Raw genomic sequence first — 121,896 nt, 5'->3', positions numbered from 1 at the left:
GGCTGCGTGTAACTCGTGTAACTGAAAAGCCCACAACCGCAGCAACTTTTCCTCATGGCGAAGGGCTGGCGCCGTTTCGACCCTGGAAGACATTTATGCACGCAGCGTCAGTCACTGTGGCGCGAAAAGGCCAACGGACAACCTGAAGTACCGTTAGCGCTGACGTCATTTATTTGCCCCGCCTCTTTCCCCTCCCCCAGCCACAACCCGGGATTCTTAACCGCGCCCCACCTCCGTTCCTTTCTCCGCCGCGCTCCTCTTCCGCCAGGATCTCGCGAGATTTGAAGCGGAGAGACCGCGCCTTCCCAACCCCGCGCTCCCTCAGTGGACGCGCGATAAAAGATTTTGAAGTCTTAAGCTTGCGGTTGGCTCTCGCGGCGGCGTCCTTCACGCCGGGATCTCGCGAGAATAGGGTGGGGAAAGAGAGCGCGCGAAAGCGCTCGGCCCCGCCCCTCGCCTCTGTGGGCGTGTCCAAATTTTGAAGGCGGCGGCGGGAAGAGGGAGGCGCGCGGCAGTTGGAGCGTCGTAGCGGCCGGGTCGGCTTCTGGCAGCCTGCGCTGAGTAGTTCAGGTGACACGGGTATTTTGAGGGCATGTGAGGAGAGGGCTGGCTTGGGAGGGCGCCGCCGCCCCCCGCCGTCACGTTCCCTCTGGGTGGGGTTTTTATTGGGGTTATTATTATTATTATTATTATTATGTCTTCTGCTTTATCTTTGGCAAACCGCTCTGAGGTTTTTCCACAACCGAGCGGTGTATGAAGCTTTATGGGATGAAAGGCAATAAAGACACACGTTCATCAGTTTCCTGCGATAGGGAAAGGCGTGCCAAGTCTATTGTTACCTGCAGGAGAGGAATGAGATTGTAAGCCGCCTTGGGCGAGACAAGGCGGCCTGCAAATTCAATACACAAGAATACAGGCACCCATAAGTGAATTTATGACCCATAAATGAATATATCGCGACATGGGTTTGGGATGAAGCTGCTTTTTAAGCGGTTTCTTCTCCCACAAGTTCTTACAGGAATCAGGCAGAGGAGAGGGGGGTGGGAAAGCGAATGGCAAATGCGGCCAAGGACCGATTGAAATGCTATAGCTTCAAAATACAGTCATACCTCATAGTACGTTTGCTTCATGATACGTTTTTTTTAGGTGGCAACCCGGAAGTAGCGGAAAGGGTTACTTCTGGGTTTTGCCGCTCGCGCATGCACAAACGTGCAAAATGACATCATGCGCAGAAGTGGCGAATTTCAACCCGCGCATGTGCAGATGCACTGCTGCAGGTTGCGTTCTATTCATGTTGCGAACGGGCCTCCAGAATGGATCCTGTTTGCAACCAGAGGTACCACTGTCCATTCAATTTTAATAAACATGATGAGGTTACCAGACGTTAGGCTATCTTTATCCAGATAGGAATGCAGCTGGGCCGTCAAGCAGTTTACAAAAATAAAACAGAGAAAAATTCACAACCATACTAAAGCAGATTAAAATTACAGTCATACCTCAGGTTGAAGTAGCTTCGGGATGAATATTTTCGGGTTGCGCTCCGCGGCGACCCGGAAGTAACGGAGCGCGTTACTTCTGGGTTTCACTGCTCACGCATATGCTCAAAATGACGTCACGCATGTGCCAAATCGTGATGCGCGGACACGGGTTGCGTTCACTTCTGGATGCGAACGGGGCTCCGGAATGGATCCCGTTCGCATCCAGAGGTACCACTGTACCTCAAAAAAATAGTCAAAAATCAACATGGATATTTATTGCAATAGATATGCTGACTCCTCTATTCAACCACAAATTCACGGACACACCGTGAACCACTTGAATGATGTTTGTGGAGCATTGTTGGTCCATGAACCACAGTTTTGGAACCTCTGTTCTAGGTTCAGTCCCTGGCATCTCTGACTCCCATGTATGGATTAGAAAGCCTATCTAAAACCTGGACAGGTGTGGCACATCAGAGAATACATTGGTTTAGAATAGGGGTCTGCAACCTTTAAGACAAAAAGAGCCACTTGGATCCGTTTCCGAAGGAAAAAAAACTGGGAGCCGCAAAACTCGTCATTATAAAAATAACTTTTTTGTCACTTTTTTATTATTTCTTTGTTTGACCCCTCAGAATTACTCCTCCTCATAGAAATAAACGTTAAATTAACAAGTTACCTTTTTTGTGTGTGTGTTCTTCACTCCCCTTCAAAACAGTGACCAGTGTACATGCCCCTTACAATGGGCGGGCGGAAAGGTGACGTCAGGACGTCACAGCCAGTACAGCGCCCGCCACAGTGGGGAGTGTCAGGGCGCACAGTGCGCCTCCACCCCGGAGCCGCATGTGGCTCTTTTACACCTTTGCTGCGGCTCCGGAGCCGCGGGTTGCAGACCCTGGTTTAGAATGACAAGTAGTCTGAAATGATAGAAACTGACAGTTTGCTCTTTATGTTCTTTAGATTTGGCATCAGTATGTGTAGTATTAATGGCTCTTGTTAGACTACTATCTTCTGAGGCAAAAGCACATAACCTTTCTGCTCCCCTTTGAGGGCATTTTTCCAAGGGCTGTATGCTGACCGTGGGTGGCACAGAAGCCACTGTTTGGCATAGTACCTCCTTTTCTCTATTACCCCATACTGCCAGGTATGGGAAGTCCAGTAATTTTTACCTGAGGCCTGAACTGATCAGGGCTTCTGAAAAATGGGCTGCATATTGCCCACCTGTGTGCCCTAAAGAAATGAGAGGGCATGTGCTAAAATAAAAAAGTGACATTGTTTTTGAATATATTCCACCTGTGGAAACTGCAGGTGGTTTTTCTGAAGTTTTGTCATTCTAATTTTGCTTGTTTACTACTATGGAGACCTTTGGTATGTAAGTGAAATATGAAATAATTTGGAACTAGCTTTCATATAAGACTAAGAATAAAAGGGTTTGCAAAGTAATGCAGGTAGAAGCTTGTGTTTAGGCAAGTTGAAAAAACTTGAAAAACTCTGGTAACTAGGCATAATGGTTGATCCATGGTGATTCCAACACCTAGTGAAGTGGGTTCCATGAATGTACAAGATTGAGTTTTTAAAATGACCCATTTTTTTTGCAGCTATGAAAGGGAAGAATTTCAATATTAAGGAGACCTTTGAAAAAGCTCAAAAAGCTCACCAAAATCATGCAAAACTTGTGGCATCTTTGAAGCACATGTACAATGAGGTAAATATTATTAATTTCATGCTTTTTGACTTGAACCCCCAGGGTTGGCTAACACATTCATAAAATACATTGGTCTCACTGAAAACCTTACCCTTTACACATCAAAACCATGCAATGGTTGTTTCAAGAAAGATATTGGGTGGGAAGTAAAGAGAATATGTAACAGGAAAGCTTGGGCAACTGAGCATATCTAACAACACGCATGTGAAAGTACCTTCACCTGCCTGCCTCCCCTAAATAAATACAACTGCAGAATATCCGTATGGATTTGCAAGTAGTGAACCATGTTCAGTTTAGAACAGTATATTTTGTAGCAATAAACAGTGCTTCACTTCCATATAACAGTTCTCAAAGTGCTTCATGTAATGTCGGTACAGAACCCTTGTAGTACTATTGTATTGCCTAAGTGGAGGAGCAAAGGAAGGTTTGAAAGGGGCCTACTTATGGTCACTTATTGAGTTCAGGTGAGGTGACGTTTGTCAATGAATCCGTGAAACTATTAACTATAGGAAACATTAAGTCATTCTTTTGCACGGAATGATATTTCTATGCTCTTAATATGTTATATTTCCCCAGATTATTATAAGCTCCAGCCTTATTTCAGACATTGTGATATATTTCGATATCGCAATGTTTAGCTGGCGATATATATCGTGATACTGAAAGCCAGCTATCGCCCATACTTTCATAATATATGTTTTGTTGATACTGTTACGAGAGAAAACTCCTTTTCCCTTATGGGGTACCCAAGAGTCCTTTTGTAGGTTCTCTATTGGTAGGAGAAAATAACAGAGACCAACCAGAGAATATTGAGAAGCGAAGCCTGATCTTTATTAAAGCTGTTGCAACAGGGTGCTCCCACACACACAAAAGGGGGGAAGGGACCCAGAACAAATGTGTGCCTGCCCTTATATAGACTTTGAAATTGCCCACTCTCAAACTCCAGACCACCCCCAGAAACATCATACATACATCACAGAAGGGGTGTAGCCCAGGACCACCTCCCCCAATACATCATACATACATCACAGGGGGAGGTCTAAAACAGAATCCTGAGTGTGTTGTTTATCTCCTGTCTGCCATTTACCTGACTGCATTATCTGGGTTTTGGCCACTCTTTGTTATCATAACTACTTAATTCCTGAATCCAGGTCACAGGCTCACACCTTAAATGTGCCCTTAAGACATGATTTGTGAGCACAAAGGCAATGGGGAGATTTCTCATTTCCTTCAACCTTGCAGAGAAATATTTGAGGTCATTTTGGGAGAGAAAGTGGTTTCAGGACTTTTCTGTGGGTTTCACACATGTGGTTTACATGTGTTTGCTTGGTACATTTATGAACATTTTGTATATATAAGACCTTAAAATTCTTATAACAATACTAAGTCTTCTCATGTCACAGTACAGTACAATGGAACTTTGGTTCTTGAACAGCTTAGTTGATGAACCAATCGGGTCCCAAACGTCAAAAACCTAGAAGAAAGTTTTCCGTTTTTCAGAAGCTGAACGTCCGACGTGGCTTCCGCTTGAGCGCAGAAAGCTCCTTCAGCCAATCAGAAGCTACACCTTGGTTTTCAAATGGTTTCAGGAGTCCAACGGATTAAGTTTGAAAACCAAGGTTCCACTGTACTGTGACATGAGAAGACTGTATCAACAAAACATATTATGACTGGTATTTCAGATTACAAGTCTTAATCTGGAATTTTCAAGCTCTGTCCAAAGAACCAGTTCTCAGTGGAAAGGATTTTAACATGTCATTGGGTCTGCCCGTTTTTTAAATAAAGGTCTGTTCCACCATTGATCAGTTTTGATACTGAAATTGCATTACTTACTGTGTAACTTTGTTCTAGTTGCAGGACAAAATCTCTTTTCATGAGGAATTCGTTCATTACCTTAAATTTGCCCTGATTGTCTACAAAAGAGAACCTGCAGTAGAACAAGTGATAAATTTTGCGGCCAAGTTTGTTGTTTCATTTTATGAGCCAGAAAAAGATGACACTGAAGAAGAGGAGCAAGTGGAAAATTCTCTTCTGAATTATTTGTTCAAGTTTCTGCTTGAGGTACCTTAGCAATAATGTAATGCTGAAAAAATAGCAATGGATGCATAATACTCATCTTTATAGTATGATCTAATGGACACCGTATGAATCTTCATATAAATGGGGTGTATATTCCTACACTATTTTCTTAATAGTGATGTGCAAGGGCTGTGTTATCTTTCCTACTCTGAAAGACATAAAGCAGGCATAGGCAAACTCGGCCCTCCAGATGTTTTGGGACTACAACTTCCATCATCCCTAGTTAACAGGATCAGTGGTCAGGGATGATGGGAGTTGTAGTCTCAAAACATCTGGAGGGCTGTGTTTGCGTATGCCTGACATAAAGCAATGATAAGTGGGCTTAGCTTTTGTCTGAACAATCTGTGCTGCTGACCAACATTCACCTAAGGTCAGAATTTCTGAAGTGCAATTACAGGGGTCTTGGATATGCAGTTGCTGAGGCTCCAGTTTGCTCAATTGATTTCTATGGGATATGGCTGTGTTTTGGTTATAATTACAGTCTGCGTTTATGTTCTATAGTCTTGCATTCAGCCACAGTTGAAGACCAGCTTCATAATTGCTGTCTTAAGCACCAAGTTTATTTTGCACAGCCATTCAGGTTTAAACCTGGTGTCATTCATTCATGGGTTAAAGATCCTTTAAATGGAAAAATAAATAATTTAAGATTAAGACTGACTGCCAGGATTGTAAGAATAAATGAAGGGGGTGTTATACCAAAGAATACATTTGATACTTAAATGCATTCATATTGTGTGAATTTACGAGATTTTTATATGTAAATACTTGAAACTATTCATATTTTTTATACATAAGAACAATAATGCTGGAACACTAAAAATTAACTCCTTGCTTCTTTTTAAGTCTCACCATGCAAACAGCAGTGCAGTACGATTTCGAGTGTGCCAAATTATTAATAAGCTTCTGGTAAGCCTGCCGGAGAACGCTCAGATTGAAGATGAGCTATTTGATCAAATTAGCAATGCCATGTTGCTCAGAGTGAAAGATAAAGTTCCAAATGTGAGAATTCAAGCTGTGCTGGCATTGTCTAGACTTCAAGATCCAAAGGACAGTGATTGTCCTGTGGTTAATGGTACGTTGTTACTCTATCAATGATATTTATTTTAATTTAAAGATGTATTTTTATCTTTTCAGTTCTTAAAAACTAGCTATAATAGTTAAGACATTAACATTAGTATTGAATTCTGCCTGGGAGACTTGAATGTAATTATTCAAACAACTGTAAAGTAGTTGATGCTTTATAATATTGGAAAATAGATAAGTATGAATATAGAACATAGGGTACAAGAACAGTTTATGGTACTGGCCTAGTTGGGGAAAAGAAAAAGTTAGGAAACTGGCCTGGTTTGGATGTACTTTTTTCCTGGCTTATTATGGTATAGTTTTGCTTGTCTTCCCCCTTCATGAAACTGAAATCTACTGAATAAACATTTGTTTCAAAATCTAATTTTTAAAATCTGCTTTTCTTTATTTTTTTAAAAAAGTTTTGAACAATACATTTTTTGGGGGAAATAACCTGGTTTAAAATGATATCTGAATATAATGCAGATAATCTCTTAAAACTGAATTTATGACCCTCTTATAAAAGGTTGCTTTATTTAATAATAATAATAATAATAATAATAATAATAATAATAATAATAATAATTTTTTTATTTATACCCCGCCCTCCCCAGCCAAGGCCGGGCTCAGAGCGGCTTACAAGCAATAATAAAAACAAGATGAATGATTACAACTTAAAAACAAAAGTAAAATACAACATTAAAATAATGGAACATTAAAATATTAAAATGTAGCCTCATTGCAGGAGGAGAAGGAAAATAAAAAAGAAAGAGAGGGAGGGAGGGAATCAAATTGGCTCCAAGCCAAAGGCCAGGCGGAAGAACTCTGTCTTACAGGCCCTGCGGAAAGAAATCAGATCCTGCAGGGCCCTGGTCTCATGAGGCAGAGCGTTCCACCAGGCCGGAGCCAGAGTTGAAAAGGCCCTGGCTCTGGTTGAAGTCAATCTAACTTCCTTAGGGCCTGGGACCACTAGGGTGTTGTTATTTATGGACCTTGAGGCTCTCCGTGGGGCATACCAGGAGAGGCGGTCCCATAGGTATGAGGGTCCTAGGCCGTGAAGGGCTTTAAAGGTCAAAATAACAGCGATAACAATATTTTTTGGGGCTGGGCGTTTCATCAGTCATCAAATAGTTCAGTTGTTTGTGTCAGTTTATTATGACTTATTACTGGATTCCAGGGACTGGAAAGTTAACACAGCTGTCATTCACAAAACGGCGACCTTGTACTCCTGTGTTATGCCTAAATCATTTGATGTCTGCTGTCAGTTCTTGAGTCAATACTCTAATCAATGGTTTATATCCAATGGGGTTCTCCTGGTATAGCAGGATTTCTGTTTACTTCCTGTCCCTCTACATGTCCACAAATCCTCCAGAATGGATTTCGAAGAAGCATGGGGAACTGGAGAGGAAGAGGAAGAGGGCATTAAGCCAACACAGCTCTTCCTACTGTGGTTAGGTCACAGGCTACTAGTTTCTGCCAGCTGTATCATGTTTGCCTTGGTTTGTGTCAAGTTTGCTACACTAGTGTAACTTAATGTTTGCTGTAGCAAATATGTGAAGTGTGACTGACATGTGCTTTGCCTTTTAAGAATCAGGGGCATGTGCTAGGAAGCCCTTGGCTTGTTGTCAATTCCAGCCTATTTCCCTGAGTATTTACATCTGGTGTGGAAAACCATTGTCATATATTGGCCCATCAACTAAACGTGTGCCAAAAATGTAGAAGTTGTGCATGTAACATCAGCATCATAATTTTTTTTTCAATTTCTTTTTATTGAGTTTTTCCAGACAATTCACACATAACAAAAATCTTAATGCAAAGGGTGTTGGCCACTTGTTATTCATGTACATTTTCTTTATTATTTATGTACATTTATTATTTATGTACATTTCCCAGTCATCAACATATGCTATGTAATACTGTTTTTTTGTTCAGTTTACAGTAATTTAATTGAGAACGACTCCAATCCGGAAGTCAGGCGCACTGTGTTGTCATGTATTGGTCCATCAGCTGAAACCCTGCCAAAAATTATAGGTCGTACTATGGATGTAAAAGAGACGGTTAGGAAATTGGCATACCAGGTAAGTCGGTATCTTACTACAATTACTTACAGTGCTTGTTAGTAATATATGATGTAAACATGTGGAGAACTCAACTTTATTTTCTCTGGGGAGCAAAAATATGTTTGGGGTACAGGTATAAACTTATGTATAGGTGCATTTGCAGTGTTGTTTAAACTTCTGTTATAAATATTGCTGGTTCGGATCATGATGCCAAGGAAGTCAGTTCAAACTGCATCATAGCAGTTTTTCCAATTAATCTACTGTATTCTGGCTGCCATGTGTTTTTCATCAAGATGGTCCAGAAGCAATGAATGTACATGGCAATTAATAATAAAAGTAGTAGTATTATTGGAATGCTCTAAATTTGTCCTAGCCTGTTCATAACATGAACAGAATTGAACTGCAGAGGACCATTGGGATATGTCAGGCACTGTTTTTGGTCCATTTTAATGCAGCTTTTTATTGAGAATTACAGTATATGGTTGAATTTTGTTTCAAGCTCTGGTTCAGTGTTTCAGTCATTATGTTAGTAAAGTGCATTATATTAACTGTTAAATATTGTGGCTAAGCTCTTATAGCATTCAGCTTGCCATAAGAAGTAATGAGCTGCACAGATAATGGATGCAGCCAGTTCAGAGGTCTGGAGGAGCATGATGCAGATGTGCATTTGTATCCATATTAACCACTGAAGTATGCTTTTTATACATGGGTATTCATTCATACCCATACATGGGTATTCACCTGCTCTTTTGGCCATAACAGGTTCTATGTCAGTGCAGCGAATGTCTCTTTGAAAGTCTTAAGAGTTCTGCAACAAAAGCATAGTGACTATTTGGAAGTTTTCATGGGTTTCCTTTCAGAAGGAAAACTATATAAACAAAATAAAGGCTCTTAATTTTCAGCCTGCTTACTTGCAAATCAATCCATTACATTTTATGATGGAATTAAAATACCAAATTATATCTCTCGTTCCACCTGCCCTAGTTCATTTCTTCTCAGCTTTTAAAGTGTGCTTTAGACACAGAATTTGAGAATTAACTCATAAAACTCAAGTTTCCCTTCTTACTGTTTTATTACTTACTATGGCAAGATTCCCAGTACGTAGCTGTTGTGATAGGCACATAAAGTTGCTTGCACCAATTTGTCAAAAATCATTATTAGTAAAGCCCTAAAGTCTGTGTGCTCTTTAAAAGGTTTTGGCAGAAAAGGTTCATATGAAAGCTTTGACAATAGCCCAGCGAGTAAAGCTTGTGCAGCAAGGGCTCAATGATAGATCAGGTAAGACATTTTTATTTTATTTTATAGTTGCCTATATTGTGTGCTTGTTCAGTGTGCCAGTTCCTTATTTTTTCATTGCTAGCGAAATGCCCGAGAGCCTTCTTGCTAACAATGGTAAATGAAGGCTGCAGTCCTAGGCATTCTTGGGAGTAAGTCCCATTGCAAACTAGTGGGGACATACTTTTGAATAAACAAGTAAAGGCTTATATTGTAACAGTGGGCAATCTGGTTCTTCTGCTCCTCATGTGTGACAACATATGTAGTTCTCATGTTGGTGACAGGCTCCATCTCTTCTGCCAGGCTTTAACAGACATACCTTTGCTTCCCACATTAGCTGAAAAGCCCTCTAAAAAGGTAAAGGAGGAGTTAGGCAGTAACAATGGATAGCCTTATGCAAGTATATGCATGTTGCTCTGTTGGAGAAATTTGTCTGACAGCTAGGATCTACAAATAAACTTCACAGTGATGTGAAGAGACAGTATAAATATAATAGAAGAGTATACTAAAATACATTGCATCTAAAGTATTCTTTCTGGGAAGCCCTCATTGTTGTTTATAGTAGCACAGCTTTCATAAGGAAATTCTGATTTAGTGTGTCAACATAGACACACTAATGCAAAGTGCCTTCATTCCTCTCTTCCTGCAAGTAGGAAAAGTTGGCGTCTGAATCCTGGCTTGTTTGGAAGCCATTTACCATAACTCAGTTTGCATGTAACAGGAAGCTGTTGTTAACTGTAGCTTCCCAGCTTGAATCTTGACTCAAGTGAAGGGAGAAGCGAAGCAGAAATGAAGGTGTGTACAAAATCTTGGCTTATCAAGTCAGGAGTTGATAATGTGAACACTGTCATATATAAGTAACTTATATACTGTTGAATGTGATATGGCAGAGACAGTCAGCTTAATCACTAAGTGTGCGTGTGTATCTCATAGTAGCTATTCTGTAAAGGGTTCCCCCCCTCAAAATATTTATTCAGAGAAATTATAGCTCGATTTAAATTTCCCTGCTTAATAGAATCTGTAAAAGAAGTGGTGCAGAAGAAACTTCTTCAGGCCTGGCTACGGCTGGTTGAGGGAAATGTGCTAGAACTCCTTCATCGGCTGGATGTGGAAAGTTGTCCTGAAGTGGGTATTCCAGCGCTTAATGCCATGTTTTCGCTGTCACCAGTCAATGACTTGATTAAAAACTTCTCAGACCTTGATGAAAGGTATGTATGTATGTGTTTGTTTGTTTTTAAAAAAACTTTATACTTGAGAGTTGAACTTGGTAAAGTAAGTTAAAGGTTTCTGCCTCATTACTTGCCTAAACTTTATTCCAAGGACTAGTGAAATAACCATGTTTGTTTCTGATCATTTCTATGACATATTACTTTCTGAAAAGTATTTGCTAAAATACCTATAAATAGCTGAATCTATGTAAGTAGCAGCCAGAATTTCCCGTTTTTAGGCAAATCAAAAAAGCAGCTACTAAAAGGCATCCTATTAACTAGTGAGGAATACTTTTTGGAAAAGCCATCAATGTATTAGTGGGCAAAGTAGCACCACTAAAGAGGATGGTTGTAGTGTGCATGCTGAGTGTTTGCAGACAGAGTTTTTCTGCAGTGATCATGGAGCCCAAGAAAGTAAAATCTCTCACTGCCTCCATTTCTTCCCCTTCTGTTTGCCAGGAGGTGATGGGCCCAGTGGCCATGATCTTTGTTTTTTTGATGTTGAGCTTCAGACCATATTATGCACTCTTCTCTTTCACCCTCATTAAGAGGTCCTTTAATTCCTCCTCACTTTCTGCCATCAAGGTTGTGTCATCTGCATATCTGAGGTCATCTGCATTTCTGGGGTTAGTCTCTTAATAATGCTAAAGAGTGATGCTAGGAACCAACTTTCATATACAGAATTGCATTAATTTAGGATAAAGATAGTGCTCTGCTTACTAGTATTCATCTAGCAGCTAACTATGGAATAACATTTTGCATGGAACATAATTATATTTTGCTTCAGTGAGGCATTCCTGCTGCTTACCATGAGATAATGATCCTTAAGTCATTTTTTAAATCAATGAAATTGTTTACAACATAATTCTTGTAACAGCTGCTCTGTCTTTTCAGCTTTTAATGTGTGTGGCTTAAAATGTGAATGTCGGCTTGTATATTTGTCAAATACTGTGATTGCCTTCTTAATTGACAAAGCAAGACCCCCCCCCCCCCGGTTGAAAATGTAACATTTATATATTTGTTTTCAAGGAAAGTAATTCCAATAGAAAAACTAACTGCTGAGAATGCTTTGTATTGGAAGACCCTTTGTGAGTACTTGAAATCTGAAGGGGAAGAATTCTTAGAGAACATTCTGCCAGAACCTGCCATATATGCAGATTATTTGCAAAGGTAAAGTAAACAAGAAAGTTAAAGCATTAGTCAGTGCTTTTTCCCAGAAAAAGAGGTGCCTGTACTCACCATGAAGTTGTTACAGTAAGTGGTACACATTTTAACAACAAAAAGAGGTGCCGGTAGTTGCGTACCCTTGAGTGCCCCCTGAAAAAAAATCACTGGCATTAGTTTAATTTATACTGCTTTTGGTCCTCACAGTTATTTTTCTTTCATCTCCAGTTACTGGATTTGGACTTACTTCTATGTTGTTCACAAAACAGCAATTAAACTGGTTTGCTGGAACATAAAGATTACTGTTACTAATTTATGTGCCCGACTCTTTGTTGAGTGTGCAGAAGTAGCTATGTAGACTAAAAAAGGTCTGTGAAGAAGAATCATTTAGTACTGGAAAGTAGGACATGCTCTTGGGAGGCTCAACTAGACACCTTCTAACCGCCAGTGTTTCTTCATGTAAGGCCCAGCAAAGGAATAAAATAAAAGCAGCAATAAATGCATAGTATTGTGAAGCTTGACGAGGCAGCATTGTTGTCTGTGGGTAGACTCAGTCAAATTATATTTGTAAGTTCTTTAACTGGTACAGTAACATAAAATTCAAATAAATATCAAGATGTTGCTTGCATCATACCGAATAACCATTTGTTTTTAATTAAGTTACCTTCAGAATATGCCAGTTCTCAGTCAAGAAGAGAAAGAAGATATGGCTTGTGTTGAGCAACTGATGACAAAAGAGTTTATAGGTCAGCAGCTGATCCTTATGATAGGCTGCATGGATACCGCCGAAGAAGGAGGAAGGTAAGGCTTAGTTTAGCAACAAAGAGATTTTTGATGTATATGTTATTCTGTTGACTTCGATTTGACTAGGAAATGCTTCAGTAGCTCAGTCCATTTTATTCAGCATTCTAGTCACTTGGTTTCATGTCAAAGTTCCAACATTAATATTCATCAGTACAGCACCAAATGACTTGGTTTAATGGTCAAATTCACTTAAATAGCTTGTTTCGAACATTTCTCTGTTTCTTTCCATCCTTCAGCACACTGAAACCAGAATATGTTTCTTGTCCTGGGACTGCAATGAAACAGTGTAGTGCTTTATACAGGCCTGGATAAGATTGAACTTACGACTTTGTCCAGCCAGGTTTCCCCCATAGATCCTGTCAGGTTCCTCTGTAGTTCCAGGATGAAGAATTTGCTTTGTTCCAAGACAATAATGCCCACTCACAACACAAAGAGCTCATAACCCACCTACTCTCAGCAGCCAGAAACATCATAGCCAGACACTGGAGAGACCTGCCAGGAGTGAACATAGACCAATGGTATCAAATAGTATGGGAAACAGCCTTATTATAAAAACTAACCAACAAACTGAAACTAACACGGGGACAGATAGAAGAAGACGCCTTCACCCCAGTTCGGTTCCCCTTTATCACGTACACAGCCCAACAAGACAACAAGAAGAACCCACCAACAGCATTCAGATCAATATGGCTAACCTGATCCAAACACACACACCACACTCACACATGAAAACAAAGTTCACCACATCCAATCACAAACAACCAACCAAACCCTAGGCCAGGGGTTGACAATTTTTTTTCCAGCAGGGGGCCGGTCCAATGTCCCATAGATCTTGTGGGGGGCTGGACTATATTTTTTGGGGGGAAATGAACAAGGGACGATGAGCGGTGCGCGAAAGGGCTCCGGAGAGGGGCTGCTTTAGATGGTGGCTGCTTTAGATGGGCGCTCAGCCAATTGTGGGTCCTGTGTCCTGCAAGCGGCAGGGGCTGGTGGTGGCGGGGGGCGGGGGACGACGACGATGAGTGGTGTGCGAAAGAGCTCCGGAGAGGGGATGGCAGCAACAAAGCCCAGCCCCCTTACTCCTCTAGGGAGAGGGAGGAGGCACTGCTGCAGTGTGTGTGGGGGAGAGGGGGAGATGGTGCAGCCTGAACAATCGGAATCGAATCCACGCAGCAATTCCTGGACCTTCCGTGGGCCGGATCCAGAAGGCAAGCGGGCCGGATCCGGCCCCCAGGCCTTAGTTTGCTGATCCATGCCCTAGGCCAACCCCAACCTCTCTCACCACCAAAGGAATACAAGCAAATAGTAAAGAGAACCCACACAAGTGATGCTGACACAAAACCCCACATATACAATAAGTAGAATTGAAGCATTGCCACCCGACCCCACCCCACCCCACTCACCATTACCCCCTCCCTCTCTTTCCCCCTTCCTAATGTAACACTAACGTCTCAACAAATGAAACTGACCTGTAGAAAGCGTAACTTGAAAAAAGAGACATTGCACATACTTTTGTAAACCAATAAATCTTCAATAAAAATATATTTTTAAAAAATTATTTTTGCTATGTTGGTTGGTGTTCTAGATTTCCATCTCTGCCATACTTGACTCTGGTCATGTTTGAATGTTTTGTTCCCCATCAGAAATTTTAGTAAAAGTTGTGCTTTGCTTTTCACTGTGGAAGAGATTTTGAAGAGATCCCAGTTGTAATAATCAGGAGCTGCAAGTGTGATGGCTGGGAAGCGAGGCAGTTAAACACTTACATGTATTGGAAACACCAACATAGCTTATTCAAAGAAACTGCCTCACTTCTGAAGTAGCAGTTAATTGTCAGTTCTTGGATTTTAAACGAGAATAGATATTACTCATTGTTTAGGGCTCATTTTATTATTATATCATCAATGTTATTATTTTTCTTAAGGAAGAGACTGCTGACAGTGTTACAAAAAATCCTTAAGATGCCCACTACTTCAGCATCCCTTGTATCATCACTTACAGAGAATCTACTCCGCATTCTCAAAGATGACGACAGAAGAATCCAGACTGTAAGTTCTAATTGCTCTTTGTCAGTTTATATTCCAGGAAAAAAGCCATAAAAAGGGTGTGTGTGTGTGTGAGAATCACTCCCCGCTACATCCCAAAAACTTTGAAAAAATCGGAGATTTCAGGGAACACTGAAAAAGCCTCATGAAAATTTTCTCGTCTAGAATGAGTGTAATGCCTTCAAATATATTTTTATCTCAGACATTCTGCAATATTAGAAAATCATTCTGATGCAAGCAACACTCAGATTCATTTTTTCATTCAGTCACTTCCTATGAGATATCTCAAAGCGATTTAACAAAAGCATATATAAAACAATTTTGCAATGAACACTTTCAAATCCAATACAGATATAGACTGGAAAAATACATTATAAAGGCTTTTTATGACTTTTGTTTTAGTTTGGAGATACTAGAAGTATCGTGTTTGTGCTTTCTTTCCACTTTCCTCTTGGTCAGCCTTTTCACTATTCCCCCGCAAAAAACAACAGGAACACCCTGCTACAGACTGGGAAGCAAATAGCATTTTGCCCTGCCTTGCTGCAGGATAAAAAGGTTAAAATGAGTTGGGACAGAAACTTCAAAAAACCTTTTGTGGCTGCCAAAACTTCAGAGGGAAAATCTGAAAGGTTTTGTGAGAACTGAGTTTTAAGCAAGATGCACAGATGGAAGTCGGCTGCAACTTGTATTCACAATTTTGTTTGTACAAATTGTACAGATTTAATAAACATGCTAAGTAGGCTATAAAATTGTGCTAAGTTGGAGGTTACTGAACTTTTTGGACCAATTGCCACATTTGTAAATAGAAACTTGTAGACACACCTTCCCCTGCCACTGCAATCAAGTATATACCACAATATTACGGTGCTTTTTTCAAACCTATTGCCATTGGGATTTGGGGCAGAGTAGAGGAGCCTGTAGGTGTCAATCATAGAATCATAGAGTTGGAAGAGACCACAAGGGTCATCGAGTCCAACCCCCTGCCAAGCAGGAAACACCATCAGAGCACTCCTGACATATGGTTGTCAAGCCTCTGCTTAAAGACCTCCAAAGAAGGAGACTCCACCACACTCCTTGGCAGCAAATTCCACTGTCGAACAGCTCTTACTGTCAGGAAGTTCTTCCTAATGTTTAGGTGGAATCTTCTTTCTTGTAGTTTGTATCCATTGCTCCGTGTCCGCTTCTCTGGAGCAGCAGAAAACAACCTTTCTCCCTCCTCTATGTGACATCCTTTTATATATTTGAACATGGCTATCATATCACCCCTTAACCTCCTCTTCTCCAGGCTAAACATGCCCAGCTCCCTTAGCCGATCCTCATAAGGCATCGTTTCCAGGCCTTTGACCATTTTGGTTGCCCTCCTCTGTACACGTTCTAGTTTGTCAGTGTCCTTCTTGAACTGTGGTGCCCAGAACTGGACACAGTACTCCAGGTGAGGTCTGACCAGAGCAGAATACAGTGGCACTATAACTTCCCTTGATCTAGATGCTATACTCCTATTGATGCAGCCCAGAATTGCATTGGCTTTTTTAGCTGCCGCGTCACACTGTTGGCTCATGTTAAGTTTGTGGTCAACCAAGACTCCTAGATCCTTTTCACATGTACTGCTCTCAAGCCAGGTGTCACCCATCTTGTATTTGTGCCTCTCATTTTTTTTGCCCAAGTGCAATACTTTACATTTCTCCCTGTTAAAATTCATCTTGTTTGTTTTGGCCCAGTTCTCTAATCTGTCAAGGTCGTTTTGAAGTGTGATCCTGTCTTCTGGGGTGTTAGCCACCCCTCCCAGTTTGGTGTCATCTGCAAATTTGATCAGGATGCCCTTGAGTCCATCATCCAAGTCGTTGATAAAGATGTTGAATAAGACCGGGCCCAAGACAGAACCCTGTGGCACCCCACTAGTCACTCTTCTCCAGGATGAAGAGGAACCATTGATGAGCACCCTTTGGGTCCGGTCAGTCAGCCAGTTACAAATCCACTGAGTGGTAGCATAGTCAAGACCGCATTTTACCAGCTTCTTTACAAGAATATCATGGGGCACCTTGTCAAATGCCTTGCTGAAATCAAGGTAGACTACATCCACTGCGTTCCCTTCATCTACCAGGCTTGTAATTCTGTCAAAAAATGAGATCAGGTTAGTCTGACATGATTTATTTTTCAGAAATCCATGCTGACTATTGGTGATCACAGCATTCCTTTCTAGGTGCTCACAGATTGTTTGCTTAATGATCTGCTCCAGAATCTTCCCTGGTATTGATGTTAGACTGACTGGGCGGTAATTATTTGGGTCCTCTCTTTTCCCCTTTTTGAAAATAGGGACAACATTTGCCCTCCTCCAGTCTGCCGGGACTTCGCCTGTTCTCCAGGAATTCTCAAAGATGACTGCCAGTGGTTCTGAGATCACATCTGCCAGTTCTTTTAATACTCTTGGATGCAGTTCATCTGGCCCTGGAGACTTGAATACATCTAAACTAGCCAAGTATTCTTGTACTATCTCCTTAGTTATTCTGGGCTGTGTTTCCTCTGCTGAATCATTTCCTCCAAATTCTTCAGGTCGGGCATTGTTTTCTTTATCGGAGAAGACTGAGGCAAAGAAGGCATTGAGGAGTTCAGCCCTTTCTGTGTCCCCTGTTTGCATTTCACCATCTTCTCCTCTGAGTGACCCCACTGTTTCTTTGTTCTTCCTTTTGCTACGAACATACCCATAGAAGCCTTTTTTGTTGCTTTTAACCTCTCTAGCAAGCCTGAGTTCATTCTGTGCTTTAGCTTTTCTGACTTTGTGTCTACACGTGCTGGCTATTTGTTTGAATTCCTCTTTGGTGGTTTCCCCCCTTTTCCATTTTTTGTACACATCCTTTTTTAATCTTAACTCAGTTAAAAGTTCTTTAGATAGCCACCCTGGCTTCTTTAGGCACCTAAAGGTCAAGTATGGCCTTTCGGTGACCTATGAACTAAGATAAATAAATTTTGCACTTTATGTTGTTAAAGCAGAAAGATAAATTCTGGCTTGATAAAATTTTTCTTTGGTAAGTATTGCACACATATACAGTGGTGCCTCGCAAGACGAAAAGAATCCGTTCCGCAAGTCTCTTCGTCTAGCGGTTTTTTCGTCTTGCGAAGCAACCCTATTAGCCATTTAGCGGATTAGCGCTATTAGCGGTTTAGCGGCTATTAAAGGCTTAAGGGATTAGCGGATTAGCTGCTAAAAGGCTATTAGCAGCTTAGTGCCTTAGAAAAAGGGGGTGGGGAGCGAAAAAAAAATCACAAGAATCGCAAGACATTTTCGTCTTGCGAAGCAAGCCCATAGAGAAATTCGTCCTGCGAAGCGCATTGAAAAACGGAAAACCCTTTTGTCTAGCGGGTTTTCCGTCTTGCGAGGCATTCGTCTTGCGGGGCACCACTGTATATTGCTTTATTTTTTAAAATCCCCAAAGCGTCATAAATTTGGACATTTCCAACACGCCAGATGAAGTGCTTTTGCACTCAGCACCTCCTTGCCTCCCACATTCCATGCCGGAGTGAGAGCCAGGTACCAAGACGAACTGCAAGTGAAGCCCATTTCCCACCCCCACCCCCCATCCCTAGGGGTAATTTGCCAACAATCCCCTGCTGTCATGGGGGCTGCCTCTATTAAGGCAGGCGGGACCAGAAGCCCTCATTAAGTATTTTTTTCCACACATTACAAAGAAACCTAATATAATTGCACTTGATAGCTCAGTATAGGAGCAGAGAATTTTTTGTTTGTTTGTTTCAAATGCAGTACTGTATTCTTGCTTGCAGGAAGATGGCGTTTTTATTTATTAAAGCAATTTGATCAGGCACTTGGCCTTTATGCAGACAGTAATACATCCTAATCATGATATGAAAAAGGCAGCATATTATCTTCTATATCCTTAGTGTTTATCTAGTGGCATGTGAACTTTTTGGGGGATGGTGATGTTAAGGATATATTTAAGATGAAAAACGGGCTTTAAGGGAAAATAAATGGTCCCTAAAATCTCACATGTGCTTGTTTACTTGGTTATGCGGTGGGATTACCATTGCTAGAAAGAAGACAAGTTTGGGAGTGAAGTTACGCTAAGCAGCAGCATTTAGGAATGTTAAGAATCCTCCATTTGAAGCTTTACTTCAGTGTTAGGTTTGGAGGGTTAGGGGCTTAATGAATGGATGTTCTAGCACTGTAAACTATTTTGCATCCTTCCAAAAATAACTGAAAAGGCAGGATGGATCTTTTTTTTGGGGGGGGGGGGATAGAAAATATTTGCAAAATTTGAGCTGAGTACTAATTTTCTTTGCATCACCAGGTTGCTGAAATCATAACCGAGGTTCGTGATGAAATTATTACAGTAGACAAGCCCCCAGATGCAACTGAAATAAGAAAGCAACAGCTTAAAGTAAGTGGTGATTGCACTACATTTTTGTTTTAAAGATTTGTCGTTTAGTGTAACTGTAGCACCGCTTGAATATTTTACCAGCCCTCCCCAGCTTTACTGTACAAACAGAATTACTCGGAAGGGAGAGGGGTCAAACCTTCAACGGCTTTGAGCTATTGCAAGACAGTTGCAAGTTGTTGCAAGACAGTCCAAATTGCAGTAGAGTTACTAATGCAGTATTGTCGGTGTTGTGTGACATAGAATCATAGAATTGCAGAGTTGGAAGAGACCACGAGGGGTATCTAATCCCGTCCCTGCAATGCAGGAATCTTTTGTCCAATGTGGCGCTCAAACTAACAACCCTGAGGTTAAGTGTCATGTTCCTGTAGTGAGGAGAACATCATTCATAGACAGAAAGTAAGGTTTGTGCATGTATCAGCCTGGAAAGTCACAAGTGATGCACTGTTAACATCCAGGCAACAACTCTCCAACAGTTATAGTGTAACTGTTGGCTATTTGCTGTTTAGTAGCGCTGCAGAGAGCTTGCTGGGGAGACCATGCATAACAAGGAACTCAAAATAATTTTAACAAGGTTTTAATAACAAAAACAAAAGCTCCTTTTACACTAAAGGTAACAACAAACATGACCCAACCATCAACCCATCCCCCAGGGTAATGGGAGAGCTAGGTGCTGCTCCTTATATACTATACGCAATTGCTGACACAGCTTGATTAAAACAACTCAGCAGCACCTGCTATGTTTCACAGCTGTAAGACTGGGTCTCGTTATTTGCCCTGGCCCTGGCCCTTAAAGACATACACAACTTGTGAAATAATAATGAACCTTCACATTTTAAAGTGACCATTCAACAGTAACTCATTAAGTTTTAATATCTTTAATCATAAATGACTCATGACTGAAATGTAGGAATCAATTGTAGGATGAGACTCATGACTGGAATGTAGGAATTGAGGGGTATAACCTGTTCCACTGGAAGGGAGCAGCATTATATGTAAAGGATGTGTACACTTGTGAAGAAATCCATGACCTGGAGCATGAAAAGCAAGTTGAGAGTCTATGGGTAAAAATTGTAGGAGAAACAACAGTGACCTCACTGTGGGTGTCTGCTATAGACCACCAAGCCAGGCTGAAGATTTGGATGGTGCTTTACTAGAGCAGATTACCAAACATTCAAAGAGAAGAAATATAGTAATCATGGGGGATTCCCTGATATCTGTTGGGACTAAAACTCTGCTAAGAATGTAAGGTCTGACAAATTCCTCCAATATCATGCCGACAATTTCATTTCCCAGAAAGTGGAAAAACCAACAAGGGATCATCTATCTTGGACCTTCACCAGAGGTTTTTAAGCAGAGATTGGATGGCCATCTGTCTTGGATGCTTTAGTTGACACTCCTGGATGCAGAGGGTTTGCATTACAGGACTAGATGACCCTCAGAGTCTGGTTCTGGGTGGTAGGACTCAAGGCTATGGCTTCAAGTTACAAGAAAGGAGATTACGACTAAACATTCAGAAAAACTTTCTGACAGTAAGAGCTGTTTGGCAGTGGAACAGACTCCCACGAGAGGTGGTGGACTCTCCTTCCTTGAAAGTTTTTAAACAGGTTGGATGGCCATCTGTCATGGATGGTTTAGCTGAGATTCCTGCGTTTCAGGGAGTTGGACTAGATGGCCCTTGAGGGTCCGTTCCAACTCTTAAGATTCTATGATTCTGTAAGGATAGGTGTACCTGTCGATTATTAAGTAAACTTCAGTTCCAAAGCGGTCACAAGTTAGGCAGTAGTCCCTCACGTTAGATGTGGCAAGTTGAAGGCGAGGCTGTAAAATCAATTTTAGAAATAATAAAAACTGCTTTCGTATTATAATTTCTGGTTTTCCTTCCAGCTGGCTGAAATTAAAGTGAAACTTATGGAAGCAAAAGATGCATTGGAGAAAAGTGTGGCTTTGCAGGATTTCAGCCAGGCATCCCTGCTGAAAGAGAGAATAATGGAACTGGAAAGCATTAAAAGTGACCTGTTAAAAGAGGCAGAGGAGCCTCCAACCAAAGAAATATGCATGGAAAAGGTGCTGACCTTTACACCAGCTACTCGGGTTCAGTTACATCGTTTTTAAATAAGCATGAATGTATTTGTGTGGTTTTTAAAATTGGTATGAAGTAAACTATAAAGAAGTATACTTCTCATGTTGATGTTTTGTAATGCTGACATCAAATAACAGTTTCTGTGTGATTATTTAGGCTTTGTACACAGTGTCTATTTCTCAATTATGAAGGACTAGAAAAACCTTCTTGGACCTCCCTAGCATCTTAAAGGGATGGAATTGGAGATACAGTTTGTGGGATGTGAAGGTGGCATTCTACAGTGTGTTCAAATAATTATTTTCTCTCCCCCCCCTTTTTTAAAAAAGAGTGATCCTGAAACATTACTGAAATGTCTGATGATGTGCAACGAACTTCTCAAGCAGCTGTCCCTTTCGAAAGGATTAGGCCCAACAATGGATGCAATAATTGAATCTTTGGTAGGTGACAACAAAAGAAAAGTTAGATATACCTGGGAGTTGAGAATATGTATTCTGAGCTGATTGAATATTAATATTCCATTTCTGAACTTTGTAAATGCATATTTGGACAACCAAGTTCAGAAATCAGAGGGTTAGGCTGGGCCTCAGAGACTCTCGCCTCATCTCTTTGCAGAACAATAGAATCTGGAGGATTAAACCATCTACTCCAGACCTGACATAGATCGCTAAGCATCATTTTTGTGCCAGTTTTAAAAATTAGTTTCCCAATAGTTGCCCAATAATAGTGCAATCATAACAATATCAGTTAATACAATTGTTCAAAAACCAATTAATTCCCAGTTAATACGTTTTGGTTAAAGTGGTTCCCCGCGCAGTGGATTTAATGCATTCCTGATAATATATTTTTGCATTCCATAATCTTATTAATTTCACTTACATTACAGTTAAAATACTACTGTAATACTTTATACGACAACTGCATTCTTAATGATTTCTAATTGTGTTATTATATTACTTAACTTTATAAAACTCCAAGTGAGGAGCTGTAACTGTTATCATTGTTCTGTCCTATGTGTGAAAACTGTTATGTCCATGGAGATTCCTTCTGATCATATATGGCAGGGGTTGGCAACCTTTTTCAGCCATTGGCCGGTCCACCATCCCTCAGGCCATGTGGGGGGCCGGACTGTATTTTTTTGGGGGAAATAATGAACAAATTCCTATGCCCCACAAATAACCCAGAGATGCATTTTAAATAAAAGGACACATTGTACTCATGTAAAAACACGCTGATACCTGGACCGTCCGCAGGCCGGATTAATAAGGCGATTGGGCCGCATCTGGCCCCTGGGCCTTAGGTTGCCTACCCCTGATATATGGTGTATCTTTTACTTTTTCAGCTGTTGTCTCCCATCATGGCTTGGGGCAGAACTGTATCTCTCAACCCCTTGATTCAATGTTTCAAAAGAGAACTAAAATCCACTCTGTCCCACTGATTAAACTGTCTCAGATCTTCACCCCCACCCCCACCCCCCAGCCTGGGAAGAGTGGGCTATTTTCAAACATCCAGATGATTCAGTTCTCCTTTTGAACTCCTAAGACCTCTGCATTCCTTTTTCTCCCATAGCCCGCAGTTTCTTTTCATCCTTACATCTGAGATTTATGGCCAATTATCCTTCAACTTAGATTACATTCGGAATCGTCTCAGAGTAGTGATATGGGAGGTTGGATTTGCTTTGGTGCACACAGCCAATCTCCATCCTTAAGGCACTTGTTGGTCACTTCTGCTTAGCCTGGAATGCCTGACAGCCTATCTTCCTTGCTGCTACCAACCAGTGAAAAGATAGAGCACTGAAAATTTCACGGAGGAAGAAAAGTGATTCCATTTCTAATGTAAAACTTATGAAGAATTAGTTCTGTTCTTTATGCTGCGCTTTCAAATAAATGCAAAAATTACTATTCCGGAGTGGAAGTGAGGTGACAGATTGCCTGTTTGAATATTCCTATGATAAGTTCTGAAAGGGTGGAAGTCAGGTGTAGATGAGAATCACCTTTCATTTCCCTGTTTAGTTGTCTGAAGGAGATTCTTACTCGCCCCAGATAAGCAATTTAATGACTGTTTGGAAGATTATGTCAAGCTTTACATGAAATGTGCATTACTGTTTGTTTAGATCATCCCAGGAGTTACTAATATCCATCCAGCTGTAAGAAATTTGGCAGTTTTATGTTTGGGTGGCTGTGGTTTGCAGAGCGAAGAATTTGCCAGCCAGCACCTTGCATTGCTGTTGCAGGTAAATATTCTACATTGTGACCTTTCTAAATTATCTCATTTAAATTAAGAAACTTTATCGCTTTGAAAAGTGGTGGGGTGTAAAGGCTTGTTTAACTTGCATATCTTTCCATAGAAAGGTGCAATGGGAAGCGATTTGCTAATTGATGAACCTGGCATGTCAAGAATTGACCCCCATATTAGTAAACTTGGACTTGCTTTTTTGGCTCAGTACAAGAATGCATGGCCTCTTACTGTGTCATGATGAGGCAAGTTCTCTTGCATATTGAAATCTTTCCTTCCAATTGGATGATTAAGAGGTGATTGGTTGTTACTTTTATACCCTAGTGAGAAAGAGAGCTGTAGTTTCCCACATATAAGTGGAGTTAAGAATTGAATCTCCAACCTTTGCACCACTTCATGTAGAAGGACCGCAAAAACAAATTAGCAATGAGCTTGCAGTATCTCCAAATTTGGGAGTTGTGTACAGCTATTAACCAAATGAAAAACAACAAAGCCCCAACCGTCCATTATTACCTGAGAATGTGCAGCTTTGCTTACTGTTTTTTAATCTTTTTTATAACTTGGGGTTATTAGCATTTTCAGGGAGGGGGGATTAAGAGACAATAGTGTGCAAAACTGACACTGAAGGCAAGGGATTAAATTTGTCACATTTATGAATTCAGATATCCTGTTCATCTTTCTAATGCCAGGTTTTGCAAATTGATGAAATAAAGGTAAAACTAAGCGCTTTAAAGGCAGTCTTTGACCAACTGATGATGTTCGGGATGGAACCTTTCAAAGCAAAAAAAGGAAAATGTGCCCAAAGTGAAAATGAAGAGAATGAAAATGAAAAGAATGAACATGAAGAGAATGAAAATGAGGTGACTAAGGAAACTGAAGAAGAAACTGCAACTACCCACAATCTCCTTCAGCTTCTTTCTGGGTTCTTAGACAGTGAGGTAAGGTTATGAAATCAGCTAATATTAATACATGGGGTTTTATTGTATTTTTTTAAAAAACAAAAGGGTAGAAGTATGTTGGTTATTAAATATGAAAGCAACAACTGGTATGTTTATAGTCTTGCAGCTTATTATTTCAACAGAGATAAGTATGTAAAACTGACTTACAAAAGACATTTTTGCTGCTGCTACATGTTGCTTGTTTACATAGATTCACTACTTTTTCTTATTTCTTGGGCTCAGGACAGGCAGCAGGAGGAGCTCACAGTCCTAGATAACATTAGTATGTTAAAGAGTTTTGCTTCCAAGATAAAAGGTGGAAAGACCTCATAGTTTGGAATGATCATCATCAATCTTTATTACGGTCCAGAGACCCAACAGTTTGGAATTATTCTCAGAGGGAAAAAATGATTTTCTGTATTTTCTCTGTGAACTAATTCAGGTCAGTGGAGATGAAGAAAGTTAGGATAAATGATAATGGACCTTCTCTGGGGAAGATAATGTGGTTTGCAGTGGGGCAGCCCTTTCGGAGGTAGTGAGAAAGAACAGTTGGTTCTTGCCTGACTGGGTGTTTCTTGGAGGTGTTGAACACATGTTATGGTGCGTTGTGCTGCCATCTTGCGGCTGAAGACAGGAAATGCAGACTGGTCCATTGGCCATGCCTCCATCACCTCAGTCATTTGAATGGATCAGACTAAAGTCATGTAAGGAAATTAGTGCTTGAAAAGCAGTAAAATAACTAACCAAACTACAGAAACTTAGTAAAAAGGCCATTGCAGCAAACACATAGGTCCACCCGGTTGTCTGCCTTTCTATCTAGGCTGTATCTTCAACACCTCCGAGGAACACCTGTCCAATGGACAAAGACCAGTCTGCTTTCCCCATCTTTAGCCACAGGAGGGCAGCATAACCCACCCTGTTGGGTTTTCACCATCTCTGAAAAACATTTCACCCAGTGCAATTGCTTCCATCCCCTTTAAACTCTGTTTTAGAGGCTGTGTAATACGTGTGAGAGGTTTTACTTTTGCAGATGTGCTAGGGTGTCACAATTTATGATTTCTTCTTTACGTTGTTGTTTTTTATAGATCTGATATATCTACTGTATGAGTGATCCCAGACCTCAGATGACAGAGGGCTGTGAAGTGCTGTTGTATTAATCTTACTGAACGAAACCCAAATAGCTCGCTCTTTTTCCTTTCTAGGCTAAATGAACAAATGCAACCCTAAGTAAAACCTTTTTCTAGATTTCAGAACTCAGGACCGTATCTGCTGAGGGCCTAGCCAAACTCATGTTCTCTGGGCGATTGATCAGTGCTAAGCTGCTTTCTCGACTTGTTTTGTTGTGGTATAATCCGGTGACTGAAGAAGATACCTGTCTCCGACATTCCCTAGGCGTTTTCTTCCCTTTATTTGCTTACTCAAATAGGTACGACTCTTGCCACTCCACTTTCTCCCTCCTTTCTCTACATTTTAGCCAGTTTGAATTTAACATAATTGGACAACAGGAGGAAAAAAGTTTGTTTTCATGCTTTTATGAGAAAAATAAGGTCCACTGAGTTCAGTGGGATTTATTCCCAGGTAAATGTACATAGGATTGCAGTCTCATCTCATTCTTTATAACCTTGTCCTCCAGATCCCTAGCTGCCATGAGTAGCTTATCTTGGTTTAGTGTGCTGGGCAAGGCCACTCTACATTTTTAACTGTACCTCCCTATGGTTATCTATCCAATTTGCTTGGGCAGAACCCAATATTTTATTTGTTCCTCACTTGAATTTGGAAGAATTTCCTATAGTTGTGGTTTATTTCAAGTTTCTAGAAGTAGAATTTTGATAACAAAGAGCCTGGTTTTACAAGACTAAAAAGGTATACCGTATTTTTTGCTCTATAAGACTCACTTTTTCCCTCCTAAAAAGTAAGGGGAGATGTGTGTGCGTCTTATGGAGCGAATGCAGGCTGCGCAGCTATCCCAGAACCCAGAACAGCAAGAGGGATTGCTGCTTTCACTGCACAGCGATCCCTCTTGCTGTTCTGGCTTCTGAGATTCAGAATATTTTTTTCCTTGTTTCCTCCTCCGAAATCTAGGTGCGTCTTGTGGTCTGGTGTGTCTTATAGAGCGAAAAATACGGTATTCCCCCCTGTATTGGGAATGTGCATGGGAGGCATAGATGACTTGGTCCTCCATTAATGCATAGAAATTACAAGACAATCAAACAAGTTCACTTGAATATGTATTACAAGATCTGGACATACTTTCTGGAATGTTTCTTGTAATGCGTTATATTAACATCTCCATTTTAAAAATCCAGGACAAATCAGGAATGCTTTGGAGAAGCTTTTCTTCCAACTTTAAAAATATTGTTTAATGCTCCTGCATCTTCACCATTGTCTGAAGTTGATGCAGCAAATGTTTCTGAGTTGTTGGTGGACCTGACAAGACCAAGTGGGCTGGATCACAGAGCTAAAAATTCACGTAACTACCAGGTATGCAGAGTCCTATCCTGTTCTCTTAAGCTGAGATTGAGCAGTGCCTCCTGATACCTGGTAAATGCTACAAGATGACTGTGGGACAGGAATTTTCAATATTTGATTCTTTCCCCGTCAGCCTTCCCCCTTTTCGGCAGCTTGAGAGCCGTGGTCGGGAGGGGCGCCGTTGTCCCACACCCCCGATGGCCCTTGTGTTGGCATCTTGCGAGGGCGGGGGGTGCTCTCCATTCCGGCCTTGGAAGGCAAGGCCAATTTTTGTAAGGTGCTGCTGCTTTGGGGAGAGGGAGCCACGACGCTTTGCTGGCTACCTCCCCCCTTCTTTTTGGTGGCTTGGGAGCTGCGGACGGGACGGGTGTCTGTGATGGGCTGGGACTCGGGATCGGACTCGGAGCCAGAGGGGTCTCAGTCTGCACCGGATCCGTTGCCTCAGGCATCATCTGAACCAAGTCTGGGGCCTGATTCTGAAGAGCCCCAGTCTGCACAGGTTCCCCTGCAACAAGCACCAGCTGGGCTGAGTCAGGAGCCTGAGCCTGTCCTGGCTCTAGATGCGGGGATGACCTTGTTGCCTTCAGCTGGGCCATCACTTACAGCTGCTCCACTACCAATTGGGTCAGGAGAGGCTGAGGCGGCCTCTGGGTCTAGTAACCCACCGATGTCTCCTGGGCTGCAGAGACTGAGGTCTGAGAAAAGGAGAGGCCTGAGTACTCGCAGGAGGAATGCTCGCCTTCGGGCGAGGCAGGGAGGTGAGTCACCGGGGGATCAGGACCGACCGTTACTCCATCAGAGATAAAAGGCTGCCGGACCCCGTCCCAGGTTGCGGGAGTAACATTGCTGCTTGTTACCCTGTGCCTGACCTTGCCTGGTTTCCTGCCTTGGCCCTGTTGGACAGACTCCTCGTGGAATCCTTGGATTTGGGACCAGACCTGGACCGCGTTACCCAGGTTACCCCCGGGGCCAGGACAGTGTCGTTGCCCCGTGCTGCTTCCTCCCAAGCTGCCAAAAATAAAGGGGAAAGCATGGCGCAATGGTCCCCCCCCCCCAGGAAGCAGCATGGCGCAATGGTGCCCATCCCATCCACGGCTCCCAAGCCTCCCCTAAGCCACCAAAAAGAAGGGGGGAAGGCCACCGGCCTTTTTTTTCTTTCCCCCTCCTTGAATTTTAAAGGTGTGGCTTATATTCAGGTGCGGCTTATATTCGGGCCAATACGGTAACTGCAGAAAATTCTTAAACCATAAAGACACTTGTAATGTGGATTTTTTTTTTTTTTGTCATTATGGTTATATAATAAATAGATAAGGGTAAAAGAGGCAGTAAATTTAATCTTAAAGATGGAACGCATAGAGGAAGGGGAGGAGGTCTGAGGGTTCGAAATAACTCTGTTTTTAATGTTGGAAATCGTTTTGTTTTATACGTATATAAGTTTTTCAAAAACACAATTAAAAATTATTTTAAAAAGAAAATTCTTAAACAATATGCAGCCAGATATTACGACGTTCTATTACCTTTTCTAGGGTTTGACAGTTCATGATAATTTGGCAGTGAAAATATGCAATGAAATCTTGATGGATCCAAGTGCGCCTGATGTCCGTATCTATGTAAAAGCTTTGAGTTCCTTAGAACTTAATAAAGACTTCACCAAAGACCTGCTGGTTTTATTAGATGAGATCCTTGGGGTAGGTAATCACTTTTTAAATTAAATTTGGAGTGTGTGTGTGGAATAGTGCTTAAATTGTAGCCCCTTAGCTTCATTTGCCATAGGTAGAACTTAACTGAATAGGAGAGATCCTTTAAAACAAGAACTTCCTGACCATGTGAGATAACTTTGGTTTTTATGCAAGTTGCCTCTGAGTCAAGTAATTAATAAATGACCCTGGAGAACTTCATTTTGGAAAACACATATTGTTGATGATAAGCCTTTATTTGCTTTTAGTTTGCCGATTCTAAAAAAACCCATAGAATTAAAGTGAGTGACTTTAAAACTTGGCATAAGTGTTTTCCAGCAACATTCCTATATCTCTCATGTTGCTGTTTGATTATTGGCAGTCATTAACTTGGGCTTCTTTGTTAATGTGTGTGTTAAAGCTGAAGTTAATTTCATCTGCTTCACATCCAAGATGGATAAAAAGATGCATGTTTTGTTATGTTGATATATGCTCATTGCACAATTACTTTATAATTAATTCCCACCATTTAAGGTTGTATTAATATTCCCCATTATCCTTCACTGCAGAAATTGAACGATAAAATGTGTGTACGAATGATAGAAAAAGTGAAGAGCAACATAAGCGGGGAAAACAGAATTAATGGAGGCATCTCTGAAGGGGTACAGGAAATGGAGCTTTCTCAAGTAATTCAAGACACTGCTAGTCCCGACAAACACCACTCTAATGACAGAACATCTAATTCCGCTGACCAGAATAGAGAAGGTAATGTAAAAACAATAAACGAAAAAAGACCTCTGGTTGTTTTTTAAAAAATTCTTTTCTTCTCTCTAGAATAGCTGTCTAATGTAAAGAGTGTCTGCTGTCTAATGCTGCAACCCTGTACCCACTTATGTGAAAATAAATAATTGAGGCATATTTCTAAGTAGACATATCATAGAGTTGGAAGAGACCACAGGGGCCATCGAGTCCAACCCCCTGCCAAGCAGGAAACACAATCAGAGTACTCCTGACATATGGTTGTCAAGCCTCTGCTTAAAGACCTCCAAAGAAGGAGACTCCACCACACTCCTTGGCAGCAAATTCCACTGTCGAACAGCTCTTACTGTCAGGAAGTTCTTCCTAATGTTTAGGTGGAATCTTCTTTCTTGTAGTTTGGATCCATTGCTCCGTGTCCGCTTCTCTGGAGCAGCAGAAAACAACCTTTCTCCCTCCTCTATGTGACATCCTTTTATATGCAAGATTGCAATATAAATCAAGTTAACCTGAGAGAAAACTGTTCAACTTTATGCCTGATTCTGTATTGCCTCGGCATCAAGGAGAGCACCCAATAAGGTTTTTCTGCCCAAGAGCCACTGAAGTGAGTGGGGAGGCATTTATTATATGCATATCCTTTAAATATTTTTGTATTTTGCTATATTTATATCTTGCCTTTCCGTCAGTGAACGCAAGGTGGAATACAGTGGAACCTTGTGTTACGGACTGGATCCGTTCCGGAGGCCCGTCCATAACACGGTGCGATTTAGCACTTCTGCGCATGCGCGAGTGGCGAAACCCGGAAGTAACCTGTTCCGGTACTTCCAGGTTGCCTCAGGGCGCAACACGAAAACACGTAAACTGAAGCGGACACAACATGAGGTATGACTACATGGTTTTTCTCTCCCCTTGTTGGATAGCTTGGCTTCAGAGATGATCACTGTTCCAAGGTTACCTCATTGAGCATCACAAATGAGTGAGGATTTGAACCTCAACAGTGCCAACATTCCCCCCCCCCCCCCCCGTTTTTACATGGCGATGTGCAGCAAAATTCTGGTTGAGGCTGCAGGTGCCTGCTATCTTCTGGAAGTCACCAGCCTTGACTTAGCTTGGCAAGGCAGCTGCTCTCGAAAGCGTACGGATCAATATGGCTAACTTGACCCAACAGTCTCTCTCTCCGACCACATACGCAAAGAACTCTCGATGCAGTCAAATGTTGTTGTTTAGTCATGTCCGACTCTTCGTGACCCATGGACCAGAGCACGCCAGGCACTCCTGTCTTCCACTGCCTTACGCACTTTGGTCAAACTCATGCTAGTAGCTTTGAGAACACTGTCCAACCATCTCGTCCTCAGTCGTCCCCTTCTCCTTGTGCCCTCCATCTTTCCCAACACCAGGGTCTTTTCCAGGGAGTCTTCTCTTCTCATGAGGTGGCCAAAGTATTGGAGCCTCAGCTTCAGGATCTGTCCTTCCAGTGAGCGCTCAGGGCTGATTTCCTTAAGAATGGAGAGGTTGGATCTTCTTGCAGTCCATGGGACTCTCAAGAGTCTCCTCCAGCACCATACAGTGGTGCCTCGCAAGATGAAAAGAGTCTTTTTGTCTTGCGGTTTTTTCGTCTTGCGAAGCAAGCCCATTGGCGGAGTAGCGCTATTAGCGCTATTGACAGTTTAAGGGCTAAAAACGGCTTTTTAAGGCTTAAGGGATTAGTGGTTTTGCTGCTAAAATGCTTTTAGCAGCTTAGCGCTTCAGAAAAAGGGGTTTTGGAGCGAAAAAACCCCCCGAAAATTTTCGTCAATTTTTGTCTTGCGAAGCAAGCCCATAGGGAAATTCGTCTTGCGAAGCGCCTCTGCAAACGGAAAACCCTTTCGTCTTGCGGGTTTTCCGTCTTGCGGGGCACCACTGTAATTCAAAAGCATCAATTCTTTGGCGATCAGCCTTCTTTATGGTCCAGCTCTCACTTCCATACATCACTACTAGGAAAAAGACAACCAACTGTGCCCTGCCTCTGAGCCTCTCTCACTGCCAAGGAAAAATAAAAAATGAATTGAAAGAAAACCTGTCCAGGTGACACTGGCACCAAAACCCCACACATACACTCACTAAAAGAATGTTAAGTTTTACCATCACACCCACCCCTTTCCCCCTCTCTTCTCCCCCAACCTTATGCAGTCATACCTCGGGTTGAATATGCTTCATGTTGAGCACCTTTGAGCATGCGCTGAAAATGACGTCATGCGCGGAAGCGGCGAAAAGCAACGCGTGCGTGTGCAGATGTGCCATGGCTAGTTACGTTTGCTTCTGGATGCGAACGGGGCTCCGGAACTGATCCCGTTCGCATCCCGAGGTACCACTGTATTGTATACAACACTAATGTTTCACATCAAATGTAACTGATCTGTAGAAAAGATGTTACAACCTGAAAGAGAGACAAAGTGCATACTTTTGTAGCCAGAGAAAATCTTTAATAAAAATTACGGAAGAAATGAAGGAAGGCAGAGGTACCTACTGGCTACTGTCTTGTAAGCTCGCTTGGGAGCACTAGGGTGGCATGGAGTGATGGGGCTGATTCAGGGCTCCCCCAGAGGGTGCCGTGCCATTTTAGTGGGGACATGAAAGTAAAACTTTCAATTGGATTTTTGCCCCCTAAATTTAGTGCCTGTCATCCTAAACATTTTTTGTGTGAAGAGGACTTCAAATCTCAGAAATGCGTTTAGGGATGCTTGGATACTAATTTCTGCTTTTGATATTCTTTGTGTTAAGTAGAAAATAAAGAAACCACTCAAATAACTGAAGAGAGAGAAAGCACAACTGCAGTGTCAAGATCTTCAAGAAAGAAAACCACAAAAGGTATTTAATGTTCTCCTGTAAATATATTAATAGTATTTGTTTTGTGAGGGCTTAGAAACATTTTTTAAAATATTTTTTTAAATTAAGATTTCCCCATAATACAGTAAAAGTAGAACTACAGAAGATACAAACCGAATAAGTAAAATATAAAGTTCTCTCTTAAAAGTAATTATTGGCTCATATAACCCACAGAGGACAGTGGCTCCTCCCAGCTCTCACCTGGGATCTTTCCTTTCTCCTACCTGCCTCTTACGCTGGAGACCAGCATTTCCTTGTCTCTCACAGGGTCCTCCATCAACCCTCTACCACACCCTCATGAGTATACAATCATTCCTATTGTCTCTTTTAATTATACAGGCAGCAAGCAATTTACACAGGTCTTACAAGTGTAAGCCTATCTCACCCTGTTCCGCCGTGCCCCTTTTTGTGACGTTTTGAGGTCATTTCCGGGTTCAGCACATTTGTGTGGTCACACGCATATCGGACTCGCCTAAAACAGTTGCTGCCTGTACATTTATCATCATCATCATTTTATTTTTCTGCTGTGGGCAGAAATATTTTATTTGTTTGTTTATGGGCTTTTCCCAGTTTTATATTTACAGATCATGTTTTCATCCTTGTACAATAATTCACATAGACTTCACCACCCAGCTTTCCATGGCAGTTCAGATACATCTTATCTATCTGCATATCCATTAATTTACCCATCCTCTTTCGCCCCCCTTCCATATCATTGTTATCAACTGTTGATCGTAAGATTACCCCTACTTGAACGTTAAATTTAACGCCATATCTTTGTAGATATTCCCCGAAGTTTTCCCACTCATTGTCTGTTTTTTATTTTGATTTCATATTTTATGCTCGCTAATTCTGCATAGTCACTTCATCTCCAGTTATGTCCAGAAGGAATGCTTCTGGTTTCTTAGGGAAAGTAAATTTAAAGATCTTTTTTAACTCAAAATTTCCAGGTGTATTTGCACTGCCACCACAGGTGGAGAAATGATCCCTCTGCTTCTAAGCATTTCCAGCAGAGCGTGGAACCTCTTTTACACATTTTGACCAATTTGACAGGCGTCAAATACCACCTGTAATGAATCTTTTGCATGTTTTCTCTTATAACGGGCAGAAAAGTTCATTGTTTTATTCCATATTTTCCCCCAAGCTAAGATTGCAATGATATGCCCAGTGTCTATTGCTCATTTTGTCATTGCCTATTTGATGAGTTCATCTTTAGTCTCCCATTCTAATATTTTTATATATTTAGATTATTTTGTGTGTGTGTTCCCTGATACCAGTTTTTCAAATTCTGATCCTCCTTGTTGCTGCCTGTACATCTAAGCTGCTGTTAGTGTGTTGCTGTATGATCAAAATGTCTTCTTCTTTGGTGATCACTTGTATCCGAGTAGGATTGTCTTCCATAAACACAGTTTTAACAATGAGTCTGTAAGTGACTCAAAATGTACAGAGACATTCACATAATTTTGCTGTTACTGTAACACATATTGGATAAGATACATTTGTGGCTTTATAGTCCTTAAGGCCTTTACAAGCCCTCTAATATTGGCTTACAGAACTGTCCCTTAGATTAAGAGATTTCATTTTGACCCTGTTCAGCCTTTGAATGTTGACGGAGCTGTAGTCTTACAACCTGCTAGAAGCCAGGCATGCTAAAGAGACTTGGTGTCAGGAACTGCCAGTACAGTGAATGTGCTTGCAGGGACTCTGCGGGTGGAGCAGTGAAAATGGGTAGAGAAACTAGTTCTACAATTTTAAAGGCAGTCTTTGAGGGAGAAAAAAGTAATATGTGGTCTTTTAGGTCTGAGAAAAACAGAAGAGAAGTCTGTGCCGAGAAGAGGAAATAACAGAATTGTGGAGTCCGAAAGTGAAAGGTAATTTGTGTGCAAACATGGAATGTTTATGCAGCAACTCCTGTTTCAATTGGACAAACATTTATAATTTTCACTCATCTCCCCACCAGCAGACATTCAGCTAAATTGATCTGTTTAGTCATTTGCTGATTTACATATATACAACAGGACTGCAGCTTTGGGTGACTTGACCCTGTGGCAGTTGAGCTATGGGGCCCTGCAGGGCTACAAAGTTCCCTCAGTGCTTTGAAACATGTATACAGTGGTACCTCGCAAGACGAATGCCTTGCAAGATGAAAAACTCGCAAGACGAAAGAGTTTTTCGTTTTCTGAGTTGCTTCGCAAGACGAATTTCCGTATGGGCTTGCTTCGCAAGACGAAAACGTCTTACGCCTTTTTTTTAAAACCGTCAATGCATTCCTATGGGAAACCATCAATGCACAGTGGTGCTTTGCAAGATGAAAAAATTCACAAGATGAAAAAACTCGCAGAACGAATTAATTTCGTCTTGCGAGGCACCACTGTACGAAGCTGTTTGGTGCTGCCATCATTTGGGACTTTGGGTCACCATTATGTAGGCGATACCTCGCTGTAAAGCCAGCAAAGCAAGAGCCGCTGATACGCTCTCCACGGCTCTTGCTCTAAAGCAAGAAAAGCGAGAGCTGCACAGTGTGTCAGCGGCTCTTGCTCTACTTTACAGCGAGTGACGGACGGGAGCCATGGCTCCGGCTGCGGAGGCATCCCTCAGCTCGCGACTGCAGTGGCAGCCGAGGAATCCCTCTGCCACCCAGTGCATTCGCTCCATAAGACACACAGACATTTCCCCTTACTTTTTAGGAGGGGAAAAGTTCGTCTCATGGAGTGAAAAATACGTTAGGTGTTACGTAACCGTGTACTGATCTTGCAGGATCCACACTTGCGGCTTATATTATATATTGTTAATTTGTTTTGCAACCTGCCCTTCCTCCCAAAAGAGCTCATGCATGTTATCAGACCCACTTAGAAAGTCCTGAACAATTTAGGGTCTAGGGTCTGTATGGCCTCTACCAGTACCAGCCTGCCTAGGCTTTATTGGGTACTTTCATGCTGGTCCCAGGCGAGTGCTGCTTGTTGTGTGGTGATGCAAGATATGGCCATCTCTGTAGTTTCACCCCAACTGGGGGTGGGAATGGGCAGATAAAGCAGAGGTGCATATGACCCAGAACAGAGAGGTAAAGAAGGCTGAATTTCACACAGTAATTTGCAATAACTCAAATAAATGAGTGCTGCTTTTGGTTAAAGTGGTGGATTAATGATTCCTAAACCTTGTTACTTTGCAGTGAAGAAGATCAACAATCTGTTTCACTGGCAAGACCATCACGCCGAGCGAAAGCAACAGCTCTTGAAAAAACCAGAATGAATCTCTCCAAGCTTCTGGACAAATAATTCAACTGACCGAAAAGTAGACCAGTGCAGCTGGATGTAAACCCACTTTTAAATAATTGTATGTAAAAAACAAAGCAAAGCATACCTGCTCGGTAACTCATTTTCTGCTTAATCCTTTTTGTGTGTGCACCTGCAGTAAATGGTTAGACTTGGGTATGCAAAGACATATACTTTCTTCTTTAATTTCGGAAGAGTTTTTTCTGACTTGCATATTATTATTTTTTAAGATTTGACAGTAGTGCACAATGTGGATGATTTGCGAATAGTACCACCTAATGAGGTTACATTGCATATCTGGCTTAATTGCAAGCTGTATTCTGTTTCCTGCATATGGTGCAGGTGCTAACCTATTTATGGATTATAGGTCAGTTTTTTTTAACCATGCAAAATGTATAAATGTACTGTTGAAGTTACTCTTTTAAAAGATGAAATAAAGGACATTTCCTGGATGTTGCTCATCTTTACCAGTTTGATGGCTGTGAGATTATTTTGGCTTCAAAGGTGGTGGTAAAAGCGGGATTATAAACATATTATGCAGAATTTTGGTAGATCGGACTGGCATAAAATTCTAGAAGTCTGAAACCTTAAAATTTCAGACTTGTTGCCTTTATATTTGAGATGTATCTGAAACATAGGTCAGTTCAAGTTGCCCACTGTACCTTGCTATTATTATTATTATTATTATTATTATTTATTATTATTATTATATTTATCCTGCCCATCTGACTAGGTTGCCCCAGCCACTCCGGGTGGCTTCCAGCATATATAAAAACATAGTAGGACATCAACCCTTTAAAAGCTTCTTTATACAGGGCCGCCTTCTGGTGTCTCATACTGTTATTAAAAAGAAACCATTGATGGTGGGAGTAGTGCTAGAGATGGCTGATCCATTGGTCCTGGGTAAACCTTGTGTGCTAGAATTCTCATCCACTAACTGTCACGTTTCGGTGGGAAAAAAGTTAGTGCTCACAATACTTAAAGCTGTGTAAAGGCATAAAATGCTGCTGTATTTTATTAGCAGTATTTTGGAAATGAGGTGGGTTTCTTTGAAATCTTGGTTGTAGAGTGAATATTGAATGGTTGATTTATTATATTGATTGTTTAAACTGGCTGTAGGATATAATATGCTCCATATTTGAAAACATGGTGCCAGGTCTGCCCTCTGTGTGTGTGCTAGAAGTATCAAGTAATCTATTTTTAAAACAAACTATAGACAAAGTAACAATTTTAAGACAGAAAATCCAGAATGTAGTTTATAACCATTTTAATCTTAGTTTGATGTAATTTCTACAAGTTTTCACCCCCATCACCAAACACTTAGCAAAATGTTGATAAAATGAAGGCTTAGGAAATGACTGAGTCTGTTTTCTCTACAATCAATGGCCCTTCAGATTATTATTTTTTTAAAAAATGACATACATTTCATAGAATAGGTGAAAATTATGATTTAGAAAGCATACCATACATTTTAATAATTATAATCTGTAAGATTTTTAAAACCCTTTGCATTTTTATACAGCTTTGCACCAAGGTAAACTATCTACTGAATGTATGAATAACTTTTACACATCACGTTACATAAATATATTAACATCTGTGCACGAAATAAAACCAGAGAATATATCATTAGCGGCAAAAGAATAGAAAGAAATACAGCATACTGTAAAAAAGACAGTATCTCATTCTTATGACCTATACTGAAGTTGTTTCGTATTTACATGCAAAGAGTCACAGCCAACTAACAATATTCATGGTTTACTATGAAGCCACAACCCCAGCATGTCATCTCATGATCAAAAATGCTTATTCAGCAGAAAAAAACAATTGCACACAATGTACAAAACAATAGTGCAAGAAGAGCTGCAAACTCCTTGTTCTCTTCATCTTTGAGCTTTTGGTTAAAAACTATACAGCTGACCAGAGATGCTGTTGTGAAACTTAGCTTCTACTCCATGGGTAGATTTAAGGCACATCATTATTTTCACAGGTTGGGTGCTTATCTTGTGTCAAATATGTTCCAGTTTTCTGGTTTTTTTTTTTCATATGTAGAAACTGGTTAGAGGGAGGACAGGAATTAAATTTAGATTAAAAATTGAAACTATCATCTAAAGTAGATGCAGCAACCTGAATTTTATTGCACTGTCCAGAATATCAGGTTTCATTGGCTTCCTAAGTGCTGCCCTGTCCTATTGGATTGAGCTATTTGAGCATACACAGATCCCATCTCACAACTACTATGAAATTGGATTTCCCAATCAGGAACAGGAGTCTCCAAAGTGATTAGCAGTGTCCTACTTCTCTATCTGGAAAACATCACGAGGGTGTAGTGGTTTCGAGCAAAGTTTTAATTAACGCTTCTAAAAATGGAAAACGTTGAAACCTCTTGGGCTTTGCAGAGGCAGAAACTGTCTGCTTCCAGCGCTGGAATACTCTACAAGCTACGGACTTAATCTACTACTCAGAACACCTAGAGATATGTATATAAAATAACTTAACAATGGTAAAGTTGTTTGGGCTTCTCAGTGCATGTATTGGAACTACAATACATGTCTATTTTGCCGTCTAGTGCAGTCATGGGTGTGAATCTCTGTTTAGGAAAAGCTACAACTTTCTCAAGTCTGCTGCAAATTGCACAACACATGGCTCTCTGGCTTGTAGTAAGGCACAGATGTATGTATGCTCTTGCATAACCCTCTCCCAGTAATCGGGGAGATGAGGACAATTCTGGAATACATTTGGTTGGATCCTGAGAGCCACAAGCAGAATGACTTTTGCAGAACTTCTCTTCTCCCCCCACAAAAAATTAAAAGCTTCTGAGGGTTGGGGAACCCTTTCATAGAGGATTTGAGGGATTACTTACACTTACAGTTAATGGGTGCCAACCCCATTTTTGTTTTGCAATTATACATTAGGGCATTTGCTTGCTTTTAATGTAGAGCCTGTCCTGTACACTTCAAATTATTATACTTTCTATACCTTGTTTATTCTCTGGTGGCAGTGGTAGATGGAACAGGCAACTATTAGACGTCTTTGCAGCTAATCTAAGTAGCATGGGTTGATGATCTGAGAGTGCAGTGCTTGAAAGTGATTTCTGCAAATATTTCAATGGGTATGTGGGAAGGACTTTTGTACCTCTGCACACTTACTATATTTCCAATAGACTTGGGTAACTGAAACTCAACTGGAACTAAGCTGGGTTTGTACAGGCTCTATAGGCTATACTCAACAGTATTTTTAAACGCACCTGTACATCTGCCAGCAAACATTTTCAATGTTTCACTAAAAACCCGCACAAAATACAGAAATATTTTGTTAGGTAACTGGATGAAGTGCCCAGGTTTAGCACCTTTCAGATGAACTTACTACCAGTTGCATAATTTTAGCTCAAAAAGAAGAATGAAGGAATGCCCTTAGACGTTGAACACCATGATTCCAGGCCATAACATTCCCTCATAAAGAGCCTGGCTTTTCTGTGCAATTAAGCAGCAAGATATATTTTACTTAGTATGTTAAGTTGCACATATGTTGAAAGGTATAGTTACACTACATATTATTTTCTCCTATAAATGAGCGGCTATTTCTTTTTTATGGAGAACTGTCAAGAGTTGCATTTGGGGACAACTATAGTATAGGCTAGGGACGCGGGTGGCGCTGTGGGTAAAAGCCTCAGTGCCTAGGGCTTGCCAATCAAAAGGTCGGCGGTTCGAACCCCCGCGGCGGGGTGCGCTCCCGTTGTTCGGTCCCAGCGCCTGCCAACCTAGCAGTTAAGGTTCTGTTGGGTTGGAAATGACTTGGCCACTGTACTCCATGCTCTGGTAATTTCCAGATTGGATTATTGCAATATGTGGGGCTGTCCCTGAAGACAACTTGGAAACTTCAATTGGTCTAAATGCAGTGCTACCAGTTCAGTTCAGATCTCATATTACCCCTGTTTTAAAACAGTTGCACTGGTTGCCAGCTCATTTCTAGGCCCAATCCAAGGTACAAGGTGTTTAAAAGCCCTAAACTACTCAGGTCCCAAATACCTGAAATGCCATTTCCTTCTCTACAGACCCTCTCAGGTGTTAAGGTCAGCAGAGGGGGCCTTTTTTGTTATTCCACTACCCTCAGAAGCTTGGGGGTGGCGACAGCCCGGGAGAGGGCATCTTCTATTGCAGCTCCTAAGTTGTGGAACTCCATCCCCATACATCTAAATCATACCGCTCTAGCAAATGCTGTACACACCTCTTTTGATACCCAATATATATATTTTTAGGATCCATCTTATTTCTGAGATTGCAGAGAGTTTTAAACTATTTTAAGAATTGTGTTTTAATGGTTGTGACCCACCCTGAAACCTTAGGGTGAAGGATAGGTAGTACCTACTACTACTACTACTACTAATAATAATATTCAGAGCGTAGTTGCCAACACCAAGACCCAGAAAGCCATGGTTTGTAACTGCATAATCTCCTGCTCTAATTAACATTCATGACAATCCAAACCTAAAGATCCCATGGAAAGCAAGCATCCTTTATGGCCAAATCAGCTTATTTACAAAAATACGTAAGTGCAAGCTGTATTACTAATCTCCAAACATATGTATTACTCTATATTTGAGCTTTGTGCTTTTAATGCATCCTTGTAGGCCACTTCAAGCTCTCGCATGGCCAAATGCATAGGGTGTTATTCAACTTCATTTTACTCTTGAGACGATCCAGTGAAATTAAGAGACCTAACTTAGTCACTTCCTTTCATTTCCATAGGACTACACTGCGTAAAGTAACTGCATTCCACCCAATGATTTACTCTGCATACTTCTAGAGCCTATATATAAGCATGCACATCCTGGTCTGTAAATATGAACTAGATTTAACCTCTATCTTAGGCAGTACCTGACTTCTAAAAAAGATGGCATAGTCCTGAAGAGGATAATTTGTGGACAGGTTTCTATGTGCACTGTGCAGACCATTCTACTGTATCAAATGGCTGCTTTGGGGGAATGAAGTCCCCTATATCTATCAGCCATGCACATTCAGGAATCTGTGCTTACTCTGCTCATGGAATCCCTCCATCAACCTCTGCTGGGGAAAAAGAATTTCCTTCTCCCCATTGGGCTGGTGAGGGAAATAATGTAATTGGTGAACATTACTGTATTTGAAGATTTATAACTTCGGCCGTCTGAGCAGAAATACCAGGGCAAAGACACAATGGGACCGACAACTTTCAAAAGGTATATAAGTGCCCTTTTCACTATAGATGGCATAGCTATACCTTCTAGTGCAAAGGTTTACATAACTCTGCGGAAACAGATACTGTAAAAAGCAGCCTGTGATGGATTAACCCTATAGTTACTCTTGCCAAATCTAACAATCCTAATTCTACTTAGGTTGAATCATTACAAAATGTTAAAATGTTCTGGCATTTTTATACATTTATTTAAAATATAATCTGCAAGATGAGTAGCTGAACACATGATTATTATTATTATTTTAAAAAAAGAAATGCCTACTGCGATTATACAATGTTGGATTGAACTTTCCCTCTCCCCCACCCAAAATCTGAACTTATAATCAGTTTATCAAGCAAAGCTAAACCATAAACTGCGATGCTCAAGTACTAAAGAAACACCACCCAAGTAATATACATGTGCACAAACTCCTTGCTACACTGTTTCTTGGTGCTTCCATGCAGATACCTCAGACTGGGAAGAAAGAGCAGAGCTGCAGACTACAATATGAACCAAGCTATACATGATTGTCTGTTCTGCTTGATGAAAGCCTGGCAGGTCTAGCTCTGGGGAGGGGCGAGAGAGGGAAATAGTTTAGCCTCAATGGAAGTATATCTTCCCCCCCCACTGAATCTACAGAACTCCCCCGTCCCCAAGCTATGAACCTGGAGACTTTTGAAATCCATCAAAAGTACATGAAAATAATCGACAGCTCGGTGCAGAGGTAGATTTATTACTGGAATAATATCTAGGGACCCTACACATTTCAAGCTACACAAACTTCATCACCGTGGGGTAGCATCAGTCCTGATTGAGAACAAAACCGTTTCAAGTCACTCCCAGTTCCCTCTGCACTCAGTATGTAGTCCTGGACTGGGGGAATCTGTGCAGAGGAGCAAGCGTCTACTAGCAAGGCCAATGCAGGTGTGCACCTATTTTGATGCTCACCTGAGTCCAGCTTAATGAGCTGGATTGGGTCAGAGATTGGGGGAAACCCTTTCGACCCTAAGGTAAATAAGGACACAACAATGCTAACCCCAGTCCTCCACATGACATCTAGTTAAAGTCCATAGCTTCCACAGTTACATTCCCGCTAGTCTGTCTCAGGTGAGGTAACAGTGCAGAAGTCCAAGTATCCAGTAAAGGTCCCTTACCAACCAAACAACTTGTCAAAAAAGTTGTCTGCCAAAGGGACAATTTTAAGGAAGCTCTGCAGACAAAAAAAAAGCTAATTTTAACACCAAGAAAAAATATACATAAAAATTGGGCTCATTACAGCAATCTCAACTTCGTCAGAGAGAGGTTTCTGAAGCTGCTATTTTCAGCAGGGTTGCTTCCAAAGGTCTTTTGGGGGAAAAACACCACGCATACATCTTAAGATACACACAAAATGTCACATAAAAACACAGCAATGCAATTTTACTCTGCATTGGGGGGGGGGGTGGATTTTAGGAAGCCAGTTTGCCCAGCATGCAACTTCTGGGCACCACAACCGAATGGCTAACCATTTTAAAGAGATTTTGGCATGCATATTCAGAAGTCAGTCATAAGAAGCTTACGAATAGGCACAGTCCCCCAGGCCACTTTCTGTGAAGACTATGCCTGACCATCAGAAGAAGCTCTTACCCCAGGCAGCAACCCAAACAGCCCCCAGAAAGGTAGTGTCTAGCTCTTTAAAGCAGTTTTGCTTAGTTATTACAGCAATGGCTTGCTCAGTTTTTACAATCATTCACAGTATTGCATGCTTATCAGGGACTACAAGACAGATGGACTCATCTTGACGATTCATGGGTTTTGCTGTTAGACTTGGGAGCTTCCATGAAGAGGCAACTGAAATGGGATCATGGAGTATTCAACAGCTCTGCTTGCAAATCCTCCCAGCAAAGGCAGTCCAACAGGTTTAAGAGGTCCTATAAAAAAGAGAAAATTAAGACCCGGACTTCACACATTTTCGTATGAATGGTGTGTGCGTTCACAATATTCACAGATTTGGCAGAAGGTTCTGATGGTACAAAAACCCATTTAATCAGTACAAATATATTCTTTGCAATTTTTGTCAAATACTGTTTTTCTTTATAGTTCAGCTAAATTAAATAATCCGGCCTTACTAATTTCAATGGAAAAGTTAAGCATGCATGCTCTTCAATCTTTTCCATTGAAGTCAATGGGATGTAAGGCCCGACCTTTGTCCAAAGCTTACAAATTCAGGATTTGTCTGTCAGTGATTTGCAAGGGAGCCACCTACATAGTGTTGTAAGACTTTATATTATTGCCTCAATCATATTATTACCTAAATTATCAATTTAAGGTATTTACATAATCTAAGGAAGCGTATTCCTTTTATCTCTGTTTTGAGATAGCCACTTACACAGGGGTTATGTTCTGAACCCCTGTGTGCATCAGCGAAATGGGGAGCACCCTGGAGATTGCTCCCTCCTCGCAAGCCAGATACTTGTTGAAAGCTTCCCTGCACCTCAGCTGAGCTGGTCAAGGCTCCCCGTTGTGCCTCCGGCTTGTAGGAGCTGGAGGCACATGGGGGTTTGCACAGCTCACACACAACAAAGTGAGATCTGGAGAGCAGCTGATCCGAGCAGCCTCAACAAACCTCTGGCTCACGAGACGACCCTTCCTAGGGCCCAAAGAGGACTCCTTCCGAGTTGGAGGCGCAGTGGGGCTTTCCAGCTAACAGTAGCCACTTTCCCATGTGTCAGCTGTTAGCCAGAAGGCTGAAGAGCCTCAAGCAAAGCCCTGCTGCACCTCCTCCCAAGGAGACCTTCCCCGCAGACCAAAGAGGTTGGTTGTCCCCTTTAGGCTCCAGGGAGGGTCTCCTTGCAAGCCAGAGGCTTTTTGCAGCTGCTTAGCAGATGTGCGGGAAAGTTTCCCCATATATCAAGTCAGCGGCTCAACAAAGCCCTGCTGCCCTTCCAGCTTCCACAGCTGACGAACAGAGAAGCGTCTTCCCTGAGCATCAGTTGTGGTAGCCCCTAAATTCACCTTAATAACATCTTTGTTCACTAATCCATTTTTGAACATTTTATCAGGCTTCATTGCCCGTAAGGCAAGCCACAAAAATTACAGCGCTGACTACCAAACTTCAGAAAGTGAACTTTTCAAGTCATAGTTCTTCCTCCACTTCCGATAAACCTGCCTTCCCATTTGTACAGTGGTACCTCGGGTTACATACGCTTCAGGTTACAGACTCCGCTAACCCAGAAATAGTGCCTTGGGTTAAGAACTTTGCTTCAGGATGAGAACAGAAATCGTGCTCTGGTGGTGTGGTGGCAGCAGGAGGCCCCATTAGCTAAAGTGGTGCTTCAGGTTAAGAACAGTTTCAGGTTAAGAACAGACCTCCAGAACGAATTAAGTTCTTAACCCGAGGTACCACTGTACATGCCCATGCACATCTGGAGCTGAATTCTGGAGGTCTTTAGCTACGCAGATCAATGTATGGTGACCACTTAAAGAGACATCAAATCTGCTCCTAGTTTAGACAGGCAAAATTCAGGGCACTGTATCGCTAAAAGTAAGCATTTCCAAATCCTATGGATTTACTAACATGGCTTAGTTGGTAGAGCACGAGACTCTTAATCTCAAGGTCATGGGCTCAAGCCCTATGTTGAGCAAGATTCCTGTGTTGCAGGAGGTTGGACTAGATGACCCTCACGGTCCCTACAATTCTCTGATTATACTGCCCCACTGAGTAACTTTGGCTTGATTGTTCCCTTTCCACATTTTGTATGTAGCCTATTTAGTCCCCCTAAAAAGAGTATCATTGTTAACAGAAATTATGTAGTTTTAGTATTTCATCTTAATATACAACCAGTGTTTGTTTTAGGATCTCATCTTAAGTACCGCATTTTTTGCTCTATAAGACTCACTTTTTCCCTGCTAAAAAGTAAGGGGAAATGTGTGTGCGTCCTATGGAGCGAATGCAGGCTGCGCAGCTATCCCAGAAGCCAGAACAGCAAGAGGGATTGCTGCTTTCACTGCGCAGCTCTGGCTTCTGAGATTCAGAATCCCCCCCCCCTTATTTTCCTCCTCCAAAACTAGGTGCGTCTTATGGTCTGGTGCGTCTTATAGAGCGAAAAATACGGTAAGTTCCAATATTTCACTCTCAAAGCTAATGTATTTGAAATAAGGCCAATTGCTTTTATCCAGAAAAATAACTGGCATTGAAACTTTTGAAAAGGATTTTTGTCCCCAGTTCAGCAAGAGCATCCGGGGCAGATTCAAGCCCCCAGCTAACAAAAAACAGAATGAGAAAAAAAATAAAAAGAGAATGAGATGAAAAGAGAAACATTAGACAAGGCAAATAATCCAGTTAGGGATGCCTGTAGCTTTCTTTTGCAAGTCTTATCTAAAACTTTGCATATGAGCTGGGATTCTAATGCATGTTACATTAACAATGTGACAAGCAGCCATGCTGTAGGTTTAAAAATAAAATAAAATTAGGAGGAACAGGATAAACAAATAATAAATAATATTAGGAGGAGCCCTCTCCCCCTCGTGGAAAATAGCTATAACTGGAACAAATTGGGCTCTCCAGCTCCTCCCCCTCCAGAGAGACACCATGTTAAGGGGTGCAGTGAGAAGGAAAACCTAGCTCCAGGCGTGTCAGCAGCAGTGCTTTCAGGTGGCACACATTTGGGTGCGGATCGTGTCCATTTTAGTTGACTATACTTGCTACAGCCATTTTGTACATAAACCCTGATTTTGGTGGCATTCAAGGTCAAACTGTAAAGCAGCAGTGCATTTCGAAGTACCTATTGCTATTTTATTTTTAATGTCTTATAAACAGGTTTGCAGAAGACTAGATTTGCTGATATCGTACTCATCAGCAATTTATCAGTATTTGCGGGTATTTTTTAAAGACTAAGCTCTAGTGTTTTGCATTGCCACTCTGCTGTTTTGTTTTTATGTGTTACTTCTTTCTTAAAGAAATAAAAATGAATGAACAACTATAGCAATGCTTCTGGTACAGGACAGTAACACCCCTCCCCAACCCTAATGAATTGATTAATCAACTAATCTGCACAATTTATTAACATTTTGGTCTCAGATTAAGCATTGACCTATCAGTCCTTCTGCTTCTCTAATTCACATCAGAGGACGGTGGCAGAAAGCAGTTAAACATAATAGGAAAGGGTGACTGGTGGCAAGTCCACACCCAAAGCAGCACTGGTTACTTGGGCAATTGGCAGGTGCAGGTGTCAGGTCTGCTGGCATAAAATGTGTGATATTTCATAACAGATAAACTCCAGATTAGGGCTGGGCGATAAATGGTTTTCAATATCGCAATATATCACCAGCTAAACATTGCAGTATATCACGATATCTGAAGCTAGGAAGGAACTACGATATTGGCCCGAATAGAAGCCACAAGTTTCCAATTGTGAAAAGTTACAAGTGTGGCTTATATCTGCAACCTTATGGTATCATTGCTGAAACAGCTGGCCATGAGGGCCGTCGGGGGTGCAGGGCAGCGGCACCATCCTGACCGCCTCTCCCAAGCCACCATAAGGGAGGGAGGCTACTGGCAATGCGGCGTGGCTCCCCCCCCCCCCCGGAAGCAGCCCGGGTGCATGGGGCAATGGCACACAGCCTGCCTGCTACTCCCAAGCCTCCCCTGGCACCAGCCTGGGGAGGTAGTGCCAGGAGGCGGTAGTGTCAGGAAGCAGGTGCGCAGCGTGCTTGGAACCAACCGCCAGCGCTGGCCGCCCCCAGTTCAGGGCAGTAGTGCCAGGAGATGGACCGCACCCACAAATAAGCCTTGAATTTTAAAGCTGCGGCTTATCTGCGGGTACGTCTTTTATTCTGGCCAATATCTGACCCAATATTCTGGCTCTAAAACTGATAAATGATGATAGTGAATACAAATAATCTGGGACTGCGAGCAGGCCTACAAGGCAGCCCAAACGGCAGCAGCTTGGCAATGGCAGAAGCACTGGCAGCCTGGGCACAATAATCAGCCTGCGAAGCATCATCACGGCAGTGGCGGCAGGAAACGGTGGCAGAAGCCACGAGGACTCGCAGGCCACCACTGATTGTGCTGCCACCATGAGGCCTTGCAGGTTGTCGCCGCTACTATCAACACGTACTGTGGTCAGGGCAAGCTGCTTCTGCCACTGCTGTTTCTGCCTCCCAGCAGGCCTGCTGGCAGTCCCAGATTATTTGTATTCACTAGGACTTATCGCCGTATTTTCGATTGTCCTGAATACCACCATTTGGTAGCCAAGCCCAAAACCAAAAGTCCGGTTGGGATGCATCTTGGCTTGCCTGCTGATGAAACTGTGTGTGTGATGATTGATAGTATTGTCATTTATCTGTTTTAGACCCTTAAGTAGTAGCAGTTGCCAGGACATTGTCCTGTTTGCCTCTGTGTTGTTCCTTCCTTATTTCAGACATTGTGGTAGACTGCAATAATTAGCTGGTGATAACATTGCAGTGTTTAGCTGGTGAGCTACCACGATGTTGAAAACCAGATATCGCCTAACCCTTACACACATTGTGATTCGTGATATATTGCCAGCTCAAATATTATGAAACAATTATCAAGATGTGAATTTCAAACCGGTGTTGGATGATATATCACCCAGCTCTACTCCAGATATCTTGTAGGAGATGGGATGTCAGGGAAGAGGCTAAGACTTGTTTGATTTGCTAGAGATTTAGGGAGCAGATTGGTAAATGGTAAAAGGGGGAGATTGGTAAAAAGGAAGTTGAAAGGCACCTTCAAAAGTGTTAACTCTTTCCAAAACAACTGCTCAAAACTGCAAGAATAGAAGCTCACATAGATCAGGAACGGTAGCATCAAATCCTTGAGGATGTCACGATGTCAGTGTGGTTAATGAGCAGAATCAAGGAAGCTATTACAGAAGCCTTCCTTCAGAAGATGGAAGCCTTGTCCATAGGAAGACAAAAAAGGAACACAAACACTGGCAAGAGAAATGCCGAAAGAAGAATCTGAGCAGCATATTGCTAAAAACATTAAGAAAATGTAGTTAACTACCATCAGAACTAGGAAACCAGCCACAAAGGTGGTTGGACTGCTGGATAACAAGGGAGTGAAAGGGGTGCCGAAAGAAGAAAAAGAGACTGCAGAGAGACTGAATTGACTCTTTGTGTACGTCTTCACTGTGGAAGATGTACAACAGCACCAGGTCCAAACTGGTATGTTCACAAAGATAGTGTGAACAGCTAAGGCTGAGATCTATATGCACCTACAGATGAAGGGTGGTATACAAATTTAATAAAAATAATAAAATTAAAATAAGACAATTAGTGGCAATGAGGAGTTCTAGATCTTATTGGCCCATTAAAAATTAACTATTCACCAGGTGCAAATGTTATCCCTCCTGAGTTTTTTTCAAGAACTCAAATGTTATTATTGCTGGTCTGCTAACAAAACTATGCAACTTTCCCCTAAAATACCAGCTCCATACCTGAAGACTGGAAAATGGCCAAATGTAACATACATTTTTAAAAGAGATCCAGGAAAGAAGATGTCATTTAGCATGTTGGACAGGGACAATACCATACAGACTATGAAATTGGACTTTGAATACTCTTTTGATAGTTCCTCCTCAAAGGCTCCTTTGTGACCCCAATGTGACAAGAGGGCAAGTCGTCGGATGAAACAGTAGCTGGATAAAGAACAGGAAGCAAAAGAGTAGGAATAAATGTTCAGTTCTCACATTGGAGAGAGAAGTTGGGTTCCCCCAGGAGCCTAGTAAAGGTAAAGGGACCTCTGACCATTAGGTCCAGTCGTGGCTGGACTCTGGAGTTGCAGCGCTCATCTCGCTTTATTGGCCGAGGGAGCCGGCGTACAACTTCCGGGTCATGTGGCCAGCATGACTAAGCCACTTCTGGCGAACCAGAGCAGCACACAGAAACGCCGTTTACCTTCCCGCCAGAGCGATACCTATTTATCTACTTGCACTATGACGTGCTTTCGAACTGCTAGGTTGGCAGGAGCAGGGACCGAGCAACGAGAGCTCACCCTGTCGCGGGGATTCAAACTGCTGACCTTCTGATCGGCAAGTCCTAGGCTCTGTGGTTTAACCCACAGCACCACCCGGACCCAGATTATCTAGTTAGGTGAGATGATGACATTTCCTGAAAACACCAAATTATTTGGGGTGGTAAAGATGAAAGGGGATTTTCAAGCTCCAAAAAGATCTATCCAAACAGAATGAATGGGCATTAATACAGCAAGGGCAATTCATTGTAAATAAGCTTAACATGATGCACACTGGCAAGATCTGAATTGAGAAACAGTTCTTGGGGGTGTGGTGGGCAGCTGAATGAAAAGGTTGAGCAGCCCTGAAAAATGTAAATTCCATATGCTAGGGATCATTAGAAAAGGGTTTAGAAATAAAACTGCTAACAATGTCATTTCTTTAAACAAATCAATGGTGCACTCACCTTCAAAATACTGGATATAGTTCTGGCAGCTGCATCTCTAAAAGAATATTGTAGAGCTGGAAAAGGTGCAGAAAAGGGCACCCAAAATGATCAGGGGGCTGGAACAAACACTTCTATGAGGAAAGGTTATTTACATTTGGCCCTTTCTATTTTTAATAAGGCGAATAAAGGATAACGAGAAGGGCTTTATAGCTTTCTTTATACATGGGGTGAAGAAAATAGATAATACTGGAACATGGGTCATCAAATGAAGCTGAATGGCAATTCAGAGGTCATTGAGGTCAATGAGAATTACTTTTAAGTAAAAAATATAGAGGCTTGCATTGTTAATTCCTTATAAAAAACAGACATTAACTGCATAGCAGCAATGAACTGTTCAAAAATACAGGTGCCCTGAAAAAAAATTGCACCAAAACACTCCCCTTTCCTAAAAGTACCACTGCATGAAACAGTTGGTGAAAATTTGATACTAGAACTTTGGCACTGCAATACAGATACCGTATTTTTTGCTCTATAAGACTCACTTTTTCCCTGCTAAAAAGTAAGGGGAAATGTGTGTGCTTCTTATGGAGCAAATGCAAGCTGTGCAGCTATCCCAGAAGCTAGAACAACAAGAGGGATTGCTGCTTTCACTGCATAGCAATCCCTCTTGCTGTTCTGGCTTCTGAGATTCAGAATATTTTTTTTCTTGTTTTCCTCCTCCAAAAACTAGGTGCGTCTTGTGGTCTGGTGCGTCTTATAGAGCGAAAAATACGGTACTTTAAGTTGTATTACTGAAGTTTCACATTAATGCCATTGTACATCTATGTCATTCTCCCATTCTGCCCATTGATTAATATGTTCAGAGGAGGCCTTATTAACTATGCCACTGCCTACAGACTTTCATTTGTGGCAACTTGGAGGAGGGTCTTCTCTATGTGACCTCTCAGTCTGTGGAATAAGTTCCCCACTGAGATATGGCTTCTGGAGAGCTTCTGCCAGCTGTTAAAGCCTATCTAATTACTCACATTTCCCTGGGCCTCTGATGCAAGTTCAATGATCCCTGGTCTTGGTAATTGTAATATGGGGTTTTATTGAATATTTAATTGTTTCAGAATTGTTGCTTGGTTCTGAATTAGTTTTATTATTCACCGATTTGGTACTTAAAAAATAATAATACTGGAAAGAGCATGAATATTCTAAATACAGGACTATGTACTTTAAAGTGTGGCATTTTCTTACGGTCATTAGGAGAGGGCACGTGGAATCTAATTATGTGCCTAAAATGAATACCATCAGAGCTTTGGATTACAAACGGAGGCAGATTTGACATGATGTCTGCTCTGGTTACAGCACTGTCCAGCGACCAATGGTTTGTTTCCTTTACATGCTAGTAAGTATGGAAAACCATGAACAACAGAGAAAGAACAAAAACAACACAACAGAAGTCTCAAGTGAAATAATGAAAGACTATGAAAAAGTTATCAGTTTCTTTTTCTTAAAAAGGATATCACAAAGCTATGCCTGAAAAAGTAGCTATTATAGTAAGCAGAATTTTGTTGCCGCTGCCAATTTTAACACACCTGTGCTTTCTATGTAATTTGAATTTCCACCCCACCACAAGAATATATACATCTAAAGTTGCCAGATTACAACATGAGGTCCTGCCGGCCCCTTTAAATGCAGAGTATGTGGCTACAATATCGTTTTGCCTCATTCCTGGTGCCTTCCTTTTCCCCATAGCTGCTGTAATAGGTAAAGAGGATGGGCATTGAGGGGCAGAAATTGCAGCAGTCCTGTTTTAGGATTTAAATAAACAGGCAAGATTTTTTTTTGGGGGGGGGAGGGAGTTGCAATCTGGCAAACTCTAGCCTACCAAGAAAACTGGCAGCCATGAGAGAGCTCTTTATACATACATTAATATAAAAATGGGCAGCTCATTTTATAACAATGACTTCAAGCTATAGACAGTTCATTTACCTAACCCACCAGTGTGGTTCAAAATGATTGCATAAGGACACATTCAAGATAGAGTCCTCAAGAAATCAAAATATGCACGTTATCCCTCCACCGCCCCCCACCCAGTATGTTTATATAGGCTTGGAAATAATACAGATAAATGAAAAGGGACATAAGCTAAGCAATTAAACATTTTAGCCTCTTCCCCAATTTAGCACAATTCTGCATTTTTAAACATAATTTGGTTGTCTCCCCTCCCTGCAATTTACAATTTGCCATTCTGATTCTGAATAACTGGAAACTAGCTCCCCCCCCCCCCCAATTAGTCAAGATTTAAATTTTATCTTCTTTGGTTTCTTATATACCCATATTAAATGTTATTTTTAATTACATACCCAACCTTCTTTTCTAATTATGCCTTCTTTTCTAATTATAATGAAAAGATTTCAGCTCTGTACTGTTAGTTCTCTGTCTGAATTCAGATTCCTTAGACTATTACACCAAGTGTGTACTCTGCTTTTTCCAGGAATGGACATGCACAACTGCTAAAGTGGTCAGCAGTCTATTTTCGTAATACTGGGCTCTATCAGAGTAGGGAGGGGATATAGTTGTATCCCGGTGGATGCTTTTCCCATAGTATCTGTGTAAGGAAGTCTCATTGCTGCACATACATCAAGCTTCCTGGTTCAGGAAGACTGTGTGCTTTAAACTTTATTGAAAGGAAGCAGAATTTAGTACAGTGGTGCCTCGCAAGACGAAAAGAATCCGTTCCGTGAGTCTCTTCGTCTTGCGGTTTTTTTCGTCTTGCGAAGCAAGCCCATTAGCGGATTAGCGCTATTAGCGGTTTAGCGGCTATTAAAGGCTTAAGGGATTAGCGGATTAGCTGCTAAAAGGCTATTAGCAGTTTAGTGCCTTAGAAAAAGGGGGTGGGGAGCGAAAAAAACCCCCCAGGAATCGCAAGACATTTTCGTCTTGCGAAGCAAGCCCATAGCAAATTCGTCCTGCGAAGCACCTCCAAAACGGAAAATCCTTTCGTCTAGCGGGTTTTCCGTCTTGCGAGGCATTCGTCTTGCGGGGCACCACTGTATATGCCTAACTTTTTCAAGACTGTGCTCAAAATGCTTTAAAACATCCAACTTGAAAATTGCAGAGGGTCTTGGCAGACCACTTAATGCTTTTCCTGCCTGTTGTAGCATTTCAACTGCAGTGTGTCAGATGTTGTATGGTTAGTAATTGCATTAGTAATGCTTCTTATATTACTTATATATTGTATTTTTATTATATTCCACAGAATTCAAATTGCAACGCAATAAGAATACAATTGAAGAAATAAAAGAAGCAATTAACACAATTATAAATCAGTATATTTAAGGTGACGGATAGGCCATCTCCCATCCTTCAACCACAAATCCACAGACAGAATGCGGACCACCTCAATGAAGCTTGTAATCTGCAGACCAGTTTGGGAATTCCTGCTTGAAAATATTGTACTATCAAGGCAAATGGGAAATTCAATTTTATACAGCAAAACATTAAGCAGTGCTAAACACTTTTAGCACTGCATCGTTTAAAATGGTAGATTCCTGACTTTTGTAAAAATAATAAGAATGCTCTTCTGTACTGAGCATTCTCATTTGTCTCATTTTAATGGAAAGTTAATACAGATTTTGTATAGGGGTGAGGGGGGGAGATGAAATACAACTTACCCAGTTGGTACTTTGAGTAACAACTTGATACTTGGCCAGTGCTGCATAATTGCCTCGTATTCCTTTCTCTGATATTCAGGTTGGTGAGTTTGTACTGTGTCCTCCTCCTCTTGCTTGTTTTCTTAGGGACCTCAGCAGGACCATCTTCAAAAGTGACACGCTTGCTTGGCTTCTTGCAGTCTTGCTCAATATGCAGGTCTTTAACCAAGCTGAAATTCTTAGCTTCCTCAGCATCCTTTTCACATCTGTCAGACGTTCTCTGCTTAGCAGAATGGGACCTTAAAGTACAGTGCCTTTTCCCCTGAAAGTAGCCGTGACTGGCACTACGATCTACAGATTCCGGAGTGCAAACAACAGTGCTACTGAAAGAATGCTGTTCTTCGGCCGGGTTGATTTTCTTCAAAAATATTCTACAATCCTTAAAGGTTTTGTCTTTCCAGTCATCTTCACCAAAGGCATGTGCTTTCCCGATATTTTTTTGGTTGTGATCTACGGATTGTGCGCTTGGTCTACAATTATTTGTCAAGCCAGGCTTTGTGCTGAGGTCTGACAATTGTGTTTTCTGTTGATAAAATGCACCTGTGGTTTCATTTCCAGTTGAAGTGATTCTCCGAGAGTCTACAAGAATTGCGGTTGAATTAGTGTCTACCGTACCATTCTCGTGGCTTGTGCTTGTTTTGTTGTTAATTTCCTGACTTGTGTTAGCAAAACACTGGCTTTGGCAGAAGAATCGCAAATGCTGCTTTTTCGATTTCCAGTCACTTGTTCCATGATTATACAGCTTTTTCACTTGTCTCCACCGATCATGCTGCAAATTCTCAAATTTGGTTCTTCTTAATTTCGCTAAAGTGAAGTTACGTTTCCTCTTTAAGACTCGAGACCTGACTATTTTATGGAGGATTTGTATCTTTCCCGCTGATTTTGATGGTGTGGATAGTGCAAATTTTTTAAAGTGCTTTCTCAAAGGACTAGTACTACAATCGCATTGTCTTGTTCCAATTTTAAATTGTCGTGTACTGATTACTTCAACAGGATTGCGAGCATTCGCCTTTCTCACTAATGCCAGTGACTGCGTTTCCGTAGTTTGCATAAACCATGTGCACAGTTCATCTATATTACACTTTTTCTGGAAAAGCATTTTTATAGGAGAGTTTTCAAGCTGTAACACGCAGGAGTCCAAAGGCTTTGATACTTTAATGCTATAGTCTTGTTCAATATGACACCGCTCATCATAGAGACATTTTTCAAATTCTTCTCCGTTCACGTGCAACCAGGTATTTGTTATCTGTTCATATCTACTATTTAGTTCTTTTAACAAGGAATCATTAGAAATGGAAGGATCCCACCATCTGAGGGAAGAATTTGATGAAATGGTGGGATCTGATGGCATTTCATTAACAAATCTAAACTTATTATTCTCTGAACTTTTTTTTGCTTTTTCTGGGGCCTTATTTCCTGAGGTATCTTTGGGTGCCATGTTTGAATGTTTTATTTTTTGATTCTTAGCATTTTTCAAACAGAGCTTATAGGATTTGTGTAGAAAGGCACGTCTACAAGACAGTGAGTTAGAGGATGCTAAGGACTGTAAGAAAGGCAGCGATGGTCTTCTATCTCTAAGAGATTGTCTCAAAGGGATTTCAGGTTTACTTGGTGCTATTGTAATAATTTCATCCGAAAAATCCTTACTTTTATCATTCCAATAGCCTTTTGAAACATCCAACTTATTGCATTGTTGATCAACCTTCTTAGGAGACCCATGTTTTTCTAACACAGTCTCTTGTTCTAAAGGAGGCAGGCAGCTGTTAATACTCACTATTCTTTCCTGAGATGAAATCTGGTTAACAGTCACTGATATGCCAGATATTTTTACTTTTGCTGGTCTACCAGGTTTCCTAATTATATTTAAAGGCTTCTGTTTTGGTCTTACGATATTGCTGCAATGGGATGGTAGCACTGGGCTGCTCTCTAAAGGTCTAACATATTCATAGCCAGATGCAGAGGTCTTGCGTTCAGTAGAGTTTTGCATACTTCTGTTTTTTGGCAAACTATTCCTTGTTTCTGAGTTCTGCTTCACTTGATCAGATTCACATACAACATGATTGTGAGTACTTGGTACCAAACTGACTACATTTAGGCTACTTTCAGAAACACACCTCTTAGTCCTTCGTGACCTTCCAAAGACAACTGTCACAGTAATGTTCTTGTTAATATTATTGTCCTCTAGAACATCTGCATTGGAGCTCATGCTTTTTTTCCTAGCACTGATGGAATCACTTATATTATTGGCATTTTCAGCATCTACCTTAGGCTTTGGCGGTCGGCCAATTGGACGCTTAATCTGCTTCACAACTTGAGGACCTAATTTTTTTGGTCGGCCCGGTTTTCTTTTCAGAGAGGATCCATTGCCACTTTGTTCTACAGGGTTTTCATTTGGCTTATGCTCGCCAATGTTTGTTTCATGAGCAATTACTGTAGGAAAAACAGAATTTACTTCATTTTTAGGGCTGTTTTCAAGAGAAACAGTTTTACCAGGATCCGCAGCTTCCAATTGTTTTTCTGCCAGCAAACTTGTTTTCCGCTGAAGAGAATAAAGGTCAATGTTTAATTTAGCGGAATCATTTACAGAGGTTAGCGTGTATTTCACTCCTTCGCTACTATTAATCTCTGAAAGGAACATAAGTTTTATAGGACTAGTGTAATTTAGTGCTGGAGAATTATCTCCCACATCAGAACTTGATTGCAAGTCCTCATTATGGTAAGTCAACGTATCTGAATTGAATGCTGATGATTTCAAAAGGCTTTTATATCCTTCATCAGACACTTTTTCTTCTTTTGTTGGCAGACATTCCTGTTTGCTATTATTGCTACATGGAGCATGAGCTTGTGACAGTACATATTGTCCCGTACTTCCACTTTCACTCATGCTAATAAGAAGACCATTTTTAGCATTATTGTTGGCTTCATACTTGTGCGTATCTTTCAGTTTGCTGGATATTTTGTAACTATTAAACAATGGCTTTTTAGTCTTTTGAGCCATATTTATTGTATCTTCCAAACGCTCTACAACAACATGTAGATTTGTGTTTCGTACAATCTTATTTATATCTTCGTTGCTGCACGTTTGGGCCTGTAAATCTTTGAGCATTTTTTCTCTTTCCATGCAGTTAGGTTTTTTCCCGTTTGAGGATTTTTGAAATAAAAAATTGTTTGTCACATACACAGAGCACCACACAGGAGGAATAACATTATGTTTGGTCCTGTCTAACATCCTATCATCATCTCCCTTCACAGAGACTGGATCCATATGTAGTTCACAATTTCCATGTATTTTAGCCAAGCTGCTTTGGGATGCTGTAGAAGTATTTTCTGAAAATGCTACTAAACCAGAATTGGTCTCTGAATTATTCAGAAGTAGTTCTACTGTCTCTTCTTGACCTATTGGCAAAGACTTTGATTTAATGGGAGAAAACAGCTGATATTTATTTTCATTAATTTGTAAAGAATGATCTTTTGATGTGCTATGATTTTCATTTTTGTTTGGTGATAGTTTGTAATTTTTTTTCACATTTCTTTTTGAATTTGCCTTTTTCCTTATGAAGGTTTCATCCAGGCTGGCTATCTCTCTCTTAATTTGCAACGATTGTCTTTTAAACAGTGATGAATCGGGGGAATTATGCAGTGCAAATAAGGTTTCTTGCCGTTTGCGAAATCGTGTTTGGATAATTTTATTTTCTGCTTCTTTGTCATGCTGGCTCAACAACTCCATAAAATTATAATCATTTGCCTTAGCATCATGTAAGAGAGAGGTTATGAAGCTCTGTAATTTAAGATCAGATTCTGTTCTCCCATCACTCTTAGATAATTTTGCAAGATTTGCTGTATCAGTAGTTTCGATTGATTTTAATTTCTCATTAATTCGATCCATTAAGTCCTGAAAGGCGGCAGCATTTTCAACTTTTTCAAGCTTATCAGAATTTATAAGGCTAGTTTCTTGATTTGCACTTAGAAAAGTCTTATCCACGTTACCGGCCACTTCTGCAATGCATAATTTATTTTTCGGTTCACACACAGAACAACTTCTTTCAGCTCGCGACAGGGAAGGAGGCTGATTACGATTCATTTCAAGTCTATTTAGAGATCCTTCAACTGATTCCTCCAAATAATCATATTCATCAGCTTCCACAGGTGATAATGTAGGTGGCGAAGGGCTGTGGCCTCTGCTAGCTTTGTTAATCTTTTGCCCTGCTGAAACGAGATTTGTACAAAGTGCTGTTCTTGCCGCGTGGCTCTTAGACTCCTTTAACTGTTTGAGGCAGCACCTAGGAGGACTAGAAGGCACAGGATTCCCTTTGTTTACCACTGTGTTAACATATCCAACGGTCACAGACTGGCACGACAAACGATCTAAGTCTTTCACAGAGACTGACAGAGGTGGCAAACAAGTATTTGGTCTTTGATTTTGTAAACAGCACCTTTTCATTTGCATGTTGCCATCACAACTGCAGACTGGAATGTGCACATCATCTTCAGATGCTTCTGAATGTATAGTTTGCGGCAGTTGGCAACTGCCAACAGAATCAATACATGATTCTTGGATTAAAAATTTCAACATAGCTAAAATCTGATGCCCGTGATAAGAGCATAACGATTCCAAAACCTTGCTTAGAGCAGAATTTCCTCTTTCCAATTTAGATGTTTCCTCTGATTTTGCATCATCTGTTGCACTTGAACTGAAAACGAAAAGCAGATCAAAACAAAAAGGAAATTGCAGTTAAATATGGCACAATATGACTGAAGATTAATTCTGATAAGGTACCAAAACTCTTATTTCAAAAGTTACAGTTCCACTGAGGTTCTGCATATACACTGTATGGAACACATACAACATTAATGAATCTGCTAACATTATGTGATACAACAGTAAGAAAAACTCAAGCTTGGCTAATAAATTATTTTTTAGTCAGATAGATTCTCCAATATAAAATATGCAACTGCACCTTCCATAAAATAGTCTAACCACAGAAATAATAAGCCTTCATTTACTCCAGTGAGATAATATTTTAATTTAAACAATAGTCACGATACGGTTGTCATACTAATCACATTTTAACTATAAGTAAATTACATTTAAAACAATAGGACTCTGGGCCGCTTCACACATGGCCAATTTCTAATACAAATATCATGTCTTAATAGCAAATTTCGTGAGTTCTAAAAGTACATTTTGTGCTACAAAAGCACACAGAGCAGGGGAAAAAACTCTTAGTTGGTTGATGGTTTCCCCTACTAGTACATGGAGCAAAACATACACATTTGAATTTATCAGACATGACTGTATATTTGTTTTTATTTTGATTATATATTTTGTGGTTTTATATTTTGATTTTGTTCTGTGAACCACCCTGAGACCGGGTGGTATATAAATTCAATAAATAATAATAATATATTCAAGATGTAATGAACTTCCTACAAGAATGTCATATTTCCATACAGGAAATTAGCCATTTGGTAAGCAACCCTTACTCTGAAAAAAATGGGTTCTGGAAGTGAAACACTGATATTAAATTTCATTTGATGCTTATTTAGGTTAAGTTACCAGTTAAATGAGAAATGTAGTAGTTCCTTTTATATCTTGAATTTAAGAAATCAGTATTATTTAAAAAAGCTTTACTTGGGCCAGACTATTTCCAATCTCTTTCTAAACAGGCAGCAGTCTACTAAACATAAAAAAATAAATAAAATAAAATTGAATGGATACTGTGTAATGTTGGATATTTAACCACCCACTGAAAATATTGTTCTAAAAATGCTGGCTTTTCTTTTAAAATCTGCATTGCATATATGAATTTGGACCCTGTGTTGCTTTAGTTCACTCAAAACTTTACATGAATGGTTTTCCTCATTCCTTTCAAGGGCAGAGTCAACTCTTGCTCTTATAGAACTATGTTGTCCTTCATTTAAATAAATGGGAAAGCCCTTATGGGTGCCCACAACATGACAACTGTGTGTAGTGGGTACCATTTTTAAAGTCACTGTACAACTGAGTCAATGAAAAGGAACCAACTGCACATATATTTCAATTTATAGGACAAGTCTATCTATCTATGGAAATCAATGTATTTTTATAGTTTAGAGTAAATCTATATGGATCTAAATAGGGCTTCAACTAAAATAACCAGTTAAATATTTTCTCTAACTACATAATATTTAAAACTGTTACTACTTACCTAATCATTAATTCAAACTGAAAAGCTAATAGCTCATAGCAGAAAGTAAATACAGATCTAAGAACAACATTCCTCAATCATTAACATCTATCAATATTTTTAAAAGTACTGATTAAGAGAAATTAACTTATATTAATATAATTCTGTTTCAGAAAAGTATGTATATTCAAACATATCACCAAACTCTGAACATGACACTAGCTGTCCATTTTTCTTTTCTAAAATATTTAGTGTTTATAGCTTTAACCTTATAGAATTGCAGAAAATGTTTTTTTTAGATATACTTTATCAGATCACGTGTAGCATTAGTACTGCTGTTGATTCAGAAGTTGTAAAGCATAGTCTTGCTCTTGCCTAAAAATAATATAGAATTTCTCTAAATTTACACTATTCCAGTCCCTGTTACCAGATTAAAAGCTCCAAATTTACATGTTACCAAGAGTATAGGGTATTCTTTTGATGGCTCAGGTAGCTCTGAATAACGATTGTGAAGTAGTCCCAAAGAAAGGAAGACCCAAAGCCCATTGATAGAGAACATGCCTAGAAGCGTACATAAAATACAATATTTTATGTCTTTAGCTAAAATAACTGAGGCTGTAGGGCTGGAAAAGACCTCCATTTCAGACTTTGGAAAACCACTGCTGGTCAGGTTATGCAACGGTGGCCCAAAAGGACCAATAAGCTAAATCTTTACAATCGGAGTTCATTTATGTTTATGTGCAACTGTAGTGCATCAACTATAGTGTTGGTGGTGCAAAGTGGGTTTGGTACCATTGACTTCATATCAAGTAAGTGTGACACAGAAACAATAAAACTTCCTGTTATTGATCATATATAAAAGTCTCACTCTGACTTTCCACTGATTTAGATGGGACTTTAAATCCCTTCAGCAGCCATAGTCTATCCATCTATGAATGGAGACGATCTCTAGAGGTCAGTAAGCAACTGATATAAGAAAAACCCAAGATTTGCATTGGGTTACAGAAGACCCGTGTTCAGGAAATGTAGATAGGTTTCCCTCAAGAAGCTGTCCTAAGGGTGGATTCACTGTATAAGTAAGTACTGGAAAGGAAACATAATTCCCAACACCATGCTTCTATCACAAGGCTAATGTAGGGGTATTTGAATGGGAGAACTAATGGACAGAGGGTTCATATCCAAAACTGAAATCAGGCTTAATTTAGCAAAAATAAGGGGGGGAGCTCCTTCACCCCCATTATCCTGGGTAACAGGATTTAGAAACACTTGTTTACCCGCCGCCCCCTACAGTTCTTCCCTTAAAACTATCCATTTGCACAAATACTAGTGCAGTATGTGCAAGATTACCTCCTACTGAAAAGGCCATGGAAAAAGTCAAGCCATGCTTCCTAACAGCCAGGTTACAATGAGAAAAATGTCATCTTGCAAAACTATTCAGTTTCAGAATGTGTTCTATATACTTGAATAGTCGGGCACAATAATTTAGATTGGCATGATACCAGTCATTCACTTTTACAAAGTAAATAATCTCTGCAAGTAAATGTATGATTTAAAAATGTTTGTATGAATTTCTCAGACCTTTCCACTTCAAATATAAATGTCAGCCCCTAATTGTGAAAGAACGACATGCTTCATGTTATTAGGACACCAAGAATGGCAGAGAAATAAGCTATAAATGTATCTAAAGGTATGATTCCCATCAGTGAAAAAGACTGTAGAAAAGAAAACAAGAGGTAGTACATACATATACCTTGAGGACACATATACATACATAGAATAGCTTAGCTTCTCTTCTGAATTTCCAATACTTTTTCTCGCTGCACATATAGTGCAATGCATAATTAGGCTACACAGTTAACAGTATTTTACTTTTGTTTTGACACTAAAGGGGAAGTTGCAATGAGATTTACCACTAGTTCTATGCATTTTATTTTACCACAAAGTGCAGAAAAGTTTAAAAGCTATCTGTTGGCTTTAAGTGGGCATTTAAAAGAGCATGTTATAATAATATGGATTTCCTCATCTGGTCTACAATTAAAATACAGGTATTTACGAAATACTGGAAATTGAAACTGATTATAAATGTGAAAACGAATTTGTAAAATTTGCAGATCAGAACTGATAGTTTCCCAAAAATCCAGCAAGAAGTTCTCCTGCACATATCCCATTTAAATAAATGGAATCTGAGCAAGAGGCAGTGGCCCATATATGAAAAATATTGCCCTGTGTCAATGTTTGTGCTAAGTGTGTAAAAAGTGTAATTGTAACTTATTGTAACTTTGCTCTTGTTATACCACTGTTGTCTTGCCCATGGATTAAATCAAATGAGGCAACATAAAAGTATTTTTCTTTTTACTGAATGAGCAAATCAATGACACATCAGTTTTGTAAATTTATGTGCAAAAGCATTGAAGTGCTTTACTAAAAATTACAACATAGAAACACATTAACAAATTCATACAATCAGATTTAGAAATATAACAACACAAAGAGGAAACAGAATTACAGTACATTTACAACACAAGACAAATACATGGAATTCATTAGAAAATATTGTAATAAATAATTCATGAATTATAGTGCAATTGATTTATGCATAAATAGAACTAATTGCCTAGAAATCAGTTATTAACAAAATCTGTCAAAAATCAAGGCAGCCACAGAGTTTTACTAAATTACTGCAACAATGGAAATACTGCAATTAAAAAAAACACACAAATACAGGTATTTGTACTGTAAACAACTAAAAAAACAGTATTACTAAAGTTAATATACAATTTAATTTAATATAAAATAGTCATTAGCTACCAGAAATGGTTTAAACAACTTTACTGAGCAGTAGTTCTAAAAACAGAGGCACTGTTTTCTTTTTTTAATATAAAATACTTGAGAAACATTCAAATAAGTAGAAAGCATGTAGGGCTTGCTTTCACCTTCATTTAAAAGTCTGCTGAAATATGTATTTTCAGAGACTTGTCAATTTCTAAGTAGCATCTGGTAACTGAATTTAAAAGTACTTCAAAATTATAACTTAAACAACCTTTTTAAAAGAACACATTAGGGGTGGATAAGGGGAGTCTATGCATTTCCCTGCCTTTCCTCAGTTGTATAATCAAAGGTTCAGACCATTCATTAGAAATAATTACATTTCTTTTTTAAAACGTACAGGTTGAGCATTATCTACAAACTATCAAAAAATATTTTAATATACTATTTCTGACCAAAAATAAATACAAGTACTAAAATGCTGAAAATTAATATTACATATAAAACTACCACTGTTAAAAGTCAATAGCAAAATGATCCCTGATTTTATGAATCCTGTTACTTTTTTGGTCAGGCCACCTTTTAAAATGATATTAAAAGTGTACTGTAATGTCTTTGATATATATATCTCTGACTAAAGTCTAATATTGTCTGAGAAATTAAAAAAAAAGAAAGGCTGAGATCTAAGAAGTCGTGCAACAGTGGGAAATCCTCTCACAGTGGAATCCCCCTCTTATGTCACGTGACACAGTGGTCCAGAGGCTCTTGACCCTCAGGAACCATTTTTCAGGGGGAGCAAGGAACTGTAGTGAGAAGGATGAAAATGATGGGTGTCTAAGAAGGATCCCAGCTCATGTATTAAGCAGTAACCTAAGTCCCAATAGCTCTCCAAGTCAAATGTTCTAGAAAAGACAGTGAAACCTGTAATCTTTTTTTTTTCTACTGGGAAAGACGCAAGAAATCAATCATCTTAATCCTGACAAAAATATGGCTTAGTTCTTCAAAATGAAAGATGACCTGGACACCTGATGTTGGATGGTCTCTTAATTTCTCTAACACAGAATTTTGCTTTTAAAAGATTTCCTAATACGCAACAGAGCTGAAGAAGATTCAGCACGGAACTAAGAGGCCAGTTTTGTTACCTTTATTTTATATCGTCACTCCAGTTTTTAAAATATCAAAAAGAAAGGGCTGATTCCCCTCTCAATAGTTTATTATGAAATGTTACCAACTGAGGTGGATAGCATACTTTTAAAATATAACGGCATGTGAATTCAGATGGTATAATTCACAGAGTCGAAATAAAATTACCTTACAGAAAATGTTGCTTAGAACGTGTTCAGTCACACATGCGTGGCAAAATACAGTGTCTGAAAATTGTAAGCTTTCCCATAAAAATCTAGTTTTTCAATGAAAAAGGCCATGGATGTCTCCATTAATATGATATATGATTTGACAGTATACCCAGGTTACATAGTATAAAATCTAGTGGCTATGATCCTTCCCTTAGGGGGCACATTGCCAACACATAAGGAATTTCCATAGGGCTCAAAAGCAACTCTGTTGCTCTCCTTACGCCCTGAGCCCACAGGTAGCACAGTGGATGGTTTTCAGGGACTGGATGTGTACGTGTGTCCCAGACGTTCACACAGCTCCACTTGGTCAAGTTACATAAGCTCTGGTGCTTGCAAAAATTGGGGGTGCACACAGGGATCCCATCTCCCAGGCCGCCTTAGTGGACTGTTTACGTGCTTGCTGGGAGAGCCAAGTGGAACATGGTAAATCTATGAACACAAAGGGATTCTTCTTGCAGGAAAGGATCATGCCCAGTATGAATACTCTGAAATTCATTTAAAAAACTGTAATCTAAAGGTAACTGGTCCTCTGAGATTCTATGAAAAGTTATATATTTAAAATGAACTGCCCGGCTTCCAAACAGTAAATATACAAATAATCTCTAGTTACTGAAGATTCAAAACAGTTTCACTGTTTCATATCTGTAATTCTATAAGACCCTGAACTGTAAATTTGGTTATTAGCAAAGTGATGATGTATCGGCCCACCAAAATGAAAACCTGATGTTCATTTTGATAAAGTAAAAAGTTCTGAAATGTCACAGCAGCAAATACATTACTGTTACAAGTGAGGTTTTTCAGTAGGAGTGTTACACAATCCTTAAATAAAACGTAAGTAGTCATAACACCAACTAACTAATCAGCACACTTAAACCAAAATAACCATTCTCAAGCTCATTCTGTGCACATTATGAACATGCTCTAATCTGCATTCCAACTTTCATCTTTAACCCTTACAAGTTAGCTTATTTTCCACACTAAAGGAAAACAGTTAATTTTATGCCTTTAGTATTCCATCTTATTTAATAGTTAATCATTCTATAGCTACACTAAATTTGTCAGTTTTCACAAGTATATATTTTGTAAACACCAATTTCTTGCTAAACCAACAATAAAATGAAAAGAACCAAGTTTTATACCTAACACACGCTTTTTAAAATGAAACTTTATCTATATCAGATGTTTAGCCTTTATGTAGTTTCTCTTCCATAGAAAATTCTATATTCAGCTAATACTTCACAATAGTTTCCAAGTTAAGAAACTAGCACTGTCCCCTAAATTTCCCTTGATTTGTATTATTTTCAGCTACTTGCAACTTCTGAAAAATTCTGAGGCATAAATGTCTTCAAAGTATTAATCATGTATTTCCTTAATAAGATGGATTATTGAATGGCTAGGGTCACTCTTCATCAGTAAAAAAAAAATGCTTCACATGACAAATACATGTTATTCCAAACATTTTATGCTATTGACTACTGAATAAAACCTGAATCTTTTTCACTTATTTGTACAAGGATTATATTAAATACAAACTATCACAATTGTGATCGATTCTATCATTTTGTCCACAGTGAAAACCCTGAATAAAGTTATTCTTCAAAAAGGCATGTATGTGGTTTCTGAACTGTAAAATTTGTCTTCTGACTAAGTGAATTTTTCTGTTTCTCATGTGTGTATGTTGAACACAGCCGCATACACACGCACACACGCACGCACACACACACACGCACACAGAGGTTTCTAACAAATGAAACTATATAGGCTTGCTGCTATTTTTGCAGGTGCCAGTCCCTGAATCCGTTATGTTAAATAACCCAGTGTCTTGCAATCGGAGTTTCTTTTTCGGCGGAGTCTTCAGCGTTCCAGATCTTTCTTTAACTTTGTATTCTAAAGTGCTGTGAGGTACCCCATATATTCCTTGTGCTTTGGAAACACTCATTTTTCCACTCATTACCATTGTGATAGCTTCCTCCATTATTTCATGATCATATTGTCGGTAGCGACCACGTTTTTTCCTTGGCTGTTTGTTATCCTTGCGATCTAAACCATCTTCTGTGGATTCAGAGGTGCCATCAACAATTCCATTCTTAGCATTAAGACACAAAGGAGAGAGGTCCCCATGCAGAAAGTATGAATCAACACTTGACTGAGTTACAGATGCAGAACATTCGATTTTGTTCTGTTTTGGGAGTATATTTTTCAATTTTTGAAGAGCTGATCCTTCTAAGACTGATGGGGTTTTGGAAACATGGTACATAACATCCAGAAGTCCAGCACTATCAGGCTGTTGTTTGGGCACAGCATTGATTCTTAGCTGAGGAATTTTTAACTGTACTGTTGGAGCTGAAGTTTCATATTGTACGTTTTCGTTTTTTTCTTTAAACTGAGTGACCATTCTTTGTAGAGTTAACTGATGGAGGTAACTGGAAGCTGTTGGGAATCTTAATTCTGAGGTTTCAAGTAGAGTGAGTTTACTTTTTTCTGTGCGCTCTGCTTGAGCTTTTGCCCACAAGGCTACTTTTTGCAGCACTGCACAAGTTTCTCTACTGTCTTTGTAAGAGTAACTGTCATTGAAATCTCGAGTTTTGTTTCTAAAGGATGCAGGCTTTCCTGCTGGTAAGGCTTCTAAGTGGAGAAGTAAAGTTTTTTGAGGTATGCCATAAAGTATGCCTGCTTTATTAATGTCCAGTGCTCCGGACTGAATGTCTTTCAACGCTTTTGAGAGCAAACCATCTGCAAACTCAGCACTTCTTTCCACATAGTCCTCTCTGTGTCTGTGGAGTCTCCTGGATGGATGGAATGAAACGATGGTGAACTGATGCATGAGAGACTCTCACACAGCTATGGAAGGGAAGGGTCCACTCCTTTATTATACTCCTTGCTTAGGTAACATCACTGCTTCTGATACTTTTAAGTCTTTGAGATGTGGTAGCTATTGATTACCATAGCAAAAGCTACAGTTCTGGTAGGACCATGTGTCAAAAATGATACCCCAGCTTCTACAGCAGCCCTTCCAAGAACTTTAAATCCTAGCTCAGTATATGATAACTTTCGTATCTGCTTGCAATTCCCTTTTGACAGATGCTTGCAGAGTAACACTTAAAAACTTTACACAATTTAACATCCATTGAATGCCCCCATCCAAAAGGAGTTTTGTTAGTAGAAACGTGACGTTACCGCTAAACAAGTAATAAAAGAGTCAACCCCCTCATAGAAACTTCGTTGCAACTACTAACAGAAAACATATTAAAACATCCAACTAATTTTTCAGTTTTGCAATTAAGTCCTAATCTTACATCCTAATTGCTAATAAAATGATCTATTTTTTCCACGACTATCTGAAAAAACAAGCAATTTCAAAACAACATGGAATAATTCTATTGAACTGTTAGTCTTTTAAAAAAAGTTTGCAAAAAGCACAATTGACAAAAAGAGCCTGCTATTGATGGAAGGATGCTAAAATTATAATATCTGTTATTTAACTATTATTTCAGTAAATAGTACATTTCAGCACATTAAACATCTAATAATAAATGGGTCTCTCAGCAGCATAACACGAGTGGTAGTATCAAAATGCAAGAATGGCCATCAAGAGCTCTCTCTTTCATTAGGAAACAATAAGGAGTATAGCTGTTTTTTTAAAAAAACTTTCTACTATTAAAATGTAAATATTTTTCTTTGTCTCTAAATCATGAAGAATAAATTTTCTTCAATAGCCTAGTTTCCTTATGTATGTAAGCATTCAGTAAAGTTTGGTGATTGTTCTGATAACTTTTCTTTAACAGAAAAATGTGAAAAACACAAAATGAAACATATGAGTTATATATGAACACACAATTATGAGTGAAACTCCTTGGCAAAAGCAAAACATGTGTCAGTAAACATTTTACAGAAATCGGTTACAAAAGAAATCTGTTTTCAAGCTTAAAATTTAATTTCCATTTATCACGTTTAACAAAACAAAAATAATGCTTATTTGCTTACCCAGACACAGAATTTTCAGAACAAGATCCATCATATGCTGACTGTTCCAAGCTTGTTTTCTTTGTAGAAAGATCTAGCACTCCATCCCCTATTGTAATAGCAAACAGTATAAGGATTACTTAGGTAATAGGTTTCCTTTACAGTAACAAAATTCATTTTTGATTGTATCCCTCCCTCCTTACGCTGGTCTACGACAGTAATAAAGATCTTCTGTTGTTGCTATCTCTAACTTTACAAAACATCGAAGTACAATGGTCGGGTCGCTGTAGGTAAGATCTACCAATTTGTAGGTCTCAATTTGTAGGTTGTCAACACGATTAATTCTTCATTCACCAGTTCCTCAAAGTCACCCTTACCCTGCTACAATTAGGCTTGGCTCCAAGAGAAGGCTTTTTTCAAGCCTAGCTTTTGCTGAGGTGCATGTGATCTTCCTGTAGATTACAGCTGGGGAGTGAGGGTTAACCATGCCTTCCCCAACTGCACTCTCTAGGAAGATTACTCCCCATTAAGCTTGAAAAAGCTAAAACATTTCTTTCAAGCCTGATTACTGGCAGTGGAGAGAAATATGAGTGCCCTTGGAGAATGCATGTGCTGTAGTGGTGTGTGATGAGTGCCCATGACAGTTTATCGGGTTTTCAAAATGCGCTCACAGATCTAGAAAGGTTGGTGACCTATGGTGCAGGTCATGTATGCCCCCAGCACTGTGACCAAATAGGGTTCCAAGTTCCACATATAAGCCTAATCTATACATGCAGCAGAATGAGAAAAGTGGTAAAATGTACTGTACTACTTCTGCCTGGAGACGAAGAATGCTTTTTTAATGCTCCCCTATCCATGCCACATGACCCGGAAGCTGTCTGCGGACAAACACCGGCTCCCTCAGCCAGTAAAGCGAGATGAGCGCCGCAACCCCAGAGTTGTTCGCGACTAGACTTAACTGTCAGGGGTCTCTTTACCGTTTTCCAGCAAGTTAAAACCTAGCATACCAGAGAGAAAGGTACTAATCCAGTCTGTTTCACAATGTGCTAACCTTCTAATTGCAGGAAGATTTTACACACAGGAACATTTAAAAATGTGATTGCCCACAAGCAACCTAAAATGATACTGCCCATCCTACTATCTCATTCTTCTGCATATATGTTTTACATTCAACTGATGGCAGATATATATAAATTATGCAATTAGAATATATACCATTAAGATGGGTAAATGAGCTACATAATGAGATGACAGAAAGCTACTTCTCATATTGCCATGTTCTTAATTACATGGCAGTGGCACAATATTGGGTAGTATTAAGCATATCTGGCGCCGTGGTGCAAAGCTCCCTCTGGCGGTGCCCCCCCTTCCCCAGAGTTTTTAAGGGAGGATGGCGCTGCCGGCGGGGCTGGAAGGGCGGGCAGCAGTTGGAGGGCAGCTCCTCCAGCGGGGAAGAGGCGGAGGGTGGACGTGGCATCTCCTGGCTCAGCTGGCCGCTTCGTGCCACGGTGGCCATGGCAGATGGAGGCTCTGGGTGCAGCTTCGGCACGGCATGGAGGAGGCGGGCGAGGGTGACAAGCTGATGCTGGGAGGTGCCACGTCCAGCCTCTGCCTCTTCCATGGCGCCCTCCAGAACTTGGCGCCCTGGCGCCCCTCTATGGGTAAGACGCCCCTGGGTGCATGCCATGTTTAACTTAGGAAAAATGCTGCAGCTTAGCACAAAAGCACTGGGAGGCATATCCTTAATTATATAGCTTTAAAGAGAATATATTGGCAGATAGTTACAGATATTCAGCCATTTCAAAGTACAGGTTGAACAAATGGGTTGGAAATTGGGGATTTCTCTTTAGCTTAAATTTCAGATATCAGAAATGAGTAAAAGTGTCTGTAACCCATCCTAAGAAGTGCCTGGTCATTAGTACTCTTCAGGTATTTGATAGGAAAAGTGGGGGAATAGCAAGGTCTGACCAAAATAAGTGGTGAACAGGTGTATTTGCAATTCTGGGCACCTGTCAAAGTTGACCCACAGCCAGGAAGGAAATTAAGGATCCAGTATGATAGTTGGACCAAATCCCCACTCCTGAGGCTTATAGGACATCATCTTCATCTGCCTGGCTGAGTTGCAAGCTATTATTTCAATAAGTGTCTTTAATAACTACTTTTTATAACAGCCATCGCTAATATGATATATAAAATGTATACCTGTCAGCATTTTCAGCCATTTGACTTTGTTATATTGTACAACAGAAGTATCAATGACATGCTTACAACCCATTTCACTGCTCTTTGGCACTGTACACACCTGGAGGGTATTAGATTTTACTCCCTCAATCTTCATTGCTCAGTGCAGTCCTACTCCTCTTCTACTCATTAAGATATCTGAAATTTAGGCTAAAGAGAAACCCCCTGCTTCATGGCCCATTCGTTCAGCTGCTGCAACCCCCAACCCCATCATGCAACCCCCAACCTCATCATGCAACCCCCAACTCCATCATGCTGCTTGGAATAAAACTACACATTTTCAGAAAGGGCATTTTCTGAAAATGAAAACAGCAGCTGTAGAGAAGATGTATTAACACAGGTAAGTATAACTCCTACTACAAACCCCCACCTCCAATGTTGAAAGTCAAAAAGAGGCAAGTTTAAATGCTGGCTTCTAAAGTAAAACATACATATATAGAAAATTTATACAACAAAATAAATTAATTTTCACTAAATAAGTATATGTCTGTGAACAGTCTTATTCCTTCTATTTAAAGAGGTTATAGTAATGGAATAAATTTATATAATACCAACAATTTATTTTGTGTCTACAAAAGTCCATATATTAATCCATCCAACAAAAGGATAATTAAGACCTAAGGATGCTAACTTGCTCAGTATTAATTCTCTTTAATGGCATTTTGAAAAGTAAAACGGTTACTGCTAACTCTTTGTTCTGCATTTTTAAATAAATAACTTTAAAGATGCACTAATTTACGTGGAGAAGCTGCAATACTTAACTCCCTTTCACTGAAATCAGTGACTTGACTTTGGAAGAACTATCTCCTTATTTCTTTCATGAAGTCCTGGTTAGAACTAAATTACAAATGAACTTCATATGAGCTGTCCCTTCCTGGTTTGATTTGCATATATGGTCAATTTAAGAGGGATTTTTAAAAAACAAAAACAGAGAACAATGCTTACAACTCTGAAAGAACATCAAGGTTAATCATTATGCCCAACTAACGATACTTTCAATCTTCATTTGTGGCTGACAGCACATTTAGCAGAAATACGCAATTCAGTCTTGTAATTTGCCACTTGCCTGCACTAAGTAGCTGGCAGCTTTCCATGGGTAAGCACCCAAGTGGCAAATTATATTGTCCTCTACAATTTTCACTGCAGGTGTAGCCAGCACATGCGATTTCAGGGGCAGTAAGCTAAGGCTAGCTAGCCTCCCATCAATCTGTTTTCTCTTTTTACTGGTCTTTAAAGGCAGAAGCCACAGAACCTGATACAGTGGCTGTGATTCCCTCGCTGGACTTTCGTATCTAGGAGCTGCAGCAGGGAAGAAAATCAGTGCTTTTCTTATGCTGTGTGTGGGACAATAAGCACAGTAATCTCGCTTCCCTCTTGCTTGCTTTCACTTGGATTCAGAGACTACGGGAAGTGCTGGTGGCAAAGGAAGTGGATGACTCCCACAACAACTGGTTACAAACTGGTTACATTTTAAATGCCCTACTCCAGCAACTACTTAAGAGATATATTCCAAGAGGTTCTCAATTCATTTTTAAAAACTCAATGTGAACAGGTGTGATTAAAATCTGCTCATTTAAATATGGTGCAGTCATACGTGCAAGAGAATCATGTATGATCTGTGGATTGTGGCACCTATCTTTACAAATTATTCTGTATAGATAATAGTAAGTGAAACTGTGTTCAAGATAGCTTTCTTGTTTATCATAAAACTCAATGAATTTCATTTCTAATCACATCAAACAAACAACAAAAAAGAAATTTACCTTGCTGAGTATTCTGCTCTTGTATTCGATTCACAGTGAGGTCTAGAGGGCTATCCTGTTCTTCCTGAAATGAATTTTCTGTTTGGTTCATTTGGATACCTTTACATATCAGACTTGTTTCATATGACGAACCGTTTCTATTTTCTTGCATTTTACTACTTTTTGAAATGTATTCAATTGCAAATTGACGGATCATCTTTTTCATTAATTCCTGAGCAACTAAGGGAATGTTAGGATCACAGTTCTGAGGAAGATCTGTAGGAAAATAATAGCAAATAAACATATGAATTAGAATAAACACATTTACTGCATTTGCTTTATCCGTCCGCATCAAGACTTAATACACCAATGGAACATTTATCAAGTTGTCGGTCTATGCCATGGGTAGGCAAACTAAGGCCCGGGGGCCAGATCCAGCCCAATCGCCTTCTCAATCCGGCCCGTGGACGGTCCAGAAATCAGCTTGTTTTTACATGAGTGGAATGAGTCCTTTTGCTTAAAATGCATCTCTGGGTTATTTGTGGGGCATAGGAATTTGTTCATCCCCACCAAAAAAAATATAGTCCCCCCCCCCACAAGGTCTGAGGCCCCCTGCTGAAAAAGTTTGCTGACCCCTGATCTATGCTCTACAGATTTCACTTATTTAAATAGCAGTTAATTCAACATTTTCCGTAAGTCCTGTCGGCTCAACGAACTCAAGAGCTAAAATCCAAAAGAAAGAATACAAATATACACAAGAGAATCGCACTTGTAGTCAAATGTTTATCTAGTTTTTGCTCTAAGATCTTCAATGCCGAAGAGGCAGCTGCTTCTTCAGCTCTCAAAATACATAAAATCTGGACGAGAAAGTCCTCAACTGCATAGAATTGGAAGGAACCCCAAGAGTCGGCTAGCCCAACCCCCTGCATTGCAGGAATCTTGCACAAGAAGCTTCCATGAATAGACAACCCTCACCCCTTACCCTAGTACCCAGCAGAAAAGTACTTTGCCCATGCATTCTGAATTACTGCTATCATCTGAGCAGGACATCAATTTACTTTTCAAAAAGTATTTATATCCCACCATTTTTCCATTCAAGGTAGTTTACAAAAAAGGTATTATTAATAAAGCAATATCCCTGTCCCACTTGCAAACTGATTTTAAGGATCAATGTTTGCTACAGCAAAAATAGGCAGAAACATGTAATACTGTAGTAGGAAACGCTTAATTGGCACTAGGGCTGAACCATGTCTGGCTTTCAACATTGTGATATACCAATATAACACGATGACTGAAATAAGGATGTAACTATGTAGAGGTGAACAGGGTAATGTCCTGTAAAGTGCTATTACTTAGGGCAGTGATGGCCAAACGTGGCCCTCCAGCTGTTTTGGGACTACAACTCCCATCATACCTAGCTAACAGGACCAGTGGTCAGGGATGATGGGAATCGTAGTCCCAAAACAGCTGGAGGGCCAAGTTTGGCTATCACTGACTTAGTGGTATAAAATGGATACGTGTTTACTTACCTTTAACATATTTTTACAACTGTTATTTTATAGTACAGAGCAACAGGGGCAGAAGGCACCGTGATAACTGGCTTCATGGTTTTTCCCACATCACAATTTTTTACATAGCACACACACATATTGTGATTCGCGATATATCGCCATGTTGAATATTATGAAAGTGTTACCGCAATGTGAACTTCAAACTGATTTTTGACAATGTATCGATACACTGCCCAGCTCTAATTGGCACAAGAGTATATAAGTCATGCATATATTACATGAAAGCTGACAAACTAAAATTGAAGACAACATGAAGATTATTAGATCTAGAAATTCCTGCAAAGTAAATGAGGTACCCACACTTGATTGGCTTTTGTTTAGCCCTACAGGATCTGATGCATAATTTTGGTATGCTCCTGAAGCTGCCATTACTCTTGGATTCTCAGGCAGAAAATCATGTATGTGGAAATATTGCAGTTATATATTATGTGCTAAATAAACAATGCCTGGAAAGCAGAGGTGTACACCACCATCCATGCCCTTGACTGAAAAGCCTAGTGTACATTTGCTCAAAAAGGCAAGAAATTATGGAAACAGTCATACATTCTATGACGTGTATGTGTTCAGGCTGCTGACTACTGCTAACTACTCTCCCTTTGCTCTCCACAAGTAGCTCCAGCATAGATACAGGACCATCCTGCATACAGTTCTATGCCAACCAAAAGGGAGGCCCACCCCATAACCAGTTTCCCCTTAAAGTAGCTTTAGCATAAGGTAAGTGAATCAGAAATGCTTTCCATTAGAAAAGTTTTTTTTAAAAAAAAAATTAATAAAGAAGAATATAAAGCTACACTGGGACAGACTGGCAATGGCAAACAGAACATATGAAAATTGCAAAGGGATGGCAATATCCAATTGCAGGTTTGTGTGTTGAAAGTGATTCAAAAGAATTACTAGACAAATACAATCAATTATGACATCAATTGAAGTAATATTACCTTTCTTGCGAAAGAGTGCATTTAGGTAATTCTCTGCTTGGCACTCAATTTTATCAGTGTTGGACTGGCCCTGAGATGATAGTTCCTCTGTAGGTGTTGACTGCAAAGAACCAATAATTGTCGTATGATCCTAAAAGGTATAAAGAACACTTCTAAATATGGGTAAATTATGGCTCTAAAAATTTGCAAATAGTGACTAAGATTAAGAAGGATTTCCATTTTAAAAATATGCATTCATCAGCTCTTTTATACTGTAAAATAATTTGAATTCAAATAAGATTTTAATAAATATATTAGAAACCATCTCTTTCAACAATTTATAGCACACATACTCACACTGACTGTGTCTTTATGTAAATTACAAAAGGAACATTTTTCATCCATAGACCAGTCAGCCACTTCTTCTGGTTCACAGTCTAGAGGGGGAAATTAAAAGAAAATTATAAAAATAAAGTGTTAAAGAAACTTATAATTGACTACTACCAAAGGCAATTATCTGTTTAACTATTCTTAAGAAGAGATACTTTTACAATGAGCTGTCACCATGAGAAGATTGCATATGTACACAGCACACTGTTTTCAAAAAGATATACTGTATTAGTTTGGAGCCCAAGCAGATTAGTGACTTTTTCTGTTTTTTTCAATGGAGCCTAAGTGCAAGCAACTATGACAAAACTTAAATTCCAGATTTCAGTGGAAACTAAGAATGACTAAGGCTGCAATCCCAAACCCCAGGACGCCCTCATGTTGGCTACCTCTGCTACCTCTACCTAACTTGGGAGTATGCCCCATGAAACTTATTTTTGAATAAACATGCATAGGATTCTAACACATTCTATTGAACACACTGAGCTGTATTCTCTCCTCTAATATTGGATATGTGAAACATAAGTTACAGTGGTACCTCTAGTTACGAGCTTAAATTGTTCCAGAGGTCTGTTCTTAACCTGAAACTGTTATTAACTAGAGGCGTGCTTTCGCTAATGGGGCCTCTTGCGGCCGCCAGCACACGATTTCCGTTCTCATCCTGGGGCAAAGTTCTTAACTTGAGGTAACTCTTCCAGGTTAGCGGAGTTTGTAACCTGAAGCGTTTGTAACTCGAGGTACCACTGTATTTGCTTTCAGGAACTTTGAATATTTCTCCATACTTCATTCAGATTGGGTTGTGTTTGTTTACAAAATTTAACACACTAGCATAAAGACTAAGAGTCTAGCACTAGCCAATTCTGTTTCTAACACTAGGATTTTTTCTAGTACCTAGAAGGCAGAGTAGTACTCTGTTAAGGAGGTGATGAAAATGCCATTGTCAGCTCCTGCTTAGTCAACCAATTGGGGGAAGACAAGGGGCATGACAGTATAAGCAAGATAGCAGCAGATGCTGGTAGGGCAATGCAGTTGAGTTGCTACTAAAGAAAATGTTGGCTGTTTAAAGATCAAAATAAATGAACACAGCACTGTGTATTTTCTTCGCTGGAGTCTGCACTCCAATAAATAAAACAACACTTTCTAGCACCTATTAATCTATAGAAATCCCAAAGGGACTAAATTCAACAGGTATATATGGTGGAACAGCAACGAACTAGAAAATCCCATACTGTATCTATCTTAGGAAGGGCAATTTAATTATAGAAAATAATTGTGTCACCATAAATTAGTTCCAACTGAACTATACAATATACCATACCTTGCTGTCTTTAATTAGTAGCTGGAGAAAACTCATAATAACACTAAATTCTATCATGTCAAATTTTTCAAGATCTCTCCATATAAAATCATCCTGATTTTATGAAACCTAAACATTTTGATATCTCATTTTTCTCTTAAATATTTTTCACTGAAATAAATGGGGCTCTAAAATGTTTAGATGGCAGGATTGTATATCTTGCTAGACTAGTACTTAAAGTAAAATGTATGTTCTCTTAAGCAAGTATTTACAGATTTTTTTTCTTTTTATATTATTTGTTACATTTTATTTATTTATTTATTTAAAACATTTATATATTGCCTTTCAATGCAGTTTACAAAGACTAAAAACAACACAAAGAACAATAAACAATTCAGCATATAGACAACAATAAAAAAAAACAGCAGGTAAAAGTGCAATAAATTGAGAGTTTAAAATGTGGGCAAATGAGAGTTGCTATTTAATATAGTAAAAATGTTTTAAATGATTGGGTCATCAATCTAATTTCTGCCTGGTGCCTAAAAGAAAACAAAGTTGGCATTAGGCATATCTCACCAGGACGGCATTTCAAAGAGGCAAGCCATTCCCTTTGTACAATGGGTATTGATAGATGACCACTGTGTACTGGTCAATTAATATCTTCCTTTCCTTCAAGAAGAATGTCAGTGCAACTATATGAAAGTAATAATAATGCTTAGCATTTATAATGCTTTTTATGAGTGTTGAGTTCCACAAACATCAGGTATGCTGAACCAATGAGTCCTACATTTTGCTGAACTACAACTCTTATCAGCATTAGCCGGCATGGTCATAATGGGATAATGAGGACTGTAGTTCAGCATCCTCTGGAGCAGGAGAGGGGAAGACATGTTTGCCATCCTCATATACATTATCTCAGAGAACCTTTCCAATCTCCTAAATTAGGTCACGAAGGTAAGTGGAGGTAATGTCTTGACTTCACAGCCAAAATGTGAAAATACTGTCTATCAATATTTAAATTAAACAAACAACTTATAAAATGAGAGGAAACTTGAAATGGCTTTAGTCCGTCTTTGGTGAAATGCCTCACAAATTTTCCTTTATTCTTCCTGCCATTGTGTTTTCCAACAGGAGAGGATGCTCAGGAGTAATACAGCATCTTGGACCATTACCTAATTCCAAAAATCACTATGTTTCAAGAGGAATGTCAGCTGTAATGGCATGAAAATCCCCTACAACTTTTAGGAAACCAGCTTAATTTGTCTGTCTCCGCAGGTGGCGTATTTAGGTAGGTAACCATATCTACGGAGGAGAGGAAGTCCACTAAGCCTAAACCCTACCAAGTAGTGTTGCATCCATGACAAAGGAACCATAACAAGTTATTCCACCTTCAGATCATTGTCATCCCAGTCAACACAAAACATGAAAGCAAGACTGTGTCCAGACACTTGAGTGGTGAAAGATATTAACAGACAGACTCATAGCTGTCATGGAGATCATGGAACACTATCATGACAAGTATCGGTAGATCTCAGCATGGATGAAATCCCTCAGAAAACAATCCTGGGAAACTGAGACCATCCAGCTAACTTTGGTAGGAAGACTGTTGGGACTGCAGATTGGGTGATACATCCACCAGAAGCCCAGTTTTGTCTCTAACACTAACCCTTAAGAGCATTCAAAATGACTGCCACAGAACTTTTAAATGGTGAAATTTCAACAGACAACACTACCAGCATTCTCCACTACCCGTCTTCTAGGTTGAAGATACTGCAACAAAGAAAAATCCAGTGGATAAAGCTGACTTTTAACTCAGCATCATCTGACCAGGCTTCTGTGATAAAACACTAGCTTAGTATGTTAATCAAGAATAAAATCTATTAATGGACCTGAATTGAGAAACAGAAGCTTAAAAACAAAAGGGGTGCTGCTAGGATAATGAGATGGGCAAGGGGAGATAACCCTCAAACGTCTACCAGCATTCTGCCCATAAGCCTATCTCTCTGCCCCAGCCCTACCTGCTCCTGCCTTGGAATATGCATACCAAGGCCACTTCTATTCCTCTCTGCCCTGTCCAGACAACTCATTTCCAAGCAGTTCCCAATCACAGTAGAGAAAAACCAACAAATCCCAACACAAAGAACAAGTAGACTGATATACAAGGCTCCCAAAAAGTAGTCTTCCTGACTTCTTTGAAGCCTCTTGTTATTTTCCCTGCTAACATCTCTTTTCATGGCAGAAGCGATAGCGTTGAAGCCATAAACATGGGAAAAGCTTTACTGCTTGATTCTGCTGACTCTGGAATCTAGTCCTCAGCCACAGCACCAACTCTCTTTTAAAAAGTTTTTTTTAATTAAACAATAATTTATTCAAAGAAATATATTTTTACAAATACACATTTGCACAGGATTCAGAAAAGTGAGACTTTATTCAGTTATGATAATAATGGTGCAAAATCATTACTGTTATCATATTTAATTAGTTCAAAAATAATCTTAGCAGTACACCGATTCCTGTTATTCCTTTCATTAGGTAACACCCCAAAAAGAAACTTAACAGTGTCAATATTCTAAAGTGAACAAAATATCAGGAACACTTATGTTAAATCAAGGACGTTAAACTAATCTTAAATCAAGGTTAAAAGAAATGGAAAAGCACTTGTAGAGAACAGAACAAAGACAACAAACACTAAAATTCCCCAGCACAATTACTTATTTTTCAAAAACATGCTTCAAATTGTCACATTATTTAAAGGTAGACTTTAAGCACTTCAAACTTTTTTTTTACCTTCAAATAAACTGAGGTCTCTTCGTAGCCTTGGTCCATAAAGCCCTTCTAAAATACTTTCAAAACCTAACAAAAAGAAAAATTGAAACATTTTACAATTATTACATCAAAAAGTTATTTACACAAATGCAGCAGTGGGGAAAGTATATCATTGCATTTGGGGACAACACAGTAAATGGAGTTTCTTCTCAGTGCTAATTGCCTAGTAGGTATCTTCTTTTTCCCTTCCAATGTCTTCTTCCAAGTGGGTTTTTTTTTGGGGGGGGGGGGAATGGAGTTATTGATAGAATGGCACCATCCACATTGTTGATAACCTTGTACATAATCTCCCCCAGCCCACAAATGCATCTCGGAATAGGGCATTTAGGGTGTTTGGGGGGGGGGGAGATCATGGCTTGTGTGAGAACTCCAGTGAATTGCACCCCCTTAAAATTGTGTGTCCCAGCCCACTGAATCTCTGAAATCCCTTCACACAATGTTGTGGCTTGTAGGATCAAGAAATAGAATTTCCAGAGCTTTGTTCCCAAGTTATCTACTAGATATTTTGGAAAAAGTTTTGTCTGTCCATTTGTTTGTTCACTATACATTTAGATACCTGTGTAGGTAACACTGCCATACTTGGCAGAGGGTTTCTAAGGTGGGGATAGTGCTGTCTGTCGAAGTCTGGATGTCACTGAAACTTGTATTTGCCCATTATTTGACATAGTTTTGCTTGCGTCTTGAGATATCACCACCAAATTCAGTCCTTGTACTCCAGTGGTGGGGATGGAAGACTTCATCACCACCAAGATGCTATTCAGATGTTTGATTCATTTTTAATCAAGATGGTGGACTGAAACATGCTTTTGGAGTAACTAGACATATTTTTTGGCATGATGGCTCCAAACTCACAAATTGCACTATCCATTTAGAATTCACAATATTTGTTGGTTTCTAAAAATATCCAGGCACCACTGGGCACTTCCTAATAGACAGTATTGCTAGGATTAACTTATTATATGGATTGTTGGTTAATAAGAGGCTATCTTTATTGTTCAGTTTAAAATATTTACAAAGTTTCTTTAAAAATTAAGAGAGTTACTGTCTATATTTCTCTGAAGTAAAATTACAACCCAACCCTGTCTTACTACAGTACTACATTATCTCTCTTTTGTGTAATTTATATTTTACATTTTAATACTCTTTAAGAATTCACAACCTGTTTGGTTTAATATTATGTGTTAACTGGACATCTGTATTATTTATTTGATAATGTTTGGCCAAGTTTGCAAGATCAAAGTTAGTATGACAGCTACGATTTATATACAGAGTGGAATGAATTTTGCCTCCTCCTTTCTTGTTCTTCCCTCAAATGATAGTTAACTTGTGGAAACACCAAGGCTATGCTATTACTCATTCCACCTCTAAGATTTAAGTATTTTGGAACACGGTTTAATAGCTGATTTGGGCAAGGTACGTAACTGGATGAGGAAGTTACACAAATAGCTTCTTCTCCAGCTCAGGAGCTCTGTGATTGTTGCCATATACAGTAAGTTTGGGGACGCGGGTGGCACTGTGGGTAAAAGCCTCAGCGCCTAGGGCTTGCCGATCGAAAGGTCGGCGGTTCGAATCCCCGTGGCGGGGTGCGCTCCCGTTGTCTGGTCCCAGCGCCTGCCAACCTAGCAGTTCGAAAGCACCTCCGGGTGCAAGTAGATAAATAGGGACCGCTTACCAGCGGGAAGGTAAACGGCGTTCCGTGTGCTGCGCTGGCTCGCCAGATGCAGCTTGTCACGCTGGCCACATGACCCGGAAGTGTCTCCGGACAGCGCTGGCCCTCGGCCTCTTAAGTGAGATGGGCGCACAACCCTAGAGTCTGTCAAGACTGGCCCGTACGGGCAGGGGTACCTTTACCTTTACCTTACAGTAAGTTTAAAACGCATCTGTCACTCGCTTGGTATATAAATGAAAGGCCAGTATTTTACACGTGCAGAATGTGCAAAGAAGGGCTTCCCCAAACTTGGGTCTCCAGCTATTTTTGGACTACACATCATCCTTCACCACTGCTCCTGCTAGCTAGGGATAATGGGTGTTATAGTCCAAAAACAGCTGGAGATCCAACTTTGTGAAACCCTGGTGTATAGAATATATTTACACTGCACATACATTTTGGATCACCAAACATTACCTATATTGCATATGCTAAAAGCCTAATGAATGGAGGAATCCAGAGACCCCCTTCAGATATACCTTTGATACTATGTATGGTCATAATACACTGTAAAAGGTAGTTTTCTTTAAAAACTACCGTTATGATAACATAGCCTCTTGGGATAGCCATCATTATTTGCATGGTTTATAAAGACAACAGGAAGTCAAATTAAAGAAGTGTACAGCTTGCCCAAAATGGAGGCAATCTAGAAGGCAGCAATAACCACACCAGGGAAGGAAAATATAAGTATCATTCAGTAGTCAAATACCATTCCTCTATTTTGCTTCTTGGAGCCCAGAGCTGAGCACACAAACTACCCAGAAGGAACACATGTTCCACACCAGAGATACTGCCCATTCCCATGCTAGAATGATATATGCAAGACAGTAAATATTGAAGAAGTAGGCAAAATTTCAAAAGCTCCAATTTCCATTCATATGCTGCTTGTTGCAGAGAACACAACTATAACTTTTTTTGAAACTAGACCTAGACTGAAAACAGTTTAAAGGGCAAGTGTTTTAGCACACAAGTGCTTACAATTTTATTATATACATACAGTAAATGTTTTAAAACAGAAAGCATCTTTAACATTTGCATAGTTTTACTAACCTTCCCTTCTAGCTAGCTACCTATAGAAAAGAGGCATTTTGGGATACATGATGGTAAACTAACAGAAACTTAATCAATAAATTCATGACCAGTTTCAATAAATCTGGTCTTTGATGATGTCACACATCCTCTGAAGGTTTGCAGCTTAAGTTGGGGACATTACTGGATGCTGCTCCACCTAAATAGCAGGTGGCAGCAATGGCCAGCATCATTTTTCGTTACCAGTTTATGGAATGAATTGGGGGCAGGGGGACTTGTGGATCTTCAGATGTTGCTAGACTACAACTCCCATCATTCCTGACCACTGGCCATGCCAACTGCACACAGTCCGAAATTACTGGTCACTTTTCATTTTTTTTGCGACTTAAGATCACCATCTAGTGACCAAGTGAAGAATTGCAGTCACCTCATTTGTCCACGAAAGTAATCTCCACTGCAGGACAGCAAGAGCAGGTGTTAACTATTGTTGATATGCTAGCCTAGCATGGGTAGGCAAACTAAGGCCCGGGGGCCGGATCCAGCCCAATTGCCTTCTAAATCCGGCCCGTGGACGGTCCAGGAATCAGTGTTTCTACATGAGTAGAATGTGTCCTTTTATTTAAAATGCACCTCTGGGTTATTTGTGGGGCATAGGAATTTGTTCACCCCCCCCAATAAAAATATAGTCCGGCTCCCCACAAGGTCTGAGGGACAGCAGACCGGCCCCCTGCTGAAAAAGTTTGCTGACCCCTGTGCTAGAGACACTCCATTGTGGAACTTTTTGCATAAGTAAACAATCCACCTGTGAATGAAGCTACTTCACATGCTTAAATGGATTACTTATCTCTTGTGGGTAGGAGGGAAGCTTTGAATCCAACTTTATAGGAGACAAAGCAAACTGTCCTTCTGTGGTGGGCTGCTCCCAACCTCCTGAGGATTCCAAAGGCTGTCTGTTGTTAATGAGGCACGCATTTTTCAGTTTGCTTTCTGTTCTTTGCTCCCATGTAGGAAAGGCATGAATTGGTCTGTCTCCCCCTCTTCCTTCTCCTCCAGGTGGTCATCTTTCCCCACCCCCTTATTTTAGAAGAGAAGGGGTTTGTATGGACATTCTTTTAAGCAAAATGAGCTTTGCTTTTGGAAGGGAGGAAGGGAATCAAGGAAGAATGGGAGGTTGCTTTGTTGTTATTTTAGCAACAAGTTTATTTCCTCCATTTGTGGGCATTCCTTTCTGGTTTACATAATGAGGTGCCGGAAGGATGCTTTGGAGAAGTTTGGGACCTCCTCTCTTCCCCCAACCCCCAATGTTTCGAAGGAATACTATGGAATAATATTTAGGAAGAATATTATGGCATTTTAAAGATTCATTTAAACCCACTTTGTAAGTCTGCCACCTCGCTGTTTTATTGCAATGAATCTCATAATATTGGACTCACATTGGCTGGGACAAGAAAACACTCTTGGCCACAGCATGAACCACAAAAAACATACATCCACTATTTTGTTTAGAATATTTTTTTCTTTTTTTTTCTCCTCTAAAAACTACGTGCGTGTTATGGTCAGGTGCGTGTTATAGAGCGAAAAATACGGTAGTTCATGTGTTTAAAAACAAAACAAAACGTGTTCCTGCATTGGGGGGTGGGGGTGGTGACTAGCCATTTTGTTTTTGCACCTGTAACCCAGGTCCTGGGATCCTTTGGCTCCTAGCTTTTCCATCTGTGTTTCTAACACTAACTGCAGATGATGGAAGGAGCCCAAAAATGTTTGGAAAGATACAGACTTCTCATTACTAAAATAAAGCAGCAGGTCTCAAAATGAATATTGATTTTTGTTCTGTCTCACATTTTTCAAACGTATCATTCAGTGCTGAACTGGGTTTTTAACAAACCAGAGGGCAGAAGGGGCTGGTGGAGAAAAGCAGGGGCCAACATCACATAATGATCTTCTTGGCCAAATCAAACTCTAAACCAATGTTTCTCAAGCTTTGGTACCTAAGTGTTGTTGGACTACAGCTCCCATCATCCCTAACTAGCAATGCCAGTGGTCAGGGATGATGGGAGTTGTAGTCCAACAGCAGTCAGGGACCCAGGTTTGAGAAACATTGCTCTAAACCAGGGGTCGGCAACCTTTAAGACAAAAAGAGCCACTTGGACCTGTTTCCAAAGAAAAAAAAAAACTGGGAGCCGCAAAGCTCGTCATTATAAAAATAACTTTTTTGTCACTTTTTTTTAATTATTTCTTTGTTTGACCCCTCAGAATTACTCCTCCTCTTAGAAATAAACGTTAAATTAACAAGTTACCTTTTTGTGTGTGCGTGTGTTCTTCACTCCCCTTCAAAACAGTGACCAGCGTACATGCCCCCTTTCAATGCAGTGACCAGAGTACATGCCCCTTACAATGTAGCGGGCGGGAAGGTGACGTCGGGATGGTGTGTGACTAACGCATGCACCGCCCCCATGTCACGTCACAGCCAGTACAGCACCCGCCACAGTGGGGAGTGTTGGGGCGCACAATGCGCCTCCTCCCCTCACTAGTATCCGCCCTGGAGCCGCGGCAAAGGTGTAAGAGAGCCACATGCGGCTCCGGAGCCGAGGGTTGCAGACCCCTGATCTAAACCAAAGTCTTTGTATCCTAGTTAGACACACTGTGCACTCAACATTGCCACTGATGAATGCTTATGTTCCTGTGTAAAGATGGCTCCAGCTTTATCAGTGAGACAGTAGCAGATCTGCCTTGGACTGTTGCAGGATTTGCAGTTCTCATGCCTTTGCTGCCCTTACTCCCACTCTTACTAATGAATTTTACCATTAATGAGTTTTCAAAAAGGTATGTTATTTCGTTCTTCGAATATTTAACCATATTTGACCAAGATCAAATACTAAGCAATCAATTGACCATATTTGACAATTGTGCCAACTCTAACTCACTTCTAATAATACTTTATAAGATCATAAAGTGTTCACATGCACTCCACCTTTATTTGTCAACTTCTACTCCCCAATGAAAGATGTAGAAGACATAAGAAAGAAAGAAAGAAAGAAAGAAAGAAAGAAAGAAAGAAAGAAAACAGAGTGGCGACTTCAAATGTAGTTTTATTTTTGAGATGCTGTGGAAGAGATATTTGGACTTTTTTTAAAAGAGTTATACTAATGGAGGAAGTGCCAAAGAACTTTTAATGCTTATTGTGTCATAAAGTCATATTCTGTGGACTCAGTGATCTAAACATCAATGTGGCTCCATCACATCTTTCAGTTTCTGAGAATATCTCATCACAGAAATAATAATGCTATATAGTATGGAGAAAAAAATTAAGGTAACATTGTACACCAACTCAGTTATGCATCTAATACCTAATGTTCAGCACAGTATCTTGTTTTGAGTTCATGGTGGCGCTAGAGTAACACTAGAAGATGTAAAGGCTTGTTTTAAGAAACTCAAATGCCCTCACCACCAAATTCAAGGAAAGTTTAAATACAGAGTTTTCTTTTCTGGTTCCCCCAAACTTAAAGTCATAAAAGTACTTTCAAATATTAAAAGAATATAGAACATCTTCAGGTCTAAGAATGTAATCTGGAAATCTGCCACATAGATTTCTTACGGCTGTAAAACAATGGCAAGGTCACACATGGCCTCAGATTTCTCCTCCTCTGCTACAGATTTCTCCATCTTCTGCGTATTATGAAAGAAACTTGCCAATGTATTAGAAATACACCACACATACATTTCCAAGACATAAAGTTCATGAAGATATAAATCTGAAGCTGTGACTCCTCTGTATATTACATACACATATGGAAAAATGTTGAGCTATGATTACTGTTTCAACATGTAGAGTTAATCTGAATCAGTACATTTTTGCACAGATTACAGTATTGGATTTGGATTTGATATCCTGCTTTATCACTACCCGAAGGAGTCTCAAAGCGGCTAACATTCTCCTTTCCCTTCCTTCCCCCACAACAAACACTCTGTGAGGTGACTGGGGCTGAGAGACTTCAAAAAATGTGACTGGCCCAAGGTCACCCAGCAGCTGCATGTGGAGGAGAGGGAATCGAACCCGGTTCCCCAGATTACGAGTCTATCACCCTTAACCAATACACCACACTGGCTATGGTATTGGCTATGGCCCATGGCAGGGGACAGAAAAGGTAAGCAGGAAGCAGATACCGTAAGCATGTTCCAGTCTGCTAACTATGGCATAGAAATTGGGTACCCATGATTTATGAACAGGGTGATTATGATACTATAAGAAAACTCTTATAATGTCTGCCTGAATAACCAATAAACAACCTAAAGTATTATATCTCAGTTCTGTGACATGTTAATTATAGGGACATTCATTTTCTAATCCGTTTGACTTGGAAAACAAGTAGCATGGGTTAATAATTGTGAATTTTTAAAATCTTCTGATATCTGAAGCATCTCTTTAAGATATTCCATCTTGATTTTATATAATAAACATGTTAAAATCTGCACCTGTAGGGTTGTATTCAGCATGAACCTCTGCAAACTGCATGTTCCTACAGGTGGGATGTGATTTTCTGCTGATTTCCATTTTTTCTGCTCTCTATGCATCATGAAAAGTCTGTTCTGGATAGCAGAACCCTTTGAATAAATTGGAAGGTGGTGCTGGGGGTAAACAATATTTCCTCCTCCTGCTCTTGTAGCAAGAAGCCCCTACCTACTCCATAACATCTGAGAATGGAAAAAAAATATTCCACTGATGGAAATCATCCATAGGAGTACTGTCTGCAGTGTCCTATGCTGTGGAGCACTATTCCAGCAGAGATTTAGCAGGCATCCTCATTTTTTTTACTTTCAGGTGCCTCAAATACTTTTTTAATGCTGCAGGCCTTTGCAGCAGTTTAATCTGAATTAAGTAGCCACCTGTATGATCATCTATAATGACACAAGATGTCTACCAGCAGGACAGCACACCAAATGGCAATCAGACCAGAAGAGGAATGAAGCACAACCAATGAACAACCAACACTCAAAAAGGATCTGAATGGTAAGGGTGACAAAACTCTAACCCTCCACTGCTTAGGAAGAGCTACCTGCTTCAATGCTCAGGGAAATATATAAGTTTTATGTGCAGAAAACTTGAGGCAGAGAGCTATCAGCAGCAAGCCCAATTTAGGAATAGTGACCCAAGGATTCTCAAGCTATGGAACATATTACTATTAAGAATATAATAACAGCCTGCTGGATCAGGCCAGTGATCCATCAGTTCAGCATCCTGTTTCCCACAGGAGTCCCACAAGAGGACCCAAGAACAAGAACACTCTCCCCTCCTACTGTTTCCAGCAACTTGTATTTAGAAGCATACTGTCTCTGACAGTGGAGGCAGAGCATAGCCCAGGGTGGTCCAACCTGCAACCCACGGGCCACATGTGGCTCACGAAGTCTTTTTTGACATTCAAGAAAACAACTTAAAGCCTTGAAAAAGGGTCTGACCTACACATCCTCTAAGCCAGCGGTCCCCAGACGTCAGGGGATCACCCAGGGGGTGTGTGGCACCATTCACATAACAAAAACGACCATAGTGTAGGCCTGGGCGATATATCAATATATCACCCAGGATCGGTATGGAGGGAGACCACGATAACAGCTTCACTCAGTGGTATATCGCTGGTGGAACAGTCACTGCTCAAGTCCCTCTGCCTCCAGCGCCCAGCATGCTGAGGGAGAAACAAACTAGCCAGGAGCTGGAGGCAGAGGAACCCAAGCAGTGGCACTTTCACCAGCGATATACCACTGGTGAAACTGCCATTGCACTCTGCGCAGGCAGAGGGAGAAACAAGCTGCACTGGCGAATTGCCGATAAGGCTTGTTCTTTCCTCCACTTCCTTAAACTGCTTGGCTGAGGAGCGTGCTGCTGCCCTCCCCTCAGCAAAGCAGTTTATGGAGCCCCTGACCCGCCACTGGTTTGCAGAAGCCAGAGGCGGAATGGGGGCTCTGTTAAAATGTTCCCCCTCCTCAGATGAGAGTCCTGCCTCCGCTCCTGCTTGCACAGGAGTAGGAGTGGGACCAGGGCTGCTTAGCTAGGAAACGTAAAGCCTGTCCTTCCCAGCTGAGAGAGCCCTGACTCCACTCCTTGCAGACTTCACCTGGGAGGGTGGGCTGTGTCTTTCCTCCTCGGGTGAAAGAAAAAGGCAGCACACCTGCACAAGTAAAGGCTAAGGTAGTTAAACACACGGAGCCTGCCCAAGGAGCCCAGAGTCCTTTGCCGGTCGCGCACAAGTATTGGCCACAACCCGCAAGGCGCTGGGGTGAAAGCACCTCAGCTCGCATGGTGAGAGCTGCGGCAGTTTACCCGGCACCCCACCGGCTGAGGCCAATGCAGTTTTTTTCAACATCACAGTTTAACCAACATCGCCCAACCCTACCACAGAGCTAACAAAATTTTCAGAAGTATTGAGGCCATGGCTTGTGCTTTTGAAAAAGGGGGTCAACAGCACTTAGCTAAGTGGGAACCAGTGCTCTAAGCTTAATACACTTATCCAAAACTCTTTCAGTAGCAGGAGTGACTTGAATTTTCTCTCTGGGATCCTTTCAGCGGCTGACTGTACTTGGGACAACAGTACCCAGCAAAATTAGAAATTTGAATAGGCTGATAGGAAATAAGTGAGATACACCTCAGAAGGAAAGAACAGCACACAGGTGAATTCCAAAGGGGGTGGCAAGGGGAATTTGTTTTTTGGCGGGGGTGGGGAGAGTTGAAATTAACTTGTTCAACATTCCTTAACCAAAATTATAGATTTGGGAATGGAGGAAAATTGAGGAACTTGGGCTGTAATCTATGTACACTTACTTAGAAGCAAGTTCCGCTGAAGTCGGACTTCAACAAGCAAGTGACTTCCTTTTCCCTAGGATTCAGGCACAACAAAAATGGTAAGAAAAGGAGGGGGGAGCAGAATGAGAGGAGTAAGTAAGTAGAAAAACCTAGAGCAGGCAAGCTGGAAAGGAGAGAAGATCAAGAAGTGAAGAGCTTCTACCTACACACTTTTAATACATTCTCAATGGTTTAATTACTATTTTGCAAAGATCCTTCAGTTTCTGCAGAATTAATTTTAATTTTTAAGTATTATTAATCAATTTAGGTCCCAAATAAACAAAGGATATTTATGCCAGGTAAACTGTGAAAGATAGCAAAGATAATATTAAGGGTATAAAATGTTACATTCTCAACCAAGAGGATGACAAATATCCAGCCTTGCTGCATATATAATGGGGGAGAGGAATGGAAGCTGAGGTACTGTGTTTGGCTAAATTAGTTAAAAATAAACTATGATTTAAAATGAATCAGCAGTGTGCTGCTGTATGCTGCTCAAAAATCTCTGCTTCACTCTTGTCCTGCTGTTGACATGCTGGGGAGGAAACCAGAGACTTCGTTTGCATTATGTGCAAAATGCTCATGGTTATCCCCATATACCTCCAAAAACAAAACCCATGAGTGGCACGCCTGGCAGATTCCTAGATCAGATACCTGAAAATGTTGGCTTTGCAATGTGAAACTCATTTTCCATATCCAATTTCAGGGGTAAATAAAGTAAGAAACACTCCAAATCTCCCAGATCTTCACATTCCTCAAGCCTTTTACCAGCAAACCACACCAGTGAATGAATTCCAAAATATAGCCCAAGACTTCTTTTCCTTACAGGAATAGTTTGATATACCTGGCAGTTATCTCACAATTAAAACAGAACAGTCTTTAACAAAATTACTGTTACTTGAAATAGAATACTAAGGCAGAGTACAACAGTTCAATAAAAGCAGACAAAATACAGATTTTGATAAGAGTGGAGTAGCACCTATTACAAGACACCAAATATGATAAATTTTATTTTTTTACTTTATTTTTGACTTTTCTTTTAATATTACTTTCAGCTTTCTGACAGAATTGCATGGCTTGAAAAATAAATAAATAAGCCAGTTTTAAAGTGAAGTATTAAGTATCAGAATAGTTGAGCATTCTTCCAAATGCTCACATCACTGCCCACAAAAGTTTTATCCACTTTCCCCAAGATAAGTGGAACTCAACAACACAGCTTCTATCTACCCTCCCTGACCAACCCCACCCCCAAGCTACTTACATTAAGAAACAGGCAACGTTCAAGAACTTTAAAGCATATATATGCATGTCTGGGAATTAGAAAGCCTACCTGTTCTGGGAGCAGTTGCACTGCCCCAAAGAAGCAGGTATGCAGTTTATGGGTATTTCTTAATTCCAAACTGTCACTTGAAGACCAGGTGGCTTGGGTAAACAAAAATATCTTTACTCTAGTGCCAATAATGTAGGGGACAGAATTACCTGCCTGGGGAAAGTTCTACACATGGGGCACCACTGCAAAGAAGATAATCCCTTGAGTCTATCTACACTCAGTTCTTGTTGGGGGCACCACCATCAAGGCTTCTTTTGCAGATCTCAGAAGCACAGGTTGGCAGGTCAGTGTTTCCCAAACATGGGTCTCCAGCTGTTTTTGGACTGCAGTTCCCATCATCCATGACCCCTGGTCCTGCTAGCTAGGCATGATGGGAGTTGTTATCCAAAAACAGCTGGAGACCCAAGTTTGGGAAACAAGAAGGAGGGGTAAACAGGGCTGGCCCCAATACATTTTGCTGCATAAGGCAAAGGAACCCCCCCCCCCCAATTATTCTGTATGTATGCTTTTGTTGAGATTCCTGCATTGCAGGGGGTAGGGCTAGTTGATCCTCGGGGTCCCTTTCAATTCTACAAATCTTACTACAGACTCTTAGTATAGAGGCCAATTATAATGGCATTTTCTTTAACACTGGCCATGGGACAGCATCCTCCACTACACTCTGGGACAGTAAACTAGCTTAGGAGATGCAGGGCAGATTGCTTGGCACACATAGCTCTGTCTGTTCCATGCCCCAAGCATCTTCCACCTGAGGAAGCTGTCTCACTCAGCCTAAAGACTGGAGGTGTGTGATGGGGATGCAGTAAAAAAAAAAAAGGGGGGGGGGTACTACATGGTACAGAGAAAACACTCCGGATCAGAGGGAGAGAGGATTTAATTTAGAGGGTTTTTTTAAAAAAACAAAACCCTGCAGTAATGCAGGGAAGAGAGAGCGTAATTCTTCATTGTGGAATATTTACTTCCAGGCTAACAATTTCAAGTTATAATTAAGCAGTCGGACTGTGAGCACTTAGAAAAGGATGTTATGATTACTAAGAGCCAGCAAGGGTTTTTCAAAAACATGACATATGAATCTCATTTTTTTTGAGATACAAGCTTGATGGATCAGGGAATGCTGTGGATGTAGTATATCTTGATTTCAGTAAGGCTTTTGACAAACTCTACCATGTTATTCTTGCTCAAAAGCTGGTATAATAATAATATCAATAACAACAACAATAATAATTTATTTATACTCCACGCATTTGGCTAGGTTTCCCCAACAACTCTGGGCGGCTTCCAACAAAATATTAAAAATACAATTTTTTTAAAAATCAACCATTAAAAACTTCCCTGAACAGGGCTGCCTTCAGATGTCTTCTAAAAGTCAGTTGCTTATTTCCTTGACATCTGCTGGGAGGGCGTTCCACAAAAGCAGGTGCCACTACTCAGAAGGCCCTCTGTCTGGTTCCCTGTAACTTCACTTCTTTCAATGAGGGAACCGCCGCTGGACCTCAGTGTCTGGGTTGAATGATGGGGGTGGAGACGCTCCTTCAGGCATACTGTGCTGAGGCTGTTTAGGGCTTTAAAGGTCAGCACCAACACTTTGAATTATGCTCGGAAACATACTGGGAGCCAATGTAGGTCTTTCAGGATCGGTGTTATGTGGTCTCGGCGGCCACTCCCAGTCACCAGTCTAGCCGCCACATTCTGGATTAGTTGTAGTTTCCGGGTCACCTTCAAAGGTAGCCTCACATAGAGCGCATTGCAGTAGTCCAAGCGGGAGATAACTAAAATGTGAACTGGACGAGATAACTGTGAGGTGGATTCGTAGCTGGTTGACTGACCAAACCTAGAGTTCTCACTACTGGTTTCTCGTCATCCTAGAAATAAGTGACAACTGGGGTTCCCTTCCAGGCCCTTAACGACTTGGAGGAAGAAATTGAGAGGATACTTATCAAATCTCAAATGACACCAAACTGGGAGGGGTAGTCAATGCCACAAAATACAGAAACAGGATTCAAGACAACAGATTGGAGAACTGGGCCAGAACTAAGAAAATGAATGTCAATAGGGTCAAATTTAAGGTTCTGCATTTAAGCAGGAATAATCAGCTGCACAGATATAAGATGGAGGACACATGGCTTGCCAGACCTAAATGTGAAAAGAATCTAGGGAACCTTAGTAGACCATAACCTTTACACGAGTCAACAATAACAACAACAAAAGCTAATGTTATGCTAGGCAGAGCGGATAAAAATCAATGATCTTAAAACAATAAATTTAAAAAATCATTTTTTAATTTAAATTGGATTTTTAAAATGCTTTTGGAGGAAAAATCTTTCTAAAGATAGTTTTCTATTTAACTTACATTACAGTACAAAGGCTATTCATCAGGAAATAAGGATTTGTTGTAAGTTTTATATGTGTTAACACTCAGTCTAAGTTTTTGTTTGTTTGTTTAACCATATCAGTTAACAAACATGGATACATATGCTATAATGTTATTGTTTTAGTTGTTTAAATTGTTATTAAGGAAGTTATTTTTTCCCTTCCAATAAAGTACAACAGAAAAGTTGTCCAAATATAAACAGTTAACTTATTAAACCTCACAATAATTTCAAAATTATCTGTCTATGTATTTCTAATAGTATAACAAAGTTAGTAATTTTTGATATAACTGTAAAAACTACTCTGAAAATTTATTATTCCAAAAATAAAACTATCTGGTTGTAAATATTAAGATTATACCAGCAAGAATGAGTATTTCTGTTAAAAAAAAAAAAAAAAAAAGATTTAAATCAAGTCTTACTGACTAGTGGTTTAAATCGAATTGATTTAAATCAAATCTACCCTGATTCTAGACTTCATCAAATGTCCCAGTCAAGGGAAGTAATAGTACCACACTATTCTGCCTTGGTGAGACCACACTTGGAGTACTGTTTTCAGTTCTGGGGGCCACAATTTAAGAAGAATATAAAGAAGCTGGAACATGTGAACAGGAGAGAGACGAAGGTGATCAATGGTCTGGAAACCAAGCTGATAAGGAACAGTTGAGTGAGTTGGGCATGTTTAGCCTGAAAAAGAGGAGACTGAGAAGATCAGTGTCAGAAACTGATAAAAGCTAGAAGCCAAATGGCACCTTAAACCTAGATTTTCAGTCCAGGGACTTTTTAACACGATTACAAAGCACATGAAGACAAGATGGGGGATCTAGCTAAAGATGGATAAATGCTGTGCACACATGACAACTTTTTTAAAAAAACCACACAAAAGCAATCAAGTAGAAAAGCTGTCTAGAAGAGATGTGACTGCGGTTTCATTCTAGCAAAAGTAAAAACCAAACCTCTTTTTCTCAATTAGAGGGGATAGTTTGCCAAAACCTGTATCTTTATAAACTTGTGAACAACTTTACAGACAGAATTTATTTGGTTCTTTTTGCAATGTTTGGTATCTGGAGGGTTGCAACCAGCCACAGCAAAACAGGTCATACAGAGAACACACTAGGGCTGGGCGATATCTGGTTTTCAATATCATGATGTATCACCAGCTAAACATCACAATATCTTGATATATCACAATATATATCTGTGGTGGCAGAGGGCCTCGCCAGACCTCCCCACGGTGGAGGAAGGCCCCGTGGTATCCTCTGCCAACACAGGGAAGAGTGCCACACCCTCCACCGCTGCAGGGAGGTACGGGGGGACCCTTTACCCCTGCAGGGAGGCCCAGCAAGGCCCTCCACCACAGCAGATATATATTGTGATATATCAAGATATCGTGATATTTAGCTAGTGATATATCGTGACGTTGAAATCCAAATATCACCCAACCATACCTGGAATCAGTTTTCTAACAGTAAGAAAATTTCAGAACAACATCCCCAATTGCACATCATTAACTGTTCAAATTTATGTGACACACAGTGAACTTCTTTCTGAATTCAAGTTTTCTGCTCTCATAACTTCCTGTCAAAGAAATTCTGCAGGACAATTTCAAGAGTTTGGTTCTTTGTGCATATTACTGACTGGTCCTGCAAGAGACATATTCCAAATTACTTGTTCCATAAAGTTTACAACCGAGGTGCCCAATACTACATGAAAGATGATTCAGGATCTTGTCCATGTTATCTTTCAAATACATATGGCAGTTGTGCAACACAGTAGCTGGATACTAAAATATTGATTCTGCGCTTCCAAAACTATTGAATTAAAGTGTGGAGGAGGGAGAAATGTTTGTCAGGGGAAAATAGCCAACATGTGAGTCATGAGCCATTGAGGAGAGGGCTACTAGCCATGATGGATATGATCGTTCTCCATGGACTCAGAGGCAATAATCCTTCTGAATACCGTTGCTGGAAACCATAGAAGGGGAGAGAACTTTTGTGCTTAAGTCCTGCTTCCAGGTTTCCTGCAGGCATTTATTCAGCTACTGTGAGAAAAGGATGCCACTGGCCTTATCCAGCAGGCTCTTCTGTTCTTAATCAAGACATAGCAATTGCTCTACAAACAATAAGCACTGCTTCTGAATTCTCCACATTTTTGTAAAGTAGCAATACTATGCCATTTCTAGGGTTGAAGTGGGGAAGGAAGGATGCCCAACTATACAAGTTGTATTGCCAATACGTTAGACAGAAGGGAGGGGGGCAACCTGAAGACTGCGCTTCTACCATTTTTAAGTAGGCTCTATAGACAATTAAAGTCCCCCACTTTCAAGAGTACATTTGAATATGAAACCACCACCTGAACTAGATCATATGAATGCCCATACTTTATTTTTGCTTCCCCATCATTTTTCTTATCTGAGTGAAAGAACTTTCGATCTGCAAGCAGCAATGCAGTGTAGAGAATGAGGTGCCAGAACTTGCAAGTTCTCAACTGCTTATGCAACTCCACACTAATAATAATAATAATAATAATAATAATAATAATAATATTTTATTAGTTATACGCCACCCATCTAATTAGGATACCTCAGCCACTCTGGGTGGCTTCCAACAAATTAAAACACCAAACTCAAACACTGCAGAATGGCTAAAGTCCATTTGGCAGAGGCCAAATAATAAAAAGCAATCCTTAAGCTTAATGCTATCCAAACATAATTCATACATCAGTATCTCTCCAAACCAGTGTTTGAAATTAGCCAGGGGGCAGGCTTTCGGCCACTTGAGACCAAGTGAAGATGCCTGAGTGCCAGGAGGACACCTGACAATCTCTGCCATCTGGAGGTAGATGCCTGGGGATCATTGGATCTTGACTAAAACCACATCCTGTAGAATTCTGTTACATTTTAGATGCACAATTGAAATGAATTTCTGTAGCCAAAATGCTTTTCCTGTGCAGCCTGAGAAGGAGCAGTCAACATTAAGAATAAGAGATTGAAATAGGCCAATGTATTTGACTGTGTATGTGTATATGTGACTGTGACTTTTCTTAAGCTGTCAAAGCTCTTAACCTAGCTGAAGGTTATCATCTGAACTAGCCAGATGTTTAACTGAGAATCAATCAGTCAGTCCATCATTTGACAAATAAGTCTTTAGAGCATCTTGCACGAAAATGGCAACCAGACATTCTGTTTTGGCGACTGTAACCTTTGGTTAAGGAGCCATTTTGCACTTAGCTTATATATCTTGAGTTTCTAACACTGCTCCAAACCACTTTCATTTTATTCTTAGCCTTTCTCGGCTGCGGCTCCAATCTGGTGGAACGCTCTGTCACAAGAGACTAGGGCCCTGTGGGACCTGACATCTTTCCGCAGGGCCTGCAAGACAGAGTTGTTCCACCAGGCCTTTGGTCAGGGCGCAGCCTGACTCCCTTCTCTGGCAACCTGCACAGAATTTTGCTTAACGGTTGCCATTAATTTGGTTTTTAATTAATTTTTATAATGAAATGTTTTTAGAATGTTGGATTATTTGATTGTTGTTAGCCGCCCTGAGCCCGGCTTCGGCTGGGGAGGGCGGGATATAAATAAAATTTATTATTATTATTATTATTAGCCACTTAATGAACAGAATACCAGCATACTACTAACTTCAATAGATTCAACTGATAATTGCAAGACAATGTGCTTCATGTAAATTTAAATGATGCCAACCTAGATGCCCCACACTGTCAGAGAGAAAATCCCTTCTTGAAGCCTAAGACTGGAAGACACAGTTCTGAACAAAAATGCTATCTGGAGGTAGTTCAACAATCATATCCAAAGATCTTCATTTAGCAGCACTAGGCAGAGGAAGGACCAACCCAAGTCACTTTGCCACTGGAACTACTGTACTGTATAAAAATCAAATGGCATTTCCTTCCTCCATCCCCATCTCTAACATGGGGCAGGACCCACTTGGAAATGTCCCTGCAAGAAACGGGAGCTGCACATTTTGATAGTGCTTGTACAACTTGGGTACGATCTGCTCATCTTATGTTAACAGTTCCACCCGAATGGGATAAGGCCAACAACAGCAGGAGTACACACCTGGATAAAGGTCTGCAGGAAAAAGCAAAGCTAAGGAGCGAGAAATCGAGAGTCGCGCCACCAACCCACGCTACACGAAAATCTCCCTTACTCCCCACACATGTGGACGCATGCACACACACTCAGCCACCAAATCCACAGCTAATACGTGGTTTTTGCAGCCAACGGAGCTGCCGAAAAGTTTTCCAAGAGCGGAGAGGGAGAGAGAGAAGAACAACAACGGTGTCCGACCCGACCCTATAAGCCGCCCTGGACACAGGATAGCCGGGGATGGGGGAGAGGAGGAGGAGGGGGAGAAAGGAGCGAGAACTGCCGTTGTTATGACAACCCCGGGAGGGAGGAAGGGAGGGAGGCTGGCGGGCGCAGGCCAGCGCGAGCGAGCGAGCGAGGGAGGGAGGGGGAAACTTCAAATCCCAACCGTCAACGCACGAGCGGCTTCCCCTCTTAAAGGGGCGGGCGCGCACAGGGACGGACCCTCTGAGGAGGGAACCCGGGACAAAAGGAGCCGCCGCTCATCCACCCGCCTCAGCGCGGCTGTGGCGGAGCCTAAATCGGCGGGCAAGTGCCCCACCCCGCCCCTCCAGGCCTTTCCCTGAGGGGGAGTTGGCGGCCGGCATTCGGCGCTTCCCTCACGGCGGCGGCGGCGGCGGCGGCTCCTCTCCACCGGCCGACCCCCCGCCCCGCGCACACCACACCCCCCCACCCCCCTCCCTCAGCCCCTTTCCCCTCCGCCTTCCTTACCCACACAGTGCATGAGCCGGTGCCGCCAGGAGTCGAGTTCGCGGCGGACTCCCCTGCGCTCCGCCGTGCAGCGGGGGCTCCGGCACTGCGAGGCGCCAGGAGCGGGAGCCGCGGCGGCCATTCTGCCTCTTCCCTTTCCCGTCTGCCTCTGACCTCACGCCCGCTCATTTGCATACGGGAGGGAGGGAGCCCGCGCGAGCGGGAGGGCGCCCGACGCGGCACGCCCGCTCATTTGCATACGAGGGAGCGCGCGATCGCCACGCCTACTCTCTCTCTCTCTCAGATTCTCCTCAGGCTCCTTCGCTCGCGGTTGCCTTTGCCTCGCTCAGGTTTCCGAACCCGCGAGAACGAAGAGGAGGACGGGGAGAAGCAAAGCGCCTGAGCGGATAGTATCGGAGAGAGGCAGGAGGTACAGCCGTTCCGTACTGCCAGCGGCGAGCGAGCGGGTTCCGGGCCGGTAATGCGCTGTGTGGAAAGCCGTTAAACAGAAGGGCGGGCCTCCTCCCTGCGGACTACAAACCCCAGAAGCCCTTGCGCCAAAGGGCGGGCCTCCTGCCTGTAGTAGCTGCGAGATGGGCTAGAGGTTCGCGAACCTTGTCAGTTTCGCGAACTGCATAAATCTGGTTGCTGTTTGCTGCTCTTCAAATTATTACATTTGTATACCGCCCTTCATCTGTGCATCTCAGCGATTAATAATAATAATTTTATTTATACCCTGTCCATCCGGCTGGGTTTCCCCAGGCACTCTGGGCAGCTTTCAGCATCTATAAAAACAAGGCTCATAAAAATACAAGATAAAAACGCAAATTACGTAATAAAAGCCAGAATAAAACACAAACCAATGACCCCCATCCCTCCCACAAATTTTTAAAGGCCTTAGATTATTTGAATAGCCAAAGGCTTTGGAGAAGAAAAAAGTTTTCACTTGGAGCCTAAAATATATGTAGTGAAGCCACCAGGTGAGTCTTCCTGGGGAGAGGATTCCAAAAATGGGGAACCACTGCAGAAAAGGCCAATTCCTGTGTTGCCACCCTCCAGTTGTCTTGTGGAGGAGGCACACAAAGAAGGGGCTCAGATTATGATCATGGGGTCTGGGTAGTATTTTGCACACGCTCACACCAATCTACCATGATCTCACCATAACATTAAGTAGTGTAGAAATAAAACAAACCATTTGATCAACACAAATTACAGACATTCAGCTGCCCACAAATTTGTACCCAAAGTGCTAGTATTTTACTCGTCCCCCAGTGACCAGCTTTTTCTTACTCATGTCATGCATCATTATTTATGCATGTACAATTTTGTAAGAAAAATAGAAAAACAATTTAAAAAAAACCATATAACCAAAGCTACTGGAAAATTAACAGCACACAGTAGAGGACAAATCAGTAGGAAGGGGGGAAAGAACAATACAAAACTAATGAAACTAGGAGCTTCATGGCTATCCTTCCCCCCCCCCCCCGCTGATTTATGTTTAGGTAAAGGTAAAAGTCACGACGACCTAATGGTCAGGGGTCCCGACTCTGGGGTTGCGGCGCTCATCTCACTTTATTGGCCGAGGGAGCTGGCATTTGGCCACAGACAGTTTCCGGATCATGTGGCCATCATGACTATGCCACTTCTGGCAAACCAGAGCAGCGCACGGAAACACCATTTACCTATTTATCTACTTGCACTTTGGCGTGCTTTCAAACTGCTAGGTTGGCAGGAGCAGGGACCGAGCAACAGGAGCTCACCCCGTTGCGGAGATTCGAACCACCGACCTTCTGGTCAGCAAGTCCTAGGCTCTGTGATTTAACCCACAGCGCCACCTGTGTCCCAATTTATGTTTAGTTGATTGAAAAATGTGGATTCATTTCAAATGCATTATAAACGAGAAGTACCCTTAATCTTTTTTCCCCCACAGCTGTAGGAGTTGCCAATAGTTTTCAAATAGCATTCCAAGGGACACTTGAAGGCAGAAGGGGGTCCTTAAAATCATCTCAGTGAGCGCCATGAAACATAACTTATAAATGCACTAATGATCGTCATTGCAGTGTACTGACAAAAGGGGAACATTCCGACTTCTGGGGGGTATTTTCATGGTGATATGTGTGAAATGTGAAGTGAGTGCACACCTAAGAACATGTCCCAGAATCTTTTGTGCTGTGTAGCAGCTGTTCATTAACAGACACTGTGGTAGGAAAGTGTAGTTTGGAGGCCAATACAACATTCTCTCCACACATACTTATTCCTCTCTAGGAAGGATGTTAACCAATCCTTTCCTTAAACCAAAGCATTCTACTATCACTAATAGTAGTAAATTATTACCCGCCTTTTACCCTAAGGTTACAACAATTAAACAACTGCCAATCACAAAAATTAGGTGCATCACATGTGACTGTGATTTTCTACATTATCTTATTGGACAGTTGATCACAACAAACACCTGACATATGCTGTGGAGTAGTTATCAGTTCCAGCCAGCTACAATCAAGGACACAAGATCCTCCTCCTAATAACATCCTCAGTTATGTTATGGGAGGTCAGCAGGGACCGACCAGGGGAGACTTGCTAGAGTACGCTTTTGCCATAAGTACCGGTGAAACAAAAGTTTGCAATGCAGTTATTTCAGTTCATATTACAAAAAATGCTTAGTAGAGTTTTCAAATAAAATAAAGAATAGAAGCAAGTTGAAAATTCAATTCTCAACTGTGTGGATCAGTGCCATCACCCTGGGCAAGATGCCCTCCAGTCCCCACCCTCAGTGCTCACATAAGCTTATTAAGTAGTGGCAGTGTTAACAGCAGAAATGAACATCCCTACCTGCCTTTTAAATAAGATTTTTATTTACAAATTTATAAAGAGCACTCTCATTAAAAAAACATATCAAGCTGTTATACAATATTTAACAACAAAAACAAAGATACATAAAGCAACATCAAAACATTATTTGAAGCATCAAATAGTGATTGGATTGAAAAGAAATTCATCTTACAAGAGCCTGTCTGAGCAAGACAGTCTTCAAGAGGCATGTGACTAAAGGGAGGAATGGTTCCCACTGAACTACAAATAAGGAGTTCTATAGCGTAGGGTCTGCCACACTATAGCCTTGGTCCCCTAGTGATGGCCAGTCAGGGACTTTGAGAACTGCCAGAAGTCCCCCATAAGGGGATCTTGGTGATCAAGGTAGGACATAAGGAATCAGACACTCCTTGAGCAAAGTGGAAACGAGTGCCGTTTTACTAGACTGTAAGTATGCAGTACGGCCCTGATCAGTAAATTGCTGGGTGAGACTACAGACACCCACCGTCCTCATTTTCTCAGAGTGGTTCTGGGCTTTGCTGCAAGTGTCTGCAGCACATCACAGTTCCCCTGAGTACCACAAGCCCCTCTTCCTTCAAACAAATGTTTTAGAAATGGCCATGGCTCATAATATTTATCCCAATACATGTTAGCTCTGCTGTAGTGATTCAGTTCATAGTCAATAGTAAGGTTAACCATGTTGTTTGCAAAGTATCTTTAACAGCTTGATGTAGGCATAAATTCAGCAAGCACCACCCCACCCTTCATGGAGAAAACATTATCCTGCTAGCTAGGCATTAATGGCCATTAGATTGCAATGAGGGAAACAGGATTTGCTGTGATACCTACACATTATGCAGGTCTTCTCCACTTACATTTAGGCCACTAAACTTTTTCTAAAAGTTGAGCTTCATATTCCTCCAGGATTTGGAAGCAAGTATTCCTGCTTTGCAACAATGCACCGAAGATTCATAGTAGAATACTTCCATGCGGTATGGTTTGGGAAGTGGTGTGTACACAACGTTGGCTGCAATCCATATCTATTCTGTTGTTTCTTCGGAAACACAGTGTTTTCATGCAGTTTTCCCCAAACCAGTTTTGATCTGAATTGAGAAAAAGAATGACTTTGCTGTGTTTTAAGCTAGCCATGTGCACACATCATAGTTTTCAATGAAATATACAGGGATAGATATTCCTTCAGGAACCACCAACTTAATCAATTTTAGTTTCTTCTAGTACTCATAACAGCATGTTAGGGGGTCAAGTGTTAGAAATTGGGTTGTAAGAGGATCTCTTATAACTTGTTCATTTGAAGAGGCTACTCCATATCTTGCTTAAAACCCTTACCAGGCAGATGTCGTAAAGACTGTTTATGACTACTATGTTAGGCTAGGGAAAAAGCAACACAAAGACACAAGATGTTCAATCAAACTGCCTAATAAGATTAAATAAGATTGCATACATCAGTGGTTGACTCTCCTGGGATTATTCCTTGACAAGTACAAATTATGTTTTCCTGTTTACTTACCTGACAAGTGTTTCCCCTTTTGCTCTCGAGGTCCATTTACCTGTTGCAGGAACCATGGCTTGTCACTGCTCCAGATGCATGCCTCGTGAATTATGCTAGTAATATCTATTTGTCTATCTGTCTATCTATCTATCTATCTATCTATCTATCTATCATGGCTTTTCTCCCCCCCCCCCCAACCTTCAAACTTTACTGTGGTTATAGCAGGGGATTAGCAGCAGCCAGATACTAGCTGCCTGTTACAGGGAACATGATAAGTGTAGAACATTGCAACATAGAACAAATGAAGATGGCTTATTTCAGAAACAGAGAAACAACAAACTTTAGAAAGCTGTTTGAGGCACATACTGTAAGCCTGTAGCCTGACTTGGAAGACAACACCACAGTTTATAATGGGACGTGCCTTATTCCCGATATATGGTCTTTCAGCCTTAGTAATCTACTGACCTTTGTCTCAGCATTGCATTGCAACCCATTCTTCCTTTAAAGATGATTTGATGAACAAGAACAGCTTTGCACGTTGCAAGTAGGTTAGTTGATTTTGTGTCTCATAGATTCTGCAAGATCATTCTGTACTACATCTAGTGCATGTTGGTGATGTTATATAAATATTAAACGATATTAATTAAAAAGGGCAGCGAGAAGACCACAAGATCTAATCCCAAGAGGAATATCAGTTACCACATTTGCTAGCTACTCAGTAAAACCTAGGACTGAACCAGTTCTTCTGCTATTTGTTAGCATTAATTGGCCAATTATTTCTTCTTCATTTTTAATCAAAAACAGCCCCATTTTTTGGTACCTCTACCTACTTTGGAGGAGATTATGGAAGTTTTAAAAAAAGTTTTATTATGAGAATTGCTACTCCTACTATTTCAGTCCCTGTTTCAGTCTCCTCTTCCCCATTCCAGTCTCTAAAAGTTACATCTCTACCTTGGTGGAAGGGGGAAGGTGCATTTCCTTTCTGGTGCACAAGCCTGAATACTAAATTAACCAGGTGGTGTGCTTGCTGTTATTTCACAGGCTGTGGAGGAGTTGAAGGACTGCTATCCTTCCCTGCTATCTACCTCATTCTAGTAATTGGACCTTATATACAGGTTTGTAACTACACATTTGACTATGTCTTTTTTAAAAGCAGGAGCCACCAGCCTTTGGGGGCCCATGGGCACGCTTGCAAACCTGAAGAGCTCACTTAAAAGTACAGTGGTGCCCCGCAAGACGAATGCCTCGCAAGATGGAAAACCCGCTAGACGAATGGGTTTTCCGTTTTGGAGGTGCTTTGCAGGACGAATTTCCCTATGGGCTTGCTTCGCAAGATGAAAATGTCTTGCAATTCCTGGGTTTTTTTTTTCACTCCCCACCCCCTTTTTCTAAGGCACTAAGCTGCTAATAGCCTTTTAGCAGCTAATCTGCTAATCCCTTAAGCCTTTAATAGCCGCTAATAGCCGCTAATAGCGCTAATCCGCTAATGGGCTTGCTTCGCAAGACGAAAAAACTGCTAGACGAAGAGACTCACGGAACGGATTCTTTTCGTCTTGCGAGGCACCACTGTATGTGTATCCTACCCTCTCTATATAGAACACTCAAAGGCAATATTCTGTCAGCATGTTCCTTTAGCAATGTTTTCATAGACAAGGCCTATACTATGGGTGCATCTATACTACAAACTTAAAACAGGCTTTATAACTATTCCGTAGACCTGTTGAGGAATTTCTGCCGTGTAAGTCTAAATGTGTACAGGAGGGCGAGGAGCGGGAGAGAGACATGTCAGCTGGTTCTTTCCTACCATCATATTCCTATTAGACTTGCCACCCACTCCTACCACCCATGGGGGGGGCATCTATAGAAGCAGGTATCTTCTATGCATATAGGGTCTTCACACTCCCTTATGTTCCACATCACAAGGGGAGCCTATATGCTTGGAGCATGCTCTCCTCTGCAGGTGTTCCTGTAGGCATGGGTCCAGCTTTTCCCTTCTGAAATTCCTTACCACATGGACTGAATGCCTGAATACATCTCATACCTCTAGGGCACCCTGGGGTCTGGGAGGGGAACTAGGGATTCGAGACAGTTCTCATCACTGTGAACCAGGATTCTTTGGGAAGGGTGTGAACGAAGAGAGAAGAATCAGGATAGCAAATCTGGTATAACATACGAATTTGTAGTACAATTATGCCTCCTACAACTTTGTGATAAAGTAGTTCAATGTGAGTCACAGGTTTAGTATCTTACAGTTATGTTCACCATGGTAAATGTCAGTTCAGATGATAGCACCATTCGTGGTATTTGGTACTGGTGGTAGATTTAACAATATGGTTTGAAATAGGACCACTATGTGGTTCTTGCAAAGGGGCTGTATAACTAAGTATGTCATCACCACAGCAACTCGGCAGCAGAAAATATATTGAGTCAAACCCTACAGAGGATACACTACTAATTGCACTTTAATATTAGATATCCAAACAGGACCCAAAGCAGAGAAACATGAGACTGTGCACAGAAGGAATGCTTGATAGCTAGATAGCCATATATTATTTTTAATTCTCCTGAGCTGCCCTGGAAGCATTTTGTGTTAAAGTGCTTGGAAAAAAATTACAAAATAAATAGAAGTAATGGATATAAGAGCCTTCCTATTGACCATCCCCTTTCCCCATCCCCAGGGGGAAAAACTCTCAAATATGGTAGCAGAGCACCCAGGGAGTAGCCTTTCTCCCCTACAGCAGCCAGTTTGACAGCAAAGCTAACAGCCAGCCCAGATCAAGATCAGACCAAGATGTACTGGAGCTCTTGTTTAGGCTGTCTATACATGTTATTTGTTTCAGCAACATAAGGTAAAGGTAAAGGGACCCCTGACTGTTAGGTCCAGTCACGGACGACTCTGGGGTTGTGGCGCTCGTCTCGCTTTACTGGCCGAGGGAGCCGGCGTTTGTCCACAGACAGGTTCCGTGTCATGTGGCCAGCATGACTAAGCCACTTCTGGCAAACCAGAGCAGCGCACGGAAACACCGTTTACCTTCCTGCCGGAGTGGTACCTATTTATCTACTTGCACTTTGTGCTTTCGAACTAAGTTGGCAGGAGCAAGGACCGAGCAACGGGAGCTCACCCCGTCACGGGGATTCAAACCGCCAACCTTCTGATCGGCACGCCCTAGGCTCTGTGGTTTAACCCACAGCGCCACCCTCATCCCTACCAATACATAAAGGAAATGTCAAATTAGTCAACTAGAGTAATGTAGCATTATTGACTATTTGACAATGGATTTCATCATCATAGACTATTTCACAGACTGCTGTAATTAAGAGCCTGGCAGGATCTTGCCCATTTTTGAATAGCAATTAATTCAGACTTCAGTATCACTTACCTAGCCACCTATATTCCCAGAAGCCCAAGCCTACAGCTACCACACTTTGGAGAGTCCTGTATTTCACAGCAGGATCAGAACCATCTAAGGATCAGGCAACAACTGGATCTTCCAGAGGAAGAAAATCAGGCCAAGGTGGCTAGTTTGAAGGAATAGCATAAAGAGAGCTAAGCCAAGGTCAGTTACAGGAATCTTAGCAGGACACATAGGCTTGCAAGCTTGCTCCTAGAAAGGGAAAGCTATACAAGGACAGAAAAGTTCAGTGAAATTGATGAACTATGCAGAAATGGCCAAATTGACATACAAACTCAGAGATAAGGACAACTGTGACTTTAAAGAAGAATGGGAACTTTTCACATATTACTTAAAAAGACAACAAAATGAATTGGACTCCTTGGCAGGTTTTGAATAAACATACACAAATCTATTGATTGTTAACGTCGTAGATAGATAATATAAGGATTTATACAATTTTACAGTATGCAGAGAACAATATGAGTTGAGAAATCAGAGGAGCTGAGCGAAGTCTTGGGGGGGAGGGAGGGTTTGATGGGGAGGTGGGGGGAATGATGGATATGAGATGTTTTGATATTTTGTTATGTTGAAATTGTTAATAAAATATATTTTTTTTAAAAAAGAAAAGTTCAGTGACCAATCAAAAGGGGAGACAAGTGGTGCAAGGTGTAGAGTGGTGCAATCAAGGGGGTACAGTTTCAGTTCAATACTAATTGTTGTCGGCATTCATCTGTCTCAAGAAAATGGAATGTGCCTCCAGGGGTGAAGTCAGACCGCTGGAGAATCACAGCACCTACTGTGCAGAGTCTGGTAACTTGTAACTGCTGCCTTCTGCATTGCTTTTGCTGTGTTAGCAGCACCGAAGGGACATCTCTGGGGCCAAGCCTGGGCAGTGTGTGTGGAGGTTCTGGGCTGCCGAGATGACAAGACCTCACTGATGCGGTCCAAAGGAAAGCAGAGCGATAGGTTTGGCACCCGCTTGGCTACAGGAGTTGCCAAAAGGAGGCTTACAAGACACTATCCAACCATGTTAGGGACTCCACTCAGGATTTGTGTAGGGTTTACTCCTTAGCCTTTTATTCTTCTGAAGATGTCCCACAAGGCAGCAGGTCTGGCTTGTTCCTTGGGGTTTAACCCCGAAGCCATTCTCATGAATGAGTATAGCTGCAAGTCAGTGGAGGTTTAGGATCAGAGTTGTCCTTCTCCAATGCTAATTGACATTTTCAGTTTTAAATTAACTTGCTGCAATGCTAATTAACTCATTGCATGGTATATGGGGTTTTACTGGAGATGAATTGATAGAACAATTCCCCCCTGAATGATAGAGCATTACAGCTGATGGCATATCTCCATTTAATGCAAAACAATTCTGGCTGCTCTTATCTCTTTCTTTTAAAACAATATTTATGGATTAAGCTCCTTAGGAGCTAGGGTGCCCATTTCTGAGGCAGGAATAATGGATAAACTCCAGCTCCCAGAAGGTCTGTAGTTCAAGATTCACCATGGCACTGATGTAAGGTTGCTCGCTGCCTTTGTTTTTTTATATAGGCCAAGAGAACGGAATAGATAAGAGGCTAATGGTATACCTGCTCCAGAACAATTGCAGAAATCAACCAGACCTACCTTTTTGTAAAGTAAATCTGCAGTGTAGCCGGCAAAGTAAATGGACAGTTTACAGTCTCATTCATTTTATTTTGGTAGAGAAGCAGGTAGAGGAATCAGGTTACCTTTACAGAGTTATCAAATGCAACAGTTACATCATCATGTTGTGGGATTTAGCCTGCTATAACCAGATGTTTTCCGGTGCACCTGTACCTTTGGAACAGGCTTGCTTTAGCACCTGCTCTTTCTCAATAGATGTATTCTCACTTGGAGCAGAGTAGTCCCAATAGTTTAAAAATTGTCCAGGTTTTAGTATCTGCTGTGGACTCCTGAACACAGAGGTCTATTGTCTTTGAGGAAACAGTCTTTTTTGAAGGGTTGGTGTTCTCATAGATTAATATATGTTCTAGTGAAAAGCATGTGTATATATGAGAATAGGGCATTTAACATGACCATTCACTTAAGCCCCGCCCCCCAGGTGTTTTGTAGGCTGCTCTGGAAATACATATACTGAAGAGCAGAATACAGATAGGTAGGCAAATAAATAAACTGCATAGTAACCAGTGCATTGGTTACCAGTACATTTCCAGGCACAATTTAAGGTATTGGGTCATTATTTTCCCCCACAGGGAGGAAAAATAGAATATAAATTGTGTGTGTGTGTGTGTGTGTGTGTGTGTGTGTGTGACATATATACAGATGATTCTCAACTTATGTGGGAGATAGCATGTAAAGCCAAAAATGCATATAGTGAAAAAACGCATTGGGTTCAATGGCAGGTAGGATTGCCAAAGTCCTTTTTCCCCTGACAACCACCCTGTTTCTGCTCACACTTTATTGTTTTTCTAAATTTGCTGAGCACATAAAGCTGAATGTATGCAAGTTAAATGTGCATAAGTTGCAAATTACCTGTGTACACATATATACACAAACACACATATACATAATACAATGCTGAATGGTTTAGGGCCAGGGTGCTTGGACTCCCTTTTCCCATGTGAAATGGCCACATGCTTCAGCATTCACCATAACACTTTGGATGTGACTGGTCTGAATAAGTCAACTGGAGGAGTCTTGAAATAATATAGCCTCCAACAGGGACATTCGCATTTGTAACACCTATCCTAACCCCAAGGATCACTGCCTAAACTCTGTTCCCGCTGCAACTAAAGGCTCTGCCCTGCCTGGTACATTGCATTCATTTTATTCTGCAACAGCTTGTTCTGCCCTGACTTACACTGAAAGAGTGTGTGTTTAAACTGGCCATAACAGTTTCCTTTAAAAAAGAAAACATGTTTAATCTCAAAATGGATCCACTGTTTCTCCTAAGGCTCCAGATGGCCTTTCTTACTAGGAACAGTCCATATTTCCTGGCTGATATGTTTAGTAAAATTGTGACATTTTGCCCCCAGTTTCTGAGTGTGAGACTGCAATTGCAAATCTATATAATTTATCTTTCTACTCAATTACAATATAGCTTTATTAGTAGAGTGAATCGTAAGTGTTCAGAACTGGGTGTGTACTTAATGTGCCCTGCAGCATTTGGAATCAAAGGAAATAACTTTCCATATTATATTACACATGTTTATGATATCTATTGCAGCGAATGTCCAAAGGTTGACAAAAGCTAGCATTTATTAGCAAATCATAGCATTTACAAGGAGAGGGGGAAATGTCAGAACATTCTGTCATTTACTACTAGTAACTAGAAGAGTACTTGTACTCCCAGTAAATGTTGACATTTCCTTAGCTAGATGGGATAATTTCCAAATTCAACCAAATAACATGCTCAGTGATGACATTTACTAGTAAATCCCATTTATTACTGAGTGCCCTGGATAAATGACAGATATCCAGATCCAACTGTGCATGCTTATATCATCTGGGGCTATATGCACAGAGCCCTCTTCAAATGATACTAATGCAGCTCCAATAAGCGGCTCAGTAGAAAGGATAATTCAGGCCGTACTTCCTGGTTGGCTAATGGGCTTGATTAGTGCTTGCGTGCAGGGCCAATGGGAGCAAACAGTGGCTCTGGTGAAAGAAGAGCCAGTGAAGCAATGACCCATGGTACATGAGTCAGTTGTTATGGCAGCAGAAGCATGCTCCTGCTGGACTCTGGAGGCTGGTATGGAGCATGTACAAGAGGAGAGACTGTATGCAAGGACTGGAATTCCTACAAGGAGTAGCTACCGTATTTTTCACACCATAAGGCACATTTGACCATAAGGCGCATCTACTTTTTTTTGGGAGGGGGGGATTCAAGAAAAAATATATATGCGGCTCTTGGGGGCTTTTGCAGGAGGTGGGGGAAGTGAGAGAGCCTCGCTCTGTCCCTTCCCCCACCTCCCGCAAAAGCCAGGGATAGCTGCATGAAGCCTCCCCAGGGCAGCGTCATGAAGGCTCCCCGCTGCCCTGCGGAGGCTTCGCGGGCTACCCCAGAGCTGCTCGACCCAAAGAGCAGGTCGGGGAGCAGCAGAAAGGCTGTGTGCAGCCTTCCTGCTGCTCCCCGAGCTTGTGGGGCTGGCGGTGGGGAAAGCCGAGCTTCCCTCACCACCAGCCCTGGGGAGCCTTTCCACTGCTCTCCGCGCTTCTGGGGCTGGCGAGGGAAGCCTGGTCCCCCCCCCCCCAGCCCCAGAGACCACACATTCGCTCCATAAGACACACAGACATTTCCCCTTAGATTTTAAGAGGAAAAAAGCGCGTCTTATGGAGCGAAAAATACTGTAAACAAACTCAGGTTTAGAAGAGAAGGACGAAGATGGGAGTAGGCACACCCAAACATCCTTTCTGTTTGCAGCAGTGCTGGGGAGGGAAACCCACAACTGCTCAACAGCTCTTGCTGCTTTTAAAAAGGGATCCATCCATGTAGCCCCATCAAATGGATTATGCAGAGGAACTCCATGTCTGCCATTCACACGGTTCCTTATCTAGATGGGGATTTGCACATGGATTTGCCTGTTTAGGCGAGCATACAGCCTCCAAGTTGGTGTGAAGACGTCTTTCTAATCCTCTTGGTTCATTGCGATGATTTCAATATTGACCAAGTAAAATCAAAACTGTTTAGAATAAACAAAGCTACAGAGGTGCTGGAATTCAGTTCTGGCTGAAAACCCCCCCTGCTTTCTACACATAAACCATGTTGTATGGTACCTGCATACAATTTTCCATTAATTGGACAAACATGTAGCTTACAGTAGTATTGTGTGATGTTGTCCATTCTGATTTTCTGCAGCCCTATTGCCTGCAAGCCCTTTTCCAACCAGAGGGCTGCATTGAAAGTTGGTCAACCACTCACCTGTATGCACAGCCCACACCATACACAGTCTCAGACAGCAGGTTTTGAACCCAAGGCTCTTTGCATACAAAGGCCTATGCTATACCCACTGAGCTACAGTTCCACCACACGACTGTGACATGTAAAGATATGTTAACCTATCTAGGATGTCATGACACATCATGTTTAACAAATCATAAATATAATAAAAGCTTCCAAATTTAAGTGCTGGATAATATTATATACCTCAGTTATCTGAGACTCCTCTTCCAATCAATGAGAGAAAATGTTACTGTATTTACTCGAATGTAATGCGCACCTTTTTTGGCCAAATAATGTCATGAAAATTAGAGCGCACATTAGATTTGATGGCCCCAGCAAATAATTTTTTGGTTTCAAGGTTTTGACAATTGAGGTGCTCATTAGACTTGATGGTGCATTAGATTCATGTAAATATGGTATGTTAGGAAGGTTTTGAGCAATCTTTGATCACATACAGAAGAGCTGCTGTGTAGTGATTACTTCAAGGCGCTGGTGCTTTTATGTGTTCCTGGAGGTTCCCTATTGTAGATGGTTTCCTTGTCTATTTTAGAGGGCAGAACCTATCTGTGCACACAGTGGAATTCAAACATAAATTAGCTCATTTAAAAAACAACAACAACGATCCCTTGCATATGCAAGAAGTACTGAATAAACACGCATCTCTGAAGCAGATTGTCACAGAGTGCAGGATTCAAGTTGAATAAAAAGTTGCTCTGATGAGGAACCTTAGGTAAAGGTAAAGGGACCCCTGACCGTTAAGTCCAGTTGCAGATGACTCTGGGGTTGCGGCGCTCATCTCGCTTTACTGGCCGAGGGAGCCGGCGTTTGTCCGCAGACAGCTCCCGGGTCATGTGGCCAGCATGACTAAGCCACTTCTGGCGAACCAGAGCAGTGCACGGAAACGCCGTTTACCTTCCCGCCGGAGTGGTACCTATTTATCTACTTGCACTTTGACGTGCTTTTGAACTGCTAGGTTGGCAGGAGCAGGGGCTGAGCAATGGGATCTCACCCCGTCGCGGGGATTCGAGCCACCGACCTTCTGATCGGCAAGCCCCAGGCTCTGTGGTTTAGACCACAGTGCCATCCGCATCCCATTGAATTCAGGAACCTTAAGAAGATCACAATAGCCTGCTGGATCATCCCACAGGCCCATCTTGTCCAGCATCCTGTTCTCACAGTGGCCAACCAGATGCCCGTGGGAAACCGGGGAACAGAACATGAGCGCAAGAGCATTCTCCCCATCCTTTTTGCGGTTTCCAGCAACTGGTATTCAGAAGCATTACTGCCTCAAACCTTATAATGGGCCAGGCAGAATCCTATTGGCATTTTTGTGTCATGTGACAAATCCTCTTGGACCTGTGCTTTTTAGGCATGGAGCAAGCGGAGGTGTGTCAAACCCTAAGTTTTCAGAAAGAGAAAATGTTAAAGAGGAGTGGCAAAGATCTCCCCTGGGCGCACCAACATTATGAATGCTTGAAGAACTATCGGAACCAATGCAAATCTATCCCCCCAAAAAAGAAAAGGAAAAAGCTTGGAAATGAGCTGGAGAAAAGCTAATCAATTTCTGTTGTTTTTTCAGCATGCCAGTCTTCAAAATGTAGAGCAGAAACAGTTGTGTTTCTCCCATATTAGCTAACACACACACACACAACACACACACTTATTTTAAGATGACAGCTTATGCAACACTGGAAAAGTACCTTTGCTCTGGAGGACTTTAAGATAAACAATTTACCCGAGGATTGAATTCAGATTATTAATTCTCATAAACAAAGCCTTATATGTCTAAGTGAACTGGGGCATATGGGTGCTGTCCAAGGAAAGTTTTTTTTTTTAAGAAAAAAAAACTAATATCAAGGCAAGTTATTAAACATTCCTTTGGCTCATTCATGTTTCCTCACGTTACAGATGAAAGATTTCCAGACACGTATGGAGGATATTGTTGACTTAGCAAATGCACATTTGTAACAGATAAAAGGAATTTTAACTCTAAAGTGATGGTTGTTTTTTTTAAGGCTAAAAGCAGTTTTCTTAAAAGAAAAAAAATTGCACAAGCATGATGAAAGGAAGATGTCACAAGAATTTATTCAAAAGCTGTTCTTGTCCTTTCACTTAAGGAAACCTTTGTTTTCTCCTTTGTTTAATTAAACCTTTGCATGTGTTTTGACACTATTGATGAATGCTATCATCTTCTTGTCCATCCTTATAAGCTGGATGGTATAAGTTAATGTGTGTGCAAGTGTGTGCACACCCACACCCACACACCCCATTATGGGGTTAATGTCTGTGGAATCATTTGCATCCAGGTGCATGTGTGTGTCAATTATTTTTAATCTTTCTCCACTGTCTTTCCATAAAAAAACATTTTCAGTGTGATTTGCAGCAGAGCAAATAAAACTGCATGTAAAAGCAGCATTTGACCACTAGCAGAAATAATTAATGCAACTATGAAAAACAGTTTAGTGCCAGGATCTGCAAAATACAGCAGGAGTCTCCGAAGCCAAGGTAGAAAGCCACAATGACCTCAGTGCCATCTGCTGGAGAATGTCAATGCACCCTTCAGTGTTTTTTTTATCTCTATTTTTATTTGTGGTACCTCTGATTACGAACTTAATTTGTTCCAGAGGTCCGTTCTTAACCTGAAACCATTCTTAACCTGAGGTACCACTTTAGCTAACAGGGCCTCCTGCTGCCACCGCGCAATTTCTGTTCTCATCCTGAGGTAAAGTTCTTAACTCGAGGTACTACTTCTGGGTTAGCGGAGTCTGTAACCCGAAGTGTTTGTAACCCGAGGTGTTTGTAACTCAAGGTACCACTGTAATAGAAACAGTAGAAAATACAACAGGTAGCACAGGGTCAGCAGTCAGTAATTAAGCACATGCAAACAGAATGTGGCATATCACATCAAGAAAATGAGACTTCAGAAGGACTTAATTGCACATGAAATATCCCCTCCATTGTGAGGCTGGAGGATGTTACCGTAGTTGTATTTGGTCATATATGAAATGTAGTTAAGGACACATAAGTGGGGCTACAGTGGGACATCTACCCAGGCATCCAAACTAGAACCTCAGGTTTTCCTGGGTGGGGGCTTGACTATAAAAGAAGGAAAATAGCCACCAGAACAGGGTTTAAAAGCCTATGATTCTCCATAGGTTGTTGGACCAGCTGGGGAAAGTGGGTTGGTGCTGATCAGAGATGACCGAAGGGTTACACTGTTGTAGGCATCCATCTTTCTCAAGAGACAAGGGAGTGCGCCTCCAGGGGTGAAGTCAAACCACTGTGTTAGCAGCACCAAAATGACACCTCCAGGGTACAAGCCAGCGCAGTGTGTAGGGAGGTCCCGAGCTGCCCAGGTAACAAGACTCCACTCTTGGCCTCACTGATGTGGTCCAAAAGAAAATAGAGAAACACATTTGGCACCAGCTTAGTTGCAGGAGTTACCAGAAAGAGGCATACAAGATGCCATCCAACCATCTTAGGGACTCCACTACAGATTTGTGTAAGGTTTACTCCTTAGCCATTTCTTCTCCTGAAGTTATCCCACAAGGCAGTGGAGGTTTGAGGACCAGAGTTTTTCTTCTCCTAGATGGGCTACCTTCCCAGGTTGATGAGTCTCATCTGCCCCTCATTTTACCTCTACAGCATGGGTAGACAAACTAAGGCCCAGGGGCCGAATATGGCCCAGTTGCCTTCTAAATCTGGCCTGTGGATGATCCAGGAATCAGCGTGTTTTTACATGAGTAGAATGTGTCCTTTTATTTAAAACACATCTCTGGGTTATTTGTGGGGCCTGCCTGGTGTTTTTACATGAATAGAATGTGTCCTTTTATTTAAAATGCATCTCTGGGTTATTTGTGGGGCATAGGAATTTGTTCATTCCCCCCCCCCCCAAAAAAAAAATAGTCCGGCCCCCCACAAGGTCTGAGGGACGGTGGATCAGCCTATGGTTGAAAAAGTTTGCTGACCCCTGCTCTACAGCTTATGCAGTAATCACTTTACAGTGGTACCTCGGGTTACATACGCTTCAGGTTACAGACGCTTCAGGTTACAGACTCCGCTAACCCAGAAATAGTACCTCGGGTTAAGAACTTTGCTTCAGGATAAGAACAGAAATCGTGCTCCAGCAGCGCGGCAGCAGCAGGAGGCCCCATTAGCTAAAGTGGTGCTTCAGGTTAAGAACAGTTTCAGGTTAAGAATGGACCTCCGGAACGAATTAAGTACTTAACCCAAGGTACCACTGTATTGACTTTTGGACCCACCATTGGTCTTGTCCGCTCAGTTGGCTGGAGCCTGTTGTCACATGCAGAGGAAGTCCCTAACTCGCTGAGGGTTTGAGATCTATCATCTACTCACGCTACATTATTAAGAATCAGCTGGCACAGTGCTGTATTACTGAGACTCTTGCTGGCATCTGGAAGCCTGGAATGGGAAAGTGGAGGTTTAACCAGTAACTCTGTTGCAGAAGTGCTTGGAACTAATGCAAGCTGACCCAGGAACGGGAAGGATGTTAACGCCAGCGTAAAAAGGCAGAAGAAATCTTCCAGAAGCCTGCAGTGGAATGGGCTCTGGAGGGTTGCCAAACAAGGCAAGGCAAACAAGGCCTGTTCTCTCCTTCTGCTCGTCCTCTGGAAGTTGTGGTTACATGGACCAGGCAGGAATGACCCCTTAATCAGCACCATAGTTCTCATTACATCACAAAGAGAGACTTGCCTTGGCTCTCAGTCAAAAGCCCAGAGAGTGGCCTATTGCAGAAGGGAGAAGAGACATTGGAGAGTGAGGGGATAGACAAAGGGTGATTCCAGCCTGTCACTATTTTCATAGAATCATAGAATTGTAAAGGTGCAAGGGACTGTGAGGATAATCTAGGCCCACCCCCTGTAATACATGACATACACACACACACACACACACACACCATCCAATTTGAAACCATACCAGACCCAGCTTAGTTTTGCACATCTGCTACTAGTTTTATTGCTGAACCACTAAGAGGTTTTGTAGGAGGGATTCAAGTACAGTGGTACCTCGGGTTAATAATAAATAATAATAAATAATAAATTTTATTTATACCCCGCCCTCCCCAGCCAAAGCCGGGCTCAGGGCGGCTAACAACAATAAAACAATCCAACATTCTAAAAACTTTTCACCATAAAATCAATCAGAAACAAATTGATGGCAACCAGCAAGCAGGACCCTGTGCAGATTGCCAGAGGAGGGGGTCAGGCTGCGCCCTGACCAAAGGCCTGGTGGAACAGCTCTGTCTTACAGGCCCTGCGGAAAGATGTCAAGTCCCGCAGGGCCCTAGTCTCTTGTGACAGAGCGTTCCACCAGATTGGTGCCACAGCCGAGAAAGCTCTGGCTCTGGTTGAGGCCAGCCTAACCTCTCTGAGGCCTGGGACCTTCAGGATGTTTTTATTTGCAGACCGTAGGTTTCTCTGTGGGGCATACCAGGAGAGGCGGTCCCGCAGGTACGAGGGTCCTAAGCCGTATAGGGCTTTAAAGGTTAAAACCAGCACCTTAAACCTGATCCTGTACTCCACCGGGAGCCAGTGCAGCTGATATAGTACTGGATGAATGTGATCTCGCAGTGACGACCCCATAAGGAGTCTCGCTGCGGCATTCTGCACCCGTTGGAGTTTCTGGGTCAGTCTCAAGGGCAGCCCCACGTAGAGCGAGTTACAATAATCCAGTCTGGAGGTGACCGTCGCGTGGATCACAGTGGCTAGGTCAGGGCGAGAGAGATAAGGAGCCAACTGCTTAGCTTGGCGGAGATGAAAAAAAGCCGCCTTTGTTATAGCTGTAATCTGCGCCTCCATAGAGAGGGAGGTATCGAAGATTACACCCAAACTCTTAACGGACGATGCTGGCACTAGTTGCACCCCCGCAAGAGATGGGAGTTGCCCCCTCAATCCCATATCGCCCCGTCCCAGCCAGAGGACCTCTGTCTTCGAAGGATTTAACTTCAACCGGCTCCCACGAAACCATCCAGCCACAGCTTCCAGGCATCTGGTCAGTGTGTCTGGGGCCGAGTCAGGATGGCCATCCATCAACAGATAGAGTTGGGTGTCATCAGCATACTGATGGCAGCCCAGCCCAAAACTCCGGACAAGCTGGGCGAGGGGGCGCATAAAGATGTTAAAAAGCATCGGAGAGAGAATCGCACCCTGAGGCACTCCACACACCAGGGAGTGGCGCGATGACAATTCCCCCCCAAGCGCCACCCTCTGTCCCCGACCAGAGAGAAACGAGCGCAGCCATTGAAGGACTGTGCCCTGGATCCCCACGTCGGCAAGGCGGTGGTCCAGGAGTTCGTGATCGACCATGTCGAAGGCTGCTGACAGGTCTAGAAGAATCAGCAGCCCTGACCCGCCTCGATTCAGCTGCCTGCGGAGATCATCTGTTAGGGCGACCAGAGCCGTCTCGGTCCCATGACCAGCGCAGAAGCCGGACTGGAATGGATCGAGAGCCGATGTTTCATCCAGAAACCTACCAAGCTGTTCAGCAACCGCTCTCTCAATCACCTTACCCAGGAATGGGTAAGTACTTAATTCGTTTCGGAGGTCCGTACTTAACCTGAAACTGTTCTTAACCTGAAGCACCACTTTAGCTAATGGAGCCTCCTGCTGCTGCTGCGCCGCTGGAGCACGATTTCTGTTCCCATCCTGAAGCAAAGTTCTTAACCTGAAGCACTATTTCTGGATTAGCGGAGTATGTAACCTGAAGCGTATGTAACCTGAAGTGTATGTAACCTGAGGTAACACTGTACATAACAGAACTTTAGGTTGGATCAAAAGTGCTTTGTCAACCTAGCACAACAAATCCCCTTTAAAACTTTTTTTTTTTTTGCTGTTAAGAAAGTGATGGGGATTCTTTAAATCTCTGGAGATTTAAAGAGATTTAAAGAATCTCAGAGAGAAGGTTTGTGAAAAGGTATTTATTTGTAAAAATGTAACTGTGAAAAACTAATAAAAAATTATTTGCGAAAGAAAGAAAGAAAGAAAGGAAGGAAGAAAGAAAGAGTGATGGGGAAATACACTGATAAATTTGGGATGAACAAAGGACCAGAACTGGAAGACATGTAAGCACCCTTCAAACAAAGCAGGATGGATGTCTATTGTTTTAAAATCACTCCATAAAAATCCCAGAACATATGCTCCATAAAGTCTGAACACAGTCTAATCACCATATAAGCTTTGTGCAAACAAATATACACACCATACATTTAAAGTACCCCCCCCCCAAGAACAATATTGGGAGTTTACAGAACCTTTGACAAAGTACAAATCCCAAAATTCATTGTATGGGAAAATATGCTTTAAATGCATGGTGTGGACACAGCCTTAGAACAAATGCTAAATAAACATAGCATTTGTAGGATTCAGAGATGGTTTTGTATTGCTTCTATTTGAAGAAAGATTACTAGTATGTAAGATTTTTTAAATCTGGCTCCTGTAATGGCTCAAGGGCCATGTTAATGAAGGTGACGTTTTGACCCAAGCAAATTATAATGTACTTCCAATAACATCACATATTTAAGCGGTAAAATTTGGCCTAGAATAAAACTGTTAAATGCTTTACATTTCATCTGTGTTTGTGTCAAAAACAATTTTAATGCTAAGGGACAGCTGTAGATTACTAATGACTCAAATACAGTTTGGCTGTTTTCATGAAGTGCTCTGTGGGATGTCAGAATATTTAATTCAAGATGTTAAAAACATCCCCAAATGTCACAATAATTATATCACAGCAGGCAATTAAAACAGTAGAAAATGCCAACTGACTAAGAGGGTTCCGTGTTATTTAGAAAACTAATGAGTGACTGACACCTAAAAGCAGAAAATATTAATTATAACCACAAATTCCAATACACACTATAATTAATTTTAATAGAAAAAATATATTAAAATCAAACAGCCTTATTGAATCTAACAAAACATAGCAAATGGCTACATGAGCCTTGAGGTCTAGTAAAATTTAGGCACCAATACACAAACAGACATGGTGGAGTGTGGACTCAAGGAACGAACGAAGCCAGAACAGTACAAGGTAAGGAGAGAGGGGATTGTTCCACCTACAATGCTTGTACAGACAGAACTTTTGTCATAGAATCGTGTTGAATTTCACCCAATATATCTACTGGCATCTCTCTCTATAACCCCAAACTACAGAAACTGTAATCCTGTACATACTGGGAATAATTCTCAAAGCATAAAAATGGGATTTACCTCCATACACATTTAAGGATTGTACAGTAAAACACTCCACCAAAGGTCTCATGGGCTTTGAAGACACTCGAACTCAGGACGCAAGGGAGAAATGTGCTAAGAGGAAGGCACGCTTGGCAAATCCACACCGTGATCAACTCCCACCCGGAAACCAATGTCCCCACTGTGGAAGGACGTGTGGATCCAGAATTGGCCTCCACAGTCACTCATTGTTAAAACTGTGTTTATGGAAGACTCGGCTATAAGTGATCGCCAAAGAGAAGAAGAAGAAGACTGTTCTGGGGGTTATCCTGACCTCCAGAGCCAATTTGGGGGGCTCACAGATAGCAGGGAAAAGGTCTTGCTCTAATGGTGCTACCCATGAAGCCAAAACTGTATGAAATGCAGAACACTGACTAAATCTGTAGATTTTTTTTTTTTTTTTAAATTGTAGTTCATGGTACACTGAAATGTAGAACTAATAAATCTGCTGCTTTGGGAGATAGTTTTAGTTTTCATGTTATTTGAATCAGTCTTCTTTAATGGCTGAATGTTATTAAATGCTATTTTGGTTTTACTGTCTTTTATTTTATAGATTTGGTTGTATTTGGGAAATTGCCACGGGAGTAGTGAAAAGCCAGTCTTCTGTTTCCAGTCATAAAGGTAGGGAGATGAGGAACAAGAGAAGAAGGAAGTACTTGGAGAAACAAAATGACTTAACAATTTGTGATACCTCTGAGAATATCTCGACACACTCATTATGAAGCTCTTCTAAGCCCTAGTGGTATTAGAGTGAAAAATCTACAGCTGAGCTTTCAAGGTTCATAACTCCTTTCAGCAAAGAACTAGAGGATTTTAAATCAGATTCTTCTAGCTGAAGGCATATTTTATTATGTACAATAAAAAACAACAGTATTCACTTCTGGTTGCCTTTACCAAATAATACACATGCAAATCTTTAATAAACACATTTCATCAGCAATATACTTTTCAAATTTAATGCAGAAAAGGGCACCCTTAGTAGTCATTCTCTATCATCAAATGTGTGTTGGTTACATATTTTATTTTTATTTTGGAAAGGGTCCCTTTGTGAGGACGTATTGGTTGGAGCAGGGGTGACACCAAACTCAGTTTTATCATTTGCTACTGCACTGGGAAAAGTCTTTTGGGATTTTTTTTGGCCCCTGCTTTGATTGTACACTGATGGTCCCCACATCAAGGAGATAGGAAAACATGATTCTGCTTTTTTTGGATATGACTTTTACATGTAACCTTCATTACTTTCAACAGGATTCTAGCTATAGGTTCTGTACGTCAATGAATAAAAGTGTAATATTAAGATGATCTTCCAGAATATGAAGTGGTGATTGGCTTATTGCAGAGGTTTTCAACCTTTTTGAGTTCATGGCTCCTTGACCAACTACATTCTTTCTGTGGCTCCCCTGTGGGGAAACACGCTCCGTGCCTAAGAAGCCCAGTTATGTCACCCCTATTGGCAAAACCTATTTGGTGTTTCGCAACTTTCCGACTAGTTGCAGGACCTTAGCCGGACCTAGCAGTCCAAGAAGAAGAAGAAGAGTTTGGATTTGATATCCCGCTTTATCACTACCCTAAGGAGTCTCAAAGCGGCTAACATTCTCCTTTCCCTTCCTCCCCCACAACAAACACTCTGTGAGGTGAGTGGGGCTGAGAGAGTTCAGAGAAATGTGACTGGTCCAAGGTCACCCAGCAGCTGCATGTGGAGGAGCGGGGAAGCGAACCCGGTTCACCAGATCACAAGACTACCGCTCTTAACCACTACACCACACTGACTTCTAATCTCAGAGCGGCAACTGCCATACCTGGTGACACCAAAGATTGACCTTAAGAAACCTGATAGAACTTTTATCAACACTTGAACTGAAATCCAAATGTGAAAACCACATAAAGCTTAGCATGTGTTTTAGCACTAAAAACTTGCAATACGGAGGGGTTTATTAAGACCCTCCTCTAAGTGTCAGGGGAGCAGGGAATGCGGAGTAGTAACCATATTAGACTTTCAATTAACAAAATTCCCATGAGATGTCCAAGATAATGAAGAATAAAACAAAATGCCTAGATACTTGCATGTCGAAACTTGTACAAGTCCATTAAAAGGCCAATTATAGTTTTTGTTACGTCTTGAGCCTATGGGTAATACTTAAGTCCTGTTATAGTTATTTATGGGAGCTCCATTCTTGCAAATGTTAGGACAATTCCTTTAATAAACATTTTAGACCTATTTGTGTCTGAGTAGAATGGCATCGCCTGCAATGAGGAATAGAGGCATCCCTTGCTTCTGCAAAGTTTGGTGTGTAGAATTTGGGGGAGTTAAGACAAGGTGCAAGATCCACAACATAAAAGTTTGAACTAAAGAACAAATAAAATACATGCTGGTGGAATCTAGACACATATAAACAACACTGTGAAAATGCTTTTTAAAAGTTTTGAAAAATATATTGAAATTGCCATATCTCACCACTGCCATCTAGTGTCACATTTGTATAATGCACTTTAGGTAAAGGTAAAGGGACACCTGACCACTAGGTCCAGTGGTGGCCGACTCTGGGGTTGCGGCGCTCATCTTTTGGCTGAGGGAGCCGGCATACAGCTTTCGGGTCATTGTGGCCAGCATGACTGAGCCACTTCTGGCGAACCAGAGCAGCTCACAGAAATGCCGTTTACCTTCCCGCCGGAGCAGTACCTATTTATCTACTTGCACTTTGACGTGCTTTTGAACTGCTAGGTTGGCAGGAGCAGGGACCGAGCAACGGGAGCTCACCCCGTCACGGGGATTTGAATCGCCGACCTTCTGATCGGCAAGTCCTAGGCTCTGTGGTTTAACCCACAGCGCCACCCGAGTCCCATAATGCACTTTACAACACACTTAAAACGTTTTATTTGCACTTGTATAGCTGAGCATGTTGTCTAGCTTCCCTAGATGTTGCACTGCAACAGCTGCCCTCAGTCCTTGCCAGGGGAAAAGGTGGGAGAAGCCAAGTTACAGGGAACCAGGCAGAGGGCCTTCTTGGTAGTGGCACCCACTCTGTGGAACACCCTCCTACCAGATGTCAAAGAGAAAAACAACTACCAGACTTTTAGAAGACTTCTGAAGGCAGCCCTGTTTAGGGAAGCTTTTAATGTTTAATAGAATATTGTATTTTAATATTTTGTTGGAAGCCACCCAGAGTGGCTGGGGAAACCCAGCCAGATGGGTGGGGTATAAATAAATTATTATTATTATTATTATCATCATCATCATCAACAAAAACAATAATAGGGACATGGTAGATGGCTTCGCACACCACATCTGATTTGCACTGAAGCTTCCAAATATACCGTATTTTTCGCTCTATAACACCCCCCCGACCATAACACGCACATAGTTTTTAGAGGAGGAAAACAAGAAAAAAAATATTCTAAACGAAACAGTGGATGTATGATTTCTGTGGTTCATGCTGTGGCCACAGACATGTGATCTGACAGTGAGTTTGGAGTAGCCCAATGCAAAAATCCTGAGGATCCATGTGGATCCATGCTTTGTAACCACGTTTTAAGTGGGGAGGGAAGGAAAAGCACTCAAGGGACCAGGAGCACGCGTGGGGTGTGTGGAGAAGGATGCTGCTAATAATGCAGAAGAGGGGTTTAAGGGGAGAAGGCTCCTCTCCTCTCCCACTTTGCTCCTTTAAAGCAAGCAGGCTCTGCTTTTCTCCCTCCTCCCCGCTCATCCCTGGCTTAGCGAGCTGAAAAACTTTGCTGCTATGTAGCGGGAGGAGAGAGGGACAGAGAGCCTGCTTCCTTTAAAGGAGCCAACTGGACAGGATCCGCTTACACTCGTGTAAGCGGCTCCTCTCCTCTCCCGCTTTGCTCCTGTAAAGAAGCAGGCTCTCTGTCCCTCTCTCCTCCCCACTCAGCGGCTCTTCTCCCGCTTTGCTGTTTCAAAGCGAGCCGCGGAGGAGGGAAGGAAGGGGAACCATGGATCCTCTGCTCACGACTGCAGCAGATCCCCCCCCCGCCACCCGTAGGCATTCCCTCCATAACACGCAGAGACATTTCCCCTTACTTTCTAGGAGGAAAAAAGTGAGTGTTATGGTGCAAAAAACACGGTAATAGTTTCATGAGATGAAGCTGCCTGTTTATCAACTGAGATGTCTTATCAACGGTTCCCATAATTACTCTCTAGGCATCAAATCAAAGTCCGATTTGAGAAATGCAAAGGCTGCCTTCTTCCCCATCTCCACCCACACATTTCAAGTCAAAAGTTCACCACAGAAAACATATGGCTCAGGTATACTTTTAACACATGTCAAAGGCTATGGACACCTTACTGGTTTAAAATGCAGCAAGGTAATTTCTGCCTGCTGCATTTGAAGTCAAATTCGCACTTGCTGTAAACACCGAATGGGTGTCTCTCTGTGTTTGTTTATTCTGGTGCACATTAACCGATTTGCAACCCTCCGCCCCAATTCCTATTCAAGAAAGTTGTCATCTGCACGTGAGCAATGGCTGCCTGAAATGTACACAGCTCAGGTTGACCCCAGCTCCCATTTTCAAATTGGATAGAAGCAGGTTTGAAGGAAAACCTCACATCAAACAGCAGTATTTCTCATGGTTTGTGGCTAATGTCATATGTACTCTGCATCAAATACCAGCGGTGGGAACTCACTCAGGCTGGAGTAAATGGTAATGTGGAAACAACTTAAGAACCATTTTAAACCTGCCGTGGTTTCCTTTGGAGAGGGAAAAAGAAAGACTTTAAGGCTGCATCTTTCTTGCTAATAATATCACTTTTGACTAACACCTAATATGATGTGAAGGGCCTGTGCTATCCTGTTAGTGTCATATTTACGATTGAAATGGCTGA

The 121,896-nt window shown here is 41.2% G+C and overlaps 2 protein-coding genes and 1 long non-coding RNA gene across 15 annotated transcripts; 2 read left to right on the top strand and 1 right to left on the bottom strand.

Annotated features, from left to right (window-relative positions):
• Window positions 1-466: 466 nt before the first annotated feature.
• Window positions 467-36,023, top strand: NCAPG (non-SMC condensin I complex subunit G). Of its 4 annotated transcripts, XR_014515342.1 has the most exons (23): window positions 467-570; window positions 3,077-3,183; window positions 5,035-5,244; window positions 6,106-6,334; window positions 8,257-8,402; window positions 9,578-9,662; window positions 10,675-10,867; window positions 11,897-12,037; window positions 12,692-12,832; window positions 14,757-14,880; window positions 19,179-19,268; window positions 21,153-21,332; window positions 21,675-21,785; window positions 23,459-23,578; window positions 24,270-24,518; window positions 25,763-25,944; window positions 26,825-26,999; window positions 28,514-28,675; window positions 29,233-29,428; window positions 32,180-32,266; window positions 34,083-34,155; window positions 35,454-35,694; window positions 35,752-36,023. XR_014515342.1 is itself a non-coding variant. In XM_083458095.1 (22 exons), exons 2-22 carry the CDS (start codon window positions 3,079-3,081, stop codon window positions 35,557-35,559), a joined length of 3,102 nt encoding a protein of 1,033 aa, XP_083314221.1. In that variant the 5' UTR covers window positions 467-570; window positions 3,077-3,078; the 3' UTR covers window positions 35,560-36,023. The 4 variants fall into 4 exon arrangements, 3 of the variants coding, with proteins under 3 accessions (XP_083314221.1, XP_083314219.1, XP_083314220.1); XM_083458095.1 differs by having other exon boundaries at window positions 32,183-32,266; window positions 35,454-36,023; XM_083458093.1 differs by having other exon boundaries at window positions 35,454-36,023.
• Window positions 36,024-40,960: 4,937 nt separating this feature from the next.
• Window positions 40,961-97,666, bottom strand: LCORL (ligand dependent nuclear receptor corepressor like). 10 transcript variants are annotated; one of them, XM_083457883.1, is made up of 9 exons: window positions 96,195-97,666; window positions 78,069-78,134; window positions 73,955-74,034; window positions 73,619-73,748; window positions 71,131-71,385; window positions 67,148-67,235; window positions 52,837-57,566; window positions 49,193-49,248; window positions 40,961-42,678 (listed from the first exon to the last, which is right to left on the bottom strand). In XM_083457883.1, exons 1-9 carry the CDS (start codon window positions 96,313-96,315, stop codon window positions 42,610-42,612), a joined length of 5,595 nt encoding a protein of 1,864 aa, XP_083314009.1. In that variant the 5' UTR covers window positions 96,316-97,666; the 3' UTR covers window positions 40,961-42,609. The 10 variants fall into 10 exon arrangements, with proteins under 10 accessions (XP_083314009.1, XP_083314007.1, XP_083314012.1 ...); XM_083457881.1 differs by having other exon boundaries at window positions 67,148-67,238; window positions 96,195-96,356; XM_083457886.1 differs by having other exon boundaries at window positions 96,199-96,343.
• Window positions 96,473-105,566, top strand: LOC310685731. Its single transcript, XR_014515447.1, has 3 exons — window positions 96,473-96,603; window positions 101,645-101,707; window positions 105,435-105,566. It is a non-coding gene; the product is annotated as an uncharacterized lncRNA (long non-coding RNA).
• The last annotated feature ends 16,330 nt before the right edge of the window (window positions 105,567-121,896 follow it).

Source organism: Podarcis tiliguerta (assembly GCF_965153285.1).
Source record: "Podarcis tiliguerta genome assembly, chromosome: 9".
NCBI lineage: Eukaryota > Metazoa > Chordata > Lepidosauria > Squamata > Lacertidae > Podarcis > Podarcis tiliguerta.
This window is presented reverse-complemented; position numbering and strand designations above follow the sequence as displayed.

What these genes read in the sequence shown, in the direction of transcription:
- NCAPG (XM_083458093.1), top strand. Translation starts at nt 3,079, where the DNA reads ATGAAAGGGAAGAATTTCAATATTAAGGAGACCTTTGAAAAAGCTCAA. An exon ending in TAAGAAAGCAACAGCTTAAA is followed by an intron (nt 19,269 to 21,152) that starts GTAAGTGGTGAT and finishes TTTTCCTTCCAG; the next exon opens with CTGGCTGAAATTAAAGTGAA. An exon ending in AAGAAAGAAAACCACAAAAG is followed by an intron (nt 32,267 to 34,082) that starts GTATTTAATGTT and finishes GTGGTCTTTTAG; the next exon opens with GTCTGAGAAAAACAGAAGAG.
- LCORL (XM_083457881.1), bottom strand. Translation starts at nt 96,315, where the DNA reads ATGGCCGCCGCGGCTCCCGCTCCTGGCGCCTCGCAGTGCCGGAGCCCC. An exon ending in AGACCTCAGTTTATTTGAAG is followed by an intron (nt 74,035 to 78,068) that starts GTAAAAAAAAAG and finishes TTCCCCCTCTAG; the next exon opens with ACTGTGAACCAGAAGAAGTG. An exon ending in TTACTCAAAGTACCAACTGG is followed by an intron (nt 49,249 to 52,836) that starts GTAAGTTGTATT and finishes CACCTTTTCCAG; the next exon opens with CTCTACAATATTCTTTTAGA.